At 49.1% G+C, this 129,106-nt stretch overlaps 2 protein-coding genes across 2 annotated transcripts; one reads left to right on the top strand and one right to left on the bottom strand.

Moving 5' to 3' along the window:
- Nucleotides 1-41,452: 41,452 nt before the first annotated feature.
- VSX2 (visual system homeobox 2) lies at nucleotides 41,453-71,914 on the top strand (the record flags this gene model as incomplete). Its single annotated transcript, XM_038765584.1, has 5 exons — nucleotides 41,453-41,723; nucleotides 41,956-42,040; nucleotides 50,790-50,913; nucleotides 68,146-68,326; nucleotides 71,589-71,914. Coding segments are annotated over 5 exons (987 nt in total), but the record flags the coding sequence as incomplete, so codon positions are not given.
- An 8,535-nt stretch (nucleotides 71,915-80,449) lies between these two features.
- Nucleotides 80,450-122,756, bottom strand: ABCD4 (ATP binding cassette subfamily D member 4). Its single transcript, XM_038765617.1, has 19 exons — nucleotides 122,691-122,756; nucleotides 116,330-116,448; nucleotides 115,713-115,840; nucleotides 114,605-114,744; nucleotides 113,161-113,277; nucleotides 109,047-109,172; nucleotides 103,759-103,809; nucleotides 101,499-101,593; nucleotides 100,464-100,585; nucleotides 99,025-99,116; nucleotides 96,924-97,010; nucleotides 95,345-95,550; nucleotides 93,877-93,968; nucleotides 91,996-92,032; nucleotides 90,105-90,154; nucleotides 88,610-88,662; nucleotides 86,356-86,432; nucleotides 84,358-84,473; nucleotides 80,450-80,809 (listed from the first exon to the last, which is right to left on the bottom strand). The coding sequence occupies exons 1-19, from the start codon at nucleotides 122,723-122,725 to the stop codon at nucleotides 80,741-80,743; spliced, it is 1,812 nt and encodes a 603-aa protein (XP_038621545.1). The 5' UTR covers nucleotides 122,726-122,756; the 3' UTR covers nucleotides 80,450-80,740.
- Nucleotides 122,757-129,106: the final 6,350 nt, after the last annotated feature.

Here is a 129,106-nt window from a genome sequence, read left to right as displayed (position 1 = left end):
AGTCGTCAGAACAAATAGAATTACAGCTAAATGCACATGGTTAACAACATAGAATAGCAAATAGGTACGAGTAAATAGCAAACAGAAATTCCTCACGTTGGGCTTATTCATCCATTCATTCAGTCGGATTTATTGAGCGCTTACTGTGTGCAGAGCACTGGACTAAGCGCTTGGGAAGCACAAAAGGCCGTCCATCCCCCTGTCCCCTCCTATCTCAGCTCGCTGCTCTCCTCCGGCCACTCAGCCCGCACACCCGGCCCCGCTGATGCCAGCCTCGGTTTCTCCATCTCTTCCGTCTCGCCGCCGTCACTGCACTCAAGTCTTTCCCATGGCCAGGAACGCCGTCCCTCCTCGGAGCCGACGGCGCCGATCGGGTTGGACTCAGACCGCGTTCCCCGCGAGGCTCACAGAATAAAATCGTCCTTTTACGGGTGAAGTGTGCCATACCAGTGTCACTCTCCCAAGCCCTTCAGTACAGAGTCCTGCACTCCATAAGTGCTTTATAAATACTGTGGATTGATTAAGCAGTCGGGGAATCAATCAATCGTATTTATTGAGTGCTTACTGTGTGCAGAGCACTGTACTAAGCGCTTGAAGTATAACACGGTAAGCGCTTAACAAATACCAGTATCACCCTCCCAAGCACTTCAGTACAGCGTCCTGCACTCTGTAAGTGCTTCATAAATACTGTGGATTGTTTAAGCAGTTGGGGAATCAATCAATCGTATTTATTGAGCGCTTACTGTGTGCAGAGCACTGTACTGAGCACTTGAAGTATAAAGCAGTAAGTGCTTAACAAATACTAGTATCACTCTCCCAAGCACTTCAGTACAGCGTCCTGCACTCCGTAAGTGCTTCATAAATACTGTGGATTGATTAAGCAGTTGGGGAATCAATCAATCGTATTTATTGAGCGCTTACTGTGTGCAGAGCACTGTACTGAGCACTTGAAGTATAAAGCAGTAAGTGCTTAACAAATACTAGTATCACTCTCCCAAGCACTTCAGTACAGCATCCTGCACTCCATAAGTGCTTCATAAATACTGTGGATTGATTAAGCAGTTGGGGAATCAATCAATCGTATTTATTGAGCGCTTACTGTGTGCAGAGTACTGTACTAAGCGCTTGAAGTATAACATGGTAAGCGCTTAACAAATAGCAGTATCACCCTCCCAAGCACTTCAGTACAGCGTCCTGCGCTCCATAAGTGCTACATAAATGCTGTGGATTGATTAAGCAGTCGGGGAATCAATCAATCGTATTTATTGAGCGCTTACTGTGTGCAGAGCACTGTACTAAGCGCTTGAAGTATAACACGGTAAGCGCTTAACAAATACCAGTATCACTCTCCCAAGCCCTTCAGTACAGCATCCTGCACTCCATAAGTGCTTCATAAATGCTGTGGATTGATTAGGCAGTTGGGGAATCAATCAGTCGTATTTATTGAGCGCTTACTGTGTGCAGAGTACTATACTAAGCGCTTGAAGTATAACACAGTAAGTGCTTAACAAATAGCAGTATCACTCTCCCGAGCACTTCAGTACAGCGTCCTGCACTCCATAAGTGCTTCATAAATACTGTGGATTGATTAAGCAGTTGGGGAATCAATCAATCGTATTTATTGAGCGCTTACTGTGTGCAGAGCACTGGACTAAGCGCTTGAAGTATAACACGGTAAGCGCTTAACAAATACCAGTATCACCCTCCCAAGCACTTCAGTACAGCGTCCTGCACTCCAGAAGTGCTACATAAATGCTGTGGATTGATTAAGCAGTTGGGGAATCAATCAATCGTATTTATTGAGCGCTTACTGTGTGCAGAGCACTGTACTAAGCGCTTGAAGTATAACACAGTGAGCGCTTAACAAATACCAGTGTCACTCTCCCAAGCCCTTCAGTACAGCGTCCTGCACTCCATAAGTGCTTCATAAATACTGTGGATTAATTAAGTAGTTGGGGAAGTATTAACACGGTAAGCGCTTAACAAATAGCAGTATGACTCTCCCAAGCCCTTCAGTACAGCGTCCTGCACTCCATAAGTGCTTCATAAATACTGTGGATTGATTAAGCGGTTGGGGAATCAATCAATCGTATTTATTGAGCGCTTACTATGTGCAGATTACTGTACTAAGCACTTGAAGTATAACACGGTAAGCGCTTAACAAATAGCAGTATCACTCTCCCGAGCACTTGAGTACAGCGTCCTGCACTCCATAAGTGCTTCATAAATACTGTGGATTGATTAAGCAGTTGGGGAAGTATAACACGGTAAGCGCTTAACAAATAGCAGTATCACTCTCCCAAGCACTTCAGTACAGCGTCCTGCACTCCATAAGTGCTTCATAAATACTGTGGATTGATTAAGCAGTTGGGGAATCAATCAATCGTATTTATTGAGCGCTTACTGTGTGCAGAGCACTGGACTAAGAGCTTGAAGTATAACACAGTAAGCGCTTAACAAATACTAGTATCACCCTCCCAAGCACTTCAGTACAGCGTCCTGCACGCCATAAGTGCTACATAAATGCTGTGGATTGATTAAGCAGTTGGGGAATCAATCATAAGCGCTTACCCTGTGCAAAGCACTGTTCTAAGCGCTGGGGGGATACAAGGTGATGAGGTTGTCCCACGTGGGGCTCACGGTCTTCATCCCCATTTTACAGACGAGGGAACGGAGGCCCAGAGAAGTTAAGTGACTTGCCCAAAGTCACACAGCTGAGCCGGGATTCGAACCCATGACCTCTGACTCCAAAGCCCGGGCTTTTTCCCACTGAGCCACGCTGCTTCCCCTGTTTGATTGACTGATTCTCCGGCCCTCGGTTTGCTCATCCGTCGAACGGGGAGGAAGGCCGTGAGCCCCGGCTGGGACACACAGGGACCGGATTAGCTTGGGGCCTACCCCGGTGCTCAGTACAGCACCTGGTATCGCTTAACGAATCCCCCCGTTAATTAGCAAAATGACGACGATGGCTCCCCGGCCCCTCCTAGCCTCTTTCCCTCTAATGAGAGCCGCAAGCGGGATGCTCACAAGACGCTGCGCCCGAATAATATCGGGCTTTGTCCCCGCCGTTAACGAGAGCTGACAGAATCGTCCCGTCCGTTTCTCTTCTAATTAGCAGACTTCCAGCCCGGGCCCGGGCCAGCGAATGGAGAAAGGCGATCAGACAACCGTACGGAATGGGAAACACCAAGAGGCCCGTTCCCCGTAATTAGGGGAGACAATTCCTAAGCCTTTTCTCCGTCGGAGTCCGGTCCCAGCCCCACAAGCTACCCGTCTCCCCGGGACGTTAATAAGCCCCGGATTGTCTTTCCGCTTCACGCGGGGCCGACTTGGGGCCCACCGTCGGGTAGAGACTGCCTCTATAAGTTGCCAGCTTGTACTTCCCAAGCGCTTAGTACAGTGCTCTGCACACAGTAAGCGCTCAATAAATACGATTGATGATGATGGTGATGACTTGGGGGGAATTTCTGGGGATGAGGCCTTGGGGCCGGCAGGGAACGCGACCGTGATTCCTTCGGACTCCCCCAAGCGCGTAGTACGCGAGTGAGCGCTCAATAAATACCACTGATGGATCGATACATCCAGAGACACCGTTCAGGGACGAGCGACTTCGTTTATTCATTCAATCGGCATCTTTACTCAGAGGGCTCCCCTCTCCTCTCTCACACGCCCCTCTCTTTCCATCAAAATGTCATCTTTCCCCCCTCTCCTTTCCCTCCTTCGAGAAGGAGCGTGGCCTAGTGAAGACCTGTATTCTAATCCTGGCTCCGCCGCCGCTCGTCTGCTTGAGCGGGTCACCTCGCTTCTCTGGGCCTCAGTTCCCTCATCTGCAAAACAGGGATTCAATAATAATAATAATAATAATAATAATAATAATAATAATGGCATTTATTAAGCGCTTACTATGTGCAAAGCACTGTTCTAAGCGCTGGGGAGGCTACAAGGGGATCAGGTTGTCCCACGCGGGGCTCACAGTCTCAATCCTCATTTTACAGATGAGGGAACTGAGGCCCAGAGAAGTGAAGTGACTTGCCCCAAGTTACCCAGCTGACAATTGGCGGAGCCAGGATTTGAACCCATGACCTCTAACTCCAAAACCCGGGCTCTTTTCCACTGAGCCACGCTGCTTCTCTAGGATAATAATAATAATAATAATGGCATTTATTAAGTGCTTACTATGTACAAAGCACTGTTCTAAGCGCTGGGGGAGATACAAGGTGATCAGGTTGTCCCATGGGGGGCTCACCACAATCTTCATCCCCATTTTCCAGATGAGGGAACTGAGGCCCAGAGAAGTTAAGTGACTTGCCCAGGGTCACACAGCTGACAATTGGCGGAGCCGGGATTTGAACCCACGACCACTGACTCCAAAGCCCGGGCTCTTTCCACTGAGCCACGCTAAGGTATCTGTTAAGCGCTTACTTTGTGCCAGACACGATTCTAAGTGCCGGGGCAGAGACGAGATAATCGGGTTGGACACGGTCCCTGTCCCCCATGGGGCTCCCAGTCTCCATCCCCATTTTACAGATGAGGGAACTGAGGCCCAGAGAAGCGAAGTGACTTCCCCAAGGTCACACAGCAGGCACGTGGCGGAGCCGGAATTAGAACCCGTGACCTTCTGACGTCCGGGCCCAGAAGTCAGACTTCATTCATTCATCCATTCAATCGTATTTACTGAGTGCTTACTGTGTGCAGAGCACTGGACTAAGCGCTTGGGAAGTCCAAGTCGGCAACTTCCACATGAGCCCCACGTGGAACCGGGACTGTGTCCGACCTGGTAGCTACCACAGCGCTTAGAAGAGTGTGTGGCACATAGTAAGCGCTTAACAGATACCATAAAAAAAAATCCCTCCCCATTTGCCTTTAAAGATTTCCCCTTTGCTGCAGTATTGTATCTATTAGCTACAGTCCTGGATCATCATCAATCGTATTTATTGAGCGCTTACTATGTGCAGAGCACTGTACTAAGCGCTTGGGAAGTACAAATTGGCAACATATAGAGACAGTCCCTACCCAACAGTGGACTCACAGTCTAAAAGGGGGAGACAGAGAACAAAACCAAACATACTAACAAAATAAAATAAATAGAATAGGTATGTACAAGTAAAATAAATAAATAAATACAGTAATAAATATGTACAAACATATATACATATATACAGGCGCTGTGGGGAAGGGAAGGAGGCAAAATCGGGACGGAGAGGGGGACGAGGGGGAGAGGAAGGAAGGGGCTCAGTCTAGGAAGGCCTCCTGGAGGAGGTGAGCTCTCAGTAGGGCCTTGAAGGGAGGAAGAGAGCGAGCTTGGCGGATGGGCAGAGGGAGGGCTGCCCAGAGCTTCTGCTCTGAAGACGGTTACCCCATTAATTAGTGACTGTGTAGCCACCACAGCGCTTAGAAGAGTGTGTGGCACATAGTAAGCGCTTAACAGATACCATAAAAAAAATTCCTCCCCATTTGCCTTTAAAGATTTCCCCTTTGCTGCAGTATTGTATCTATTATCTACAGTCATCATCATCATCAATCGTATTTTTTGAGTGCTTACTATGTGCAGAGCACTGTACTAAGCGCTTGGGAAGTACAAATTGGCAACATATAGAGACAGTCCCTACCCAATAGCGGGCTCACAGTCTAAAAGGGGGAGACAGAGAACAAAACCAAACATACTAACAAAATAAAATAAATAGAATAGATAGGTACAAGTAAAATAAATAAATAAAGAGTAATAAATACGTACAAACATATATCCATATATCCAGGTGCTGTGGGGAAGGGAAGGAGGTAAGATGGGGGGATGGAGAGGGGGACGAGGGGGAGAGGAAGGAAGGGGCTCAGTCTGGGAAGGCCTCCTGGAGGAGGTGAGCTCTCAGTAGGGCCTTGAAGGGAGGAAGAGAGCGAGCTTGGCGGAAGGGAGGGCTGCCCAGAGCTTCTGCTCTGAAGACGGTTACCCCATTAATTAGTGACTGTGTAGCTACCACAACGCTTAGAAGAGTGTGTGGCACATAATAAGCGCTTAACAGATACCATAAAAAAATTCCTCCCCATTTGCCTTTAAACATTTCCCCTTTGCTGCAGCATTGTATCTATTATCTACAGTCCTGGACCTGTTTCCGTCGCGCTCTTCCCAGAGCCTCTGCTCCGAAGACGGTTACCCCATTAATTAGTGACTTTACCCCCAAAATAACCCGTCCTCCGCAGCCGTCTCCCAACCGTCCACACACTCTGCAGCATCGCCGACTTAAATACGGGAAAGAGTTGGGAGAAGCCGGAATACCTGGATCGAAAGCCAGTGCGGTTGGATCTGGTGCCTATTTTCCAGGGCACATTTTCCCGGACTGAATGAGATCGATATTTCATCTAATCCCTTATCTCGCCTTCTCCGGTCACTTATAATTGATTCTTCGAAAGTAACTCCTCTCCCCCGGGGACGTAGCTACCTTGGATGCGCTGATTTATCTCCTTCCCTCTTTATAGATGGCAAGCTCCTTGAGGACCGGGAATATATCTTCCCTGTAGATTCCTAGGCGTCGAACATTTCCATGGAAGCCGTGGAATATTTGTCGCGGTCGATAAGGGACGGAGGCAAAAAACAATCTTTTTGAATACGGCAGCTGACGCAAACTGGAATCGGGCTCCGAGCGGGATAAGGAACCGTAAGATGCTCCGGTGGCCTGGCTTGGCTTGTCTGACCTGACCGGCCCAGTGCTTAGCACAGTGTCTGGCACAGAATACATGCCTAACAGCGACCGCAATCATTTTTTTGACGGTATTTATTAAGCGCTTAATATGTGTCAAGCACCGATCTAAACGCCGGGGTAGATGCAATTTAATCAGGTCGGACACAGTCCCTGTCCCACGTGGGGCTCACAGCCTAAGTAGGAGGGAGAACAGGTAATAATAATAATAATAATAATAATAATGGTATTTGTTAATAGTAATAATAATGATGGCATTTATTAAGCACTTATGTTCTAAGCGCTGGGGAGGTTACAAGGTGATCAGGTTGTCCCACGGGGAGCTCACAGTCTTAATCCCCATTTTACAGATGAGGGAACTGAGGCCCGGAGAAGTGAAGTGACTTGCCCAAAGTCACCCAGCTGACAGTTGGCGGAGCCGGGATTTGAACCCATGACCTCTGCTCCAAAGCTCTTTCCACTGAGCCACGCTGCTTGTTAAGCGCTTACTATGTGCAAAGCACTGTTCTAAGCGCCGTGGAGGGTACAAGGTGATCAGGTTGTCCCATGTGGGGCTCACAATCTTAATCCCCATTTTACAGATGAGTTAACTGAGGCTCGGAGAAGATAAATGACTCACCCAAAGTCACACAGCTGACAAACAGCGGAGCTGGGATTTGAACCCACGACCTCTGACTCCCAAGCCCGGGCCCTTTCCACTGAGCCACGCTGCTTCTCTATAGTAATAATGATGATGGCATTTATTAAGCGCTTACTATGCACAAAGCGCTGTTCTAAGCGCTGGGCAGGTTACAAGGTGATCAGGTTGTCCCACGGGGGGCTCACAGTCTTCATCCCCATTTTACAGATGAGGTCACTGAGGCCCAGAGAAGTGAAGTGACTCGCCCAAAATCACCCAGCCGACAAGTGGCGGAGCCAGGATTTGAACCCACGACCTCTGACTCCAAAGCCTGAGCTCTTTCCACTGAGCCAAACGTCACCTAGTAAGCGCTTAACAAATACCATCGTTATTATTATTTCTTCCGCTCGGTTTCAGTCTTGAATTTTCCTGGAGACGGAACACCAAGGGCCGGATATGTGACTCCAAAGCCCGGGATCTTTCCACTGAGCCACACTGCTTCCCCTGAATAGAACAGAGTTGCCGGTCACGTCCCCTGCCCTCGACGAGCTTACAGTTTAGAGGGAGGGAGAGCCAAACTCCCCAGTCCATTCATTCAATCGTATTTATTGAGCGCTTACTGTGTGCAGAGCACTGGACTAAGTGCTTGGGATACAAGTCAGCAACCTATAGAGACGGTCCCTATTCATTCATTCATTCAATCGTATTTATTGAGCGCTTACTGTGTGCAGAGCACTGGACTAAGCGCTTGGGAAGCACAAGTCAGCAACCTATAGAGACGGTCCCTATTCATTCATTCATTCAATCGTATTTATTGAGCGCTTACTGTGTGCGGAGCACTGGACTAAGCGCTTGGGAAGGACAAGTCGGCAACCTATAGAGACGGCCCCTATTCATTCATTCATTCAATCGTATTTATTGAGCGCTTACTGTGTGCAGAGCACTGGACTAAGCACTTGGGAAGGACAAGTCGGCAACATGTAGAGATGGTCCCTACCCAACAGTGGGCTCGCAGTCTACAAGGGGGAGACAGAGAACAAAACAAAACATATTAACAAAATAAAATAAATAGGATAAATATGTACAAATCAGAATAAATATGTACAAATAATGTGCAGAGCACTGTACTAAGCGCTTGGGAAGTACAAGTTGGCAACATATAGAGACGGTCCCTACCCGACAGCGGGCTCACAGTCTACAAGGGGGAGACAGAGAACAAAACAAAACATATTAACAAAATAAAATAAATAGGATAAATATGTACAAATAAGAATAAATATGTACAAATAATGGGCAGAGCACTGTACTAAGCGCTTGGGAAGTCCAAGTCGGCAACATAGAGGGACGGTCCCTACCCAACAGCGGGCTCACAGTCTAGAAGGGAGAGACAGAGAACAAAACAAAACATATCAACAAAATAAAATAGAATAAATATGTACAAATAAGAATAAATATGTACAAATAATGTGCAGAACACTATACTAAGCGCTTGGGAAGTCCAAGTTGGCAACATATAGAGATGGTCCCTACCCAACAGCGGGCTCGCAGTCTAGAAGGAGGAGACAGACAACAAAATAAAACACGTGGACAGGTGTCAAGTCGTCAGAACAAATAGAAATAACGCCAATCTGAGCGCCTCTCAAAATCAATCCTCCCCTCGGCCAATCCGTGGTATTTATTGAGCGCTTCCTGTGTGCGGAGCACTGTACTAAGCGCTTGGGAAGTCCAAGTCGGCAACATCTAGAGACGGTCCCTACCCGACAACGGGCTCGCAGTCTAGAAGGGGGAGGCAGACAAGAAAATAAAACACGTGGACAGGTGTCAAGTCGTCAGAACAAATAGAAATAACGCCAATCTGAGCGCCTCTCAAAATCAATCCTCCCCTCGGCCAATCTGTATTATTTATTGAGCGCTTACTGTGTGCGGAGCACTGTACTAAGCGCTTGGGAAGTCCAAGTCGGCAACATCTAGAGACGGTCCCTACCCGACAACGGGCTCGCAGTCTAGAAGGGGGAGGCAGACAAGAAAATAAAACACGTGGACAGGTGTCAAGTCGTCAGAACAAATAGAAATAACGCCAATCTGAGCGCCTCTCAAAATCAATCTGCGGTATTTATTGAGCGCTTACTGTGTGCGGAGCGCTTGGGAGAGGACGGGCTCCCTGTCCCCAACTAGCTTACCGTCTCTAGGGATGTGATGTGATGTGATGCCAATTTGTACTTCCCAAGCGCTTAGTACAGTGCTCTGCACATAGTAAGCGCTCAATAAATACGATTGATTGATTGATTGATTGAGGGAAATCAGATAAAAAGCACCGAGAAACAAGAAGGCAGGGACTGGAAGGATAGCAGGCGTGGCTGTCTCGGGATGGCAACGGAGTCGCCATTTCGCGGCATCTCCGAAGATTGATTCGGATCAGTCTGACCCTGTCGTATCGGGAAGGATAATGGTTCGGATAACGTCCGCAGCGGGGAGGGGGCACGGGGTAGGGATGCAGGGATTGGTAACGGGCTTCATGTCTTCATTAATGATCTCCGAGACAGGGAGGTAAACAACGCGCTAATGAAATCCGCGGATGATGGGCATTGCAAACCCTGGAGGGGAGAGAGGAACAGCGGGAAGGGACTGAGAGAGTTTGAGAAATACGGATGGGAGATTATCAAACGAGATCCATCCCGGGAACGCGGCGGCGGCGGATGATCGAGGCTCTGACATTCACGGGGGTCGGGGGGGAAACTGAGAGGCGGCGGGAGAGAGCAGGCTATTGTCCATTTTTTTATGGCATTTATTAAGCGCTTACTATGTGCAAAGCACTGTTCTAAGCACCGGGGAGATACAAGGTGATCAGGTTGTCCCACGTGGGGCTCACAGTCTTAATCCCCATTTTACAGATGAGGTAACTGAGGCTCAGAGAAGTGAAGTGACTTGCCCAAGGTCACACAGCAGGCACGTGGCGGAGCCGGGATTCGAACTCACGACCTCTGACTCCAAAGCCCGGGCTCTTTCCACTGAGCCGCGCTGCATCTCAATGTCCATCGTCCATCGTGGAGGGGAGACTAAGCCCCCCATCCCTGGGGGATTTGAGGGGCTGGATGCACTCAGATGTGGAGGAAGGCCTGCAGCCGGCCAGTCGTATTTACTGAGCGATTACGGTGCGCGGGGCACTGGACTAAGCGCCTGGGAGAGGGCGATACAACAATATGACAGCCACATTCCCTGCCCACAACGAGCTTACAGTCCTAGAGGGGGAGACGGACATTAGTAGAAATAAAGGAACGGCGGATACGGACATAAGTGGCGGGAGGCCGGGAGGGGGGGATGAATAAAGGGAGAGAGTCGGGGCGACGCAGAAGGGAGTGGGAGAAGAGGAAAGGAGGGCCTCTAGGAGGAGATGGGCCTTGGATAAGGCTGGGAAAACCGGAGCAATCCGGCCGTCTTACATTCCCTCCTTATGGACATCATCATCATCATCAATCGTATTTATTGAGCGCTTACTGTGTGCAGAGCACTGGACTAAGCGCTTGGGAAGTACAAGTTGGCAACCTATAGAGACAGTCCGTACCCAAGAGTGGGCTCACAGTCTGAAAGGGGGAGACAGAGAACAAAACCAAACATGCTAACAAAATAAACTAAATAGAATAGATATGTACAAGTAAAATAAATAAATAAATAAAGTGTCTGCTAATCCCGCTGTATCGTACTCTCCCGAGAGCTCAGTACAGTGCTTCGCATACGGTAAGTGCTCCGTAAATACGATTGAACGAATAGATTGATTCCCCGTGATACCAAGGGCGGACATTAGCACAAAGAACATACGTCAGTTAATGATAATAATAACTCTGGGATTTGTTCAAGCGCTTACTATGTGACGAACACTGTTCTAAGGGCTGCGGTAGATACAAGATCATCAGGTTGGACAAAGTCCCTGTCCCACTTGGGGCTCACATTCTTCTCCCCATTTTACAGGTAACCGAGGCACGGAGAAGCCAAGTGACTTGCCCAAGTGGCTCACATTCTTCTCCCCATTTTACAGGTAACCGAGGCACGGAGAAGCCAAGTGACTTGCCCAAGTGGCTCACATTGTTCTCCCCATTTTACAGGTAACCGAGGCACGGAGAAGCGAAGTGACTTGCCCAAGTGGCTCACGTTCTTCTCCCCATTTTACAGGTAACCGAGGCACGGGGAAGCGAAGTGACTTGCCGAAGTGACTCCACATTCTTCTCCCCATTTTACAGGCAACCGAGGCACGGAGAAGCAAAGTGACTTGCCCAAGTGGCTCCCATTCTTCTCCCCATTTTACAGGTAACCGAGGCACGGGGAAGCAAAGTGACTTGCCCAAGTGGCTCCCATTCTTCTCCCCATTTTACAGGTAACCGAGGCACGGAGAAGCAAAGTGACTTGCCCAAGTGGCTCCCATTCTTCTCCCCATTTTACAGGTAACCGAGGCACGGGGAAGCAAAGTGACTTGCCCAAGTGGCTCCCATTCTTCTCCCCATTTTACAGGTAACCGAGGCACGGAGAAGCGAAGTGACTTGCCCAAGTGGCTCCCATTCTTCTCCCCATTTTACAGGTAACCGAGGCACGGAGAAGCGAAGTGACTTGCCCAAGTGGCTCACGTTTTTCTCCCCATTTTACAGGTAACCGAGGCACGGAGAAGCCAAGGGACTTGCCCAAGTGGCTCACGTTCTTCTCCCCATTTTACAGGCAACCGAGGCACGGAGAAGTGAAGTGACTTGCCCAAGTGGCTCCCATTCTTCTCCCCATTTTACAGGTAACCGAGGCACGGAGAAGCAAAGTGACTTGCCCAAGTGGCTCCACATTCATCTCCCCATTTTACAGGTAACCGAGGCATGGAGAAGCGAAGTGACTTGACCAAGTGGCTCACGTTCTTCTCCCCATTTTACAGGTAACTGAGGCACAGGGAAGCGAAGTGACTTGCCCAAGTGGCTCACATTCTTCTCCCCATTTTACAGGCAACGGAGGCACGGAGAAGCCAAGTGACTTGCCCAAGTGGCTCACATTCTTCTCCCCATTTTACAGGTAACCGAGGCACAGAGAAGTGAAGTGACCTGCCCAAGTGGCTCCCATTCTTCTCCCCATTTTACAGGTAACCGAGGCACGGGGAAGCAAAGTGACTTGCCCAAGTGGCTCACATTCTTCTCCCCATTTTACAGGTAACTGAGGCACAGAGAAGTAAAGTGACTTGCCCAAGTGGCTCCACATTCTTCTACCCATTTTACAGGTAACCGAGGCACGGGGAATCGAAGTGACTGGCCCAAGTGGCTCCCATTCTTCTCCCCATTTTACAGGTAACCGAGGCACGGGAGCGAAGTGACTTGCCCAAGTTTCACACCACCGACTAGAGGAGGAACCAGGATTAGAACCCAGGTCCTCTGACTCCATTAGGCCCCGCTGATCCACCGATCCCTTAGGCCCGCTGCGTCTCTATAAAATGGTTTTAAATCCAGAGGAATCACCACCCTGTCTCCACCCCTCTTCCGGGTCAACGGCATTAATCTTTGCGATAATCCCTTTCCCCTCCAGAATTCCAGAATGTGGCCCTTTTCCTCCCCTCCCGGACTCCCACACCTGAGTTCCCAGTCCTTCCCTCGTTGCCCCGGAAAACTACGGCCTTTTTAACGGTACTTGTAAAGCGCTTACTATGTGCCAGGCACTGTACTAAGCGCTGAGGTGGGTACAACCTCATTCCTTCATTCATTCAATCGTATTTATTGAGCGCTTACTATATGCAGAGCACTGTACTAAGCGCTTGGGAAGTACAAATCGGCAACATCCTACCCGACAGCGGGCTCACAGTCTAGAAGGGGGAGACAGGCAACAAAACAAAGCATGTAGATGGGTGTCAAAGTCGTCAGAACAAAGAGAATTAAAATTAGATGCACTTCATTAATAGTAAATATGTGCAAGTAAAATAAATAGAGGAATAAAACCGGATCGGACATCGCCCATGTCCCAGTGGGGCTCGTAGTTTTAATCCACATTTTTTCCAGATAATAATAATAATAATAATAATAATGGCATTTATTTATTTATTTTACTTGTACATAGTTAGTCTATTTATTTTATTCTGTTAATATGTTTTGTTTTGTTCTCTGTCTCCCCCTTCTAGACTGTGAGCCTACTGTTGAGTAGGGACTGTCTCTATACTAGATACACATCATTAATAGTAAATATGTGCAAGTAAAATAAATAGAGGAATAAAACCGGATCGGACATCGCCCATGTCCCAGTAGGGCTCGTAGTTTTAATCCACATTTTTTCCAGGTAATAATAATAATAATAATAATAATAATAATAATGGCATTTATTTATTTATTTTACTTGTACATATCTATTCTACTTATTTTATTTTGTTAGTATGTTTTGTTTTGCTGTCTGTCTCCCCCTTCTAGACTGTGAGTCCGCTGTCGGGTAGGGACCGTCTCTAGATGTTGCCGACTTGGACTTCCCAAGCGCTTAGTACAGTGCTCTGCACACAGTAAGTGCTCAATAAATACGATTGATTGATTGATTAAGTGCTTACTATGTGCAAAGCACTGTTCTAAGCGCTGGGGAGGTTACAAGGTGATAAATAAATACGATTGATTGATGATGATGATGATCAGGTTCTCCCACGGGGGGCTCACGGTCTTAATCCCCATTTTCCAGATGAGGGAACTGAGGACCAGAGACATGAAGTGACTTACTCAAGGTCACCCAGCAGACAAGGGGCTTGCACTTAATACAGTGCTCTGCATACAGTAAGCACTCAATAAATACGATTGATTGATTAAGCGCTTACTATGTGCAAAGCACTGCTCTAAGCGCTGGGGAGCTTACAACGTGATCAGGTTGTCCCACGGGGGGCTCACAGTCTTCATCCCCATTTTACAGATGAGGTAACTGGGGACCAGAGACATGAAGTCTCTGTACATATGTATATATGTTTGTACATATTTATTACTCTATTTATTTATTTATTTTACTTGTACATATCTATTCCATTTATTTTATTTTGTTAATATGCTTTGTTTTGTTCTCTGTCTCCCCCTTCTAGACTGTGAGCCCACTGTTGGGTAGGGACCGTCTCTAGATGTTGCCAACTTGGACTTCCCAAGCGCTTAGTCCAGTGCTCTGCACACAGTAAGCGCTCAATAAATACGATTGAATGAATGAATGAATGAATGAAGGGGTCACCCATCAGGCAAGGGGCTTGCGCTTAGTCCAGTGCTCTGCACACAGTAAGCGCTCAATAAATACGAATGAATAAATGAATGAATGAATGAAGGGGTCACCCAGCAGACAAGGGGCTTGCGCTTAGTCCAGTGCTCTGCACACAGTAAGCGCTCAATAAATACGATTGAATGAATGAATGAATGAATGAATGAAGGGGTCACCCAGCAGACAAGGGAATTGCGCTTAGTCCAGTGCTCTATATGATTGAATGAATGAATGAAGGGGTAACCCAGCAGACAAGGGGCTTGCGCTTAGTCCAGTGCTCTGCACACAGTAAGCGCTCAATAAATACGATTGAATGAATGAATGAAGGGGTTACCCAGCAGACAAGGGGCTTGCGCTTAGTCCAGTGCTCTGCACACAGTAAGTGCTCAATAAATACGATTGAATGAATGAATGAAGGGGTCACCCAGCAGACAAGGGGCTTGCGCTTAGTCCAGTGCTCTGCACACAGTAAGCGCTCAATAAATACGATTGAATGAATGAATGAATGAAGGGGTCACCCAAAAGACAAGGGGCTTGCGCTTAGTCCAGTGCTCTGCACACAGTAAGCGCTCAATAAATACGATTGAATGAATGAATGAATGAATGGGTCACCCAGCAGACAAGGGGCTTGCGCTTAGTCCAGTGCTCTGCACACAGTAAGCGCTCAATAAATACGATTGAATGAATGAATGAATGAATGGGTCACCCAGCAGACAAGGGGCTTGCGCTTAGTCCAGTGCTCTGCACACATTAAGCGCTCAATAAATACGATTGAATGAATGAATGAATGAATGGGTCACCCAGCAGACAAGGGGCTTGCGCTTAGTCCAGTGCTCTGCACACAGTAAGCGCTCAATAAATACGATTGAATGAATGAATGAATGAATGGGTCACCCAGCAGACAAGGGGCTTGCGCTTAGTCCAGTGCTCTGCACACATTAAGCGCTCAATAAATACGATTGAATGAATGAATGAATGAATGGGTCACCCAGCAGACAAGGGCTTGCGCTTAGTCCAGTGCTCTGCACACAGTAAGCTCTCAATAAATACGATTGAATGAATGAATGAATGAATGAAGGGGTCACCCAGCAGACAAGGGGCTTGCGCTTAGTCCAGTGCTCTGCACACATTAAGCGCTCAATAAATACGATTGAATGAATGAATGGGTCACCCAGCAGACAAGGGCTTGCGCTTAGTCCAGTGCTCTGCACACAGTAAGCGCTCAATAAATACGACTGAATGAATGAAGGGGCGGAACCAGGATTAGAACCCAGATCCCGCCGACTCTCCCCACAGGGCCCCCGCTGCTCCTGTTCCCCCCCAGACGGGTAACCCGAGGTTGGCGGGGTCGGCCGGGGGGGCGAGGGAGAGGGTTGCCCATCACCTGACCCTCCGTGGCCACTTCCCCGGGACGAGATGTCAAGTTAATGAGCCCGCGGGCCCGTAATTAGCTGTCAATTACCTCAAATTAATCAACTCCTCGCCTAATTAAGCATTATCGGCAGGTGGGCCGAAAGCGGGCCATTGTGCGGGAGCCATGAGAAAAGGCCGCCTGGCAAACTTGGTTAGTATCAGGGAAGCATCCCAGGCCTGGCTAAACCACAGTCCCCGGGGCGGCCTAAACAGTCCCTTTTCCCAACCAGCCTCACACAGGCACTGGTCCCCCCGCGCCGTCGGCTTTAAAGCCATCCGTCGCCCCCCTCCTAACCCACCCGCCCGCTTCGCTCCTCCAATTCCTTCATTCAATCGTATTTATTGAGCGCTTACTGTGTGCAGAGCACTGGACTAAGCGCTCTCGTGCCAACCTACTCACCGTACCTCGAGCGGGTCTGGCCCACATCCCGCCTCCGGCCCTCCCTCCTCAAATCCCACAGACAACGACTCTCGTTCTCTTTGTTGGGTAGGGCCCGTCTCTCTATGTTGCCGATTTGTACTTCCCAAGTGCTTAGTACAGTGCTCTGCACACAGTAAGCGCTCAATAAATACGATCGAATGACTGACTGAATGAATAAAGCCTTTCTGAAGGCCCATCTCAATCAATCCATGGACTAATCATATTGATTGAGCGCCTACTGTGTGCAGAGCACTGTAGTAAGCGCTTGGGAAGGACAAGTTGGCAACATATAGAGTAGGGACTGTCTCTATATGTTGCCAACTTGTCCTTCCCAAGTGCTTAGTACAGTGCTTTGCACACAGTAAGCGCTCAATAAATACAATTGAATGAGTGAATGAGTGAATAAAGCCTCCCTGAAGGCCCATCTCAATCAATCCATCGGTCAATCGTATTGATTGAGCGCTTACTGTGTGCAGAGCACTGTAGTAAGCGCTTGGGAAGGACAAGTTGGCAACATATAGATTAGGGACTGTCTCTATATGTTGCCAACTTGTCCTTCCCAAGCGCTTAGTCCAGTGCTCTGCACACAGTAAGCGCTCAATAAATACGATTGATGATGATGATGATACAGAGACAGTCCCTACCCGACAGTGGGCTCACAGTCTAGAAGGGGGCCAAACAGCAGACGAGGGACCGGAGGCGGGATTAGAACCCAGGGCCTTCTGACTCCCGGGCCTGTGCTCTTCCGGAAGAGAAAGATGAGGTAACTGAGGCCCAGAGGGGGCAAGCTACTTGCCCAGAGTCACACAGCAGACAGGTTCCGATGGGCGTCAAAGAACCGACGCTTAGAACAGTGCTTTGCACATAGTAAGCGCTTAATAAATGCCATTATTATTATTATTATTATTATTATTATTCTGGAAGGCCTGAGGATTCGCACTCCATCCCACCTGAATCCGCCAGTGTAGGGAAGCAGGGCGGGATGGGGGGAAGAAGGGGGAAGAGAAGGGGCTCGACTGAGGTAATCAGTCAGCTGTGTGACCAGTGCTTTGCACATAGTAAGCGCTTAACAAACGCCATCATTATTATTTGGGCAAGTCACTTCACTTCCCTGTGCCTCAGTGGCCTCATCTGTAAAAAGGGGATTAAGACTGTGAGCCCCACGCGGGACAACCTGATCACCAGCCTTGGAACAGTGCTCGGCACATAGTAAGCGCTTAACAAACCCCCTCATTATTATTATTTGGGCAAGTCACTTCACTTCCCTGTGCCTCAGTGGCCTCATCTGTAAAAAGGGGATTAAGACTGTGAGCCCCACGTGGGACAACCTGATCACCAGCCTTATAACAGTGCTCGGCACATAGTAAGCGCTTAACAAACGCCATTATTATTATTATTATTAAGCGATCGCCTCCTCTGTGTGTTTCATTCCCTCCCGCTTTAACCTCGATTTCTTCATCGGCCTCTCGGAATTGGGACCGGCGAAGCCGTGCCAGCAACTGTGCCAATAATAAATGAAATAAATACCTAAAAATTGAAAAAAAAAAGTTTAAGAAGCCAATCGCACGCGCGTTAACGGGACCGTGGGAGGCCGGAGAGGAAACAGCAAAGAAATAAATGAACCGAATTCCAGTGGCAGCTGTCCGGTGTCTTATTAATCTCCGCTCTGCCGCGGCTGCCCTTCGACGGGATGCGAGTTACCCAGTCGATTGCGCTAAATCTTCTAATCTACGGCCTCGTTAGTGCATCCTTCTTACGCATGCATGGAAATCAGGGGCAGATTCATTTTCATGTGCGGATATAGATTATGGGGGGATTGAGGGAGGGGGCGGCGGCAGGGAGGAGTTAACTGGGACAAGGTGGGGAAAAATGGAGTGAAGCCAAGGGGTAATGAGCACTTGTCAGCGGTGTGACCTTGGACAGGTCACGTCACTTCTCTGGGCCTCAGTTCCCTCATCTGTCAAATGGGGATGAAGACTGGGAGCCCCCCGTGGGACCGCCTGATCACCTTGTATCCTCCCCAGCGCTTCGAACGGTGCTTTGCACACAGTAAGGGCTTAACAAATGCCAGTTTGGTTGTCTGCCTCCCCCTTCTAGACCGTGAGCCCGTTGTCGGGTAGGGACTGTCTCTCTATGTTGCCAACTTGGACTTCCCAAGCGCTTAGTCCAGTGCTCTGCACACAGTAAGCGCTCAATAAATACGATTGATTGATTGATTAATGGGAGGACAGGCTCAGAAGAGAAAAGAAGCAGCGGCATGGCTGGTGGGTAGAGCGCAGGACCTCAGCGCCAATCCTGGCTCTGCCACCTGTCTGGATAATAATAATAATAATAATAACAACAATAATAATAATGTTGGTATTTGTTAAGCGCTTACTATGTGCCAAACACTGTTCTAAGCGCTGGAGGGGATACAAGGCGATCGGGTTGTCCCACGTGGGGCTCACAGTCTTCACCCCCTTTTTCCAGATGAGGGAACTGAGGCCCAGAGATGCTTGCCCAAAGTCACACAGCTGACAAGTGGCGGAGCCGGGATTTGAACCCACGGCCTCCGACTCCAAAGCCCGGGCCCTTGGCCAAGTCACCTGCCTTCTTTGGGCTTCAGTTCCCAATAAGAAGAATAATCGCTGCGGAATTTGTCCATTATTTACGATTTTTTGGCCTACCATTTACTATTATTTGTTAATTACTAGGTGCGAGGCACTGTAATAATAATAATAATAATGATGATGATGGCATTTGTTAAGCGCTTACTATGTGCGAAGCACTGTTCTAAGCGCTGGGGAGGATACAAGGTCATCAGTACAAAGCGCTGGGGTAGATTACCAGGTAATCAGAGGTTCATTCAATCGTATTTATTGAGTGCTTACTGTGCGCAGAACACTGGTGGACCCAGTCTCAGACCCACGTGGGGCTCCCAGTCTCAACCCCCATTTTACAGGTGAGGGAACCGAGGCCCAGAGTGGAAAGAGCCCAGGCTTTGGAGTCAGAGGTCGTGGGTTCAAATCCCGGCTCCGCCACTTGTCAGCTGGGTGACTTTGGGCAAGTCACTTCACTTCTCTGGGCCTCAGTTCCCTCATCTGGAAAATGGGGATGAAGACTGTGAGCCCCCCGTGGGACAACCTGATCACCTTGTATCCACCTTAGCGCTTAGAACAGTGCTTGGCACATAGTAAGCACTTAACAAATACCAACATTATTATTATTATTAAGTGAAGTGACTTCCCCAAGGTCACACCGCAGACAAGTGACAGGGTCAGGATTAGAACCCAGGCCCTTCCGACTCCCGGGTCCGAACTCTTTCCACTAGACCGTGCTGCTTCTCTAATGGGGTCTAAGACTGTGAGCCCCGTGAGGGATGGGGATTGTGTCCAATCTGACTAATAATAATAATTATTATTAGTAGTAGTATTAGTAGTAATAGTAGCATAATAATAATATAATATAATCATAATCATAATATGCAATATATACTTATAATATATAATTGATTAGTAATTATTATAATGTATAACTGATTAATACAACATAATGCATAATCACCTAATATAGTATATAATTGAATATATCATATAATGATCACAAGATATAATATAACATAATATAATATAATATAATGCAATATAATAAAATGTAATATGACATAGTGTGATATGATATAACATTATAATATAATATAACATAATATAATATGATATAATATAATGTAATAATATAATATAATATGATAATATGAAATATGATATAATATAATATAATATAATGTGATGATATTCTATAATATGATATAATATGATATAATATGATATAATGTAATATAATAATAATGCAAAGTAATATAGTGTAATATAATATAATATAGTGCAATATAATATGATATTATATGATAATATGTAATTTATAATTATAAAATAATACGCTATGATATGATATGCTATATACTATAATAATTAGTAATACGGCTAGCTCATATAATAATAATAATAATGATGATAGTATTTGTTAAGCACTTACTATGCGCAAAGCCCTAGATACAAGGTTACAGTACAGTACGGCACCTGGCAAATCACAAGCAATTAATAACGACAACAGAAAAGTGGCAGAGGCCCTGGGGAAGTGGAGTCACGGCCTAAGTGATCCTAGACAAGAGGTAAAGTTTCCTACTAGACTGTAAGCTTGCTGAGGGCAGAGAATGTGTCTGTAATATCGGTCTATTGTCCTCTCCCACGCGCTTAGTACAGTGCCCTGCATACAGTGAGCACTCAACAAATACGATGGTTTGATGGATGAAGAGGTAAAGTTTCCTACTAGACTGTAAGCTTGTTGAGGGCAGGGAATGCTGTGTCTGTAATATCGGTCTATTGTCCTCTCCCACGCGCTTAGTACAGTGCTCTGCACACAGTGAGCACTCAATAAATATGGTGGTTTGATGGATGGAGACCCTAAAGAATTCTTTCACCCAGTCATATTTATTAAGCGCTTACTAGGTGCGGAGCACTGTACTAAGCGCTTGGAAGAGTACAATGTAACAATAAACAGACACATTCCCTGCCCACCAGTGGGCAGAGCGCAGGCCTGGGAGCTAGAAGGAGCTGGGTTCTAATCCTGACTCCTCCACGTGTCTGCCGTGTGACCTTGGGCAGGTCACTTTCCCTCCTCGGTGCCTCAGTTCCCTCATCTGGAAAATGGGGGTGACGTCCACGAGCCCCCGGGGGGACGGGGCCCGTGAGCAACCCGATCACCCTGTATCTACCCCAGCGCTTAGAACAGTGCTTAGTACTCAACAAATACCGTTTTTTTAAAAAATACCATCCCCTCCCCGCACCCGGCAACGACGAGACGTCGGACCGATGCCCGACGCGCGGTCAGTTGTGCCCCTTCAATCTTCAGGAGAAGCAGCGTGGCTCAATGGAAAGAGCCCGGGATTGGGAGTCAGAGGTCACGGGTTCAAATCCTGACTCCTCCACTTAGCTGTGGGACTTTGGGCAAGTCACTTCATTTCTCTGGGCCTCATCTGTCAAATGGGGATGAAGACTGGGAGCCCCCCGTGGGCCAGCCTGATCACCTTGTATCCTCCCCAGCGCTTAGAACAGTGCTTTGCACGTAGTAAGCGCTTAACAAAGGCCATTGTTATTATTTATTATTATTATTCATCCTAATTGTGAAAGGATTTGGGGACGACGCCTTGCCAACCTTGGCCTCCTGGCCTGGAGCTTGCCGCCAGCCCTGTAGGGTGGGCGAGACCATCCCCACCCCTAAAATTTAACCGGGTTCCCTGTCGTTAATAATAATAACAATAATGGCATTTATTAAGCGCTTACTATGTGCCAAGCACTGTTCTAAGCGCTGGGGAGGTTACAAGGAGATCAGGTTGTCCCCCGGGGGAGCTCGCAGTTTTCATCCCCATTTTACAAGTGAGGTCACTGAGGCCTAAAAAAGTGAAGTGACTCGCCCAAAGTCACCCAGCTGACAGGTGGCGGAGCCGGGATTTGAACCCGTGACCTCTGACTCCAAAGCCCGGGCTCTTCCCACCGAGCCATGCTGTTTCTCATTCCTTCATTCATTCAATCGTATTTATTGAGCACTTACTGTGTGCAGAGCACTGGACTAAGCGCTTCTCGATGCCCCGGGAGCCAGCCTCGCTCGGGACCGGCCCGTGGCTGTGATGGCCCCCCGCCTGCTGTTCTGCCTCGTTTCCATCAATCAGCCCTTTCCAATTATCCGTCCGGCTGTCCGAACGGCGATCTGCGAATGAATTAAAAATGGAATATAATTTAATAATGGCTGATTAGAAGGCGATTAGTCGTTATGTAAAAAAGGAAAAGCCAAGAGACGGCTAGTTGCCCTTAATCCCAGCCGATCCCGCGGTAATTCCGGCTTTGGTGGGTTTGCCCCCCGTTATCACCCGCATTTCCCTCCGATCTCACTCTCTCCCCGTGATCGTGAAGCGATTTACTCTCTCCTTCTTGCCACCTCACTCTCCCCATCATCATCATCAATCGTATTTATTGAGCGCTTACTATGTGCAGAGCACTGTACTAAGCGCTTGAGAAGTACAAATTGGCAACATCTGGAGATGGTCCCTACCCAACAGTGGGATCACAGTCTAGAAGGGGGAGACAGAGAACTAAACTGGGTAGGGACTGTCTCTATATGTTGCCAATTTGTACTTCCCAAGCGCTTAGTACAGTGCTCTACACATAGTAAACGCTCAATAAATACGATTGATGATGATGATGAACTAAACCAAACATACTAACAAAATAAAATAAATAGACCAGATATGTACAAGTAAAATAAAGAAATAAACAAATCGGGCCAGTGCACCGTGATAGAATTAAAATCCTGAATTGTCGATTCAGGCGGTCCCCGCTCTCCTTCTGACCTCTCCACCTTGACCCGGGGAGTCAGAAGGTCCTGGGTTCTAATCCCGCTCTGGGTGACCGGTTACGCGACCCTCCGAGCTCCTCCCTTCAAAGCCTTTCTGAGCGCTCACCTCCTCCAAGAGGCCTTCCCCATTTTTCCTCTCCGTTCATTCATTCAATCGTATTTATTGAGCGCTTACTGTGTGCAGAGCACTGGACTGAGCGCTTGGGATGTAAAAGTCGGCAACATCTAGAGACGGTCCCTACCCAACAGCGGGCTCACAGTCTAGAAGGGGGAGACAGAGAACAAAACAAAACATATTAACAGAATAAAATAATTAGAATAAATATGTACAAGTAAACTAAATATAAATAAATAAACCTACCTCCTTCCCCTCCCCACAGCACCTGTATATACGTTTGTACAGATTGATTACTCTATTGTTTTTACTTGTACATATTATTTATTTTGTTAATGTAGTGCATTTAACTTTAATTCTACTTGTTCCGACGACTTGACACCCGTCCACGTGTTTGGTTTTGTTGTCCGTCTCCCCCTTCTAGACTGTGAGCCCGTTGTCGGGTAGGGACCGTTGCCGACTTGTACTTCCCAAGCGCTTAGTCCGGTGCTCTGCACACAGTAAGCTCTCAATAAATACGATTGAATGAATGAATGAATGAATGCGCGCAGTAAGTGCTCAATAAATATGATTGAATGGATGAATGAATGAATGTCACTTCACTTCTCTGGGCCTCAGTTCCCTCATCTGGAAAATGGGGATGAAGACTATGAGCCCCATGTGGGACAGGGACTGTGTCCAACCCGACTTGCTGGTATTTCCCCCACCCCTCCCAGCGTTTAGTACAGTGCCCGGTACCTAGTAAGCGCTCAACAAATGCCACAATTATTATCCCACGCCTTTCCACTTCCTTTGGACTACCGTGACCTTAACAACCTCCCTCTGCCCACGCCTCCTCCCTTTACTCAATGATAATAATAAATTGCGGTATGTGTTATGCACTTACTGTGAGCCAGGCACTGTACTAAGCGCTGGGATAAATACAAGCAAATCGGGTTGGGCCCAGTCCCTGTCCCACACGGGACTCACAGTCTTAGAGAAGCAGCGCGGCTCGGTGGAAAGAGCAAGGGCTTTGGAGTCAGTGGTCATGACAGAGTTAGCAGACTCCTCAAAATCACCCCAGAGCCCAGAGGCCCTCAGATAATGCTGCTGATCGGCTGACTGGTGGGCAGAAAAAGAGCATTTCTGAAGGTGATTTCTGACATCCTTTAGAGCAGAAAAATACCCACTTTTCTTTCTCTTCCTCCTCCTCCTCTTCTCTTCTTCCTCTTCTTTCTCCTTCTATTCCCCTTCTTCCTTCTCTTTTCTCCTCTTCCTCTTCTTCCTTCTCTTCTTTCTCCTCCTCCACCTTCTCTTTCTCCTATTCCCCTTCTTCCTCCTCTTTTCTCCTCCTCCCCTTCTTCCTCCTCTTCTTTCTCCTCCTCCTTTCTCCTTCTATTCCCCTTCTTCCTCCTCTTTTCTCCTCCTCCTCTTCTTCCTCCTCTTTTTTCTCCTCCTCCTTCTCTTTCTCCTTCTCCTCCTCTATTCCCCTTCTTCCTCCTCTTCTTTCTCCTCCTCCTCCTTCTCTTTCTCCTTCTCCTCCTCTATTCCCCTTCTTCCTCCTCTTCTTTCTCCTCCTCCTCTTCTTTCTGCTCCTTCTTCTCTTTCTCCTTCTCCTCCTTCTTCTCTTTCTCCTTCTCCTCCTTCCATTCCCCTTCTTCCTCCCCTTCTCTCTCTTCCTCCTCTTTCTTCTCATAATAATAATGATAATTATAGTAATAATAATAATATTGTGAAGTGCTAAGCAAGGGACTAGATACAATGCAATACAATGGAGCAGTCCCTGTTCCACAAGGAGCTCACAATCTAAGGGGGGGGGGGACTCCTCCTCTTCTTCTTCCTCTTCCTCCTCCTCCTTCTCTTTCTCCTTTCCTCTATTCCCCTTCTTCCTCCTCTTCTTTCTCCTCCTCCTCCTTTTTCTCTTCCTCCTTCTATTCCCCTTCTTCCTCCTCTTCTTTCTCCTTCTCCTTCTTTTTCTCCTCATCCTTCTATTCCCCTTCTTCCTCCTCTTCTTTCTTCTCCTCCTCCTCTTTCTCCTTTTCCTCCTTCTATTCCCCTTCTTCCTCCCCTTCTCTCTTCTCCTCCTCTTTTTCCTCATACTAATAATGATAATTATAGTAATAATAATGTCGCAAAGTGCTAAGCATGGGAATAGATACAATGTGATACAATGGAGCAGTCCCTGTTCCACAAGGGGCTCACAATCTAAAGGGGGGGGGGGCTCCTCCTCTTCTTCTTCCTCTTCCTCTTCTTCCTCCTCATCCTTCTCATTCTCCTTCTCCTCCTTCTATTCCCTTTCTTCCTCCTCTTCTTTCTCCTCCTTCTCCTTCTCTTCCTCCTCTTCTTCCTCCTCCTTCTTCCTCCTCATCCTCCTTCTCTTTCTCCTTCTCCTCCTTCTATTCCCCTTCTTCCTCCTCTTCTTTCTCCTCCTCCTTCGCTTCTTCCTCCTCTTCTTTCTCCTTCTCCTCCTTCTCCTCCTTCTATTCCCCTTCTTCCTCCCCTTCTCTCACCTCCTCCTCCTCCTCCTTCTATTCCCCTTCTTCCTCCTCTTCTTTCTCCTCCTCCTTCCCTTCTTCCTCCTCTTCTTTCTCCTTCTCCTCCTTCTCCTTCACCTCCTTCTATTCCCCTTCTTCCTCCCCTTCTCTCTCCTCCTCCTCTTTCTCCTCATAATAATAGTGATAATTATAGTAATATTGCAAAGTGCTAAGCAAGGGAATAGATACAATGTGATACAATGGTGCAGTCCCTGTTCCACAATCTAAGGGTGTGGGGGGGGGGGTGTCTCTTCCTCTTCTTCCTCTTCCCCCTCTTTCTTCCTCCTCCTCCCCCTCTTACTCTGATTCTTCCTCTTCTTCTTGCTCTTCCTCCTCTTTCTCTTCCTCATGGTCCTCCTTTTCCTCCTCCTCCTCCTCGCCTCTCAGCCCCACTCTGCTTTCTGAGGAGGCTTTGAAGCCGGTGGAGTTTAATTAGCAGCATTAGCCGGGAAGGAAAGTTCCCCTCCTGGGATCTTGCCCCACAGGGGTCAACGGGTGGATAAGCGGGATACTAACCCACATTTAACTCTCCCCACACCGCCCAGCCTTCTCCCAACCAAATCCACCCTCCGTGTCCCCCGGGAAGGACAGAGAAGTCCTCTCCGGCCTTCCCACATCGACTACTTTTCACCTCTGGTGTTGACAAGGGGCGTCTTGAACGGTTGACGTCGATTCACGGTTAAACACGACCCCTTCCAAGGAGCCTCTGGGATTTCTCATTCGGGGTTAGCGTCCGGTGACCCCGGGGGAATCTGAAGGCACATTTCGGTTGTAATTATTCCCCAGACAAATCTCCCCGAATGGAGCGGGAAGAAAATCTCTGTCCATATTGCAGCAGGGAAAGCCGCTGACTTCGGGATAATTTGATATTCAAATCCTGGCAAAGGCTGGCCACAAATTGCTACAAATTAAGCTGATTTTGCCCGAATGAGGGATTTTCTCTTGCAGATCGGCTCTTCCCCGGAGCTGATGAGGTTGGGATTAACGAGGAACAAACAAACATTAAAAAAAAATATCAAAGGGATAGGATCAGGGAGTGTGTTGGGGTCAGGGAGAGAGCGGGAAGAGAGCAGGAGGCGCAGTGAAAGTTGGAAGCGTTCAAACTTATCCGTGATGGAGCTCCTCGGCTGTTCCATTCCGAAATCAAATTTCCGGGATCAGCGGGGCAGAACAGGGCGGCCATTCCAAGGGCGAGACCTCCAAGATGTTCTTTTCTTCGGAGGGGCCTAGCGACAAGAATACAGGCCCGGGACGTGGGTTCTAATCCCGGCTCTGCCACTGCGCCATCCTAGTCAAGTCGCTTCGCTTTTTTGTACCTCGGTTTCCTCGTCGGTAAAACGGGGATTAAGACCGTGAGCCCCTTGTGGGACAGGGATGGTGCCCAACCTGATTAGAACAGTGCTTTGCACATAGTAAGTGCTTAATAAATGTCATTATTATTATTATTACCTTGTGTGTACCCCAGTGCTTGGCACATAGTACGTGCTTAACTAATACCAAAATTACCATTCTTATTAATAAACGGTTATATTGTCCTCTCCCAGGTGCTTAGTACAGTGCTCTGCACATGGTAAGCGCTCAATGAATACGATTGAATAGGCCGGCGGGGAAAGGCCTGCCCGAGACGTGGCGAAAGGGCTTTTTTGAAAACGGTATTTGTTCGTTCATTCAGTCGTATTTATTGAGCACTTACTGTGTGCAGAGCACTGTACTAAGTGCCTGGAAAGTGCAATTTGGCAACAAATAGAGACAATCCCTTCCCAACAACAGGCTCACAGTCTAGAAGGGGGGAGACGGACAACCAAACAAAGCAAAATAATTTGTTAAGCGTTTACTACGTGCCAGGCACTGTACTAAGCGCTGGGGTAGACACAAACTAATCAGATGGGGTCCTGTCCCTATCCCCACTCAGTTTCCCTTTAGAATGACAATGAGAAACAGTAGTGTTGTCTAATGGTTAGAGCAGGGGCCTAGGGTTCAGACCTGGGTCCTAATCCAGGAAGGATTAGAGAAGCAGCGTGGCTCAGCGGAAAGAGCCCGGGCTTTGGAGTCAGAGGTCATGGGTTCAAATCCCGGCTCCCCACTTGTCAGCTGGGTGACTTTGGGCAAGCCACTTCACTTCTCTGGGCCTCAGTTCCCTCATCTGTAAAATGGGGATTAAGACCGTGAGCCCCACCGTGGGACAACCTGATCACTTTGTAATCTCCCCAGCGCTTAGAACAGTGCTTTGCACATAGTAAGCACTCAGTAGATGCCATTATTATTATTATTAATCCCTGCTCTCTCCCTTATCTGCTGTGTGACCTCGGGCAAGTCACTTCACTTCTCCGGGCCTCGGTTCCCTCATCTGTAAAACGGGGATGAAGACGGGGGGGACAGGGGCGGTGTCCAACCTGACGAGCTTGTGTCCATCCCAGCGCTTAGTACAGCGCTTAACAAACATCATTTAAAAAAATAAGCAGGGTGGTCCAGTGGAAAGAGTGCGGGAGGTTGAGAGAACTGAGTTCTGATCTCAGCTCCACCACTTTCCCGCTGTGTGACCTTAGGCGAATCACTTCACCACTCTGTGCCTCAGTTTCTTCGCCTGAAAAATGAGGGTTCAGTGCCCGTTCTCCCCCCCCCCCCGGGCTGCTTAGGGGGGCACCAGCCCGGCAGCTCATGGGACGGGGAGGGCCTCGTCCCTAAATCGAGGGGAAAGAGAAGTCAGGGCGATGCTGAGGAACTGGCTTTTTTTAGTGGTGATCGTTGAGCACACACTATGTGCCAGGCACTGTCCTAAACGCTGGGCTGGATACGAGCTAATCAGGTGGGACACAGTCCCTGCCCCACGTGGGGCTCCCAGCCTTAATTCCCATTTTCCGGACGAGGGAACCGAGGCTCTGAAAATCAATCAATCAATCAATCAATTGTATTTATTGAGCGCTTACTGTATGCAGAGCGCTGTACTAAGCGCTTGGGAAGTACAAGTTGGCAACATATAGAGACGGTCCCTACCCGACAGTGGGCTCACAGTCTAAGTGAAGTGACTCGCCCAAGGTCACGCAGCAGACAAGCGGGACTAGAACCCAAGGGGTTCAAATCCCAGCTCCGCCACTTGTCAGCTGGGTGACTTTGGGCAAATCACTTCACTTCTCTGTGCCTCAGTTCCCTCATCTGGCAAATGGGGATGAAGACTGGTAGCCCCATGTGGGACAAGCTGATCACCTTCCATGCCTCCAGCGCTTAGAACAGTGCTTTGCACATAGTAAGCGCTTAACAAATACCATCATTATTATTATTCTCTGTGCCTCAGTTCCCTCATCTGTAAAATGGGGATGAAGACTGGGAGCCCCCCGTGGGACAACCTCTTCACCTTGTAACCTCCCCAGCGCTTAGAACAGTGCTTGGCACATAGTAAGCGCTTAACAAATACCATCATTATTATTATTCTCTGTGCCTCAGTTCCCTCATCTGTAAAATGGGGATGAAGACTGTGAGCCTCCCGTGGGACAACCTCATCACCTTGTAACCTCCCCAGCGCTTAGAACGGTGCTTTGCACATAGTAAGCGCTTTATAAATGCCATCATTATCATTATTATTATTGTTGTTGTTATTATTATTATTAATATTATTATTATTACCCACTAGATCACGTTGCTTCTCGTAGCTTCTTCTGGGGCCAAAGTCTTCACCTACATCCAGCTAGAGAGTGACTTGTTTGGGGTATTTTTTTAATGGTACTGGTTAAGTTCTTTACTATGTGCCAGGCACTGTTCTAAGCGCCGGGGTAGGCCGGCCTAGTGGCAAGAAAGTGGGTTTGAGAGTCAGAGGTCGTGGGTTCTAATCCCGTCTCTGCTGTGTGACCTTGGGCGAGTCAAAGCAGCGTGGCTCAGCGGAAAGAGCTCGGGCTTCGGAGTTCAAATCCCGGCTCCGCCAGCTGGGTGACTTGGGGCAAGTCACTTAACTTCTCTGTGCCTCAGTGACCCCATCAACTTGTCCTTCCCAAGCGCTTAGCACAGTGCTCTGCACACAGTAAGTGCTCAATAAATACGATTGAATGAATGAATGAATGAATGAATCTGGAAAATGGGGATAAAGACTGTGAGCCCCTCGTGGGACAACCTGCTCACCTTGTAACCTCCCCAGCGCTTAGAACAGTGCTTGGCACGTAGTAAGCGCTTAATAAATGCCATCATTCTTCTTATTATTCTCTGGGCCTCAGCTACCTCGTCTGTAAAATGGGGATGAAGACCGTAAACCCCACGTGGGACAGGGACTGTGTCCGCCCTTTTAGACTGTGAGCCCACTGTTGCCAACTTGTACTTCCCAAGCGCTTAGTCCAGTGCTCTGCACACAGTAAGCGCTCAATAAATACGATTGATTGATTGATTGATTGATCACTTGGTATCTACCCCAACGCTTAGAAGCAGCGTGGCTCAGCGGAAAGAGCCCGGGCTTTGGAGTCAGAGGTCACGGGTTCAAATCCCGGCTCCGCCGGCTGTGGGACTTTGGGCAAGTCACTTCACTTCTCTGGGCCTCAGTTCCCTCATCTGGAAACTGGGGATTAGGATTAAGCGCTTAGTCCAGTGCCCTGCACATAGTAAGCGCTCAATAAATACGACTGATGATGATGATGATGACTGTGAGCCCCCCGTGGGACAACCTGATCACCTTGTCACCTCTCCAGTGCTTAGAATAGTGCTTTGCACATAGTAAGTGCTTAATAAATGCTATTATTATTATTATTAGAACAGTGCTGGGCACATAGTAAGCACTTAACAAATACCATTATTATTATTATTATTATTATTATTATTATTATTATTATTATTATTATTATTATTACTACAAGCTAGTCAGGTTCTAGGAGCCTCTGAGACTGTATGTCTGGGTTTAGGCAACCCCAGGTCTCTCTCTCTCACAAACACACACACTTCCTCCCTTCTCTCTCCGTCCCCCCCATTTCCCGGCTTTTCCCCATCCTCTTCCCAGGAATCTTCAGATTCCCAGGCCCCCGCGCTATCCACTAGACCACCCTGCTTCCCTTTCCCAGAGTCCTCAGAGCCTCATTTCCACCCGTTTCACTAGGAGCTGTTGCGGGTATTTCGGATGGCGCCCTTACAGATTTTATGCCGGAGACGTTAAAATTAAAAAGATCTATGTGTAAATAGTCACGACGAATTTAATCAACTTGATTTAATAGAAAACAGCACGTGGAATTTATGAGTCCCGAAAAGGGAAGGAATGTTTTTTGGGGTTTTTTTTTTAAATAATAAAAGTACTCTGTGCCTATTCCGAGAGAGGGAAAGAGGAGAAAAATCCCGATCTGAAGAGTTTATTAGAGTCTAATCCTCCAAGAACAACCCCAGTAGAGACTGTTCACCCGGTAATCCCGGCTGCCATTAAAATATTAAAGATAAATCTAATCGTCTCTTTATCCAAAATAAGCGACTTTTGTGCGGAGAGAATAGGCCTAACCCTTAGGGAGGAGAATTACTCCTAATGCATCAGATGGAATTCGGTCCTGGCCAGGACCAAACAGGGTTTAGAAGCAAATGAGATGGTAATAGAGATAAAACCCGGTATAACAAATTAAAAACCCTCATTTACAGGAATTAAAACGGCTCACAAAGCGGGACGATTCCCTGCCTTTTTCTTTAGTGCTTGGCACATTGTAAGCGCTTAACAAATACCATTATTATTATTATTATTATCATTCACCCCCGTGACGAGCCAACGAGTGGACATTGAGCGTCCTTCGATGTTTCCTCTCTATAATAATAATAAGGATGGTATTTGCTAAGCGCCAAGCACTGCTCTAAGCGCTGGATTTCTCCCCCTGAAATCCACAGCACACCTCGCATCCAAACCCCTTTCAAGCTAAATGATCTTTTCTGATCAAGCAATCAATCAGCGGTATTTTTCGAGCGCTTACTACGCGCCGACGCTGTACTAAGCGATGGGGAGTGACCTACTGATTTGCTGGCATCCAAGCCAGAGCTCAGTACTGGTACATAGTAAGCACTTAACAAATAAAACAGTTATTATCATTATTGTTATTAACAACCAACATTAAGCGCTTGGGAGCAGATCTGCTGATTTGCTCATATCCACCCCAGCGCTTAGTATATAGTGCCTGGCACATAGTAAGCCCTTAACGAATAAAACTATTATTATTATTAACAACAATAATAATAATAAATAAGTTCAAAGCACTTACTCTGTGCCAAGCACTCTACTGAGCACCGGTGAAGAGCCCTGGGGTAGATCAGCTCGTCAGGTTGGACACGGCCCCTGTCCCACACGGGGCTCACGGTCTTCACCCCCATTTTACAGATGGGGTAACTGAGGCACGGAGAAGTGAAGTGACTTGCCCAGAGTCACACAGCGGACGAGCGGCGGTCGGAATTAGAACCCGCGACCTCGGACTTCCAGGCTTGGGCTCTTTCCAGCAGGCCGTGCCGCTTCTCGAATGCTGGCCTCCCTTCGAAGCCTTACTTTGGGCAAGTCACTTCAATTCTCTGTGCCTCAGTTCCCTCATCTGTAAAACGGGGATGAAAACTGTGAGCCCCCCGTGGGACAACCTGATCACCTTGTAACCTCCCCAGCGCTTAGAACAGTGCTTTGCACGTAGTAAGCACTTAATAAATGCCATCATTATTATTATTATTACTACTGAGAGCTCACCTCCTCCAAGAGGCCTTCCCAGACTCAGCCCCCTTTTTCCTCTTCTCCTCCTCATCTCCCCGCCCTACCTTCTTTCCCTCCCCACAGCACCTGTATATATGTTTGTACACATTTATCACTCTATTTATTTTACTTGTCCATATTTACTATTCTATTTATTTTGTTAATGATGTGCATAGTCCAGTGCTCTGCACACAGTAAGCGCTCAATAAATACGATTAAGTGAATGAATACAGATTTATTACTCTATTTATTTTACTTGTCCATAATTACTATTCTATTTATTTTGATAATGTTGTGCATAGTCCAGTGCTCTGCACACAGTAAGCGCTCAATAAATACGATTGAATTAATGAATACAGATTTATTACTCTATTTCTTTTACTTGTACATACTTACTAGTCTATTTGTTTTGATAATGCTGTGCATAGTCCAGTGCTCTGCACACAGTAAGCGCTCAATAAATACGATTGAATGAATGAATACAGATTTATCACTCTATTTCTTTTACTTGTCCATATTTACTATTCTATTTATTTTGTTAATGATGTGCATAGTCCAGTGCTCTGCACACAGTAAGCGCTCAATAAATACGATTGAATGAATGAATACAGATTTCTTTTACTTGTACATACTTACTATTCTATTTATTTTGATAATGCTGTGCATAGTCCAGTGCTTTGCACACAGTAAGCGCTCAATAAATACAATTGAATGAATGAATACAGATTTGTCACTCTATTTCTTTTACTTGTCCATATTTACTATTCTATTAATTTTGTTAATGATGTGCATAGTCCAGCGCTCTGCACACAGTAAGCGCTCAATAAATACGATTGAATGAATGAATACAGATTTGTTACTCTATTTCTTTTACTTGTACATACTTACTATTCTATTTATTTTGATAATGATGTGCATAGTCCAGTGCTCTGCACACAGTAAGCGCTCAATAAATACGATTGAATGAATGAATACAGATTTATTACTCTATTTCTTTTACTTGTCCATATTTACTATTCTATTTATTTTGTTAATGATGTGCATAGTCCAGTGCTCTGCACACAGTAAGCGCTCAATAAATACGATTGAATGAATGAATGCAGATTTATTACTCTATTTCTTTTACTTGTCCATATTTACTATTCTATTTATTTTGATAATGATGTGCATAGTCCAGTGCTCTGCACACAGTAAGCGCTCAATAAATACGATTGAATGAATGGATACAGATTTGTTACTCTATTTCTTTTACTTGTACATATTTACTATTCTATTTATCTTGTTAATGATGTGCATCTAGCTTTACTTCTATTTGTTCTGACGACTTGACACCCGTCCACATGTTTCGTTTTGTCGTCTGTCTCCCCCTTCTAGACTGGGAGCCCGTTGTCGGGTAGGGACCGTCTCTATGTGTCGCCGCCTTGTCCTTCCCAAGCGCTTAGTCCAGTGCTCTGCACACAGTAAGCGCTCAATAAATACGATTGAATGAATGAATACAGATTTATCACTCTATTTCTTTTACTTGTCCATATTTACTATTCTATTTATTTTGATAATGATGTGCATAGTCCAGTGCTCTGCACACAGTAAGCGCTCAATAAATACGATTGAATGAATGAATACAGATTTGTTACTCTATTTCTTTTACTTGTCCGTATTTACTATTCTATTTATCTTGTTAATGATGTGCATAGTCCAGTGCTCTGCACACAGTAAGTGCTCAATAAATACGATTGGTCCAGCGCTCTGCACACAGTAAGCGCTCAATAAATACGATTGAATGAATGAATACAGATTTGTTACTCTATTTCTTTTACTTGTCCAGATTTACTATTCTATTTATTTTGTTAATGATGTGCATCTAGCTTTACTTCTATTTGTTCTGACGACTTGACACCTGTCCACGTTTCGTTTTGTCGTCTGTCTCCCGCTTCTAGACTGGGAGCCCGTTGTCGGGTAGGGACCGTCTCTATGTGTCGCCGCCTTGTCCTTCCCAAGCGCTTAGTCCAGTGCTCTGCACACAGTAAGCGCTCAATAAATACGATTGAATGAATGAATACAGATTTATCACTCTATTTCTTTTACTTGTCCATATTTACTATTCTATTTATTTTGATAATGATGTGCATAGTCCAGTGCTCTGCACACAGTAAGCGCTCAATAAATACGATTGAATGAATGAATACAGATTTGTTACTCTATTTCTTTTACTTGTCCAGATTTACTATTCTATTTATCTTGTTAATGATGTGCATCTAGCTTTACTTCTATTTGTTCTGACGACTTGACACCCGTCCACATGTTTTGTCGTCTGTCTCCCCCTTCTAGACTGGGAGCCCGTTGTCGGTTAGGGACCGTCTCTATGTGTCGCCAACTTGTCCTTTCCAAGCGCTTACTACAGTGCTCTGCACATAGTAAGCGCTCAATAATTATGATTGAATAACTGAATGAGGCCTTGCAGGTTTGACCCTCCAGGGCCAGGCCACGGAATTTTTCATCGTGGGTCCCTGCGGCTCCCGGGTCTTTTTGTGTTTTCTTTTTCCACCGCTCATTTCCCCAGAGCTTTTCCTTTGTTTCCCATCGCTCCTACCTTCCCTTCCCTGGAGTATTTCATCCAAGTCATCTCCGTTGTCACGGGTTGTCAGTGGCATGACAGATGCCGTCAACGGAGCAGGCACACCCCTTCTCCTCCGGCTCGGAAATCGGCGGTCTCCGTTTCCCTTAGGGACGCCGGCCCGGCATCTCTGCTTCCGAAGACCTGCCAGGGGTGTTTGGGGTTTTCATCCATTGATTCAATCGTATTTATTGAGCGCTTCCTGTGTGCAGAGCACTGGACTAAGCGCTTGGGAAGGACAAGTTGGCCACATATAGAGACGGTCCCTACCCAACAGCGGGCTCTCAGTCGAGAAGGGGTTTTGGTGTAGAAGAGCAGGGAGAGGAGGCCTCGCTCTCTCCGTGCCCCTTTCCGACCCCGCCAAGATGCCCTATCTACATATCTATTCTATTTATTTCATTTTGTGAGTATGTTTGGTTTTGTTCTCTGTCTCCCCCTTTTAGACTGTGAGCCCACTGTTGGGTAGGGACCGTCTCTATATGTTGCCAACTTGGACTTCCCAAGCGCTTAGTACAGTGCTCTGCACACAGTAAGCGCTCAATAAATATGATTGATTGATTGATTGTACTTCCCAAGCACTTAGTACAGTGCTCTGCACATAGTAAGCGCTCAATAAATACGATTGATTGATTCTCTGGGCCTCAGTTACCTCACCTGTAAAATGGGGATGAAGACTGTGATCCCCCCGTGGGACAACCTGATCACCTTGTAACCTCCCCAGCGCTTAACAAATACCAATATTATTCCAAGTGCTTAGAACCATGCTCTGCACGTAGTAAGCGTTTAATAAATACCACAGATTGTTTGATCAATTGATAGAAATGTCTGTCTACCCCTCCAGGCTGTAAGCTCGTTATAAGCCAGGAACGTATCCGATAATTATGTTGTATTGTAGTCTCCCAAGTGCTTAGTATTCATTCATTCATTCATTCATTCAATCGTATTTATTGAGCGCTTACTGTGTGCAGAGCACTGTACTAAGCGCTTGGGAAGTACAAGTCGGTAACATCTAGAGACGGTCTAGACTTTTAGACTGCGAGCCCACTATTGGGTAGGGACTGTCTCTCTATGTTGCCAACTTGGACTTCCCAAGCGCTTAGTACAGTGCTCTGCACACAGTAAGCGCTCAATAAATACGATTGATGAACTAGAGACGGTCCCTACCCGACAACGGGCTCACAGTCTAGAAGGGGGGAGACAGAGAACAAAACAAAACATATTAACAAAATAAAATAAATAGAATAAATATGTACAAATAAAATAAAGAGCAATAAATATGTACAAACATGTATACATATATACAGGTACAGTGCTGCTCTGCACGTGGTAAGTGCTCAGTATATAATAATAATAATAATGATGGCATTTGTTAAGCGCTTACTATGTGCAAAGCACTGTTCTAAGCGTTGGGGAAATACAAGGTGATCAGGTTGTCCCACGTGGGGCTCACAGTCTTCATCCCTGTTTGACAGATGAGGGAACTGAGGCCCAGAGAAGTGAAGTGACTTGCCCAAAGCCACACAGCTGACAAGTGGCAGAGCCGGGATTTGAACCCAGGACCTCTGACTCCAAAGCCCGGGCTCTTTCCACTGAGCCACGCTGCTTCTCTTGATATACCGTCGATTGACGGATTGATTGATATTAATGTCCAGACTGTAGCCTCGTAGTGAGCAGAGAATGTCTGCTAATTAATAATAATAATAATAATAATGATGGCATTTGTTAAGCGCTTACTATGTGCAGAGCACTGTTGGTATTTGTTCAGCGCTTACCGTGTGCCAAGCGCTCTTCTAAGCACCGGGGTGGATGCCAACTAATCAGGTGGGACAAAGTCCGTGTCCCACACGGGGCTCACGGTCTTCATCCCCATTTTCCAGAGGAGGCAACTGAGGCCCAGAGAAATCAAGCGACCTGCCCAAGGTCCTACAGGGGACAAGTGCCGGGGCCGGGATTAGAACCCAAGCCCGCGCTCTACGCGCTAGGCCACGCTTCTGTTGCGTCGTACTCCTCCAAGCGCTTCGTTCAGTGCTCCGCGCACGGCGAGCTCAGCGTGTGCGGGGAACGTGTCTGTTTATTGTGGCATTGTACTCTCCCCGGCGCTTAGTACAGTGCTCTGCACACAGCGCTCAATAAATACACGCCATCGATGATTGGCTGATGGATCGATTGACGCCGTCCTTTCTATTCCTCTCCTCTTACCCCCTTCGCTGCGCTCTTCCCCGCCTGAGGTGGATCCCCTTTCTAGCTTTAGGATTGGGAAATAATAATAATAATAATGACGGTGTTTATTAAGCGCTCACTATGTGCAAAGCACTGTTCTAAGCGCTGGGGAGGTTACAAGGAAAGGAGGTGGTTTGGGACCCAAATTTTCCAGTCAGGAAACATCGAAGACACCAGAAACACTCACCTCCTTCCCGCTTTGGCCTGGGCGACTGGCAAGCGGCCTGGAGACTCGACCTTCTCCCGTCTCCGTGTTTCCTTCCGTGTCTTCCCAGAGTCCAGTGGAACAATAATAATAATAAAAATAATGGTATTTGTTAAGCGCTTATTCTGTGCGAAGCACTGTTCTAAGCACTGGGGGGGATACAAGGTGATCAGGTTGTCCCACGTGGGGCTCACAGTCTCCATCCCCATTTTACAGATGAGGGAACTGAGGCTGCTTCTCTAGTAATAATAACATTTATTACTTATTACTTATTATTTATTACTTATTATTATTGCTTACTGTGTGCCAAGCACTGTTCTAAGCATTGGGGAGGTTTCAAGGTGATCAGGTTGTCCCACGGGGGGCTCACAGTCCTCATCCCCATTTGACAGATGAGGTCACTGAGGCACAGAGAAGCTAGGTGACTCACCCAAAGTCACACAGCCGACAAGTAGCGGAGCCAGGATTCAAACCCATGACCTCTGACTCCCAAGCCCGGTCTCTTTCCACAGAGCCGTGCTGCTTCTCTAGTAATAATAACATTTATTAAGCGCTTACTATGTGCCAAGCACTGTTCTAAGCGCTGGGGAGGTTACAAGGTGATCAGGTTGTCCCACGGGGGGCTCCCAGTCTTCATCCCCATTTTCCAGATGAGGAAACTGAGGCCCAGAGAAGTGAAGAGACTTGCCCAAAGTCACCCAGCTGACAGTTGGCGGATCCGGGATTCGAACCCATGACCTCTGACTCCAAAGCCCGGTCTCTTTCCACTGAGCCGCGCTGCTTCTCTAGTAATAATAACATTTATTAAGCGCTTACTATGTGCCAAGCACTGTTCTAAGTGCTGGGGAGGTTACAAGGTGATCAGGTTGTCCCACGGGGGGCTCCCAGTCTTCACCCCCATTTTCCAGATGAGGGAACTGAGGCCCAGAGAAGTGAAGACACTTGCCCAAAGTCACCCAGCTGACAGTGAACCCACGACCTGTGACTCCAAAGCCTGGGCTCTTTCCACTGAGCCACGCTGCTTCTCAATGGAAGTCATTCATTCATTCAATCGCATTTACTGAGCACTTACTGGGGATATATGTTTGTGCATATTTATTACTCTATTTATTTATTTATTTTACTTGTACGTATCTATTCTATTTATTTTATTTTGTTAGTATGTTTGGTTTTGTGTCCCCCTTTTAGACTGTGAGCCCACTTTTGGGTAGGGACTGTCTCTATAGGTTGCCAATTTGTACTTCCCAAGCGCTTAGTCCAGTGCTCTGCACACAGTAAGCGCTCCATAAATGCGATTGATGATGATGATGATGATGCAGAGCCCCGGACTAAGTAGGAATGAAAATCCTTCCTTACTTTGCCTTGACTAGACTGCGAGCCCACTGTCGGGTAGGGACCGTCTCTATATGTCGCCAACTTGGACTTCCCAAGCGCTTAGTACAGTGCTCTGCACACAGGAAGCGCTCAATAAATACGATTGATTGATTGATTGATTGATTGATTGATTGGCTGGGGCTCGCCCCCTCCCCAGCGGGGCTCGGGGGCAGGGGACGGGGGGTCTTCCTTCGTCTCACTGTGGCTTTCGGGACGCAACGAGAAACACAAAAAAACACGTTGGCTTAATGCCGGCCGGTGGAAAGAGGGTAGGGGACACTTGGATTTTGATTCAATTAAGAAGCAGGGTAGCCTAGTAGCTAGAGCCCGGGCTTGGAAGTCAGAAGGCCCTGAGTTCTAATCCCGACTCTGCCACTTCCCTGCTGTGTGACCTGGGGCAAATCGCTTCAATCAATCAATCAATCGTATTTATTGAGCGCTTCCTGTGTGCAGAGCACTGGACTGAGCGCTTGGGAAGTCCAAGTTGGCAACATCTAGAGACGGTCCCTACCCGACAACGCAGTCTAGAAGGGGGAGACAGAGAACAAAACCAAACGTACTAACAAAATAAAATAGAATAGATGGGTACAAGATAAATAAATAGAGTAATAAATATGTACAAACATATATATATATATATATATATATATATATATATATATATATATATATATATATATATAAAGCTTAGGGAAGCCTCTTCCCTAAGCTTTGAGCAAGATAAATAATAATGATGCTTCACTTCTCTGGGTCTCAGTTCCCCCACCACTAAAATGGGGGTGAAGATCGTGAGCCCCGTGTGAGGTAGAGACTTTGTCCAACCTCATTACCTTGGATCTACCCCAGTGCTTCGAAGAGTGCCCGGTACATAGTAAGCGCTTAACAAATGCCATAAAAAAAAGATGCTCAGCTCTCCTTATCCCCACACGTGACTTGGCAGATCAATCAATCAATCAATCAATCGTATTTATTGAGCGCTTACTGTGTGCGGAGCACTGTACTAAGCGCTTGGGAAGTATAAGTTGGCAACATATAGAGACGGTCCCTACCCAACAGTGGGGTCACAGTCTCAGGAGGCCCCGGGTTCTCACCCCGGCTCCGTCGCTTACCCGCAGCAAGCCTCGGTCACATGGGGGGGGTGAAGACAGTGAGCCCCAGATAATAATAATAATAATAATAATAATAATGGCGTTTGTTAAGCACTTACTATGTGCAAAACACGGTTCTAAGCGCTGGGGAGGTTACAAGGTGATCAGGTTGTCCCGCGTGGGGCTCCCAGTCTTCATCCCCATTTGACAGACGAGGGAACCGAGGCCCAGGGAAGTGAAGTGACTTGCCCAAAGTCATTCATTCAATCACTCAATCGTATTTCTTGAGCGCGGCACTGTACCGAGCGCTTGGGAAGTCCAAGTTGGCAACATAGAGACGGTCCCTACCCGACAGCGGGCTCACAGGCTAGAAGCTCTGCCGAGTGTCAGCTGTGTGACTTTGGGCAGGTCACTTCACTTCTCTGGGCCTCAGTTCCCTCGTCTGTAAAATGGGGATGAAGACTGCGAGCCCCCCGTGGGACAACCTGATCACCCGGTAACCTCCCCAGCGCTTAGAACAGTGCTCTGCACATAGTAAGCACTTACATCATTATTACTATTATTATTAGCAGCGAGAAGCAGTGTGGCTCAGTGGAAAAGAGCCTGGGCTTTGGAGTCGGAGGTCATGGGTTCAAATCCCGGCTCTGCCAATTGTCAGCTGTGTGACTTTGGGCAAGTCACTTCACTTCTCTGGGCCTCAGTTCCCTCATCTGTAAAATGGGGATGAAGACTGCGAGCCCTACATGGGACCACCTGATCACCTTGCAACCTTCCCAGTGCTTAGAACGGTGCTCTGCACATAGTAAACACCTACATTATCATTATTATTATTATTATTATTAGCAGCGAGAAGCAGCGTGGCTCAGTGGAAAAGAGCCTGGGCTTTGGAGTCAGAGGTCATGGGTTCAAATCCCAGCTCTGCCAATTGTCAGCTGTGTGACTTTGGGCAAGTCACTTCACTTCTCTGGGCCTCAGTTCCCTCCTCTGTAAAATGGGGATGAAGACTGAGAGCCCCCCGTGGGACCACCTGATCACCCGGTAACCTCCCCAGCGCTCAGAACAGTGCTCTGCACATAGTAAGCACTCACATTATCATTATTATTATTATTATTATTATTAGAAGAGCGGGGCTCACAGTCTAGAAGAAGTCACCCAGCCGGCGGGCGGCGGAGCCGGGATCTGAGCCCGTGACCTCTGACTCCAGAGCCCGGGCTCTTCCCAATCGATCAATCAGTCGTATTTATTGAGTGCTTACCGTGCGCAGAGCACCGGACTAAGCGCTTGGGGAGCCCAACAGCGGGCTCACAGTCTAAAAGGGGGCTTCTCTGATGGGACGGGGAGTGGGTCCGGCCTGTTTGAGAGCGCGCGGCACATGGCGAGCGCTCGGCCGGCGGCCTGATCGTTATGACTGTCCCACCAGACTCGCCCCCTTCTCCCTGACAGGGACCACCCCCTCTCCCCTGTGTCCCCCCCCGAAGTCTGGGTGATCCCTCGTCGTGAGGGGACCCCCCCCCAAGGCCCACCCCCTCCGGGCTGGCCAGGCCTTGCTTGGAGCCTGCCTGCTTTTGGGAATCCCTCATCGCTCCTGGGCCTGGGGATTGGTCGCTCCGCCCGTGACCCCCCACTTGGGCTCCCGCCCGCTTGGATAAAAGGGGGGGCTCTCCTCGGGGCTCTGGACCACTCGGAGCCTGAAGGGGCAGCCGGGACCAAGTTGGGGAGGGGGAGGCGAGGGAAGGGAAGGGAAGGGAAGGGGGGCCACAGCCGGCTGGAGATGGCAGGGAAAGCGGGGGCAGCTCTGGTCCAGCCCAAGGGCGATCGGGGGGCTCAGGGCCAGGCTGGGGGGACGCCTCCCCCTCCTCCCCCTCCTCCCCATCCTCCTCCTCCTCCTCCTCCTCCAAGATGCACCGGTTTTGGCATCCAGGAGATCCTGGGCCTGAATAAGGAGCCGGCCCCCCCGGACAGCCGGCCCCCCGGGCACCTGCTGACCACCCGCTCCGTCCTGGGCCCGGCGGGGGTCGGGGGCTTGGGCCTCCTGGGTCCCGGGGCCCTGCCCGCCTTCTACCCGCCGCCCACCTTCCTGGAGGTGCTGGCCGACCCCCAGGGCGTCCACCTGCAGCCCCTCAGCCGGGCGGCCGGGACGCTGGACACCGGCCAGTCCACGAGCTCAGGTAGGCGGGAAAGGGGGCTTGGACCCTCTGGTGGCCCCCCACTTTGGGGAGACGGCTCATCCGACCCTCCCCTCCTCACCCCCGTTTCCAGATCCCTTTCGGGAATCCCCGCCAACGAAATCCGCCCCGCCACCCCGGGGAGGGGTCTCCCCGGTCCCCCAAAGGGAAGGGGACCCACTGAGGCTGGCCTGGGCGCCCCCAGACCCCCTCCTCCTCCTCCTCCCCTCTGCAGATTCCGAGGATGTTTCTTCCAGCGACCGGAAAATGTCCAAATCCTCCCTTAACCAGACCAAGAAAAGGAAGAAAAGGCGACACAGGTAAGGGGAGGGGGGCCGGCCCTCGACCCCCGACCCATTCCGACCCCCTTTCGAGACCCCCGAGCCCGGAGGGATGGATGGATGGATGGATGGATGGATGGATGGATGGATGGACGGACGGACGGCCGAGGGGCCGCTCCCTCAAGGCGGCCTTCCAAACGGAAACGAAATCCGCTCAATCCCGGGGTTTCCCGGGACCGGGAATCGAAAACGGGATGCTCCCCTCCCTACCGTCTCCTCAACACCTTTTCCCGGCCTTTCCCCATCTCCCTTCCCGCCCCCCAAAGCCTCCAATTTCCAGCCCGAACCCGGTTTTCCCTCCCCGATCACCGGGGCAGCCGCTGCCTCCTGATTTTTCCTTCTTTCCCCTTCCCATTCCCGTTCTCCCCCAACGCCATCCCGCCTTCTCCCAGCCTTACTTGTACCTATTCTATTTATTTTATTTTGTTAGGATGTTTGGTTTTGTTCTCCGTCTCCCCCTTTTAGACTGTGAGCCCACTGTTGGGTAGGGACTGCCTGTAGATGTTGCCAACTTGGACTTCTCAAGCGCTTAGTACGGTGCTCTGCACACAGTAAGCGCTCAATAAATGCGATTGATTGATTGATTATCCATCTTCCTAAATCCTGGAAGACCTCAACCCGTTTCTCCTCTTCCGCCCGCCTACCTCAGATGAACAACGATGGTCTTTATTTGCGAAGCGCTTCCTCCGTGCCAAGCACTGTACTAAGCGCTGACCGCCGCTCTGTCTCTCCTGTTGACCTCTGCCCGTCTCTCCACACACGCAGGACATGTATGTGCATGTATGTTTCGGTGGGTGGCTGAGTGGTCCTAATTCGCCTAGGGAGAGAGACAATAATAATAATAATAATAATCGTGGAAATAGTCACAATAACGGTGTTTGTTAAGCGCTTACTATGTGCCGAGCGCTGGGCACTGTTCTAAGATGTAAAATCAATCAGTCAATCAATCAATCAATCGTATTTATCGAGCGCTTACTGTGTGCAGAGCACTGTACTAAGCGCTTGGGAAGTACAAGTTGGCAACATAAAGATGTAAAAGATGTCAGTGTGCGCGCCGACCTAGCTACCTACATGTAGGGGGATCCATTTTGGGGATAAGACATCAAAAAGAGAGAGATACAGAGGGGGAAAATGAGATTTTTCTAAAGGACACGTTTCCCCAGCCGGATTCATTCATTCGTTCGTTCAATCGTATTTATTGAGCGCTTACTGTGTGCAGAGCACTGGGCTAAGCGCTTGGGAAGTCCAAGTTGGCAACAGAGACGGTCCCTACCCAACAGCGGGCTCACAGTCTCGAAGGGGGAGACAGAGAACAAAACCAAACATATTAACAAAATAAAAGAAATAGAATAAATTTGTACAAATACGGATAGCATTCCCTTCCCCTTTTTTCGTTCTTTTTCGTTCCTCCATTCATTCAGTCGTATTGATTGAGCGCTTAGCACTGCACTAAGCGCTTGGAAAGGACACTAAGCCCTTGGAAAGGTCTTACCTCCTTCCCTTCCCCACAGCACCTGTATATATGTATATACGTTTGTACATATTTATTACTCTATTTAAAAGGTCTTACCTCCTTCCCTTCCCCACAGCACCTGTATATATGTATATACGTTTGTACATATTTATTACTCTATTTAGAAGGTCTTACCTCCTTCCCTTCCCCACAGCACCTGTATATATGTATATACGTTTGTGCATATTTATTACTCTATTTAAAAGGTCTTACCTCCTTCCCTTCCCCACAGCACCTGTATATATGTATATACGTTTGTACATATTTATTACTCTATCTAAAAGGTCTTACCTCCTTCCCTTCCCCACAGCACCTGTATATATGTATATATGTTTGTACAGATTTATTACTCTATTTAAAAGGTCTTACCTCCTTCCCTTCCCCACAGCACCTGTATATATGTATAGATGTTTGTACATATTTATTACTCTATTTATTTATATTTTACTTGTACATATCTATTCTATTTATTTTATTTTGTTAATAGGCTTGGTTTTGTTCTCTGTCTCCCCCTTCTAGACTGTGAGCCCACTCTTGGGTAGGGACTGTCTCTATATGTTGCCAACTTGGACTTCCGAAGCGCTTAGTACAGTGCTCTGCACACAGTAAGCGCTCAATAAATACGATTGATTGATTGATTGATTGACAATCCGGCGACAGAAAGAGACAATCGCTACCCCACACCGGGCCGTGGAAGAATTCTGTTTTTTTTTGTTCTTTCGAAACCTGCATCCTCCATCTCTGTTCAAGCAGTCGTCGTTGGCTATTTCTCCGGCATTTGTTAAGCGCTTATTCATTCCTTCAATCGTATTTATTGAGCGCTTACTGGGTGCAGAGCACTGTACTAAGCGCTTGGGAAGGAGGATTCGGCTGATGGTATTTGTTAAGTGCTTACTACGAGCCAGAGACTGTTCTAGAGTTACCGACTCATAATAATAATTCATTCATTGATTCATTCAATCGTATTTATTGATAATAATTATAGCATTTATTAAGCGCTTGGGAAGGACGATTCGGCTGATGGTATTTGTTAAGTGCTTACTACGAGCCAGAGACTGTTCTAGGCGCTGGGCAGTTACCGACTCATAATAATAATAATAATTATGGCTTTTATTAAGCGCTTACGATGTGCAAAGCACTGTTCTAAGCGCTGGGGAGGTTATAGGTTGTCCCACAGGGGGCTCACAGTCTTCATCCCCATTTTCCAGATGAGGTCACTGAGGCCCAGAGAAGTGAAGCGACCTGCCCAAAGTCACCCAGCTGACAATTGGCAGAGCCGGGATTCGAACCCATGACCTCGGACTCCAAAGCCCGGGCTCTTTCCACTGAGTCCCGCGCCGGGCTCACGGTCCTCATCCCAGAGGAGGGAACGGGGGGAGGGGGGAGCTCAGAGAAGGGAAGTGACTCGCCTAAGGTCACACGGGATTAGAACCCAGCTCCTTCTTCCTCCCAGGACCGGGCTCCAGCCACTAGGCCATACGGTCTCTTGGCCCGCCTGCCCTAATAATAATAATAATAATAATAGTAATAATAATAATAATGGCATTTACTAAGCGCTTACTATGTGCCAAGCACTGTTCTAAGCGCTGGGGAGGTTACAAGGTGATCAGGTGGTCCCACGGGGGGCTCATAGTCTTCATCCCCATTTTACAGACGAGGTCACTGAGGACCAGAGACTAATAATAATAATGATAATGATGGCATTTATTAAGCGCTTACTATGTGCCAAGCACTGTTCTAAGCGCTGGGGAGGATACAAGGTGATCAGGTTGGCCCACGGGGGGCTCACAGTCTTAATCCCCATTTTACAGATGAGGGAACTGAGGCCCAGAGAATAATAATAATGATGATAATGACGACATTTATTAAGCGCTTACTATGTGCCAAGCACCGTTCTAAGCGCTGGGGAGGATACAAGGTGATCAGGTTGTCCCACGGGGGGCTCACAATCTTCATCCCCATTTTCCAGATTGAGGGAACTGAGTCCCAGAGAAGGGAAGTGACTTGCCCAAAGTCACCCAGCTGACAGTTGGCGGAGCCGGGATTCGAACCCGTGACCTGTGACTCCAAAGCCCGGGCTCTTTCCACTGAGCCACGCTGCTTCTCAGTGGAAGTCATTCATTCATTCAACCGCATTTATTGAGCGCTTACTGTGTGCAGAGCACTGGACTAAGCGCTTGGGAAGTCCAAGTCGAATCCGGGGGAGTTGGCCCCCTTCCTCTGAGGTTTTCCTTGGCTCCCCAGGGCATCCCAAATCGGGATCTCAGGACCCTGCTTCATCCCTAATCCCCTTTCCATTTCTCCAATTCCCCCTCTTTGTGGGGGGAATTTAATGTCTCAGACTTGAGGCCAGAGGAAGGGGGAGGGTTGCCAGTCGGGGCGGCTGTGTGACTTTGGACAAGTCCCTTCACTTCTCTGGGCCTCAGTTCCCTCATCTGTCAAATGGGGATGAAGGCTGCATCTTGCATCTCTTATTTCTTAGACTGTGAGCCCACTGTTGGGTAGGGACTGTCTCTCTATGTTGCCAACTTGTCCTTCCCAAGTGCTTAGTACAGTGCTCTGCACACAGTAAGTGCTCAATAAATACGATTGATTGATTGATTGATCTCCCCCAGTGCTTGGAATGGTGCTAGGCCCATAGTAAGCGCTTAGCGAATACCATCACCATGATGATGATGATGGCGATTATTATAGGATGTTAACCGAAAACTTACGATGGGCAGGGAACGTGTCTGTTCATTGTCGTATTGGACTCTCCCAAGCGCTCAGTACAGTGCTCTGCACACAGTAAATCATCAATCGTATTTATGGAGCGCTTACTGTGTGCAGAGCACTGTACTAAGCGACATAGTAAATATGATTGAATAGAGGAATGAATCGGAGACGCGGTTCCGGCGGCCAATTCTTTTTAACCGTCCAGGCCTGGAGAGCTAGAACAGTGCTTTGCACATAGTAAGTGCTTCATAAATGCCATTATTATTATTATTATTATTATTATTACTGGGAATCTCCACGTGAATAGGTTTCGGCTTCTCCTGGTCAACGCTCCGTTAAAGGGGATGTTTCTGGGAACTCCTCCAAGTGGCCTGGAAAATCTGACAGAGCAGGGAGCCGAAATCTGGTTTTCCCACCCTAAAGGGCAAAAGATCCCGGGAATGCGTAAAAAAAAACCCCAACAAACCTTCCTTGGGTGGCAAACTGCTGAGGCCGATGGAAGCCCAGATTTGGAACTTCTCTCTATATGTTGCCAACTTGTACTTCCCAAGCGCTTAGTACAGTGCTCTGCACACAGTAAGCGATCAATAAATACGATGATTGATTGATGAAAAAGCCCAATTCAAATAGTCGCCCTCCTCTCGGTGGCTACCGGTTTTCCCACCTGTCTTCCCACGTTCCTCAGGGAAACGACCTTGGATGCCATTGGATTTTCCTCTTTAATGTTCTCTCCCCTTGGGAGCTCGGTGAGGGGATGTCTAGGGATTTGGCGGTGACCAAACGTCCGTCTCAGGGAGGTGATGGGAGTCTGAGAGTTTTCTTCATAATAATAATAATAATAATAATAATAAGAGAGTTTTCATAATAATAATAATAATAATAATAATAATAATAAGGGCATTTGTTAAGCGCTTACTATGTGCCAAGCACTGTTCTAAGCGCTGGGGAGGATACAAGGTGATCGGGTTGTCCCACGTGGGGCTCACAGTCTTAACCCCCAATAATGGCATTTGTTAAGCGCTTACTATGTGCAAAGCACTGTTCTAAGCGCTGGGGAGGATACAAGGTGATCAGGCTGTCCCACATGAGGCTACAGTCTTAATCCCCATTTGACAGATGAGGTAACTGAGGCACAGAGAAGCGAAGTGACTTGCCCAAAGTCACCCAGCTGACAAGTGGCGGAGCCTGGATTAGAACCCATGACCTCCGACTCCCAAGCCTGGGCTCTTTCCACTGAGCCATGCTGCTTCTCTATAATGGCATTTGTTAAGCGCTTACTATGTGCAAAGCACTGTTCTAAGCGCTGGGGAGGTCACAAGGTGATCAGGTTGTCCCTTCTGGGGGGTCACAGTCTTAATCCCCATTTTACAGATGAGGTCACTGAGGCCCAGAGAAGTGAAGAGAAGCAGCGTGGCTCAGTGGAAAGAGCTTGGGCTTTGGAATCAGAGGTCATGGGTTCAAATGCCGCCCCCCGCCACTTGTCAGCTGTGTGACTTCGGGCAAGTCACTCCACTTCTCTGGGCCTCAGTTCCCTCACCTGTAAAAATGGGGATGGAGACTGTGAGCCCCCCGTGGGACAACCTGGTCGCCTTGTAACTTTCGCTGGTGCTTAGAACAGTGCTTTGCACTTAGTAAGCGCTTAATAAATGCCATTATTATTATTATTATTAACAAATACCATCAGGAGAGATAAAAAGGCAGTTCTCCACGGCTCGGGGCCAGGCCTGGAAGCAAGCTTATTGTGGGCAGGGAAAGTGTCTGTTTATTGTGCTGTTGTAGAGAAGCAGTAGGGCGTATTGCCAGCTGTGTGACTTTGGGCAAGTCACTTCACTTCTCTGGGCCTCAGTGACCTCATCTGGAAAATGGGGATGAAGACTGTGAGCCCCCCGTGGGACAACCTGATCACCTTGTAACCTCCCCAGCGCTAAGAACAGTGCTTCGCACGTAGCAAGTGCTTAATAAATGCCATAAAAAAAATCCCGGCTCTGCCAATTGTCAGCTGTGTGACTTTGGGCAAGTCACTTTACTTCTCTGGGCCTCAGTTACCTCAGCTGTAAAATGGGGATGAAGACTGGGAGCCCCCCCACCATGGGACAACCTGATCACCTTGTAACCTCCCCCAGCGCTTAGAACAGTGCTTTGCATATAGTAAGTGCTTAATAAACGCCATTAAAAAAATCCCGGCTCTGCCGATTGTCAGCTGTGTGACTTTGGGCAAGTCACTTCACTTCTCTGGGCCTCAGTGACCTCATCTGTAAAATGGGGATTAAGACTGTGAGCCCCCCGTGGGACAACCTGATCACCTTGTAACCTCCCCCAGCGCTTAGAACAGTGCTTTGCACATAGTAAGTGCTTAATAAATGCCATTAAAAAAATCCCGGCTCTGCCAATTGTCAGCTGTGTGACTTTGGGCAAGTCACTTCACTTCTCTGGGCCTCGGTTCCCTCATCTGTCAAATGGGGATGAAGACTGGGAGCCCCACGTGGGACAACCTGATCACCTTGTAACCTCCCCAGCGCTTAGAACAGTGCTTTGCACATAGTAAGCACTTAATAAATGTTATTATTATTATTATTATTATTATTATTATTACTATTATTACACATCCCAAGGGATGCACAGGACTCCTTTTAGTAGACCTTCTGGCTATATTTGGTGACATATATTGACAGAACCCCCTTTCCCACCTGCCCTTCATTCACTCGTTCATTCAGTCATCTTTAGTGAGTGCTAACTGTGTGCCGAGCAGTGTGCTGAGCGCTTGGGAGAGGACAACATAGCAATAAACGGACAAATTCCCCGCCCACGACGACACAATCGAAAGGTTATTGACTCCGAATTATGAGGGGAAACATCCCCCCCCGCAAAAAAACAACAACTCACAAAACTGGAAGACCGCCTGTGTTAGCGAGCGTGCATATTTCTTTTAGACTGTGAGCCCACTGTTGGGTAGGGACCGTCTCTAGATGTTGCCAACTTGGACTTCCCAAGCGCTTAGTACAGTGCTCTGCACACAGTGAGCGCTCAAAAAATACGATTGATTGATTGATTGACTGATTTCTGCACGTATGTGCAGGCTGGCTGGGGGAAGGGAGCTGGCTCAGTGACCTCATCTGTAAAATGGGTATGAAGGCCGTGAGCCCCACACGGGACGGGGATTGTGTCCGGCCTGATTTGCTTGTATTCGTCCCTGAGCTTACTACAGTGCCTGGCTTCACAGATACCATCGTTATCATTAATTATTAGTGGTGAATAATAATAATAATAATGGCCTTTATTAAGCGCTTACTATGTGCCAAGCACTGTTCTAAGCGCTGGGGAGGTTACAAGGCGATCAGGTTGTCCCACGGGGGGGCTCCCGGTCTTCATCCCCATTTTCTGGATGAGGGAACTGAGGCCCAGAGAAGTTGCCGACTTGGACTTCCCAAGTGCTTAGTCCAGTGCTCTGCACACAGTAAGCGCTCAAGAAATACGATTGATTGATTGATTGATTGATTGAAGTGACTCACCCAGAGTCACCCAGCTGACAAGTGGCGGAGCCGGGATTTGAACCCATGACCTCGGACTCCAAAGCCCGGGCTCTTTCAAGCGCTTAGGACAGTGCTCTGCACTCAGTAGGGGTTAAGGTCCGAGGTGAGCGTCCGAAGAGGACACTGTCCGCCCCCTCAACCAACCGGCCGAAGGATGGGAAGACAATACCGTTTCGTTTCCCATAATAATCATAATGATAATAATAATAATAATGGTATTTGTTAAGCACTTACTATGTGCAAAGCACTGTTCTAAGCGCTGGGGGGATACAAGGTGATCAGGTTGCCCCACGTGGGGCTCACAGTCTTAATCCCCATTTTCCAAGCGAGGGAACTGAGGCCCAGAGAAGTGAAATGGCTTACCCAAAATCACCCAGCCGACAAGTGGCGGAGCCGGGATTCGAACCCACGACCTCTGACTCCAAAGCCCGGGCTCTTTCAAGCGCTTAGGACAGTGCTCTGCACTCAGTAGGGGTTAAGGTCCGAGGTGAGCGTCCGAAGAGGACACCCTCAACCAACCGGCCGAAGGACTGACCCCACACTAGACGGGAAGACAATACCGTTTTGTTTCCAATAATAATAATAATAATAATAATATTTGTTAAGCGCTTACTATGTGCAAAGCACTGTCCTAAGCGCTGGGGAGGTTACAAGGTAGTCAGGTTGTCCCACGTGGGGCTCCCAGTCTTCATCCCCATTTTCCAGACGAGGGAACTGAGGCCCAGAGAAGCGAAATGGCTTACCCAAAGTCACCCAGCCGACAAGTGGCGGAGCCGGGATTCGAACCCATGACCTCGGCCTCCAAAGCCCGGGCTCTTTCCACCGAGCCCCGCTGCTTCTCTCGAAGGGCCATGATGCCGGGCGCCGGCCGTCCTCACAGCTCCCAGGCGGCGTCCTGGCCGTCACTCTGACCACTCGCACTCTCTCCCTCTCGGCCTCCGTGATCCTGAGTGGGTTTTCCTCCCTTCAGGACGATCTTCACGTCCTATCAGCTGGAAGAGTTGGAAAAGGCCTTCAATGAAGCCCACTACCCGGACGTCTACGCCAGGGAGATGTTGGCCATGAAAACGGAGCTGCCCGAGGACAGGATACAGGTAACTCTGCCTCTACTTACCCTTCCTCCCCCAAATGGGCCCTGCCCCTTTCCTTCCTCCCCCTTCTCTCTCCTTGACCCCCAAGAAGAGAAATGTGGGATGGAGTCTAAGTGGTAGCCGGCCCCCAGTGGGCCTCCAGCTGGACTATATATCGTTCTGTCGTGCTATCTTGTTGTGTTGTCCTCTCCCGAGCGCTCAGTACAGTGCTCAGTGCGCAGAAATCACTCGATCAATACGAATGATTGACTGATTGACTGCCTCAAGGAAGGAGCGGCGGAGCTGCTTTCTGGAAGACCTCTCACAGTAAGCGCTCAGTAAATACGATTGATTGATTGATTGTACTTCCCAGGCGCTTAGTACAGTGCTCCGCACACAGTAAGCGCTCAATAAATACGATTGATTGATTGAAGACCTCACCGTGGGGATTTGGGGGAACAGGGAAATGTGGGTATGCGGGGAGTTCAGTGGGGGATTCTGGATTTCTTTATATTAATAGCTGCCTCCTCCTGTCAGGGAATGTGTCCGTTAATTGTGGTATTGTCCTCTCCCGAGCGCTTAGTACAGTGCTCAGTGCGCAGAAAGCGCTCGATAAATACGATCGATTGATTGATTGATTGCCTCAAGGAAGGAGCGGCAGAGCTGCTTTCTGGAAGACCTCACACAGTAAGCGCTCAATAAATACGATTGATGGATTGATTGAATGATTGTACTTCCCAAGCGCTTAGTACAGTGCTCTGCACGCAGTAAGCGCTCAATAAATACGATTGATTGATTGAAGACCTCACCGTGAGGATTTGGGGGAACAGGGAAATGTGGGTATGCGGGGAGTTTAGTGTGGGATTCTGGATTTTTTTATAATAATAGCTGCCTTCTCCTGTAGACTGGAAGCTGGTGGTGGACAGGGAATGTGTCCGTTAATTGTGGTATTGTCCTCTCCCAAGCGCTTAGTACAGTGCCTTGCACACAGTAAGCGCTCAATAAAACGACCGAGTGAATGAAAGAATGAAATGAAATGAATGAAAGCGGAATGGGTTATTCATTCATTCATTCATTCAGTCGTATTTATTGAGCGCTTACTTTGTGCACAGCACTGGACTAAGCGCTTGGGAGGTGCAATCAATCAATCAATCGTATTTATTAAGCGCTTACTGTGTGCAGAGCACTGGACTAAGCGCTTGGGAAGTACAATCAATCAATCAATCAATTGTATTTATTCATTCATTCATTCATTCAATCGTATTTATTGAGCGCTTACTGTGTGCAGAGCACTGGACTAAGTGCTTGGGAAGTGCAATCAATCAATCAATCAATCGCATTTATTGAGTGCTTACTGTGTGCAGAGCACTGGACTAAGCGCTTGGGAAGTGCAATCAATCAATCAATCATATTTATTGAGCGCTTACTGTGTGCAGAGCACTGGACTAAGCGCTTGGGAAGTACAATCAATCAATCAATCGTATTTATTTATTCATTCATTCAATCGTACTTATTGAGCGCTTACTGTGTGCACTGTACTAAGCGCTTGGGAAGTACAATCAATCAATCAATCGTATTTTTTGAGCACTTACTGTGTGCAGAGCACTGTACTAAGCGCTTGGGAAGTACAATCAATCAATCATATTTATTGAGCACTTACTGTGTCCAGAGCACCATACTAAGCGCTTGTTGGCAACATACGGAGGCGGTCCCTACCCAACAGCGGGCTCACAGTCTAGAAAGGGGAGATGGACAACGAAACCAAACATATTAACAAAATAAAATAAATAGAATAGATATATATATACAAATAAAATAAATAAATAGAGTAATAAATACGTACAAACATATATACAGGTGTTAAAAAAAAAAAAGGAGTGCTCGGTTATCCAGTGTGGGCGGCCTTCCGTTCTCTTTCCCCCTTCTAGACTGTGAGCCCACTGTTGGGTAGGGACCGTCTCTATATGTTGCCACCTTGGACTTCCCAAGCGCTTAGTACAGTGCTCTGCACACAGTAAGCGCTCAATAAATACGATTGATTGATTGATTGATTGATCGAAAATCCAGCTTGCCCTCTATGAGCCGGTCTAGAGTTTTACAAGGCCGAGAAATCCAGAGGTCTCCGGGCGAGGGCCCGGCTAGCGGCCGGGGGTGACGTTGGCCGAGAGTCCGGGCCGGTGGTTTGTCCTTTCTTTCTCTCCGGGCCTCAGTTTCCTCATTTTCCAGATTGTGAGCCCTAAGCGGGACGGGGACTGCGTCCAACCCTCTTATCTTAAATCTACCCCGACTCTCTCCCCCTTCGAGACCGTGAGCCCACTGTTGGGTAGGGACCGTCTCTACATGTTGCCAACTTGGACTTCCCAAGCGCTTAGTCCAGTGCTCTGCACACAGGAAGCGCTCAATAAATACGATTGATTGATTAACCAACACCATTGTTATTATTACTATTATTTTTAGGAAGATGGTGGTGCCTTGGCTTGTTCCAAGGGGCCGCAAAAGTCAACTATTACTCTATTTATTTATTTATTTTATTGTTACTTTATTGACTAATTAATTAATTTTATTATTGTTCTATTCATTTATTTTGTTTGTACATATTTATTCTATTGATTTTATTTTGGTAATATGTTTTGTTGTCTGTCTCCCCCCTTCTAGACTGTGAGCCCGCTGTCGGGTAGGGACCGTCTCTATATGTTGCCAACTTGACTTCCCAAGCGCTTAGTACAGTGCTCTGCACACAGTAAGCACTCAATAAATACAATTGATTGATTGATTAGAACAGTGCCTGGCCCGGAGTCAGTGCTTAACCAACACCATTGTTATTATTACTATTATTTTTAGGAAGATGGTGGTGCCTTGGCTTTTTTCAAGGGGCCGCAAAAGTCAACTATTACTCTATTTATTTATTTTATTATTAATTAATTAATTAATTAATTTTATTATGGTTCTATTCATTAATTTTATTTGTACATTTTTATTCTACTGATTTTATTTTGGTAATATGTTTTGTTGTCTGTCTCCCCCCATTCTAGGCTGTGAGCCCGCTGTTGGGTAGGGACCGTCTCCACATGTTGCCAACTTGGACTTCCCAAGCGCTTAGTCCAGTGCTCTGCACACAGTAAGCGCTCAATAAATATGATTGATTGATTGACTGATTGAATAGAACAGTGCCTGGCCCAGAGTCAGCGCTTAACCAACACCATCGTTATTATTACTATTATTTTTAGGAAGATGGTGGTGCCTTGACTTGTTTCAAGGGGCTGCAAAAGTCAACTGCTACTCTATTTATTTATTTTATTATTACTTACTTACTTAATTAATTAATTAATTTTATTGTTGTTCCATTTATTTATTTTATTTGTACATATTTATTCTATTGATTTTATTTTGGTAATGTGTTTTGTTGTCTGTCTCCCCCCCTTCTAGACTGTGAGCCCGCTGTCGGGTAGGGACCATCTCTACATGTTGCCGACTTGTACTTCCCAAGCGCTTAGTACAGTGCTCTGTACACAGTAAGCGCTCAATAAATACGAGTGATTGATTGAATGATTGATTAGAACAGTGCCTGGACGAGAGTCAGCGCTTAACCAACACCATTGTTATTATTACTATTATTTTTAGGAAGATGGTGGTGCCTTGACTTGTTTCAAGGGGCCGCAAAAGTCAACTATTACTCTATTTATTTATTTATTTTATTACTTAATTAATTAATTGATTAATTATATTATTGTTCTATTCATTTATTTTATTTGTACATATCTATTCTATTGATTTCATTTTGGTAATATGTTTTGTTGCCAACTGTACTTCCCAAGCGCTTAGTACAGTGCTCTGCACACAGTAGGCGCTCAATAGATTCGATTGAATGAATGAATGAATATACGTATATATGTTTGTACGTATTTACTACTCTATTTTACTTGTACATATGTATTCTATTTATTTTATTTTGTTAATATGTTTGGTTTTGTTATCTGTCTCCCCCTTCTAGACTGTGAGCCCGCTGTTGGGTAGGGACCGTCTCTAGATGTTGCCGATTCTATTACTCTATTTATTTATCTATTTATTTTACTTGTACATATGTATTCTATTTATTTTATTTTGTTAGTATGTTTGGTTTTGTTCTCTGTCTCCCCCTTATAGACTGTGAGCCCACTGGTGGGTAGGGACTGTCTCTATATGTTGCCAACTTGTACTTCCCAAGCGCTTAGTACAGTGCTCTGCACATAGTAAGCGCTCAATAAATACGATTGATGATGATGATGATGACTTGTACTTCCCAAGCGCTCAGTCCAGTGCTCTGCACACAGTAAGCGCTCAATAAATACGACTGAACTCCACTTCTCTGGGCCTCAGTTCCCTCATCTGTAAAATGGGGATGAAGACCGTGAGCCCTCAGTGGGCCAACCTGATCACCTTGCAACCTCCCCACCGCTTAGACCGGCGCTTGGCGCATAGTAAGCGCTTAGAGGAGCAGCGTGGCTCGGTGGAAAGAGCCCAGGGTCACGGGTTCGAATCCTGGCTCTGCCAACCATCAGCTGGGTGACTTTGGGCCAGTCACTTCACTTCTCCGGGCCTCGGTTCCCTCATCTGGAAAATGGGGATGAAGACTGGGAGCCCCCCGTGGGACAACCTGATCTCCTTGTAACCTCCCCAGCACTTAGAACAGTGCTTGGCACATAGTAAGCGCTTACTAAATGTCATTATTATTATTAATAATAATAATAAACGCTATCATAATAATTATTATTATTCTCTGGGCCTCAGTTACCTCATCTCACCCTCTTAATCCCCATTTTTCAGGGGCCTTGGAGCTCCAGAAGTTGCTTTAATTGGTGAGGGTTTCCCTGGTCATCGTTACCATGGCGACGCATCTTAATATGATTGATTGATTGATTGATTGATTGATCTTAATCATGACAAGGGCCGATAGTCGTGATCCGGAAGCGGCGTGGCAAATCCCGGCCGCTTGGAATAATCATAATCGCCGTATCTGTCCAGGGATGATGATGATGATGATGATGATGTTGGTATTTGTTAAGCGCTTACTATGTGCCGAGCACTGTCCTAAGCGCTGGGGGAGATACAGGGTAATCAGGGTGTCCCACGTGGGGCTCACACTTTTAATCTCCATTTTACAGATGAGGTAACCGAGGCCCAGAGACGTTAAGTGACTTACCCAAGGTCACACAGCTGACGGTTGGTGGAGCCGGGATTTGAACCCATGACCTCTGACTCCAAAGCCCGGGCTCTTTCCACTGAGCCACGATGCGGCAGCCACTGTTTTTAAGCTTGGGGGCGGATAGGAGTAAATTAATTCATTCGATCATATTTATTGAGCGCTTACTGTGTGCGGAGCACTGTACTAAGCGCTTGGGAAGTATAAATTGGTGACATATAGAGATGGTCCCTACCAAAGAGCGGGCTCAAATCAGGTTGGACACAGCCCCTGTCCCGCATCGGGCTCCCAGTCTCCACCCCCATTTTCCAGATGAGGGAACTGAGGCCCTGAGAAGCGGAGTGACTTGCCCAAGGTCACGCGGCAGACGAGTGGCGGAGTCGGGATTAGAACCCATGACCTCCTGACTCCCGAGCCCGGGCTCTACCCATTCAAATCCCGGCTCCGCCGCTTGTCGGCTGTGTGACCTGGGGCAAGTCACTTCACTTCTCTGGGCCTCAGTGACCTCATCTGGAAAATGGGGGTCCAGTCATTCATTCAATCGTATTTATTGAGCGCTTCCTGTGTGCAGAGCACTGGACTAAGCGCTTGGGAAGTCCAAGTTGGCAACATCTAGAGACGGTTCCTATCCGACGGCGGGTTCACAGGCTAGAAGGGGGAGACAGAGAATAAAATAAAACATATTAACGAAATAAAATAAGTAGAATAAAAATGAACTGTGTGCAGAGCACTGTACTAAGCGCTTGGGAAGTCCAAGCTGGCAACATCTAGAGACGGTCCGTACCCGACAGCGGGCTCCTAGTCTAGAAGGGGGAGACAGAAAACAAAACAAAACATATTAATGAAATAAAATAAGTAGGATAAAAATGAACTGTGTGCAGAGCACTGTACTAAGCGCTTGGGAAGTCCAAGTTGGCAACATCTAGAGACGGTTCCTATCCGACAGCGGGCTCACAGGCTAGAAGGGGGAGACGGAGAATAAAATAAAACATATTAACGAACTAAGGGAGAGAGAGAGAAGGGAAGTGACTTACCCAAAGTCACCCAGCTGACAATTGGCGGAGTCGGGATTTGAACCCATGACCTCGGACTCCAAAGCCCGGGCTCTTTCCACAGTCTAGGAGGGGGAGACAGACAACGAAACAAAACATATTAACAAAATAAAATAAATAGAATAAATATGTATAAATAAATAAATAAATAAATAAATAAATGAATGAATGAGTGAATGAATGAATGAATATAAATAAATAAATACGACTGTGAGCCTGTTCTAGACTTTCTAGACTGTGAGCCCTCTGTTGGGTAGGGACCGTCTCTAGATGTTGCCAACTTGTACTTCCCAAGCGCTTAGTCCAGTGCTCTGCACACAGTAAGTGCTCAAAAAATACGATTGAATGAATGAATGAATGAATTGTCAGCTGTGTGACTCTGGGCAAGTCACGTCACTTCTCTGGGCCTCAGTTCCCTCATCTGTAAACCCTCTCCATCCCCACCGTTTTACCTCCTTCCCTTCCCCACAGTGCCTGTATATATGTATATATGTTTGTACATATTTATTACTCTATTTATTCATTTATTTTACTTGTCCATATCTATTCTATTTCTTTTATTTTGTTAACATGTTTGGTTTTGTTCTCTGTCTCCCCCTTCTAGACTGTGAGCCCACTGCTGGGTAGGGATGTTGCCAACTTGTACTTCCCAAGCGCTTAGTACAGTGCTCTGCACACAGTAAGCGCTCAATAAATACGATTGATTGATTGATTAGTACAGTGCTCAGCACACAGTAAGCGTTCAATAAATATGATTGATTGATTGGGGATGAAGAGCATGAGCCCCCTGCATAGGACAACCTGATCACCCTGTAACCTCCCCAGCGCTTGGAACAGTGCTTTGCACATAGTAAGCGCTTAATAAATGCTATTATTATTATTATTATTATTATTGTTATTATTATTATTACAGTGCCTGGCACATAGTAAGCGCTTAACAGATACCGTACCCTCTGGCGCCCTCTTCTGGACAAGGATGAGAAGGGCGGTTCCTGGTCCGATCGCTCCACCTTCTGGTAGCGAGTGGTAGTGCAGCTCTCGTTATTAATATTAATTAATAAATATTAATGGTATCTGTTATTATCGTTATTATTGTGTAATATTAATGACAACAATTATAATACATATAATATAAATAAATATAATATAATAATATGATATACTATGATATAATATGATACAATATATAATATAATATAATATAATAATATAATATAATATAATATAGTATATAATAATGGTATTTGCTAAGCGTTTACAATGTGCAAAGCACTGTTCTAAGCTCTGGGGTGGTTACAAGGCGATTAGGTTGTTCCGGGGGAGCTCACAGTTTTATTCCCCATTTTACAGATGAGGTCACTGAGGCCCAGAGAAGTTGTTATAATAATTCGTTCGTTTTCCTTCAGTAGTTCCCGAAGGGGAGGCTTCAATTTTTCTTCTAAACTGTGAGTCCGTTGTGGGGTCAGGACTGTCTTTGTGGCCGAAGTGTACTTTCCAAACGCTTAGTACAGTGCTCTGTACACAGTAAGTGCTCAATAATAATAATAATAATAATGACATTTAATAATAATGGCATTTGTTAATAATAATAATGGCATTTATTAAGCGCTTACTATGTGCAAAGCACTGTTCTAAGCGCCCGGGGGGATACAAGGTGATCAGGTTGTCCCACGTGGGGCTCACAGTCATCATCCCCATTTTACAGATGAGGGAACTGAGGCTCAGAGAAGTGAAGTGACTTGCCCAAAGTCACACAGCTGACAATTGGCGGAAGCGGGATTCGAACCCATGACCTCTGACTCCAAAGCCCAGGCTCCTTCCACTGAGCCATGCTGCTTCCTCTATATTAAGGGCCTACTATGTGTAAAGCACTAAATATGATTGAATGAATGAATCTATTAAAAGCTCCCTGCCCACAGCGAGCTCACGGGCTAGAGGGGGGGAGACAGACATGAATGCAAATAAATAAAATTACAGATATATATTATAATAATAATGATGGCATTTATTAAGAGCTTACTATGTGCAAAGCACTGTTCTAAGCGCTGATCTGTAATTATATAGGTATGTATATGTGTGTGTGTTTGTGTGTGTTGTGAGGCTGATAGGAGGCGGGGGAGGGAAGCAAATAATAATTGTGGAATTCGTTAAGCCTTTATACCATACTTCTCATTAATTACTTAATTCATTAAATCGCGTATTTATTTATTCATTCAATCGTATGTACTGAGCGCTTACTGGGTGCAGAGCACTGGACTAAGCGTTTGGGAAGTACAAGTCGGCAACATCTAGAGACGGTCCCTACCCCACAATGGGCTCACTGCAGATAATAATAATAATAATAATGGCATTTATTAAGCGCTTACTATGTGCAAAGCACTGTTCTAAGCGCTGGGGAGGTTACAAGGTTGTCCCAAGGTGGGCTCACAGTAGATAATAATAATAATAATGGCATTTATTGAGCGCTTACTGTGTGCAAAGCACTGTTCTAAGCGCTGGGGAGGTTACAAGGTTGTCCCACGGGGGGCTCACAGTAGATAATAATAATAATGGCATTTATTAAGCGCTTACTATGTGCAAAGCACTGTTCTAAGCGCTGGGCAGGTTACAAGGTGATCAGGTTGGCCCACGGGGGGGCTCACAAGTCTTCATCCCCATTTTCCAGATGAGGTAACTGGGGCCCAGAGAAGTGAAGCTACTTGCCCAAAGTCACCCAGCTGACAATTGGCCGAGCCGGGATTTGAACCCATGACCTCGGACTCCAAAGTCCGTGCGGGCTCTTTCCACTGAGCTCTACTACTAATTTTAGTATCTGTTAAGCGCTTCCTCTGTGCCGAGCACTGTTCTAAGCGCTGGGAAAATACAAGGTGATCAGGTGGGGCTCCCATTCATTCATTCATTCATTCAATCGTATTTATTGAGCGCTTACTGTGTGCAGAGCACTGTACTAAGCGCTCGGGAAGGACAAGTCGGCAACATATAGAGACGGTCCCTACCCGACAGCGGGCTCCCAGTCTTCATCCCCATTTTCCAGATGAGGGAACTGAGGCCCAGAGAAGTGAAGCGACTGGCCCAAAGTCACCCAGCTGACAAGGGACGGAGCCGGGATTAGAACCCACGACCTCTGACTCCTAAAACAGTGAGTGAGCTTGGGCAAGTCGTTTCACTCCTCTGGGCCTCAGTAACCTCCTCTGGAAAATGGGGATGTGACCCAAACGTGGGGCAGAGAAACAGCATGGCTCAGTGGAAAGAGCCCGGGCTTTGGAGTCAGAGGTCATGGGTTCGAATCCCGACTCCGCCACGTGTCTGCTGTGTGATCTTGGGCAAGTCACTTAATTTCTCTAGGCCTCATCTGTAAAATGGGGATTAAGACTGTGAGCCCCACGTGGGACAACCTGATCACCCTGTATCCTCCCCAGTGCTTAGAACAGTGCTTTGCACATAGTAAGTGCTTAACAAATGCCAATTATTATTATTATTATTATGGCCTGAGATTTCCCCTGGGCGCTTAGAACAGTGTTTGGCGCAGAGTAGGCGCTAAATAAATACCGTGATTATGTAATGGAAGACACGGGCCGTGGCCCCGCCCACTTCCCCAGTGGCCCCGCCCACCTCCAGGCACCGCCCAATCACCAGCCGCCGCTCTTCGCCCGTGTCCCCGCCCACTTCTCCAGTGGCCCCCGCCCACCTCCACCGCCTACCAATCACCAGCCGCCGTTCACCGCCCGTGGCCACGCCCACCTTCAGACACCGCCCAATCAGCAGGCGCCGCTCAACGCCGGTGGCCACGCCCACTTCTCCAGTGGGCCACGCCCGCCTCCACCGCCGGCCAATCACCAGCCGCCGTTCAATCACCATGGCCCCGCCCACCCACCCCCCCCCCTGGCCCCGCCCACATCCAGGAGCCTGCCAATCACCAGGCACCGCCCATCGCCCGCTGCCCCGCCCACTCCCGTATGGACCCGCCCACCTCCGGGCACCGCCCAATCACCAGCCACTACCCACCACCCGTGACCCCGCCCACCCCAATAGCCACGCCCACCTCCGGGCATCGCCCAATCGCCAGGCACCGCCCACTCTCATAGCCCCGCCCACCGTCCGTCCACGCCCAATCACCGGGCCCCGCCCATCGCCGGAGCCTCGCCCCCGGCTCGAATCCCACCAATCCGGGCGAAGCCGGGCCCCAGGCCCCGCCCCCTTCCCGCGGCGGGGGGGGGTTGGGGAGGGGGAGACGAGCCGGCGCCCTCCGGTGGCTCCTTAGGGAACTGCAGGCCGCCTTCGAATCCCCCCCTCCCCACCGCATCGGGCGGTGGAGCCCGGGAAGATTGGGGAAGGAGGAGGAGGAGGAGGAGGAGGAAGGGTCCTGGGGAGAGAGGGGAGGAATCAATCAATCAATCAATCAGTCGTATTTATTGAGCCATTACTGTGTGCAGAGCACTGGACTAAGCGCTTGGGAAGTCCAAGTTGGCAACATCTAGAGACGGTCCCTACCCGACAGTGGGCTCACAGTCTAAAAGGGGGAGACAGAGAACAAAACCAAACATACTAACAGAATAAAATAAATAGAATAGATAGGTACAAGTAAAATAAATAAATCAATAAATAGAGTAATAAACAGAGGAGGAGGAAGAGGAGAAGGAGGAAGAGGAGGAGGAGGAAGGGTCCCTGGGAGGGAGGGGAGGAGGAGGAGGAGGAGGGGGAGGAGGAGGAGGAGGAAAAGGGGAGGGAGGGGAGGAGGAGGAGGAGGAGGAGGAAGGGTCCCTGGGAGGGAGGGGAGGAGGAGGAAGAAGGGTCCCTGGGAGGGAGGGGAAGAGGAGGAGGAGGAGGAGGAGGAAGAAGAAGGGTCTTGGGGAGGGAAGGAAGGAGGAAGGGTCCCTGGGAGGGAGGGGAGGAGGAGGAGGAAGAAGGGTCCCTGGGAGGGAGGTGAGGAGGAGGAGGAGGAGGAGGAAGGGTCCTGGGGGGGGGAGGAGGAGGGGGAGGAGAAGGAGGAGGAGGGGGGAGGGTCCTTGGGAGGGAGGTGATGATGATGATGATGATGAGGAGGAGGAGGAGGAGGAGGAGGAGGAGGAGGAAGGGTCTTGGGGAGGGAGGGAAGGAGGAGGGGGAGGAAGGGTCCCTGGGAGGGAGGTGAGGTGGAGGTGGAGGAGGAGGAGGAGGGAGGGAGGGAGGGAGGGAGGGAAGGAGGAAGAGGAGGAGGAGGAAGGGTCCCTGGAAGGGAGGGGAGGAGGAGGAGGAGGAGGAAGGGTCCCTGGGAGGGAGGGGAGGAGGAGGAAGGATCTTGGGGAGGGAGGGGAGGAAGAGAAGGAGGAGGAGGAAGGGTCCCTGGGAGGGAGGGGAGGAGGAGGAAGAGGAGGAAGGGTCTTGGGGAGGGAGGGGAGGAAGAGGAGGAGGAGGAAGGGTCCCTGGGAGGGAGGGGAGGAGGAGGAGGAAGGGTCCTGGGGAGGGAGAGGAGGAGGAGGAAGGGTCCTAGGGAGGGGAGGAGGAGGAAGGGTCCTGGGGAGGGAGGGACGGGGGAGGAGGAAGAGGAGGAGGAGGAAGCGTCCAGGGTGGGGGGAGAGAGGGCAGGGAATTATAAAAATAATTAAGGCATTTGTTAAGCTCTTACTACTCCTAGTACTACTATACTTCAGTGCCTACTATGTGCCAGGCATCAGGCCGGACCCAGTCCCTGTCCCGCGGAGGACCCAGAGTCTCAGTCCCCATTGGACAGATGAGGTCACTGCGGCCCAGAGACGGGGCGTGTCTTGCCTAAGGCCACACAGCAGACCAGTGGCGGAGCAGGGACTAAAACCCACGACCCTCCGACTGTCCCCTCCGAGCACTGTGGCCGGGCTGTCCCCCTTTTCCAGATGAGGTCACTGAGGCCCAGAGAAGTGAAGGGACTTGCCCAAGGTCACACAGCGGACACGTGGCGGGGCCGGGACTCGAACCCAGGTCCTCTGGCTCTTGCCGTGAGGCCACACTGCTTCTCAGGAAGAGGAAGGGTCTTCGGAGATAAAGGGGGAATAATAATAATAATAATAATAATAATAATAATAATAATAATAATAATAATAGTATTTGTTAGGCGCTTAGTATGTGCGAGGTACTGTACTAAGCGCTGGGGAAGGGTCTAGATGGGAGGGGAGGAGGAGGAAGAGTCTTTGGAGGGCAGGGGAGAATAAGAATGATAGTAATGCTTTTTGCTAAGCGCTTCTTATCTTCATCATCAATCGTATTTATTGAGCGCTTACTATGCGCAGAGCACTGTACTAAGCGCTTGGGAAGTACAAATTGGCAACAGATAGAGACGGTCCCTACCCTTCTTATTATGTGCCAGGCACTGTACTAAGCGCTGGGATGGGAGGGGAGGAGGAGGAGGAGTCCTTGGAGGGCAGGGACTCCCTCCAATACTACTACTACTACTAATTATAATATAATATAATATAATAATATAATAATATAATAATATATAATATAATATAATATAATATAATATAATATAATAAAATAATATTCTTATAATAATAAGAAGAAAAATAATGGTGTTTGCTAAGCGCTTAGTATGTGCCAGGCATCATCATCATCATCATCATCATCAATCGTATTTATTGAGCGCTTACTGCGTGCAGAGCACTGTACTAAGCGCTTGGGAAGGACAAATTGGCAACATCTAGAGACGGTCCCTACCCAACAGCGGGCTCACAGTCTCAAAGCACTGTACTAAGCGCCGGGGAAGAGTCTTGGCGGGGCAGGGGAAGAAAAGGGGGGTCTCAAAGGGGGCAGAGAAGGAGGAAAAATGCCAGGAGGAGAAGGGGAAGGGAGGAAGAAAAAAAATCCCAAACAAATTAACACCCAATTTTCCCGTCTAATTAGTTAAATGAGGAGTGCTTGGTGGGGAGAGGGGATGGGGGGATTCGGGAGAGGGAATTAATTAGCGTGGGTCAATGGCGAGGCTCCCCCGGGCCCAGCATTTTTAATTTCCCGTGATATTTCCCTGCCTCGGGCCCATCGATTCCTGGCGAAATTAACTTATTTTTCAATCAGGCCCGGGCTGCCCCTGGGGCGACTCTTCCTCTTGCCTCCTCCCGAATTGAGCCCTGGCCATTTTTCATCCAAAGCTGATGAAAAAGCCGGGATCGGTTGGCAGGGCCTGGGAGAGAAGGGAAAGAGGATTGGGAAAATTAATGGATTTTTCCCGCCCCCTCCCATCCCACCCGGTGCCATCCCTTTTTCCGGGATGCCCGGGGGTCCGCGGCCTGGAGATGTGGCTGGCCGGGCCCCCCCGGGGGATGGGCATCCTTCATCATCATCATCATCATCAATCGTATTTATTGAGCGCTTACTGTGTGCAGAGCACTGGACTAAGCGCTTGGGAAGTCCAAGTTGGCAACATATAGAGACAGTCCCTACCCAACAGTGGGCTCACGGCTAAAAGGGGGAGACGGAGAACAAAACCAAACATACTCACAAAATAAAATAAATAGAATAGATATGGACAAATAAAATAAATAGAGTAAAAAATATGGCCTCATCCTCTTGAGGCCAAGGTGATCCCATTGTCCCACGTGGGGCTCACAATAAATGATGATGGCATTTATTAAGCGCTTACTATTATTACCTTGTATCCTCCCCAGCACATAGAACGGTGCTTGGCACATAGTAAGCGCTTAACAAATACCATCATTAATATTATTATTATTACCTTGCATCCTCCCCAGCGCTTAGAACGGTGCTTGGCACATAGTAAGCGCTTAACAAATACCATCATTATTATTATTATTATTACCTTGCATCCTCCCCAATGCTTAGAACGGTGCTTGGCACATAGTAAGCGCTTAACAAATACCATCATTATTATTATTATTATTACCTTGCATCCTCCCCAGTGCTTAGAACGGTGCTTGGCACATAGTAAGCACTTAACAAATACCATTATTATTATTATTACCTTGCATCCTCCCCAGCGCTTAGAACGGTGCTTGGCACATAGTAAGCACTTCACAAATACCATTATTATTATTATTATTATTATTACCTTGCATCCTCCCCAGCGCTTAGAACGGTGCTTGGCACATAGTAAGCGCTTAACAAATACCATTATTATTATTATTATTATTACCTTGCATCCTCCCCAACGCTTAGAACGGTGCTTGGCACATAGTAAGCGCTTAACAAATGCCATCGTCATTATTATTATTAGTCTCTGGGCCTCAGTGATCTCGTCTGTAAAATGAGGATGAAGACTGTGAGCCCCACGTGGGCCAACCTGATCACCTTGTAACCTCCCCAACGCTTAGAACGGTGCTTGGCACATAGTAAGCGCTTAATAAATACCATCATTATTATTATTATTATTACCATACACCCTCCCCAGTGCTTAGAACGGTGCTTGGCACATAGTAAGCGCTTAACAAATCCCATCATTATTATTATTATTATTACCTTGCATCCTCCCCAGCGCTTAGAACGGTGCTTGGCACATAGTAAGCGCTTAACAGATGCCATCGTCATTATTATTATTAGTCTCTGGGCCTCAGTGATCTCGTCTGTAAAATGAGGATGAAGACTGTGAGCCCCCCGTGGGCCAACCTGATCCCCTTGTAACCTCCCCAGCGCTTAGAACGGTGCTTGGCACATAGTAAGCGCTTAACAAATACCATCATTATTATTATTATTATTACCTTGCATCCTCCCCAGTGCTTAGAACGGTGCCTGGCACATAGAAGGCGCTTAACAAATACCATCATTATTATCATTATTATTACCTTGCATCCTCCCCAGTGCTTAGAACGGTGCTTGGCACATAGTAAGCACTTAACAAATACCATTATTATTATTATTACCTTGCATCCACCCCAGCGCTTAGAACACTACTTGGCACATAGTAAGCGCTTAACAAATGCCATCATTATTATTATTAACTTCTCTGGGCCTCAGCTGCCTCATCTGTCAAATGGGGATGAAGACTGGGACCCCCCCGGGGGACAACCCGATCACCTTGTAACCTCCCCAGAGCTTAGAACAGTGCTTGGCACATAGTAAGCGCTTAACAAATGCCATCATTATTATTATTAACTTCTCTGGGCCTCAGCTGCCTCATCTGTCAAATGGGGATGAAGACTGTGAGCCCCCCGGGGGACAACCCGATCACCTTGTAACCTCCCCAGAGCTTAGAACAGTGCTTGGCACATAGTAAGCGCTTAACAAATGCCATCATTATTATTATTAACTTCTCTGGGCCTCAGCTGCCTCATCTGTCAAATGGGGATGAAGACTGTGAGCCCCCCGTGGGACAACCCGATCACCTTGTAACCTCCCCAGCGCTTAGAACAGTGCTTGGCACGTAGTAGGCGCTTAATACATGCCATTATTAATTAAAAAGGGGGCTCAGTGTGGGATGGGGATGAAGACTGTGAGCCATCCGTGGGACAACCCGATCACCTTGTAACCTCCCCAGCGCTTAGAACAGTGCTTGGCACGTAGTAGGCGCTTAATAAATGCCATTATTAATTAAAAAGGGGGCTCAGTGTGGGAAGGCCTCCTGGAGGAGGTGACTTTTCAGAAGGGCTTTGAAGGGAGGAAGAGAGCCAGCATGGCGGATGTGCGGAGGGAGGGCATCCCTTCCCCACAGCACCTGTATATATGTGTGTATGTATATATATATATATATATATGTTCCCCCTTTTAGACTGTGAGCCCACTGTTGGGTAGGGACTGCCTCTATATGTTGCCAATTTGTACTTCCCAAGCGCTTAGCCCAGCGCTCTGCACACAATAAGCGTTCAATAAATACGATTGATGATGATGATGATATATGTTTGTACATATCTATTACTCTATTTTACTTGTACATACCTATTCTATTTATTTTATTTTGTTAGCATGTTTGGTTTTGTTCTCTGTCTCCCCCTTTTAGCCTGTGAGCCCGCTGTAGGGTAGGGACTGTCTCTATATGTTGCCAATTTGTACTTCCCAAGCGCTTAGTCCAGTGCTCTGCACACAGTAAGCGTTCAATAAATACGATTGATGATGATGATGATATATGTTTGTACATATCTATTACTCTATTTATTTTACTTGTACATACCTATTCTATTTATTTTATTTTGTTAGTATGTTTGGTTTTGTTCTCCGTCTCCCCCTTTTAGCCTGTGAGCCCGCTGTTGGGTAGGGACTGTCTCTATATGTTGCCAATTTGTACTTCCCAAGCGCTTAGTCCAGCGCTCTGCACACAGTAAGCGCTCAATAAATGCGATTGATGATGACGATGATATATGTTTGTACATATTTATCACTCTATTTATTTTACTTGTACATACCTATTCTATTTATTTTATTTTGTTAGTATGTTTGGTTTTGTTCTCCGTCTCCCCCTTTTAGCCTGTGAGCCCGCTGTTGGGTAGGGACTGTCTCTATATGTTGCCAATTTGTACTTCCCAAGCGCTTAGTCCAGCGCTCTGCACACAGTAAGCGCTTAATAAATGCGATTGATGATGACGATGATATATGTTTGTACATATCTATTACTCTATTTATTTTACTTGTACATACCTCTTCTATTTATTTTATTTTGTTAGCATGTTTGGTTTTGTTCTCCGTCTCCCCCTTTTAGCCTGTGAGCCCGCTGTCGGGTAGGGACTGTCTCTAGATGTTGCCAATCTTAGTCCAGCGCTCTGCACGCAGTAAGCGCTCAATAAATACGATTGATGATGACGATGATATGTTTGTACATATTTATTACTCTATTTTACTTGCACATACCTATTCTATTGATTTTATTTTGTTAGCACGTTTGGTTTTGTTCTCCGTCTCCCCCTTTTAGCCTGTAAGAGAGGGACCGTCTCTCTATGTTGCCAACTTGGGCTTCCCGAGCGCTTGGTCCGGCGCTCTGCACACAGTAAGCGCTCGATAAATACGACCGATTGATGGATTGACGCGGGCCGGGGGGCGAGGAGGCGGCCCGGGGAGGAGGTGGAGGGTTGTTGTTATTTTTTTGGCCCGGTCAGGCCGGGGGCTCACCGCGGTCCGCCGTCTCCCGGCCAGGTCTGGTTCCAGAATCGCCGGGCCAAATGGAGGAAGCGTGAGAAGTGCTGGGGCCGCAGCAGCGTCATGGCCGAGTACGGGCTGTACGGGGCCATGGTCCGCCACTCCATCCCCCTGCCCGAGTCCATCCTCAAGTCCGCCAAGGACGGCATCATGGAGTCCTGCGCCCCGTGGCTGCTCGGTAAGACGCCGGCCCGGCCTCACGGCGGGAACGGGCCCCCTTTTCCGGAGCCGGGTCGGGATGAGGGGGCCGCGCCGGGGGGGCGTCCCCGGCCGGACTCTCCAAATGGGCGGTTCGTTCGTCCTGACGCGTTCGGTTCGTTCGGTCGTATTTACTGAGCGCTTACCGCGTGCGGAGCACTGGGCGAAGCGCTTGGGAAGGCCAAGTCGGCAACATCCGGAGACGGGCCCTGCCCGACGGCGGGCTCGCGGTCTAGAAGGGGGAGACGGACGACGGAACAAAACACGTGGACGGGGGTCAAGTCATTGCGTTGCCCTTCTGGACTGCGAGCCCGCTGTCGGGTAGGGACCGTCTCTAATGTTGCCGACTTGACGCTTAGTCCAGTGCTGTGCACGCGGTAAGCGCTCAAACAATACGACTGAATGGAAATAGATGTAATTCCACTTGTCCTGACGACTTGACACCCGTCCACGCGTTTGGTTGTGTTGCCCTTCTAGACTGTGAGCCCGCTGTCGGGTAGGGACCGTCTCTAATGTTGCCGACAATGCTTAGTCCAGCGCTCCGCACGCGGTAAGCGCTCAAACAATACAATTGAATGAAAATAGATGTAATTCTGTTTGTACTGACGACTTGAAACCCGTCCACGCGTTTGGTTGTGTTGCCCTTCTAGACTGTGAGCCCGCTGTCGGGTAGGGACCGTCTCTAGATGTTGCCGACGACGCTTAGTCCAGTGCTGTGCACGCGGTAAGCGCTCAAACAATACGACTGAATGGAAATAGATTTAATTCTATTTGTATTGACGACTTGACAGCTGTCCACGCGTTTGGTTGTGTTGCCCTTCTGGACTGTGAGCCCGCTGTCGGGTAGGGACCGTCTCTAGATGTTGCCGACGACGCTTAGTCCAGTGCTGTGCACGCGGTAAGCGCTCAAACAATACGACTGAATGGAAATAGATGTAATTCCACTTGTCCTGACGACTTGACACCCGTCCACGCGTTTGGTTGTGTTGCCCTTCTAGCCTGTGAGCCCGCTGTCGGGTAGGGACCGTCTCTAGACGTTGCCGACTTGACGCTTAGTCCAGCGCTGTGCACGCGGTAAGCGCTCAAACAATACGACTGAATGAAAATAGATGTAATTCCGTTTGTCCTGACGACTTGACACCCGTCCACGCGTTTGGTTGTGTTGCCCTTCTGGACTGTGAGCCCGCTGTCGGGTAGGGACCGTCCCTAGACGTTGCCGACTTGTCCTTCCCAAGCGCTCCGTCCAGTGCTCTGCACACAGTGAGCGCTCAATAAGTGCGACTGAACGAATTCAATCGTATTTATTGAGCGCTCACTGTGGGCAGAGCACTGCACTGAGCGCTTGGGAAGGACAAGTCGGCAACGGATACCCAGCAACGGGCTCGCGGCCTAGAAGGGGGGCCGATCGGTGACGGGGTCATCAGCCAAGGTGACACCTTGCCCCCCACCCCGTCACCCTTGTCAGCTGTGTGACTTTGGGCAAGTCACTTCACTTCTCTGGGCCTCAGTTCCCTCGTCTGTCAAATGGGGATGAAGACTGGGAGCCCCACGGGGGACAATCTGATCACCTTGTAACCTCCCTGGCGCTTAGAACGGTGCCTGGCACATAGTAAGCGCTTAACAAATGCCATTATTATTATTATTATTATTATTATTCCTTTTGCCTGGGCGCCATCCACACCCGCCTGCCCTTCAGAGCAGCGCCGCAGACACACTCCGTCCTTGAAGCCTTCCCAGATTAACCATCCTAACTCGTTCGGGTCAATCCTTCTTTGGGATTGGGAATAATTTCCAGGGAGGGGAGGAGGAGGGGAAAGGGTATCATATATTGAGCCCCACGGAGGACAACCTGATCACCTTGTATCCTCCCCGGCGCTTAGAACGGTGCTTTGCACATAGTAAGCACTTAAAAAATGCCCTTATTATTATTATTATTCCTCTTGCCTGGGCGCCATCCACACCCGCCTGCCCCTCAGAGCAGCGCCGCAGACACACTCCGTCCTTGAAGCCTTCTCAGATTAACCATCCTAACTCGTTCGGGTCAATCCTTCTTTGGGATTGGGAATAATTTCCAGGGAGGGGAGGAGGAGGGGAAAGGGTATCATATATTGAGCCCCACGGAGGACAACCTGATCACCTGATAACCTTCCCAGCGCTTAGAACGGTGCTTTGCACATAGTAAGCGCTTAAAAAATGCCCTTTTTATTATTATTATTCCTCTTGCCTGGGCGCCATCCACACCCGCCTGCCCTTCAGAGCAGCGCCGCAGACACACTCCATCCTTGAAGCCTTCTCAGATTAACCATCCTAACTCGTTCGGGTCAATCCTTCTTTGGGATTGGGAATAATTTACAGGGAGGGGAGGAGGCGGAGAAAGGGTATCATATATTGAGCCCCACGGAGGACAACCTGATCACCTTGTAACCTTACCAGCACTTAGAAAAGTGCTTTGCACATAGTAAGCGCTTAAAAAATGCCCTTTTTATTATTATTATTCCTCTTGCCTGGGCGCCATCCACACCCGCCCGCCCTTCAGAGCAGCGCCGCAGACACACTCCGTCCTTGAAGCCTTCCCAGATTAACCATCCTAACTCGTTCGGGTCAATCCTTCTTTGGGATTGGGAATAATTTCCGGGGAGGGGAGAGGGTATTGTATATTGAGCCCCACGGGGGACAACCTGATCACCTTGTATCCTCCCCGGCGCTTAGCACGGTGCCTCGCACATAGTAAGCGCTTAACAAATGCCATCGTTATTATTATTATTATTATTCCTCTTGCCTGGGCGCCATCCACACCCGCCCGCCCTTCAGAGCAGCGCCGCAGACACACTCCGTCCTTGAAGCCTTCCCAGATTAACCATCCTAACTCGCTCGGGTCAATCCTTCTTTGGGATTGGGAATAATTTCCGGGGAGGGGAGAGGGTGTCGTATATTGAGCCCCCCGGGGGACAACCTGATCACCTCGTATCCTCCCCGGCGCTTAGCACGGTGCCTCGCGCATAGTCGGCGCTTAACCCATGCCATCGTTATTATTCTGGTGATGATGATGACGATGGAAGCCCCCCTCCCCGCCTTCCCCCGTCCCCCCCAGCTCCTGGAAGTCGGTGTAACTGTGGTGTGAAAGCGACACTTTCTGCTCTCCCTTAATTCTGGCCTCTCTCTATCTTTGCCGTTTCCAGTTCAAGATGGGTTCCCCCTGCCCAGGCGCTTTTCTAAACCCGAATACCAACAATTCTTTTCAGGGATGCACAAAAAGTCTCTGGAGGCCGCGTCCGAGACGGGGCCGAAGGCCCGGGCGGAGGGCCGGCCGGACCGGGGCGAGGAGGAAGAGGGGGGCCCCGGGCCCCGGCCGCCCATTTCGCAGGACGAACTGAGGGAGAACAGCATTGCCGCCCTCAGGGCCAGGGCTCAGGAGCACAGCACCAAAGTGCTGGGGACCGCGTCCGCCGCCGGACGCCGCCTCGACCGGGAGCCGGAGGAGCGGGAACCGGACGAGGAGGAGGAGGAGGAGGACGAGTGCCCACCTGAGGAGGAAGGGGCCGAGCCGGAGGAGGAGGCGGCGGCCTAGGACCCCCAGGACTCGGCCGATCTCCAGACGACGACGACGACGACGTCCCTGTTTTTCACACCTCTCGTCGAAAGACCGCGTCCCCCCGCCTCCCGACTCCCTCCTTTTTTAGACCGCGGGCCCGCTGTCGGGTAGGGACCGTCTCCCTGTGCGGCCAACTTGGACTTCCCAAGCGCTCGGTAAATACGATCGATCGATTGATTGATTGATCGGCTGCCCCATCCCCTCGGAAACTAGGAGCGCGGTAGCCGTGGAGCGCCGGGGGAACCGAGGCCCGGAGGAGCGACGGGACGCGCCGCTCCTTCCCTTTCCTCCGCGGCTCGGAACTGGGGAAATCCCTCGGTCGCGGGAGGCCGCGGCGCCCATTCCCTGGCCGGTCTGGATTCGTTCCCGGCCAATCCGTCCATCGTATTTATTGGGCGCTTACCGGGGGCAGAGCACCGGACTAAGCGCTTGGCAACATAGAGAGACGGTCCCTACCCGCCAGTGGGCTCCCGGTCTGCTCCCATGGAGGCTCGCCCCATCTCCTCCGCCGGGCATCCTCCGACCCTCCTCCATCCCGGGATCGGGGCCTCGCCGCCCCCGTCTCCCCCGCGACCGGATCCAAGATGGTCCCTCGTCCTCTGGTTCTTCCCTCTCGCTTTCCCGTCCCTTCTCGCTCCTCGCCAAGGCGCCGTCCCTCTCCGACCGAACCGTCCACCCCGGTTCGCTCTCGCCCCACCCTTCTCCCCTTCCTCAGTTTCCCCTCGGGCTCCGGTCCTCGGAGCCTTAGGGACTGGAGGGAAGACCCGGGGGCTGTCACTCACCTTCTCCGGGCCCCGGCGGCCTCATCCGGAAAATGAGGATCGAGAACCGTGAGCCCCACGTGGGACGGGGACCGCGTCCCGCCTGGTCGTCATCAATCATCATCGATCGTATTTATTGAGCACTTACTATGTGCAGAGCACTGTACAAATTGGAAACATAGAGAGACAGTCCCTACCCACTGGCACCTCCCCTCTTTCCTCGATGGAAAGAGCCCGGGCTTTGGGGTCGGAGGTCACGGGTTCCAATCCCGGCTCCGCCGGTTGTCAGCCGGGTGACTTGGGGCGAGTCGCTTCACTTCCCTGGGCCTCAGTTCCCTCATCTGGAAGATGGGGATGAGGACTGGGAGCCCCCCGTGGGACAACCTGATCACCCTGTAACCTCCCCAGCGCTTAGAACGGTGCTTCACACATATCAATCAATCAATCAATCAATCAATCGTATTTATTGAGCGCTTACTGTGTGCAGAGCACTGTACTAAGCGCCTGGGAAGTACAAGTTGGCACACAGTAAGCGCTTAATAAATGCCATCCTGATTATTATCATTACGCTCAGGGCAGCGCTTGGCACCCGGTAAGCGCTTAACACACACCACAATTTATTATTATTATTATAAAGGGAATCCAGAAGGGCCACGGGATGTCCCCGGATATCCTAAAACTTCCAGACGGGAACTTTCTCCACGCGAGAAGCCGCAGAGAATCTTCCCCGGCCCCGAGGCAGGCCACGCGTTGCCGGCTTGTGCTCCCCAAGCGCTTAGTCCAGCGCTCTGCGCATGGTAGGCGCTCAATAAATACGATCGAGTTTGTCCATTCATTCGGTCGTATTGATCGAGCACTGTACTGAGCGCTTGGGGAAGCGCGCTGCGCCGATAAACGGGGACGGTTCCCCGCCCGCCTCAAGCTTACGCCCTGGGATGGGGGAGACGGACGGCGACGATGACGGATGCACGCGTGAGGGGTGTGGGGCTTGCGGGGAGGGATGGTAATGTTGGGATTTGTTGAGCGCTTACTATGTGCCAAGCGCTCTATCAATCAATCAATCAATCAATCGTATTTATTGAGCGCTTACTATGTGCAGAACACTGGACTAAGCGCTTGGGAAGTACAAATTGGCAACACATAGAGACGGTCCCTACCCACCAGTGGGCTCACAGTCTAAAAGGGGGAGACGGAGAACAGAACCAAACGTACCAACAAAATAAAATAAATAGGATAGAAATGTCCAAGTAAAATAAATAAATCAATAAATAGAGTAATAAATACTTCTAAGCGCTGGAGCACCGTTCTGAGCGCCGGGGATGGATGAAGGGAGCAAGTCGGGGCGACGCGGAAGGGAGCGGGAGATGAGGAAAAGCGGGGCTTAGTCCGGGAAGGCCTCCGGGAGGAGGTGGGCCTTCAATAAGGCCTCAACCGTGAGCCGAGGGGGCAGACGGGCTGCGTCATCGCCCCTCCTCGAATCCCGGCTCTGCCACGTGTCTGCTGTGTGACCTTGGGCAAGTCACTTCACTTCTCTGAGCCTCAGTTCCCTCATCTGTAAAATGGGGATGAAGACTGTGAGCCCCCCGTGGGACAACCTGATCACCTTGTATCCCCCCAGCGCTTAGAACAGTGCTTGGCACATAGTCAGCGCTTAACAAATGCCATTATTACATATTACATTACGTTACCGGGCTCGGCTCGGGGCGCCGGCCAAGAAACTTCCCAAGCGCTTAGTCCAGTGCTCTGCACACGGTGAGCGCTCAATAAATACGACCGGATGAGTGAATGAATGAATAAAAATGATAGCTGCGGTATCGGGTAAGCGCTTACCACGTGCCGCGCGCCGTACTAAGCGCTGCGGGGGGTACTAGCCGATGAGGGGGGACGCGTGGGGCTGGCGGTCTTCAGCCCCATTTTCCAGATGAGGGAACTGAGGCCCGGAGAAGTGAAGCGACTCGCCCGAGGCCACGGGGCAGGCAAGTGGCGGAGCCGGGACAGAACGGTGCTTGGCGCATAGTAAGCGCTTAACAAATACCGTCATTATTAATAATAATAATGATGATGGTATTTGTATTACCATCATTATTAATAATAATAATGATAATAATAATGATGACGGTATTTGTTAAGCGCTTACTATGTGCCAAGCACTGTTCTAAGCGCTGGGGAGGATACAAGGTGATCAGGTTGTCCCACCTGGGGCTCACAGTCAGTCCCCATTTTCCAGATGAGGGAACTGAGGCCCGGAGAAGTGAGGCGACTCGCCCGAGGCCACAGAGCAGGCAAGTGGCGGAGCCGGGATAGAATGGTGCTTGGCGCGTAGTAAGCGCTTAAGAAATACCATTATTATTATTAATAATAATGATAATAATGATGATGGTATTTGTATTACCATCATTATTAATAACAGTAATGATAATAATAATGATGATGGTATTTGTTAAGCGCTTACTATGTGCCAAGCACTGTTCTAAGCGCTGGGGGAGATCCAAGGCGATCAGGTTGTCCCACCTGGGGCTCACCGTCAGTCCCCGTTTTCCAGATGAGGGAACTGAGGCCCAGAGAAGTGAAGCGACTCGCCCGAGGCCACACAGCCGCTACGTGGCAGAGCCGGGATTTGAACCCACGACCAGGGTCACAGCCCCGGCTTTCGGCCGGGGAAGGGGAGAGCGGCGCGGCCCGGCGCTCACGCGTCTGCCGTGCGACCACGGGCAGGCCACCTCACTCCCCTGTGCCTCGGTGACCTCATCTGCAAAATGGGGATTAAGACCGGGAGCGCGGGACACGGGCCGCGTCCAGCCCCATTCGCTCGTATCTATCCCGGCGCTTAGTACGGCGCCCGGCACGTAGTGGACGCTCAACGAAGACCTCGATAAATACGACTGAATGAAGGAATGAATGAAGACCGTCGAAAAGGCCCCCCTTTTAGACCGTGAGCCCACTGTTGGGTAGGGACCGTCTCTATATGTTGCCAATATGCACTTCCCAAGCGCTTAGTACAGTGCTCTGCACACAGTAAGCGCTCAATAAATACGATTGATGATGAAAAGGGGGTCGGAAAGGGGCCTTCGGCTCCGAGGGAGAGTCACCGACCCACCCCGATGCCACTTGGACGGCCCAACTCACTTCGGCACCACCGCAACACGAACACACACCCTCCCCCGGCCCCCCAAACCACTCTTTTTTGCAATAAGGACCACCACCCATCCCCACCCGGCCATCTTATCGCCCAAAACGAAGCCTCCCCCAGTGATTTCCAAGATCCTGGCGGCGGGATGTTTTCCCAGCCCACCCGACAACTTCCCAATCGGGAGCGGGCGGGGATTTCTGGCCCCCCTCGCTCATCTCCGTCCCCAGTGTGAGACTGTGGCCCCCGCCCTGTAAATATTGTACATACAGTGGGAAAAACGACTCGCTATCGAAGGTGTTTGAGAGATGGAGCTGTAACAACTGCCGGCGACTATGAGCCCGTGCTTTCTGTGCCATTTTCTGTAAAAAGACGAACGTGAATAAAACGAATAAAAACGAATAAAACCTGTTGACCCAGGGCAGTGGGTGGGTATTCAGATCGGCGTAGGTGTGCTCACACCCTGACTTTGCTGATGTGCGGCGAAATGCCCCCGAAAAAGGGCCTCTATCACACTGACTTCTGCGAGCCCGCTGTCGGGTAGGGACCGTCTCTATATGTTGCCGACTTGGACTTCCCAAGCGCTTAGGACAGTGCTCTGCACGCAGTAAGCGCTCAATCAATACGATTGAATGGATGAAGTTCTTTATTTTCCTTGTACATATTTATTTTATTTCCCTTTGGGTAGGGACCGTCTCTATATGATGCCAACTTGGACTTCCCAAGCGCTTAGGACAGTGCTCTGCACACAGTAAGCGCTCAATCAATACAATTCAATGAATGAAGTTCTTTATTTTACTTGTACATATTTATTTTATTTCCCTTTGGGTAGGGACTGTCTCTATATGTTGCCAACTTGTACTTCCCAAGCGCTTAGGACAGTGCTCTGCACGCAGTAAGCGCTCAATCAATACGATTGAATGAAGTTATTTATTTTACTTGTACATATTTATTTTATTTTGTTAATATGTACTGTTTTGTTGTCTGTCTCTCTGTGTGGCCAACTTGTACTTCCCAAGCGCTTAGGACAGTGCTCCGCACACAGTAAGCGCCCGATCAATACGATTGAATGAAGTTATTTATTTTACTTGCACATATTTATTTTATTTCGTTAATATGTTCTGTTTTGCTGTCTGTCTGTGTGGCCAACTAGTACTTCCCAAGCGCTTAGGACAGTGCTCCGCACACAGTAAGCGCTCAATCAATACGATTGAATGAAGTTATTTATTTTACTTGTACATATTTATTTTATTTCGTTAATATGTTCTGTTTTGCTGTCTGTCTCTCTGTGTGGCCAACTTGCACTTCCCAAGTGCTCAGGACAGTGCTCTGCATGCAGTAAGCGCTCAATCAATACGATTGAATGAATGAAGTTATCTATTTTACTTGCACATATTTTATTTCGTTAATATGTACTGTTTTGCTGTCTGTCTCTCTGTGTGGCCAACTTGTACTTCCCAAGCGCTTAGTCCAGTGCTCTGCACACAGTAAGCGCTCAATCAATACGATTGAATGAATGAATGAATGAATGACCAATTGGCTGCAGGACCCGCATTCGGCCACGGGGCGGTGCTCTTGTCCCGTGAATGAATGAATGAATGAAAGCGCTCAATAAGTACGACCGATTGGCTGCAGGACCCGCATTTGGCCACGGGGCGGTGCTCTTGTCCCGTGAGTGAATGAATGAATGAATGAATGAATGAATGAATGAAAGCGCTCAATAAGTACGACCGATTGGCAGCAGGACCCGCATTTGGCCACGAGGCGGTGCTCTTGTTCCGTGAATGAATGAATGAAAGCGCTCAATAAGTACGACCGATTGGCTGCAGGACCCGCATTTGGCCACGAGGCGGTGCTCTTGTCCCGTGAATGAATGAATGAATGAAAGCGCTCAATAAGTACGACCGATTGGCTGCAGGACCCGCATTTGGCCACGGGGCGGTGCTCTGGTCCCGTGAATGAATGAATGAAAGCGCTCAATAAATACGACCGATGGCTGCAGGACCCGCATTTGGCCACGAGGCGGTGCTCTTGTCCCGTAAATGAATGAATGAATGAAAGCACTCAATAAGTACGACCGACTGGCTGCAGGACCGGCATTTGGCCACGAGGCGGTGCTCTTGTCCCGCGAATGTTGGGTAGGGACTGTCTCTATATGTTGCCAATTTGTACTTCCCAAGCGCTTAGTACAGTGCTCTGCACCCAGTAAGCGCTCAATAAATACGATTGATGATGATGATGATGATGAATGAATGAAAGCACTCAGCAAGCACGACCGATTGGCTGCAGGACCTGCATTTGGCCACGGGGCGGTGCTCTTGTCCCGTGAATGAATGAATGAAAGCGCTCAATAAATACGACCGATTGGCTGCAGGACCCGCATTTGGCCACGAGGCGGTGCTCTTGTCCCGTGAATGAATGAATGAAAGCGCTCAATAAGTACGACCGATTGGCTGCAGGACCCGCACTTGGCCACGAGGCGGTGCTCTTGTCCCGTGAATGAATGTATGAAAGCGCTCAATAAGTACGACCCATTGGCTGCAGGACCCGCATTTGGCCACGGGGCGGTGCTCTGGTCCCGTGAATGAATGAATGAATGAAAGCGCTCAATAAGTACGACCGATTGGATGCAGGACCGGCATTTGGCCACGGGGCGGTGCTCTTGTCCCGTGAATGAATGAATGAATGAAAGCGCTTAATAAGTACGACCGATTGGCTGTAGGACCCACTATGTGCCAGTCAATGAATCAGTGGTATTTACTGAGCGCTTACTCTGAGCCGAGCTCTGTACTAAGCGCTTGGGAGAGCACGGTACAACAGAATTAGCGTTCATTCGTGCATTCAATCATATACTATTATATTTAATAATAATAAATAATAATAATGATGGCATTTATTAAGCGCTTACTACGTGCAAAGCACCGTTCTAAGCGCCGGGGAGGTTCCAAGGTGATCAGGTTGTCCCACGGGGGGCTCACGGTCTTCATCCCCATTTACAGATGAGGGAACTGAGGCCCAGAGAAGTGAAGTCACCCAGCTGACAATTGGCAGAGCCGGGGGATTCGAACCCATGACCTCTGACTCCAAAGCCCGGGCTCTTTCCACTGAGCCACGCTGCTTTGATGGTATTGACACCCGTCTACTTGCTTTGTTGTCTGTCTCCCCCTTCTAGACCGTGAGCCCGCTGTTGGGTAGGGACTGTATCTGTTGCCAATTTGTACTTCAAGAGCGCTTAGTACAGTGCTCTGCGCACAGTAAGCGCTCAATAAATACGAATGAATGAATGAAAAGATACCATAAAAGAAATACCTTGCTCTCTGGACTGTGGTTCTCTGAATATCTCTGGAGATAAGGGGGAAACTAGGATTTAGATGAATTGACTTTTCCCTCCCTTCCACAAGCTGGATTTTTTTTCAGTAGGACAAACCCCTCGTGGGGCTATTTAATAATAATAATAATAATAATAGCATTTATTAAGCGCTTACTACATGCCAAGCACTGTTCTAAGCGCTGGGGAGGTTTCAAGGCGATCAGGTTGTCCCACGGGGGGCTCACGGTCTTCATCCTTATTTTACAGATGAGGCCCAGAGAAGTGCAGTGGCTTGCCCAAAGTCACCCAGCCGACAGTTAGAGGAGCCAGGATTCGAACCCATGACCTCTGAGTCCAAAGCCCGGGCTCTTTCCACTGAGCCAGGCTGCTTTGATGGTATTGACTCCTGTCTACTTGGTTTGTTGTCAATCGTGAGCCCGTTGTTGGGTAGGGACTCTATCTGTTGCCAAAATGTACTTCCCGAGCGCTTAGTACAGTGCTCTGCGCACAGGAAGCGCTCAATAAATACGATTGAATGAATGAATGAACGAACAAATACCATAAAAGAAATACCTTGCTCTCTGGGCGGTGGTTCCCTGATAAGAAAGAGGGTGAGGGGGAAACCAGGACTTTGTTGGACGACCTTTGGCCTTGACTTTTCCCTCCCTTCCACAAGCTGGATTTTTTTTCAGTAGGACCAACCCCTCATGAGCTACTTAATAATAATAATGATAGCATTTATTAAGCGCTCACTACGTGCCAAGCACTGTTCTAAGCGCTGGGGAGGTTTCAAGGCGATCAGGTTGTCCCACGGGGGGCTCACAGTCCCGTTTTACAGATGAGGGAACTGAGCCTAGATAATAATAATAATAATAATAATAATAATAATAATGATGATGAAATCCCCGTCCCCTAGGGTGCTCCCAGCCTCCATTCCCATTTTACGGATGAGGGAACGGAGGCCCGGAGAAGTGAGGCGACCGGTCCGAAGTCGCAGAGCGGACGCGTGGCCGAGATGGGATTCGAACCCGGGTCTGGGCTGCAGCCACTAGGCCTCGCAACTTCTCAGCTTAGTCGCTTAATGACGCTGCAGTGGAAGGCTAGGCTCGCCGTGGGCAGGGAAGGTGCCAGTTCTTTTGCGTGCTTAGCACAGCGCTCTGCGCGCAGTAGGCGCTCAGTAAGTACGACTGAATGAATGAACGGACGTCGGTCTCCCCCACGGGCTCCGCGGAGGCCGGAATGGCGCCCACGGGACCTCCGGGGTCACGACGCCCGGGGAGGGCCCTCCCCGCGACGGATCCGAGGCGGACTTGTAGTGGTCAAGGTATTTATTAAGCACTTACTGTGTGATGAGCGCCACGCTAAGCGCCGGGGCGGACTACGCGGGAATTGGAGAGACGCCGGGCCGGCGCGCTGGACAGCGATCTCATCCGAGAGCCGGGTCCCCGCCCGCCGAAGGCGCCCCGGCAGGATCGTCCTCCTCCGCTCGGTCGGCGGGACGGAGCGTCTCCCTCATCGTTCCCGGCGGAGCCGAGGCATCCCCCTCGCCCCGTCGGCTCGGTTTCGGGATGCGTGCTCTCCAGGCGGCCGCTCCCTTCCCCGCTTCATTCCTTCTTGATGCGCCTCAGTTCCCATCTCCCGTCTCCGCAGAGGTGCAGGATGGAGGAGTGGAACTACAACGCGACAGTGGGGATGAGGTTTGGGGTCACCATCATTATTATCATTATTATTATTATTATTCTCCTTCCTTTCCCCACCCCCCTGCCCGTTTCATTCCCCCCTCTCTGCCCTTCCGAGCTCGCTGTTATTATTATTATTATTATTATTCCCCTTCCTTCCCCCACCCCCCTGCCCGTTTCATTCCCTCTGCTCTTCCGAGCTCGCTATTATTATTATTAACCTTCCTTCCCCCACCCCCCTGCCCATTTCATTCCCCCTCTCTGCCCTTCCAAGCTTGCTATTATTATTATTATTATTATTATTATTATTCTCTTTCCTTCCCCCACCCCCTGCCTGTTTCGTTCCCCCTCTCTGCCCTTCCAAGCTTGCTATTACTATTATTATTATTCTCCTTCCTTCCCCCAACCCTCTGCCCGTTTCATTCCCCCTCTCTGCCCTTCCAAGCTCGCTATTATTATTATTATTATTCCTTTCCCCACCCCACTGCCCGTTTCATTTCCCCTCTCTGCCTTTCCGAGCTCACTATTGTTATCATTATTATTATTATTATCCTTCCTTCCCCTACCCCCCCTGCCCATCTCATTCCCCCCTCTGCCCTTCCAAGCTCGCTATTATTATTATTATTCTCCTTCTTTCCCCCACCCCCCTGCCGTTTCATTCCCCCTCTCTGCCCTTCCAAGCTCGCTACTATTATTATTACTATTCTCCTTCCTTCCCCCAACCCTCTGCCCGTTTCATTCCCCCTCTCTGCCCTTCCAAGCTCGCTATTATTATTATTATTATTATTCCTTCCCCCACCCCAATGCCCGTTTCATTTCCCCCCTGCCCTTCCGAGCTCACTATTGTTATTATTATTATTATTATTATTCCATCCCCCCCCCCCCTGCCCATTTCATTCCCCCTCTCTGCCCTTCCAAGCTCGCTATTATTATTATTATTATTATTCTCCTTCCTTCCCCCACCCCCCTGCCCGTTTCATTCCCCCTCTCCGCCCTTCCGAGCTGTTTAGAATTTACTCCCCCAAGCGCTTAGTACAGTGGGGAAAGAGCCCGGGCTTGGGAGTCAGAGGTCATGGGTTCAAATCCCGGCTCCGCCAACTGTCAGCTGGGTGACTTTGGGCAAGTCACTTCACTTCTCTGGGCCTCAGTTCCCTCATCTGGAAAATGGGGATGAAGACTGTGAGCCCCCCATGGGCCAACCTGATCACATTGTAACCACCCTAGTGCTTAGGACAGTGCTTTGTACATAGTAAGTACTTAATAAATGCCATCATCATTATTATTATTATTATTATTAAATCCCGTCTCTGCCACTTGTCAGCTGTGAGACTTTGGGCAAGTCACTTAACTTCTCTGTGCCTCAGTGACCTCATCTGGAAAATGGGGATGAAGACTGTGAGCCCCACATGGGCCAACCCGATCACCTTGTAGCCACCCCAGCGCTCAGAACGGTGCTTTGCACATAGTAAGCGCTTAATAAATGCCATCATCATTATGATTATTAAATCCCGCCTCTGCCACTTGTCAGCTGTGAGACTTTGGGCAAGTCACTTAAATTCTCTGTGCCTCAGTGACCTCCTCTGGAAAATGGGGATGAAGACTGTGAGCCCCACATGGGACAACCCGATCACCTTGTAACCACCCCAGCGCTCAGAACGGTGCTTTGCACATATTAAGCGCTTAATAAATGCCATTGTCATTATTATTATTATTATTATTATTATAATTAAATCCTGCCTCTGCCACTTGTCAGCTGTGAGACTTTGGGCAAGTCACTTAAATTCTCTGTGCCTCAGTGACCTTCTCTGGAAAATGGGGATGAAGACTGTGAGCCCCACATGGGCCAACCCGATCACCTTGTAACCACCCCAGCGCTCAGAACGGTGCTTTGCACATAGTAAGCGCTTAATAAATGCCATCATCATTATTATTATTAAATCCCGCCTCTGCCACTTGTCAGTTGTGTGACTTTGGGCAAGTCACTTCACTTCCCTGTGCCTTAGTGACCTCATCTGGAAAATGGGGATGAGGACTGTGAGCCCCATGTGGGACAGGCTGATCACCTTGTAACCTCCCCAGCGCTCAGAACGGTGCTTTGCACATAGTAAGCGCTTAATAGATGCCATCGTCATTATTATTATTAAATCCCGCCTCTGCCACTAGTCAGCTGTGTGACTTTGGGCAAGTCACTTGACTTCTCTGGGCCTTAGTGATCTCATCTGGAAAATGGGGATGAAGACTGTGAGCCCCACATGGGCCAACCCGATCACCTTGTAGCCACCCCAGCGCTCAGAACGGTGCTTAGCACATAGTAAGCGCTTAATAAATGCCATTGTCATTATTATTATTATTATTATTATTATTGTTATTATTAAATCCCGCCTCTGCCACTTGTCAGTTGTGTGACTTTGGGCAAGTCACTTGACTTCTCTGGGCCTCAGTGACCTCCTCTGGAAAATGGGGATGAGGACTGTGAGCCCCACGTGGGACAGGCTGATCACCTTGTAACCACCCCAGCGCTCAGAGCGGTGCTTTGCACATAGTAAGCGCTTAATAGATGCCATCGTCATTATTATTATTAAATCCCGCCTCTGCCACTTGTCAGCTGTGCGACTTTGGGCAAGTCACTTGACTTCTCTGGGCCTCAGTGACCTCCTCTGGAAAATGGGGATGAGGACTGTGAGCCCCACGTGGGCCAACCCGATCACCTTGTAACCACCGCAGCGCTCAGAACGCTGCTTTGCACATAGTAAGCGCTTAATAGATGCCATCGTCATTATTATTATTAAATCCCGCCTCTGCCACTAGTCAGCTGTGAGACTTTTGGCAAGTCACTTCACTTCTCTGTGCCTCAGTGACCTCCTCTGGAAAATGGGGATGAAGACTGTGAGCCCCATGTGGGACAACCCGATCGATCACCTTGTAGCCACCCCAGCGCTCAGAACGGTGCTTTGCACATATTAAGCACTTAATAAATGCCATTGTCATTATTATTATTATTATTAAATCCTGCCTCTGCCACTTAGCTGTGTGACTTTGGGCAAGTCACTTCACTTCTCTGTGCCTTAGTGACCTCATCTGGAAAATGGGGATGAAGACTGTGAGCCCCACGTGGGCCAACCCGATCACCTTGTAGCCACCCCAGCGCTCAGAACGGTGCTTTGCACATAGGAAGCGCTTAATAAATGCCATCATCATTATTATTATTATTATTAAATCCCGCCTCTGCCACTTAGTTGTGTGACTTTGGGCAAATCATTTCACTTCTCTGTGCCTTAGTGACCTCCTCTGGAAAATGGGGATGAGGACTGTGAGCCCCACATGGGACAGGCTGATCACCTTGTAACCCCTCCAGTGCTTGGCACATAGTAAGCGCTTAATAAATGCGATTATTATTATTATTTTGACCTCTGATTCCCAAGCCCGGGCTCTTTCCGCGGAGCCACGCTGCTTCTTCACTAGCCAGGCCATCTCGACCGCCCCCCAAATCCCAGGGCCGCGCCCCCGGACGCCCCACCCGCCCGCCCGCATCCGACCCTCACCTTCTCCAGGCTGCGGCGATGGCCCACGCTGACGAGCGTCATTCCCAGCTGCTGGCAGATCCGGTACAACTCGCCCTCCGCCTCCTCCGTCAGGGCGCTGGTAGCTTCGTCCAACACTGACAGGAGGAAGGAGGGGCGGGAGGCGGGTGCGAGGATGGACCGAGGGCCCGCCGAGGCGCCTCTTCCCGCTCCCAAACACGTCCCCCCCGCCCGCTCCGGGAGGGGAAAAGGCCGGGACCGTTTCGTCCCGTCTCTTCCCGCTCCAGTCCGTGCTTCACTCTGCCGCCCGGATCATTTTTCTCCGAAAACGTCCGGTGCTCCGGGTCTCCCCGCTCCTCAAGAACGGAGGTTTCCCGTCCGCCTCCGCGCCGAACGGAGACTCCTCGCTTTCCACCTCTCCCCGCCCCATCTGAGAGTCGGGGGACCCGGGTTCTAATCCCGGCTCCGCTACCCGTTTGTGCCTCAGTTCCCTTGTCTGGAGAATGGGAATTAAGACCGGGAGCCCCAGCTGGGACGGGGATTGCGCCCCTCATCTGGAAAATGGGAATTAAGACTGGGAGCCCCAGCTGGGACGGGGATTGCGCCTCAGTCCCCTCGTCTGGAGAATGGGAATTAAGACCGGGAGCCCCAGCTGGGACGGGGATTGCGCCTCAGTCGCCTTGTCTGGACAATAGGAGTTAAGACTGGGAGCCCCAGATGGGACGGGGATCACGCCTCAGTCCCCTCGTCTGGAGAGTGGGAATTAAGACCGGGAGCCCCAGCTGGGATGGGGATTGTGCCTCGGTCCCCTCATCTGGAGAATGGGAATTAAGACCGGGAGCCCCAGCTGGGACGGGGATTGCACCTCAGTCCCCTCGTCTGGAAAATGGGAATTAAGACCGGGAGCCCCAGCTGGGACGGGGATTGCGCCCCTCATCTGGAAAATGGGAATTAAGACTGGGAGCCCCAGCTGGGATGGGGATTGCGCCTCAGTCCCCTCGTCTGCAAAATGGGAATTAAGACCGGGAGCCCCAGCTGGGACGGGGATTGCGCCTCAGTCTCCTCATCTGGAGAATGGGAATTAAGACTGGGAGCCCCAGCTGGGATGGGGAATACGCCCCTCATCTGGAAAATGGGAATTAAGACTGGGAGCCCCAGCTGGGACGGGGATTGCGCCTCAGTCCCCTCATCTGGAAAATGGGAATTAAGACTAGGAGCCCCAGCTGGGACGGGATTGCGCCCCTCATCTGGAAAATGGGAATTAAGACTGGGAGCCCCAGCTGGGATGGGCATTGCGCCTCAGTCCCCTCGTCTGGAGAATGAGAATTAAGACCGGGAGCCCCAGCTGGGACGGGGATTGCGCCTCGGTCCCCTCATCTGGAAAATGGGAATTAAGACTAGGAGCCCCAGCTGGGACGGGGATTGCGCCCCTCATCTGGAAAATGGGAATTAAGACTGGGAGCCCCAGCTGGGATGGGCATTGCGCCTCAGTCCCCTCGTCTGGAGAATGAGAATTAAGACCGGGAGCCCCAGCTGGGACGGGGATTGCGCCTCGCTCCCCTCGTCTGGAAAATGGGAATTAAGACCGGGAGCCCCAGCTGGGACGGGGATTGCGCCCCTCATCTGGAAAACCCACGACCGCTGACTCCAAAGCCCGGGCTCTTTCCAGTGAGCCACGCTGCTTCTCTATTTAACGCCATATTGTACTTTCCCGAGCGCTTCGTCCAGTGCTCTGCACACAGTGAGCGCTCAATAAATACGATTGAATGGATGAATGAATGCTCTGCGCACAGCAAGCGCTCAGTCACCCCGATCGATTGAGACCGCTGACGGCCAGCACGCTCTCCTCTGACGGCCCCCCTCGTGTTGTCCGTCTCCCCCTCCTAGACTGTGAGCCCGCCGTCGGGTAGGGACCGTCTCTAGATGTGGCCGACTTGGACTTCCCAAGCGCTTAGTACAGTGCTCTGCACATAGTAAGCGCTCAATAAATACGATTGAATGAAGGAGCTGCACACCCACCTGCGTATCGGGGCTGGAGATAGAAGAGCCGGGCGAAGGAGAGTCTCTGCATCTCCCCCGGGGACAGGACGTCGTACCTGGGGACGGCACGTGATGAAAATAATGGTAATGATGGTATTTGTTAAGCGCTTACTACGCGTCAGGCACTGTGCTAAGCGCTGGCACGGTCCTAACAGCAGAAGCCAACAATCTCCAACGAGGGGCGAGGGAGAGGCCAAAGGATGTCTCTCCCTCTAGACTCGCAGCTCGTTGCAGGCAGGGAATCAATCGATCAATCAATCAATCGTATTTATTGAGCGCTTACTGTGTGCAGAGCACTGGACTAAGCGCTTGGGAAGTACAAGTTGGCAACATATAGAGACGGTCCCTACCCAACAGTGGGACTGGTACTTCCCAAGCGCTTAGTCCAGTGCTCTGCACGCAGTAAGCGCTCAATAAATGTGTCCGTTTATTGTTCTACAAGCGCTCAGTACCTCCTATGAAACAACGTTATCGTGGCCGGAGAGTTTGCGTAATAATAATAATAAAAATAATAATAATAATAATAATGATGGCATTTGTTAAGCGCTTACTACGTGCAAAGCACAACCGCTCCACTGAGGCACGCTGCTTCTCTAAGCCCTTGCTGTTCTGATGATGATGGTACTTGTCAAGCGCTTACTTTGTGCCAAGCGCTGCTCTAAGCGCTGGGGAGGATGCAAGGACATCCTAGTGGCGCGGCTTAGTGGAAAGAGCCCGGGCTTTGGAGTCAGAGGTCACGGGTTCAAATCCCGGCTCTGTCACCTGTCAGCTGGGTGACTTTGGGCAAGTCACTTCACTTCTCTGGGCCTCAGTTCCCTCATCTGTCAAATTGGGATGAAGACTGGGAGCCCTCCGTGGGACAACCTGATCACCTTTGTAACCTCCCCAGCGCTTAGAACAGTGCTTTGCACGTAGTAAGCGCTGCCTGTCTCCTCCTTCTAGACTGTGAGCCCGTTGTTGGGTAGGGGCCGTCTCTATATGTTGCCAATTTGTATTTCCCAAGCGCTTAGTACAGTGCTCTGCACAGTAAGGACTCAATAAATACGATTGAATGAATAAATAAATGCTATCATCATTATTATTATTATTATTCCCCCTTCTAAACTGTGAGCCTGCTGTCGGGTAGGGACCGTCTCTAGATGTTGCCAACTTGGACTTCCCAAGCATTTAGTACAGTGCTCTGCACACAGTAAGCGCTCAATAAATAAGATTGAATGAATGAATAAATGCCATCATCATTATTATTATTCCCCCTTCTAGACTGCGAGCCCATTGTTGGGTAGGGACCATCTCTATATGTTGCCAATTTGTACTTCCCAAGCGCTTAGTCCAGTGCTCTGCACACAGTAAGCGCTCAATAAATATGATTGAATGAATGAATAAATAAATGCCATCATTATTATTATTATTATTAATCCCCCTTCTATTGATTGATTGATTGATCGATTGATTGATTGATTGATTGATTCTAGACTGCAAGCCCGTTGTTGGGTAGGGACCATCTCTAGATGTTGCCAACTTGTACTTCCCAAGTGCTTAGTACAGTGCTCTACACACTGCAAGTGCTCAATAAATACAACCACACAGTAAGTGCTCAATAAATACAATTGAATGAATGAATGAATAAATAAATGCCATCATCATTATTATTATTATTATTATTATTCCCCCTTCAAGACTGCGAGCCCGTTGTTGGGTAGGGACCGTCTCTAGATGTTGTCAACGTGGACTTCCCAAGTGCTTAGTACAGTGCTCTGCACGCAGTAAGTGCTCAATAAATACGACCAAACAGTAAGTGCTCAATAAATACGATTGAATGAATGAATGAATAAATGCCATCATCATTATTATTATTATTATTATTCCCCCTTCGAGACTGCAAGCCCGTTGTTGGGTAGAGACCGTCTCTAGATGTTGCCGACTTGGACTTCCCAAGTGCTCTGCACACAGTAAGCGCTCAATAAATACGACTGAATGAATGAATGAATTATTATTATTATCACTCCCCCTTTTAGACTGTGAGCCTGTTGTTGGGTATGGACCGTCTCTAGATGTTGCCGACCTGTACCTCCCAAGTGCTCTGCACACAGTTGGTGCTCAATAAATACGACTGAATGAACGAAGAAAGCGGCGTCCGACCGGGCTGAGCCTGGCCTATCGTGACCCGCGAGGGGCGGCTGAGCTTTTTGGGAGCTTGGAAGACGCTTTCCAGCCCCCGGCCCCCAATCCTTACCAATTCCAGTCCACCTGCGAATCCAGTCCCCCCGTCCGGGTCACCAAGCCGGCCTGGATGACAAACCGAGAGGGGAGAGAAGTCAGGCCGTCGGCTCCAGGTCTGCCCCCGTCGCCCTCCCCTCTTCCCGCTGAGCCGGGGGGAGACTCCCCCTGCCATGTTATTTATTTATTTTACTCGTACATATCATCAATCGTATTTATTGAGCACTTACTGTGTGCAGAGCACTGGACTAAGAGCTTGGGAAGTACAAGTTGGCAACACATAGAGACAGTCCCTACCCAATAGTGGGCTCACAGTCTAAATATCTATCTATCTACATATCTATTCTATTTATTTCTTTCTATGCATTTATTCTATTCTGTTTTTTTATTATTTTATTTTATTTTATTATTTTATTTTATTTTTCATTTTATTTTACTTTACTTTATTTATTTTATATTTTATTTTATTTTATTTTATTATTTTATTTTATTTTATTATTTTATTTTATTTTATTATTTTATTTTATTATTTTATTATTTTATTTTATTATTTTATTATTTTATTTTATTTTATTTTATTATTATTTTATTTTATTTTATTTTTTAATTTTATTATTTTATTTTATTTTTTATTTCATTATTTTATTATTTTATTTTATTTTATTTTTTATTTCACTATTTTATTATTTCATTTTATTTTATTTCATTTTATTTTTTTATTATATTTTTTATTTTATTTTATTATTATTTTATTTTATTATTTTATTTTATTTTATTATTTTATTATTTTTTATTTCATTATTTTATTTTATTTTATTTTTTATTTCACTATTTTATTATTTTATTTTATTTTATTTTATTATTTTATTTTTTATTATTTTATTATTTTATTTATTTTTATTTTATTTTATTATTTTATTTTATTATTTTATTTTATTTATTTTATTTTATTTTACTTTATTTTGTTAATATGTTTGGTTCTGTCGTCCGTCTCCCCCTTCTAGCCTGTGAGCCCGCTGTTGGGTAGGGACCGTCTCTCTATGTTGCCAACTTGGACTTCCCAAGCGCTTAGTACAGTGCTCTGCACACAGTAAGCGCTCAATAAATACGACTGATTAATCTTGGATCTGCCCCCTTCTCACAGGGCAGCGGAAAACGGCGGAGAGGAAAAGCGCTCAGTGTGGCGTTCGGCCCACAGTGAGCGCTCAATAAATACGATGGACTGAATCATCATCAATCGTATTTATTGAGCGCTTACTGTGTGCAGAGCACTGTACTAAGCGCTTGGGAAGTCCAAGTTGGCAACATAGAGAGACAGTCCCTACCCAACAGTGGGCTCACAGTCTAAAAGGGGGAGACAGAGTAGGAGCCCGTCGTTGGGTGGGGACCGCCTCTATCGGTTGCCGAACTCTACTTTCCAAGCGCTTAGTCCAGTGCTCTGCACACAGCAAGCGCTCAATAAATACGACTGATTGAGTGCTGACGGGATTCGGAGCTTCCGGGGGACTCACCAGCCCTGCCAGCTCCAGGAATCTCAAAATCCGCTCGTCATCCACGGATCCTGGAAAAGCGGGAGGGTTTTTTTTAATAATAATAATAATAATGGCATTTATTAAGCGCTATGTGCCAAGCACTGTTCTAAGCGCTGGGGAGGTTACAAGGCGATCAGGTTGTCCCACGGGGGGCTCACGGTCTTCCTCCCCATTTTCCAGATGAGGGAACTGAGGCCCAGAGAAGTGAAGTGACTTGCTCAAAGTCACACAGCTGACACCTCTTCCCCTCGTCCCCCTCTCCATCCCCCCCCGTCTTAACTCCTTCCCTTCCCCACAGCACCTGTACATACGGACATATGCTTGTATGTATTTATTACTCTATTTTACTTGTACATATCTATTTCTTTTATTTTGTTAGGATGTTTGGTTTTGTTCTCTGTCTTCCCCTTCTAGACTGTGAGCCCACTGTTGGGTAGGGACCGTCTCTATATGTTGCCAACTTGTACTTCCCAAGCGCTTAGTACAGTGCTCTGCACACAGTAAGCGCTCAATAAATATGATTGATTGATTGATTGACAAGTGGTGAGCCCACTTCTAACCTGTAAGCCCACTGATGGGTAGGGACCGTCTCTCTATGTTGCCAACTTGGACTTCCCAAGCGCTTAGTACAGTGCTCTGCACACAGTAAGCGCTCAATAAATACGACTGAATGAAAAGTGGTGGAGCCGGGATTTGAACCCATGACCTCCGACTCCAAAGCCCGGGCTCTTTCCACTGAGCCTCGCTGCTTCTCTCCCCGGGGCAGGGAGGGGAAGACATATCAGGGTTTTTTTCGGGGGGGGGGGGGAAGGTGTGGCCTGACGGGTAGAGGTCGGGATGCCTGGGTCCTAGTCGTCATCATCATCATCATCAATCGCATTTATTGAGCGCTTACTGTGTGCAGAGCACTGTACTAAGCGCTTGGGAAGTCCAAGTTGGCAACATATAGAGACGGTCCCTACCCAACAGTGGGCTCACAGTCTAAAAGGGGGAGACAGAGAACAAAACCAAACATACTAACAAAATAAAAGAAATAGTCGAGATCTCAAGACAGCTGCGGGCCGGGAAAATGTGCCTGTTTATTGTTAAGCTGTCCTCTCCCAAGCGCTTAGTACAGTGCTCTGCACACAGTAAGCGCTCAATAAATACGCCCGCATGAATGAGCAGAGAGGGCTGCAGGGGGTGGGTTGGGATGAAAGTGGAAAGTGGGGGGAGCGGGGAGAGGTGCGTGGCTCAGTGGAAAGAGTCAGAGGTCACGGGTTCGAATCCCGGCTCCGCCAACTGTCAGCCGGGTGACTTTGGGCGAGTCACTTCACTTCTCTATTTATTTATTTATTTTACTTGTACATATCAACTCTATTTTATTTTGTTAATATGTTTGGTTTTGTTCTCTGTCTCCCCTTTCTAGACTGTAAGCCCACTGTTGGGTAGGGACTGTCTCTGTATGTTGCCAACTTGGACTTCCCAAGCGCTTAGTCCAGTGCTCTGCACGCAGTAAGCACTCAATAAATGCGATTGATTGATTGATTGATTGGCAAGTGGTGAGCCCACTTCTAGCCTGTGAGCCCACTGCTGGGTAGGGACCGTCTCTCTATGTTGCCAACTTGGACTTCCCAAGCGCTCAGTACAGTGCTCTGCACACAGTAGGCGCTCAATAAATACGATTGACTGATTGATTAATTGATTCTCTGGGCCTCAGTGACCTCAGCTGTCAAAGGGGGATTCAAACTGTGAGCCCCTCGTGGGACGAGCTGATCACCCTGTAACCTCCCCAGCGCTTAGAACAGTGCTTGGCACATAGTAAGCGCTTAATAAATACCGTTATTATGATTATGATTGAGACCGCGGGACCCCCAAGCTCCCTGCTTACCTGAAGCCGGGTATATCTCCTTCAGAGGATAAATCACCTGTGGAAGGAAAAGCCCGAGGAAAAGCCAGGCCGAGGAGAGCTAAGAGCTCAGCGCTGCCCACTCGGCTCAACAGCTGTCAAACTGTCCTCCCCCAAGCGCTTAGTACAGTGCCCTGCCCACAGTAAGCGCTCAATAAATACGCCCGCATGATCGTTCATTCGATCCTGTTTCCTGAGCGCTTACGGTGGGCAGAGCCCTGTACTGAGCGCTCTGTACCGTACTTGGGAGAAGCAGCGTGGCTCAGGGGAAAGGGCCCAGGCTTTGGAGTCAGAGGTCGTGGGTTCAAATCCCGGCTCCGCCAACTGTCAGCTGGGTGACTTTGGGCAAGTCACTTCACTTCTCTGGGCCTCAGTTCCCTCATCTGGAAAATGGGGATGAAGACTGTGAGCCCCCCGTGGGACAACCTCATCACCTTGTAACCTCCCCAGTGCTTAGAACAGTGCTCGGCACATAGCATTTAACAGAAACCATCATTATTACAGAAAAGCAGTGTGGCTCAATGGAAAGAGCCCGGGCTTCGGAGTCAGAGGTCGTGGGTTCAAGTCCCAGCTCCGCCAACTGTCATTTGGGTGACTTTGGGCAAGTCACTTCACTTCTTTGGGCCTCAGTTACCTCATCTGCAAAATGGGGATTAAGACTGAGCACCACGTGAGACAATCTGATTACCTTGTAACCTCCCCACTGCTTAGAACAGTGCTTGGCACGTAGTAAGCGCTTAACAAATGCCATCATTATTACGGAGAAGCAGCGTGGCTCAGTGGAAAGAGCCTGGGCTTGGGAGTCAGAGGTCATGGGTTCAAATCCCAGCTCCACCAACTGTCAGCTGGGTGATTTTGGGCAAGTCACTTCACTTCTTTGGGCCTCAGTTACCTCATCTGTCAAATGGGGATTAAGACTGTGAGCCCCACGTGAGATGATCTGATTACCTTGTAACCTCCCCACCGCTTAGAACAGTGCTTGGCACATAGTAAGCGCTTAACAAATGCCATCATTATTACGGAGAAGCAGCGTGGCTCAGTGGAAAGAGCCCGGGCTTGGGAGTCTGAGGTCATGGGTTCAAATCCCGGCTCTGCCACCTGTCAGCTGGGTGACTCTGGGCGAGTCACTTCGCTTCTCTGGGCCTCAGTTCCCTCATCTGTCAAATGGGGATGAAGACTGTGAGCCCACTGTTGGGTAGGGACCGTCTCTATATGCTGCCAACTTGTGCTTCCCAAACACTTAGTCCAGTGCTCTGCACATAGTAAGTGCTCAATAAATACAACTGATTGAATGAATGAATGACTGTGAGCCCCCCGTGGGCCAGCCTGATCACCTTGTAACCTCCCCAGCGCTCAGAACAGTGCTTGGCACATAGCAAGCGCTTAACAAATACCATCATTATTACAGAGAAGCATCGTGGCTCAGTGGAAAGAGCCCGGGCTTGGGAGTCCGAGGTCATGGGTTCAAATCCCGGCTCCGCCAACTGTCAGATGTAGGACTATGAACGAGTCACTTTGCTTCTCTGGGCCTCAGTTCCCTCATCTGTCAAACGGGGATGAAGACTGGGAGCCCCACGTGGGACAATCTGATCACCTTGTATCCTCCCCAGCGCTTAAGAACAGTGCTCTGCACATAGTAAGCGCTTAATAAATGCCATTATTATTATTATTATTATTACTGAGCGCTCGGAAAGGACGCGTGGCAACCCCCCGTCCGCCCCAGGACGCACACGCACGCCGATTCAGGGTCCGGGGGGTGTCCAAGACATGCGCAGACCCTCGCTCTCGGTGAGGTGGGCTTTAGAGGAGTCCCGGGCGAGCGACCGACCGACCGACCCCGGGGCGGGGGACGGCGGTACTCACCTGCTCGCGCAACGTCCCGTCCGTGAAGAAAGGCCTCTGCGGCAGGAAGAGCACCCCGTGGGGTCCGAAACACGTCAGCATCCGCACGCCGCCTGCGGGCAACCCCCCCCACCGGGACCAGAGAGACCCGAGCGGCGTGAATTCGAATTCTCCGTTCCAATTCACCCTGGAGAGCTGAATTCGGAAACCCTGCTCTGCGCACAGTAAGCGCTCAATAAATACGACTGAATGAATGAGAGCCAGGAGGGCTTGGGTTCTGCTTCTTGAGAAGCAGCGTGGCTCAGTGGAAAGAGCCCGGGCTTTGGAGTCCGAGGTTGTGGGTTCGAATCCCGGCTCCGCCACTTGTCCGCTGGGTGACTTTGGGCAAGTCACTTCACTTCTCTGGGCCTTAGTTACCTAATCTGGAAAATGGGGATTGCGACCGTGAGCCCCACCATGGGACAACGTGATCACCTTGTAACCTCCCCAGCGCTTAGTACGGTGCTTTGCACATAGTAAGCACTTAATAAATGCCATCATTATTATTATTCTCTGGGCCTCAGTTCCCTCATCTGGAAAATGGGGATTACGACCGTGAGCCCCACCACGGGACAACGTGATCGCCTTGTAAACCCCCCAGCACTTAGAACAGTGCACATAGTAAGCGCTTAATAAATGCCATCATTATTATTATTATTCTTCTCTGGACCTCAGTTCCCTCATCTGGGAAATGGGGATTACGACTGTGAGCCCCACCATGGGACAACCTGATCACCTTGTAACCTCCCCAGCGCTTAGAACAGTGCACATAGGAAGCGCTTAACAAATGCCATCATTATTATTATTATTCTTCTGTGGGCCTCAGTTCCCTCATCTGGAAAATGGGGATGAAGACAGTGAGACCCCCGTGGGACAACCTGATCACCTTGTAACCTCCCCAGTGCTTAGAACAGTGCACATAGTAAGCGCTTAATAAATGCCATTATTATTATTCTCTGTGCCTCAGTTCCCCCATCCGTAAAATGGGGATTAAGACTGTGAGCCCCCTGTGGAACAACCTGATCGCCTTGTAACCTCCCCAGCGCTTAGAACAGTGCACGTAGTAAGCGCTTACTAAATGCCATCATTATTATTATTATTATTATTCTCAGGGCCTCAGTTCCCTCATCTGGAAAACGGGGATGAAGACAGTGAGACCCCCGTGGGACAACCTGATCACCTTGTAACCTCCCCAGTGCTTAGAACAGTGCACATAGTAAGCGCTTAATAAATGCCATTATTATTATTCTCTGTGCCTCAGTTCCCCCATCCGTAAAATGGGGATTAAGACTGTGAGCCCCCCGTGGGACAACCTCATCGCCTTGTAACCTCCCCAGCGCTTAGAACAGTGCACGTAGTAAGCGCTTAATAAATGCCATTATTATGATGATGATTGCTATTATGATATTCCCGCCCTTCCCGATCCCGGCCGGGCGGACGTGAGGCTCACCCCGAGTGGTCTCCCAGAGGCCCCCCAGGACCCGGAGCAGGGAGGTCTTCCCGGTGCCCGTGTTGCCCGTGATGAGCAGGCTGTGCCCTTGGGAGACGGTCAGGCTCAGGTCCCGGATCAGCGGGGGGTCGCCGGACGGCGCCGACACGGAGATCCGGTCCAGGAGGAAGGCGGTGTCCGCTGGCCCCGTCTGCTCTCCGGGAGCCCTGAGGCCCGGGGCGGGAGCGGGGATGGAGGGGGACGATTCGGACCCAGCGAGGGCCGGGGAACGCCGGGCGGCACTCGTCCGGGCGCTCAGTACAGCGCTCGGTAAATACGATGCGAATGAGCCGGTCGGATTTATCGAGTGCTGAGCACTGTACCGACCGCTTGGAGAGTACAATTTTGTTCTCTGTCTCCCCCGTCTAGCCTGTGAGCCCGCTGCTGGGTAGGGACGGTCTCTATATGTTGCCGACTTGGACTTCCCAAGCGCTTAGTACAGTGCTCTGCACACGGTAAGCGCTCAATAAATATGATTGAATGAATGAATGATTAATGAATGAATGAATGAATGAATGAGCCCCTCTTCTAGACCGTGAGCCCGTTGTCGGGTAGGGACCGTCTCTATATGTTGCCAACTTGTACTTCCCAAGCGCTTAGTACAGTGTTCTGCACATGGTAAGTGCTCAATAAATACGATTGAATGAATGAATGAATGAGCCCGTCTTCTAGACTGTGAGCCCATTGTCGGGTAGGGACCGTCTCTATATGTTGCCGACTTGTACTTCCCAAGCGCTTAGTACAGTGATCTGCACACAGTTAGCGCTCAATAAATACGATTGAATGAACGAATGAATGAATGAATGAGCCCGTCTTCTAGACCCTGAGCCTGTTGTCGGGTAGGGACCGTCTCTATATGTTGCCGACTTGTACTTCCCAAGCGCTTAGTACAGTGCTCTGCACACGGTAAGCGCTCAATAAGTACCATTGATTGAATGAATGAATGAATGAGCCTGTCTTCTAGCCTGTGAGCCCGTTGTCGGGTAGGAACCATCTCTATATGTTGCCGACTTGGACTTCCCAAGAGCTTAGTCCAGTGCTCTGTGCACAGTAAGCGCTCAATAAATATGATTGAATGAATGAATGAATGAATAGACTGTGAGCCCGTTGTCGGGTAGGGACTGTCTCTAGATGTTGCCAACTTGTGCTTCCCAAGCGCTCAGTACAGTGCTCTGCACACAGTAAGCGCTCAATAAATACGATTGAATGAATGAATGCATAGACTGTGAGCCCCTTGTTGGGTAGGGACCGTCTCTCTATGTTGCCAACTTGGACTTCCCAAGCGCTTAGTACTGTGCTCTGCACACAGGAAGCGCTCAATAAATACGATTGAATGAATGAATTAATAGACTGTGAGCCCCTGGTCGGGTAGGGACCGTCTCTCTATGTTGCCAACTTGGACTTCCCAAGCACTTAGTCCAGTGCTCCGCACATAGGAAGCGCTCAATAAATACGATTGAATGAATGAATGAGTTAATTCCATGTGTGTCGGGGGGAGGAAAAGAAGAAAAATCACCATTTTCTACACTCAGATACTCACTTGTCAAAGTTCCAATCGTCCCGGTCTGACTCCAAATCTTGGGATTGCAGGGCCACTTCCGATAACGTTTCCCGCAGCTCTCCGATCCTAAAAAAACGTACGCGGGCCCTGAGCCGGAGTGTAACGTCAAGCCTCCTCTCTCTCTCTCTCTCTCTCTCTCACGTTCCCTCGCGTTATCTTTTTTCCTCCAAAACGGCGTCCGTGAAGCACTTACTATGTGCCGGGCACCGTTCTAAGCGCCGGGATAGAGACAAGCTCGTCAGGTCGGACCCGGAACCCGGCTCCCGCGGGGTTCACGATCTAAGGAGGAAGAGCAGGCGTTGGAAACCCCGTCTTACAGAAGGGGAAACTGAGGCCTGGAGAGGTACAGCGACTCGCCCAAGGTCACACACCGCGCTTAGAACGGTGTTTTGCACATAATAAGTGCTTAACAAATGCTATCGTTATTATTATTATTATTAAAAGCTCACAGTAAGCGCTCAATGAAAAGGCAGAGCCGGGATTCGAACTCACCACCTCGGGGGGCTCTTTCCACTAGGCCACGCTGCGTCTCTTCCCTCTCGCATCCCTAAGGTCCTCGTGGGCAGGGAACGCGTCAACCCATTTTGGACACGGTAGCAGCACGGCCTAGTGGCTAGAGCCCGGGGGTCCTGGGTTCTAATCCCGGCTCCGCCGCTTGTCTGCTGCGTGACCTTGGGTAAGTCACTTCCCTTCTCCAGGCCTTAGTTACCTCTTCTCTAAAGGATGGATAAGAATGAGAGCCCCATGTGGGAATGGGCCTGTCCGACCTGATTAGCTTGCAGTAGCCCGGGGCTTAGTCCAGAGCCTGGCACATAGTAAGCGCATAATAATAATAATAATAATAATAATAATAATAATAATAATGATGATGATAATGATGATGATGGTATTTATTATTATTACCCTCCCAAGCACTCAGTAGAGTGCTCTGCACACAGGAAGAGCTCAGAAAATAGGACTGATCTGAAAGATTCACCCGGCAGTCACCACGGGGCACTATGAAGGGTGGCATAAAAGATGAGGCGGAGGAACAATAATAATAATAATAATAATAATAATATTGACGGCATTTAGGCAGCACTTACTATGCACAAAGCAGTGTACTAAGTGCTGGGGAGGTTACAAGGTGATCAGGTTGTCATTCAATCGTATTTATTGAGCGCTTACTGCATGCAGAGCATTGTACTAAGCGCTTGGGAAGTACGAGTCGGCGAGTATATATAGAGAGGGTCCCTACCCTACAGCAGGCTCACAGTCTAGAAGGGGGAAACAGAGAACAAAACATATTAACGAGATAAAATTAATGGAATAAATATGTACAAGTAAAATAAATTCATTCATTCATTCAATCGTATTTACTGAGCGCTTACTGGGTGCAGAGCACTGGACTAAGCGCTTGGGAAGTACAGGTTGGCAACATAGAGAGACGATCCCTACCCAACAGTGGGCTCACAGTCTAGAAGGGGGAGACAAGACAACAAAACAAAACATATAAACAAAATAAAATAAATAGAATAATTCAAGTGCCGATAATAATAATAATAATAATGGTATTTGTTATTAAATAAGTACAAGTAAAATAAATTCATTCATTCATTCAATCATATTTACTAAGTGCTTACTGTGTGCAGAGCACTGTACTAAGCGCTTGGGAAGTACAGGTTGGCAACATAGAGAGACGGTCCCTACCCAACAGTGGGCTCACAGACTAGAAAATAAATACGTGCAAACATATATACAGGTGACATACATATATACGTATGGGGGGGTGCTCACGGTCTTAATCCCCATTTTGCAGATGAGGGCACTGAGGCCCAGAGAAGCGAAGCGACTTGTCCAAAGTCACCCAGCTGACAGTTGGCGGAGTCGGGATTTGAACCCGTGACCTCTGACTCCAAAGCCCGGGCTCTTTCCGCTGAGCCACGCCGCTCGTCAGGAGACCATTCCTGCCCCGGCTAACTCTACGATCGGAGGAGGGGGCTCCCGCGGTCCCGCTCGCTCCTCGGCAGGCCCACCCTCGCCCGGCCCTCTGTCCCCCTTTGACCCCCCGGGGGCCCCGTCCGCGGGGCCGGGGTCTCACCGGTGCGTGTAGCCGGCCACGTCGGACAGGGTGGCGGAGAGGTCGATGAGCTGGGTGAAGCAGCCGATGAGGTAGATGGACACAAACGCGTTCTGGGAAAGGGGGAGGGAGACACGGGAGCGTGAGTTGGTCCGGGTCTGCGGGGCGGTGGGACGATCCCGCGGCTGGGCTTTTAGGACCAGAGCAGGGGAGGAGAGGAGGAGGAGGAGGACAGGAGGAGGGGAAGAGGCGAGGAAGACAGGACAAGGAGGAGAGGAGAGGAGGAGGACGACGAAAAGGAGCAGGGGGAGGTGGAGCGGAGGAAGAAAAGGAAGAGGAAGCAAAGGAGCAGGACGGCGAAAAGGAGGATCAGGAGGAAGAGGAGGAAGAAAAGGAGAAGGGGGAGGGGAGAGGAGGAAGAGAAAGGGAGGAGGAGGAGGGGAGGAAGAGAAAGAGAAAGAGGAGAAGAGAAAGAGGAGAGGAGAAAGAGAAAGAGGTGAGGAAGAGGAGAGGAGGAAAAGGAGGAGGAAGAGAGGAGGAAAAGGAGGAGGAGAGGAGGAAAAGGAGGAGAGAGGAGGAGGAGGAAGGGAGGAGGAAAGAAGGAAGAGAAAGGGAGGAGGAGGAGGAGAGAAGGAAGAGAAAGAGGAGAAAAGGAGAAACAAAAGAGGAGAGAAGGAGAAAGAAGAGAGGAGAAAGAGGAGAGGAAAAGGAGAGGAGGAAGAAAAGGAGGAGGAGGAGGAGGAAAATGAGCAGGAGAAGGAAGAGGGGGAGCAGGGGGAGGAAGAGGAGGAGGAAGAGAAGAGAGGAGAGGAGGATAAGAAAGAGAGAAAGAGGAGAGTAGGAGAGCAGAAGGAGAAGAGGAGGAGGAGGGAGGGAAGGAGGAGGAGGAGAAGAGAGGAGAAAGAGAAAAAGGAAAGGAGGAGGAGAGGAGGAAAAGAAAGAGGAGAGGAGAGGAAAAGGAGAGGTGGAGGAAAAGGAGGAGGAGAGGAGGAAAAGGAGGAGGAAAATGAGCAGGAGGAAGAGGAGGAAGAGAAGGAGGAAAAGGAGGAAGAGAAAGAGAGAAAGGAGAGGAGAATGAGGAAGGGAGGAGGAGAGGAGGAAGAAAAAGAGGAGAGGAGGAGAAGGAGGAAGAGGAGAGGAGAGGAAAAGGAGGAGGAGGAGGAAAATGAGCAGGAGGAAGAGGGGGAAGAAAAGGAGGAGGAGGAAGAGAAAGAGGAAGAGAGAGAAAGAGGAGAGGAGGAAGAGGAAGGGAGGAGGAGAGGAGGAAGAGAAAGAGGAGAGGAGGGGAAGGAGGAAGAGGAGAGGAGAGGAGGAAGAGAAAGAGAAAAAGAGGAGAGGAGAAGAGGAAGAAGAAGAGGAGGAGGAAGAGGAAGGGGGGAGAGGAGGAAGAGAAGAGAGGAGGAGGAAGAAGAGGAGGAGAGGAGAAGGAGGGGGAAGAGGAGGAGCCCCACAGGCCTCACCTTGCTGACAAGAGCGCTGAGGTCCGCGGGGCTCAGGTCTCCGTAGACGCCACTGAAGATGGGGATGGCGATCACCACGTAACTCAGGATGCTGCCCAGGTAGTCGAAGGTGTTGATGCCAACTGGACCCGGGGACAGGCCGGGTTACCGGGCAGGAACCTGCCTCCGAGCTCTCCTCTCCGGGGGCGGGGAGCCGGGAGCCGGCGCAGGGTCACCCCCTCGACGCTGGAAGGTGTGCGGCGGGCGGGGAACGCGTCTACCGACTCCCTTATAGCACGCTCTCCCCCCAGTGAGTGCTCGATAAACACCAATGATTGACTGGTCAATCAATCAATCGTATTTATTGAGCGCTTACTGTGCGCAGAGCACTGTACTAAGCGCTTGAAGAGTACAAGTCGGCAACACATAGAGGCAGTCCCTACCCAACAGCGGGCTCACAGTCTAGAAGGGGGTCGATAAGCCCCGCCGGCAGAGACGGTGAGCCCGTTGTCGGGTCGGGACCGTCTCTATATGTTGCCAACTTGTACTTCCCAAGCGCTCAGTCCAGTGCTCTGCACGCAGTAAGCGCTCAGGAAATATGACTGAATGAATGAATGAATGATAAGAACTGTGGGATTCGTTAAGGGCTGATTACGTGCCAGGCACTGTTCAAAGCGCTGGGGTGGATACGAGGTCCGTCGGATGAAGACGCGGTCCCACGTGACCGCAGCCAGAGAGAGCCCAAATAATAATAGTAATGATGGCATTTATTAAGCACTTACTATGTGCAGAGCACTGTTCTAAGCGCTGGGGACTTGTACTTCCCAAGCTCTTAGTACAGTAAGCGCTCAATAAATACGATTGAATGAATGAATGAATGAATGGGGAGGTTACAAGGTGATCGGGTTGTCCCAAAGGGAGCTCACGGTCTTAATCCCCGTTTTCCAGATGAGGTCACTGAGGCCCAGAGAAGTGAAGCGACTTGCCCAAAGTCACACAGCTGACAACGGGCGGAGCCGGGATTTGAACCCATGACCCCCGACTCCAAAATCTTACTGTACAGCCAGAACTCTTGGGTCATCAATTCCTTCTGCGTCTGCAGGAGTCTCTGCAGCCTGCGATCGGTCCGCGTGTGCTCCACGTAGCCGGCTCTAATAGGAAAAGTAATAATAACGGTACCCGGTGAGCGCTCACTATGAGCCAAGCATTGTTCTAAGCGCCGGGGTGGATAGCAGCTCATCGGGTTGGGCCTGGTCCCTGTCCCGCGTGGGGCTCACGGCCTTCCATCTTCCAGAGGAGGGAACTGAGGCGCGGAAGCGAAGTGACTTGCCCAAGGTCACACGGCGGGGCCGGCATTAGAACCCAGGGCCTTCCGATTCCCGGGACCGGGCTCTGTCTACTGTGGCAAAGTAAGGCAAAGTAGGGGAGGGCCTCGGGGTTGTTCATCCCTTCAGGGCCTGGGTGCTTAGAACAGTGTCCGGCACATAGTAAGCGCGTAACAAACACCCTCATTATTATTATCCTATTATTCGCCAATTTCCTGGGTTCTTGTGCCCCTGATAATAATAATAATAATAATAATAATAATAATAATAATAATAATAATAATATTTATTAAGCGCTTACTATGTGCACAGCACTGTTCTAAGTGCTGGGGCGGTTACAAGGTGATCAGGTTGTGCCACGGTGGGGGGGCTCCCAGTCTTCATCCCCATTTTCCAGATGAGGCCCAGAGAAGTGAAGTGACTTGCCCCAAGTCACCCAGCTGACAAGTGGCAGAGCCGGTATTCGAACCCGTGACCTCTGACTCCAAAGCCCGGGCTCTCTCCGCCGCTTCTCTATCCTACCTTCACCCAACAAGGTCAGGCCCTTTCAAACCCTCCGGGATGGAGGAGCTAAAATATCGTAGCCTAGTGGGTGGAGCCCGGGCCCGAGAGGCAGAATAATAATAATAATAATACTAATGATGGTATTTGTGAAGCGCTTACTATGTGCGAAGTGCTGTTCTAAGTGCTCGGGAGGTTACAAGGCGATCAGGTTGTCCCTCGTGGGGCTCACAGTCGTCAGCCCCATTTTCCAGATGAGGGAACTGAGGCCCAGAGAAGTGAAGTCCCACTGTTGGGTAGGGACCGCCTCTATATGTTGCCAACTTGTACTTCCCAAGCGCTTAGTCCAGTGCTCTGCACACAGTAAGCGCTCAATAAATACGATTGATTGATTGATTGAAGTGACTTGCCCCAAGTCACCCAGCTGACAAGTGGCGGAGCCGGGATTCGAACCCATGACCTCCGACTCCAAAGCCCGGGCTCTTTCCACTGAGCCACTTGTCCGCTGGGTGACTTGGGGCAAGCCCCTTCGCTTCTCTGGGCCTCGGTGACCTCATCTGGAAAATGGGGGTGAAGGCTGTGAGCCCCACCTGGGACAGGGATTGTGTCCAACATAATTTGCTGTAATGATGATAATAATAATAATAATAATAATAATAATAATAATAATAATAATGGTATTTGTTAAGCGCTTACTGTGTTCTAAGCACTGGGGAAGATAGACTGCTTGGCACATAGTAAGCGCTTAACAAATGCTATTACCAGCAGTTTCTTCAGTGGAAAGAGCCTGGGCTTGGGACTCAGAGGTGATGGGTTCGAATCCCTGTTCGAGGCGCTGGGGAGGTTACAGGGCGATCGGGTTTGGGACTCAGAGGTGATGGGTTCGAATCCCTGTTCGAAGCGCTGGGGAGGTTACGGGGCGATCGGGCTTGGGACTCAGAGGTGATGGGTTCGAATCCCTGTTCGAAGCGCTGGGGAGGTAACGGGGCGATCGGGCTTGGGACTCAGAGGTGATGGGTTCGAATCCCCGTTCGAAGCGCTGGGGAGCTTACAGGGCGATCAGGGGGGGCTCGCAGTCTTCATCCCTTCTAGCCTGTGAGCCCACTGTCGGGTAGGGATGTTGCCACCTTGGACTTCCCAAGCGCTTAGTCCAGTGCTCCGCACACAGTAAGCGCTCAATAAATACGATTGAATGATTTATTACTCGATTTATTGATTTATTTTACTTGTACATATTTATTCTATTTATTTTATTCTGTTAATATGTTTTGTTTTGTTCTCTGTCTCCCCCTTCTAGCCTGTGAGTCCACAGTTGGGTAGGGACCGTCTCTCTATGTTGCCAACTTGGACTTCCCAAGCGCTTAGTCCAGTGCTCCGCACGCAGTAAGCGCTCAATAAGTACGACTGAACGAAGGGATGACCCCCCATTTTCCAGATGAGGGAAAGGTAGCCGGGGGACGCGGCCCGCGGCGACACCCAGCCCGACTTACCTATAAAACGCCGCTGGCTCGGCGTTCACCCGCAGTTGCATGTGCTTGAATCTGCAGGTGCAAGCGTGCAACACGTGAGAGTCATGAAAGCTGTAGAGACGCCTCCGCCCCAGCGTTTCGCACAGTGCTTGGCGCCCGGTCCGGGCTGAACGACCGTCGCTACTATTATTAGCCCAGCGGGGGCCGGCTGTACTTTCCGAGCGCTTAGTCCGGCGCTCTGCCTGTCTCCCCCTTCTAATAAATAAGGACGGTGATGGCATTTATTAAGCGCTTACTATGTGCAAAGCACTGTTCTAAGCGCTGGGGAGGTTACGGGGCGATCGGGTTGTCCCACGGGGGGCTCACGGTCTTCATCCCCGTTTTGCGGATGAGGGAACTGAGGCACGGAGAGGCGGGGCGACTTGCCCGAAGTCACAAAGCCGGGTGGCGGAGCTGGGATTCGAACCCGGGACCCCTGGCTCCAAAGCCCGGGCTCTTTCCACTGAGCCACGCTGCTTCTAGACTGTGAGCCCGTTGTCGGGTAGGGGCCGTCTCTATATGTTGCCGGCTTGTACTTCCCAAGCGCTTAGTACAGTGCTCGGCACACAGTAAGTGCTCAATAAATACGATTGAACGGATGAATGAATAAAGACAACTGAATGAACGAATTCCTCAGGCTTTTTTTTTAAAGAGCTTACTACATGCCAGGCACTGTACTAAGCGCTGGGGTAACCAGGTTGGACGCAGTCCACGTCCCACTGTCCTAGAGAAGCAGCGTGGCTCAGTGGAAAGAGCCCGGGCTTGGGAGTCAGCGGTCATGGGTTCGAATCCCTGCTCCGCCGCTTGTCAGCTGGGTGACTCTGGGCAAGTCTCTTCACTGCTCTGTGCCTCAGTGGCCTCGTCTGTAAAATGGGGATGAAGACTGGGAGCCCCATGCGGGACAACCTGATCACCTTGCATCTCCCCCAGTGCTTAGGACAGTGTGCGGCCCATAGTAAGCGCTTGACAAATACCATTATTATCAGCGCTTAGAACAGTGTGTGGCACATTCATTCATTCAACTGTATTTATTGAGCGCTGTGTGAAGAGCACTGTATTAAGGCACATACTAAGCGCTCAACAAATACCATTATTATCAGCGCTTAGAACAGCACACAGCACATAGTAAGCACTTAAATACCATCAATATCAGCACTTAGCGCGCAGCACATACTAAGCACTTAAATACCATTATTATCAGCGCTTAGAACAGTGCATGGCACATTCATTCAACTGTATTTATTGAGCGCTGTGTGAAGAGCACTGTATTAAGGCACATACTAAGCGCTCAACAAATACCATTATTATCAGCGCTTAGAACAGCACACAGCACATAGTAAGCACTTAAATACCATCAATATCAGCACGCGGCACATACTAAGCACTTAAATACCATCATCATCAGCGCTTAGAACAGCGCGTGGCACATGGTAAGTGCTTAAATACCATCATTATCAGTGCTTAGAACAGCGCGTGGCACATACTAAGCGCTTAAATACCACTAGTATCAGTGCTTAGAACAGCGCGTGGCACATATTAAGCACTTAAATACCATAATTATGAGCGTTTAGAACAGCGCGTGGCACATAGTAAGCTCTTAAATACCATCATCAGCACTTAGAACAGCGTGTGGCACATGGTAAGCGCTTAAATACCATTATTATCAGCACTTAGAACAGCACGCAACACATATTAAGCACTTAAATACCATAATTATCAGCGCTTAGAACAGCGTGTGGCACATAGTAAGCTCTTAAATACCATCATCAGCGCTTAGAACAGTGCGTGGCACATACTAAGTGCTTAAATACCATTATTATCAGTACTTAGAACGGCGCGCGGCACATATTAAGCACTTAAATACCATAATTATCAGTGCTTAGAACAGCGCGTGGCACATAGTAAGCTCTTAAATACCATCATCAGCGCTTAGAACAGCGCGTGGCACATGGTAAGCTCTTAAATACCATTATTATCAGTACTTAGAACAGCGTGCGGCACATATTAAGCACTTAAATACCATAATTATGAGCGTTTAGAACAGCGCGTGGCACATAGTAAGCTCTTAAATACCATCATCAGCACTTAGAACAGCGTGTGGCACATACTAAGCGCTTAAATACCATTATTATCAGCACTTAGAACAGCACGCAGCACATATTAAGCACTTAAATACCATCATCAGCGCTTAGAACAGCGCGTGGCACATACTAAGTGCTTAAATACCATTATTATCAGCACTTAGAACAGCACGCAGCACATATTAAGCTCTTAAATACCATCATCAGCGCTTAGAACAGCGCGTGGCACATACTACGTGCTTAAATACCATTATTATCAGCACTTAGAACAGCACGCAGCACATATTAAGCACTTAAATACCATAATTATCAGTGCTTAGAACAGCGCGTGGCACATAGTAAGCTCTTAAATACCATCATCAGCGCTTAGAACAGCGCGTGGCACATGGTAAGCTCTTAAATACCATTATTATCAGTGCTTAGAACAGCGCGTGGCACATAGTAAGCTCTTAAATACCATCATCAGCGCTTAGAACAGCGCGTGGCACATGGTAAGCTCTTAAATACCATTATTATCAGTACTTAGAACAGCGTGCGGCACATATTAAGCACTTAAATACCATAATTATGAGCGTTTAGAACAGCGCGTGGCACATAGTAAGCTCTTAAATACCATCATCAGCACTTAGAACAGCGTGTGGCACATACTAAGCGCTTAAATACCATTATTATCAGCACTTAGAACAGCACGCAGCACATATTAAGCACTTAAATACCATCATCAGCGCTTAGAACAGCGCGTGGCACATACTAAGTGCTTAAATACCATTATTATCAGCACTTAGAACAGCACGCAGCACATATTAAGCACTTAAATACCATAATTATCAGTGCTTAGAACAGCGCGTGGCACATAGTAAGCTCTTAAATACCATCATCAGCGCTTAGAACAGCGTGCGGCACATACTAAGCACTTAAATACCATTATTATCAGTACTTAGAACAGCGTGCGGCACATATTAAGCACTTAAATACCATAATTATGAGCGTTTAGAACAGCGCGTGGCACATAGTAAGCTCTTAAATACCATCATCAGCACTTAGAACAGCGTGTGGCACATACTAAGCGCTTAAATACCATTATTATCAGTACTTCGAACAGCGTGCGGCACATATTAAGCACTTAAATACCATAATTATCAGCGCTTAGAACAGCGCGTGGCACATACTAAGTGCTTAAATACCATTATTATCAGCACTTAGAACAGCACGCAGCACATATTAAGCACTTAAATACCATAATTATCAGTGCTTAGAACAGCGCGTGGCACATAGTAAGCTCTTAAATACCATCATCAGCGCTTAGAACAGCGTGCGGCACATACTAAGCACTTAAATACCATTATTATCAGTACTTAGAAGAGCACGTGGCACATATTAAGCACTTAAATACCATAATTATCAGCACTTAGAACAGCACGCAGCACATATTAAGCACTTAAATACCATAATTATCAGCGCTTAGAACAGCGCGTGGCATATAGTAAGCGCTTAAATACCATCATCAGTGCTCAGAACAGTGCGCGGCACATACTAAGTGCTTAAATACCATCATTATCAGTGCTTTGAACAGTGACAGCACATAGTAAGCGCCTAAATATTATGAGCGGTTGGAACAGCGCGCGGCACATATTAAGTACTTAAATACCATAATTATCAGCGCTTAGAACAGCGCGTGGCACATGGTAAGCATTTAAATACCATCATCAGTGTTTAGAACAGTGTGCGGCACATACTAAGTGCTTAAATACCATCATTATCAGTGCTTTGAACAGTGACAGCACATAGTAAGCGCCTAAATATTATGAGCGCTTGGAACAGCGCGTGGCACATACTAAGCGCTTAAATACCATTATTATCAGTGCGTAGAACAGCGCGCGGCACATATTAAGCACTTAAATACCATAATTATCAGCGCTTAGAACAGCACGTGGCACATAGTAAGCGCTTAAATACCATCAGCAGTGCTTAGAACAGCGCACGGCACATACTAAGTGCTTAAATACCATCATTATCAGTGCTTTGAACAGTGACAGCACATAGTAAGCGCCTAAATATTATGAGCGCTTGGAACAGCGCGTGGCACATACTAAGCGCTTAAATACCATTATTATCAGTGCGTAGAACAGCGCGCGGCACATATTAAGCACTTAAATAACCATAATTATCAGCGCTTAGAACAGCACACGGCACATAGTAAGTGCTTAAATACCATCAGCTGTGCTTAGAACAGCGTGCGGCACATACTAAGTGCTTAAATACCATCATTATCAGTGCTTTGAACAGTGACAGCACATAGTAAGCGCCTAAATATTATGAGCGCTTGGAACTGTGCACAGCACATACTAAGTGCTTAAATACCATCATTATCAGTGCTTTGAACAGTGACAGCACATAGTAAGTGCCTAAATATTATGAGCGTTTGGAACAATGCGCGGCACATACTAAGCGCTTAAATACCATTAGTATCAGGGCTTAGAACAGCGCGTGGCACATACTAAGCGCGTAAATACCATTATTATCAGCGCTTAGAACAGCACGTGGCACATAGTAAGCGCTTAAATACCATCATCAGCGCTTAGAACAGCGCGTGGCACATGGTAAGCGCTTAAATACCGTCATTATCAGTGCTTAGAACAGTGCGCGGCACATATTAAGCACTTAAATACCATTATTATCAGCGCTTAGAACAGCACGTGGCACATAGTAAGCGCTTAAATACCATCATCAGCGCTCAGAACAGCGCGCGGCACATACTAAGTGCTTAAATACCATCATTATCAGCGCTTTGAACAGTGACAGCACATAGTAAGCGCCTAAATATTATGAGTGCTTGGAGCAGCGCGCGGCACATAGTAAGCGCTGAACAAATGCCATTATTATCAGCGCACGGCACATAGTAAGCGCTTAGCAAGTACCGTTATTATTAGGGCGGAATTCCTCCAATCAATCAATCGTATTTATTGAGCGCTTACTGTGCGCAGAGCACTGTACTAAGCGCTTGGGAAGTACAAGTCGGTACAAGAGACCAGAAACCGGTCGCTGAGGGAAGAGGTCCAGAGGTCACCTCCGCCACCCGGTCGTATTTATTGAGCGCTTTCTGTGTGCAGAGCACTGTACTAAGCGCTGGGAAAGTACGATTCGGTGAGGAGGGGGCCGGGGGGAGGGAACAGGGAAGAGGACGCCCACCTGAAGTCTCCCTCCAGCTTCTCCTGTCCCACCAGTTTCGCCACGACGGGCCCCATCAGGACTTTGTTCACGATCGTGCCGAGGACAAAGTAGGCGAAGATGCTCACGGGCCCGAGCCAACCCGTGCTGCGGGACGAAGCGAAAGAAGCGGGGACGGCCCTCAAGCTCCCGCCGCGACCCCTCGAACCCCGAACCCGGGGCCACCCGCCCCGGGGGGGCTGGGACGACCCTTCCCTCGGGGCTCACAGTCTTAATCCCCATTTTACAAATGAGGTAACTGGGGCCCATATTTATTATTCTACGTATTTTGTTGGTCCGTATGTATTATTCGACTTCTCTGATTGGCCCACAGTTGTTATCCTATTTATTTTATTTGCCCATATGTATTATTCTACTTATTTGTCCGTATTTAGTATTCTACTTATTTTAATTGTCCATATATATTCTGTTTCTTTTATTTGCCCATATTTATTGTTCTACGTATTTTGTTGGTCCATATGTATTATTCTACTTCATTGATTGGCCCACAGTTGTTATCCTATTTATTTTATTTGCCCATATGTATTATTCTACTTATTTGTCCGTATTTAGTATTCTACTTATTTTAACTGTCCATATATATTCTATTTCTTTTATTTGCCTATATTTATTATTCTACGTATTTTGTTGGTCCGTATGTATTATTCTACTTTTTTGATTGGCCCACAGTTGTTATCCTATTTATTTTATTTGCCCATATTTATTATTCTACTTATTTGTCCATATTTAGTATTCTACTTATTTTAATTGTCCATATATATTTTATTTCTTTTATTTGCCCATATTTATTATTCTACGTATTTTGTTGGTCCATATGTATTATTCTACTGCTTTGATTGGCCCACAGTTGTTATCCTATTTATTTTATTTGCCCATATTTATTATTCTACTTATTTGTCCGTATTTAGTATTCTACTTATTTTAATTGTCCATATATATTCTATTTCTTTTATTTGCCCATATTTATTATTCTACATATTTTGTTGGTCCATGTGTATTATTCTACTTCTTTGATTGGCCCATGGTTGTTATCCTATTTATTTTATTTGCCCATATTTATTATTCTACTTATTTGTCCGTATTTAGTATTCTACTTATTTTAATTGCCCATATATATTCTATTTCTTTTATTTGCCCATATTTATTATTCTACTTATTTTAATTGTCCATATATATTCTATTTCTTTTATTTGCCCATATTTATTATTCTACGTATTTTGTTGGCCCATATGTATTATTCGACTTCTTTGATTGGTCCACAGTTGTCATCCTATTTATTTTATTTGCCCATATTTATTATTCTACTTATTTGTCCATATTTAGCATTCTACTTATTTTAATTGTCCATATATATTCTATTTCTTTTATTTGCCCATATTTATTATTCTATGTATTTTGTTTGTCCATATGTATTATTCTATTTCTTTGATTTGCCTATAGTTATTATCCTATTTATTTTATTTGCCCATATTTATTATTCTACTTATTTTCATTGTCCATATAAATTCTATTTCTTTTATTTGCCCATATTTATTATTCTACTTATTTTCATTGTCCATATATATTCTATTTCTTTTATTTGCCCATATTTATTATTCTACGTATTTTGTTTGTCCATATGTATTATTCTATTTCTTTTATTTGCCCATAGTTATTATCCTATTTATTTTATTTGCCCATATTTATTATTCCACTTATTTGTCCGTATTTATTATTCTACTCATTTTAACTGTCCATATATATTCTATTTCTTTTATTTGCCCATATTTATTATTCTACGTATTTTTTTGGTTCGTATGTATTATTCTACTTCTTTGATTTGCCTACAGTTGTTATCCTATTTATTTTATTTGCCCATATTTATTATTCTACTTATTTGTCCGTATTTAGTATTCTACTTATTTTAATTGTCCATATATATTCTGTTTCTTTTATTTGCCCATATTTATTATTCTACATATTTTGTTGGTCCGTATGTATTATTCTATTTTATTTGCCCACAGTTGTTGTTCTATTTATTTGCCCATATTTATTATTCTACTTATTTGTCCATATTTATTATTCTACTTATTTTCATTGTCCATATAAATTCTATTTCTTTTATTTGCCCATATTTATTATTCTACTTATTTTAATTGTCCATATATATTCTATTTCTTTTATTTGCCCATATTTATTATTCTACGTATTTTGTTTGTCCATATGTATTATTCTATTTCTTTGATTTGCCCACAGTTGTTATCCTATTTATTTTATTTGCCCATATTTATTACTCTACTTATTTGTCCGTATTATTATACGTCTACTTATTTTAATTGTCCACATATCCTCTACTTCTTTTATTTGCCCATATTTATTATTCTACATATTTTGTTTGTCCATATGTATTAATCTATTTCTTTGATTTGCCCACAGTTGTTATCCTATTTATTTTATTTGTCCATATTTATTACTCCACTTATTTGTTTGTATTTATTATTCTACTCATTTTAATTGTCCATATATATTCTATTTCTTTTATTTGCCCATATTTATTATTCTACATATTTTGTTTGTCCATATGTATTATTCTATTTCTTTTATTTGCCCATAGTTATTATCCTCTTTATTTTATTTGCCCATATTTATTATTCTACTTATTTGTCCGTATTTATTATTCTGCTTATTTTCATTGTCCATATATATTCTATTTCTTTTATTTGTCCATATTTATTATTCTACTTATTTCAATTGTCCATATATATTCTATTTCTTTTATCTGCCCATATTTATTTTTCTGCATTTTTTGTTTGTCCATATGTATTATTCTATTTCTTTTATTTGCCCAGTTATCCTATTTATTTGTCCATATTTATTATTCCACTTATTTGTTTTTATTATTCTACTTATTTTAATTGTCCATATATATTCTATTTCTCTTATTTGCGCACATTTACTATTCTACTTATTTGAATTGTCCATATATATTGTATTTCTTTTATTTGCCCATGTCTATTATTCTACTTATTTGAATTGTCCATATACATTGTATTTCTTTTATTTTCCCACATTTATTATTCTACTTATTTTATTTGCCCATATTTGTTATCCTATTTTATTTGTCCATATTTATTCTACTTATTTTATTTGTCCACATTTATTATTCTACTTATTTTATTTGTCCATATTTATTATTCTAGACAGTGAGCCCGTTGTTGGATAGGGACCGTCTCTATACGTTGCCAACTTGTACTTCCCAAGCATTTAGTCCAGTGCTCTGCACACAGTAAGCGCTCAATAAATACGATTGAATCAATGAATGAAAAGACTATTATTATTATTATTATTATTTCAAGCCGGGGTGGTTTCGAGGGAGGAGTTCGGGGCCCCGATACAGCAGCAAGGCCTGGTGGAAAGATCCCGGCCCTTGGGAGTCAAAGGCTCTGGGTTCAAATCCCAGCCCCACCACTTGTCTGCTGAGTGACCTTGGGCAAGTCACTTCACTTCTATAAGCCTCAGTTCCCTCATCTGTAAAATGGGGATTAAAGCGTGGCCGAGTGGAAAGAGCCTGAGAGTCAGAAGACCCGGGTTCTAATCCTGACTCTGCCACTTGTCCGCTCTGAGCCCGCTCTTCTAGACCGTGAGCCCGCTGTTGGGTAGGGACCGTCTCTAGATGTTGCCGACTTGTACTTCCCAAGCGCTTAGTGCAGTGCTCTGCACACAGTCGGCGCTCAATAAATACGATTGAATGAATGAATGAATGCTAGGTAGGGACCGTCTCTATGTGTTGCCGACTTGTACTTCCCAAGTGCTTAGCCCAGTGCTCTGCACACAGTAAGCGCTCAATAAATACGATTGAATGAATGTTAGGTAGGGACCGTCTCTATATGTTGCCGACTTGGACTTCCCAAGCGCTTAGTGCAGTGCTCTCCACACAGTAAGCGCTCAATAAATTGAATGAATGAATGAATGAGTGTGAGGATTTTTCCGGGAAGCGGAAAGAGCCGCTGGACTTCGCGGCGGGGGTGGAATAACTGGGCACGGCCCCTTCTGAGGCGAGACCCCCGGGGGTCCGAGCCGGGGGGGCGTCCACTACCTGCGGGAGCACTGGTAGGTGTAATAGGCGAGCGTGAAGGGCGAGATGAGCAGCTTGCTGGCGATGGAGCTGAGCTGGCGGCAGAACCTCTCCACGTCCTGGCTGATGCGCTGGTCCCTGGGAAGACGACACGGACACATCCCGATCGTCTAGGCCGTGAGCCCACCGTTGGGTAGGGACCGTCTCTAGATGTTGCCATCTTGGACTTCCCAAGCGCTTAGTCCAGTGCTCTGCACACAGTAAGCGCTCAATAAATACGACTGATTGATTGATTGATTGATTGGGGAACCCGCCTCCGGACCGTGGGTCACGCCGTTCCCCGGATCATCTTTCGGCGGAAACGTTCAGGACGGGTCACCCCCCTCCTCAAAAATCTCCAGCGGTTCAGTTCCCTCATCTGTAAAATGGGGATGAGGACCGTGAGCCCCGCCATGGGACCACCTCATCATCTTGTAGCCTCCCCAGCGCTTAGAACAGTGCTTTGCACATAGTAAGTGCTTAATAAATGCCATTGTTATTATTACTTTTATTATCATCCACCTCCATAGCAAACAAAAACTCCTCACCATCACCATAATAATAATAATAATGATGGCATTTATTAAGCGCTTACTATGTGCAAAGCACTGTCCCCAGCGCTTAGAACAGTGCTTTGCACATAGTAAGTGCTTAATAAATGCCATCATTATTATTATTTTTATTATCACCCACTTCCGTAGCAAACAATAACTCCTCACCATCATCATCATAATAATAACAATGATGGCATTTGTTAAGTGCTTACTATGTGCAAAGCAAACAAAAACTCCTCACCATCATCACACTAATAATAATAATAATAATAATAATAATAATAATAATGGCATTTAAGCACTTACTATGTGCAAAGCACTGTCCCCAGCGCCTAGAACAGTGCTTTGCACATAGTAAGTGCTTAACAAATGCCATCATTATTATTATTATTATTATGGTGATAGGGAGGAGTTTTTGTTTGCTACGGAGGTGGATGATGATAATAAAAATAATAATAATGATGGCATTTATTAAGCACTTACTATGTGCAAAGCACCGTTCTAAGCGCCGGGGAGGTTACAAAGGGATCAAGTCGTCCCACGTGGGGCTCACAGTCTTTATCCCCATTTTCCAGATGAGGCCCAGAGAAGTGACTTGCCCAAAGTCACCTAGCTGACAATTGGCGGCGCCGGGATTCGAACCCATGACCTCCGACTCCCAAGCCCGGGCTCCTTCCGCTGAGCCACGCCGTTTCAAGCACCGCGTGGGGCAGGAACTGTGCCCACCCCGATTTGCTCGCGTCCACCCCAGCTCTTGGAACGGTGCCTGGCACACAGTAGGCGTCCAACAGATACCGCAATTATTACTGACCCTAATTACTGATTAATTATTATCAATAATTATTGATTATTATGGGCGGGGCACGACTTACGGGTTGTCGATATCATCTCTCAGCACGTTGAGGGTGTAGTAGACGCGGCCCAGGAAATAGCACCGGTGTAAATGCTCCGTGAGCGCCTTCCTCCAACTCACGTACAGCAGGTTGCAGATAAACTGGTCGAAGCTCTTCAGCTGCGGGCGGGGAGGGAGGCCAGGAAGGATGATGATGGTACTTGTTAAGCGCTTACTATGTGCCAAGCGCTGTTCTAAGCGCTGGGGAGATACAAGGTGATCAGCTCGCCCCACAGGGGGCTTCCAGTCTCAATCCCCATTTTCCAGATGAGGGAACTGAGGCCCAGAGAAGTGAAGTGACTTGCCCAAAGCCGCACAGCTGCTAACAACAACAGCTGTGGCACTTGTCAAGCGCTTACTACGTGTCAACAGCACCTGTATATATGTATATTTTGTTTGTCCATATTTATTACTCTATTTATTTTACCTGTACATATCTATTCTATTTATTTTATTTTGTTAGTATGTTTGGTTTATGTTCTCTGTCTCCCCCTTTTAGACCGTGAGCCCACTGTTGGGTAGGGACTGTCTCTATATGTTGCCAATAAATAGAATAAATATGTGCAAATAAAATAGAGTAATAAATACGTACAAACATAGCACCTGTATATATGTTTGTCCATATTTATTACTCTATTTATTTATTTATTTTACCTGTACATATCTATTCTATTTATTTTATTTTGTTAGTATGTTTGGTTTTGTTCTCTGTCTCCCCCTTTTAGACTGTGAGCCCACTGTTGGATAGGGACTGTCTCTATATGTTGCCAACTTGGACTTCCCAAGCACTTAGTCCAGTGCTCTGCACACAGTAAGCGCTCAATAAATACGATTGATTGATTGATTGATTGATTGGGGCAGATACGAGCTAATCAGGTTGCCCTGTCCGCCGTGGGGCTCACAGCCTCCATCCCCGTTCTTTCCAGATGAGGGAACCGAGGCCCAGGGAAGTGAAGTGACCTTCCCACGGTCGCACAAAAGACGGGTGGCGGAGCCGGGATTGGAACCCAGGACCTTCTGACTCCGAGGCGACTGGGCCCCGCCGCTTCCCCGGTGCGGACCAGCCCAGGGAAGGCCGAGTCTCTTACCGTGGAGTTGAGGACGATGAGGACGAGGGCGAGGAAAGTCACAGCTTTGAATCCGCTCAGGTCTCTGTTCCCCAGGACGCCGTAGAATTGGCTGGGGATCACTCCCACCTGGTAGATCACGAGCTGTTCTGTGGGGGTGACAGCGATCAATCATAATAATAATAATGATGGCATTTGTTAAGCGCTTACTACGCGCAAAGCACTGTTCTAAGCGCTGGGGAGGTTACAAGGTGATGAGGTTATCAATCAACCAATCAATCAATCGTATTTATTGAGCGCTTACTGTGTGCAGAGCACTGGACTAAGCGCTTGGGAAGTACAAGCTGGCATCAGTTCCCTCATCTGGAAAATGGGGATGAAGACTGTGAGCCCCACGGGGGACAACCTGATCACCTTGTATCCCCCAGTGCTTGGCACCTAGTAAGCATTTAACAGATCCCATCATTATTATTATAAGTCTATTTTACTCTCCTGAGCGCTCAGTACAGTGCAGTGACTACCAGCGACTTGATTTCTCGCCCCAGCCGCTGCCTCCCCCAGCCTGGGTGGGGATGGGGGAGATGGGAGGTGGCAGGTTCCTGGGGGTGATGACCCCCCAACTGCTATATGTCACTCACCCAAGAGGGCCACGCCAAGCAGAGTCAGGAACATCAGGGAATTCTGGGATGACCAAGAGGGAAAGAGGACCAGCTGGATTTTCCAGAACCGCTGGAGGAAGCACAGGTCCAGCCGGGGCCTAAAAGGGGAGGAAAGAGAAGCAGGTGGGAGAGGTTAGCGAGCATTCATTCATATTTATTGAGCGCTTACTGTGTGCAGAGCACTGTGCTAAGCGCGTGGGAGAGCACAGTATAACAACACAGTCACATTCCCCACCCACAACGGGCTCATTCATTCATTCAATCGTATTTATTGAGCGCTTACTGTGTGCAGAGCACTGGACTAAGCGCTTGGGAAGTCCAAGTTGGCAACGTATAGGGACGGTCCCTACCCAACAGCGGGCTCACAGTCTAGAAGGGGGAGACAGACAATCAATCAATCAATCACATTTATTGAGCGCTTACTGTGTGCAGAGCACTGTACTAAGCGCTTGGGAAGTACAAGTTGACAGCAAAAGACAACAAAGCATATTAACAAAATAAAATAAATAGAATAAATATGTACAAATAAAACAGAGTAATAAATACGTACAATACGTGCCATCATTATTATTAAAGGAGAGGGTTTCGCCAAGGTGTGAATGTACGGGTTTGGTGGAAGGGGTGGATTTTGAGAAGAGGTGGGAGGTCTCTTAAAATAATAAGAATAATAATGGCATTTACTAAGCGCTTACTATGTGCCAAGCACTGTTCTAAGCGCTGGGGTGGATACAAGGTGATCAGGTTGTCCCACGTGGGGCTCACAGTCTTCACCCCCATTTTACAGACGAGGAAACTGAGGCGCAGAGACGTTAAGTGACTTGCCCAAGGTCACACAGCAGACATGTGATGGAGCCGGAATTCGAACCCACGACCTCCGACTCCAAAGCCCGGGCTCTTTCCACTGAGCCACGCTGCTTCTCTGAGGTCACCGATGATGCTGTGTGACCTTGTGAGCCCACTGTTGGGTAGGGACTGTCTCTATATGTTGCCAACTTGTACTTTCCAAGCGCTTAGTCCAGTGCTCTGCACACGGTAAGCGCTCAATAAATACGATTGATTGACTGGGCAAGTCAACTGCTCTGTGCCTCAGTGCCCTTCTAGACTGTGAGCCCGTTGTCGGGTAGGGACCGTCTCTAGATGTTGCCAACTTCTACTTTCCAAGCGCTTAGTACAGTGCTCTGCACACAGTAAGCGCTCAATAAATATGAATGAATGAATGACCTCACTTGGAAAATGGAGATGAAGACGGTGAGCCCCACGGGGGACAACCTGCTGACCTTGTATCTACCCCAGCGCTTAGAACAGTGCTTGGCACATGGTAAGCGCTTAACAAATACCAAAATTATTATTATTATTATTATTGCCAAATCCAACGGCCTCTACTCCATCCTAATCCTTCTCGACCTCTCAGCTGCCTTGGACTCTGTGGCCTCCCCCCTTCTCCTGAAAACGTTCTCCAACCTTGTCTTCACTGACGCCGTCCTCTCCTGGTTCTCCAGGGGTGGGTTGGGTTGGATAATAATAATAATAATAGCATTTGTTAAGCGCTTACTATGTGCAAAGCACTGTTCTAAGCGCTGGGGGGGATACAAGGTGATCACGTTGTCCCACGGAGGGGCTCACAGTCTTCATCCCCATTTTACAGATGAGGGAACTGAGGCCCAGAGAAGTTAAGTGACTTGCCCAAGGTCACACAGCAGATATGTGGTGGAGTCGGGATTCGAACCCAGGACCTCTGACTCCAAAGCCCGGGCTCTTTCCACTGAGGCACGCTGCTTCTCTAGATAGATACAGGTTAATCAGGTTGGACACTGTCCCTGCCCCACGAGGAGCTCACGCTCTCAATCCCCATTTTACTCCTGAGGTAACTGAGGCCCAGAGAAGTGAGGTGACTTGCCCAAGGCCACACAGCAGATGAGCGGCCGGGCCGGTGCAGAGCACTGTACTATGCGCCGGGGTGGGTACAAATTTATCAGGTTTTACCCTGTCCCTGCCCCACAACGAGCTCACACTGACAGTCCCCATTTTACCCCTGAGGTAACTGAGGCCCAGAGAAGTGAGGTGACTTGCCCAAGGCCACACAGCAATCGAGTGGCAGGGCCGGCATTAGGACCACAACCTCGGGACAGCACAGAGCACTGTACTAAGCGCTGGGATGGGTACAAGCTTATCAAATTGGACCCTGTCCCATGAGGCGCTCACTCTCTCAATCTCCATTTTACACCTGAGGTAACTGAATCACAGAGAGGTGAGGTGACTTACCCAAGGCCACACAGCAGACGAGTGGCAGAGCTGGGATTAGAACCATAACCTCGGGACAGTGCAGAGCACTGTACTAAGCGCCGGGGTGGGTCCAAATTTATCAGATTGGACTCCATCCCTGTCCCACCAGGAGCTCATGGTTTCAATCCCCATTTTACACCTGAGGTAACTGAGGCCCAGAGATGTGAGGTGACTTGCCCAAGGCCACACAGCAGACGAGTGGCAGGGCTGGCATTAGAACCATAACCTCGGGACAGTGCAGAGCACTGTACTAAGCGCAGGGGTGAGTACAAATTTATTAGATTAGACACTGTCCCGGTCCCACGAGTAGTTCAATCTCTCAATCCCCATTTTACTCCTGAGGTAACTGAGGCCCAGAGAAGTGAGGTGACTCGCCCAAGGCCACACAGCAGATGAGTGGCCGGGCTGGCATTAGAACCATGACCTCGGGACAGTGCAGAGCACTGTACTAAGCGCTGGGATGGGTATAAATTTATCAGGTTGGACCTTGTCCCTGTCCCACGAGGGGCTCAGTCTCAATCCCCATTTTACACCTGAGGGAACTGAGGTAATTGAGGTAACTGAGGCCCAGAGAAGTGAGGTGACTTGCCCAAGGCCACACAGCAGACAAGTGGCAGAGCCGGGATTAGAACCATAACCTCGGGAAAGTGCAGAGCACTGTACTAAGCGCTGGGTGGGTACAAATTTATCAGATTGGACACCGTCCCTGTCCCACAAAGAGCTCATACGCTCAATCCCCATTTTACACCTGAGGTAACTGAGGCCCAGAGAAGTGAGGTGACTTGCCCAAGGCCACACAGCAGACGAGTGGCGGGGCCAGCATTAGAGCCATAACCTCGGGACAGTTCAGAGCACTGTACTAAGCGCTGGGTGGGTACAAATTTATCCGATTGGACACTGTCCCTCTCCCAGGAGGGGCTCACACGCTCAATCCCCATTTTACACCTGAGGTAACTGAGGCCCAGAGAAGTGAGGTGACTTGCCCAAGGCCACACGGCAGACGAGTGGCAGAGCCGGGATTAGAACCATAAACTCAGGACAGCACAGGGCACTGTACTAAGCGCTGGGATGGGCACAAGCTTATCTGGTTGGACACTGTTCCTGTCCCACGAGGAGTTCACTCCCTCAATCCCCATTTTACACCTGAGGTAACTGAGGGCCAGAGAAGTGAGGTGACTTACCCAAGGCCACACAGCAGACAAGCAGCAGGGCCGGCATTAGAACCATGACCTCGGGACGGCGCAGAGCACTGTACTAAGCGCTGAGCTGAGTACAAGCTTATCAGGTTGAACCCTGTCCCACGAGGAGTTCAGAGTCTCAATTCCCATTTTACACCTGAGGTAACTAAGGTTACTGAGGTAACTGAGGCCCAGGGAAGTGGGATGACTTGCCCAGGGCCACACAGCAGGCGAGTGGCAGGGCCGGCATTAGAACCATAACCTCAGGAAGGGGCTGAGCACTGTACTAAACGCTGGGCTGAGTGCAGTTTATCAGGTTGTACCCTGTCCCTGTCCCATGAGGAGTTCAGAGTCTCAATTCCCATTTTACACCTGAGGTAACTGAGGTAACTAAGGTAACTGAGGCCCAGAGAAGTGGGATGACTTGCCCAGGGCCACACAGCAGACGAGTGGCAGGGCTGGCATTAGAACCGTAATCTCAGGAAGGGGCAGAGCACTGTACTAAACGCTGGGCTGAGTGCAGCTTATCAGGTTGGACCCTTTCCCTGTCTCACAAGGAGTTCAGAGTCTCAATTCCCATTTTACACCTGAGGTAACTAAGGTTACTGAGGTAACTGAGGCCCAGAGAAGTGAGGTGACTTGCCCAGGGCCACACAGCAGACGAGTGGCAGGGCTGGCATTAAAACCATAACCTCGGGACAGTGCAGAGCACTGTACTAAGCGCAGGAGTGAGTACAAATTTATTAGATTAGACACTGTCCCTGTCCTACGAGTAGTTCAATCTCTCCATCCCCATTTTACTCCTGAGGTAACTGAGGCCCAGAGAAGTGAGGTGACTTGCCCAAGGCCACACATCAGACGAGCGGCAGGGCCGGCATTAGAACCATAACCTCGGGACAGTGCAGAGCACTGTACTAAGCGCTGGGTGGGTACAAATTTATCAGATTGGACACTGTCCCTCTCCCAGGAGTGGCTCACACGCTCAATCCCCATTTTACAACTGAGGTAACTGAGGCCCAGAGAAGTGAGGTGACTTGCCCAAGGCCACACGGTAGACGGGTGGAAGAGCCGGGATTAGAACCATAAACTCAGGACAGCACAGGGCACTGTACTAAGTGCTGGGATGGGCACAAGCTTATCTGGTTGGACACTGTTCCTGTCCCACGAGGAGCTCACTCCCTCAATCCCCATTTTACACCTGAGGTAACTGAGGGCCAGAGAAGTGAGGTGACTTACCCAAGGCCACACAGCAGACGAGCGGCAGGGCCGGCATTAGAACCATGACCTCGGGATGGTGCAGAGCACTGTACTAAGCGCTGGGCTGAGTACAAGCTTATCAGGTTGAACCCTGTCCCACGAGGAGTTCAGAGTCTCAATTCCCATTTTACACCTGAGGTAACTAAGGTTACTGAGGTAACTGAGGCCCAGGGAAGTGGGATGACTTGCCCAGGGCCACACAGCAGACGGGTGGCTGGGCCGGCATTAGAACCCTAACCTCAGGACGGCGCAGAGCACTGTACTAAACACTGGGATGAGTGCAGCTTATCAGTTTGGACCCTGTCCCTGTCCCACGAAGAGTTCAGAGTCTCAATTCCCATTTTACCCCTGAGGTAACTGAGGCCCAGAGAAGTGAGTTGACTTGCCCAAGGCCACACAGCAGATGAGTGGCGTTAGAACCATAACCCCAGGACAGTTTAGAGCACTGTACTAAACGCTGGGCTGAGTACGGCTTATCAGGTTGGACCCTGTTCCTGTCCCATGAGGAGTTCAGAGTCTCAATTCCCATTTTACACCTGAGGTAACTAAGGTTACTGAGGTAACTGAGGCCCAGAGAAGTGGGATGACTTGCCCAGGGCCACACAGCAGATGAGTGGCAGGGCCGGCATTAAAACCATAACCTCAGGACGGCGCAGAGCACTGTACTAAAAGCTGGGCTGAGTGCAGTTTATCTGGTTGGACCCTGTTCCTGTCCCACGAGGAGCTCACAGTCTCAATTCCCATTTTACACCTGAGGTAACTGAGGTAACTAAGGTTACTGAGGTAACTGAGGCCCAGAGAAGTGGGATGACTTGCCCAGGGCCACACAGCAGACGAGTGGCAGGGCCAGCATTAAAACCATAACCTCAGGACGGCGCAGAGCACTGTACTAAAAGCTGGGCTGAGTGCAGCTTATCAGGTTGAACCCTGTCCCTGTCCCATGAGGAGTTCAGAGTCTCAATTCCCATTTTACATCTGAGGTAACTAAGATTACTGAGGTAACTGAGGCCCAGAGAAGTGGGATGACTTGCCCAGGGCCACACAGCAGACGGGTGGCAGGGCCAGCATTAAAACCATAACCTCAGGACGGCGCAGAGCACTGTACTAAGCGCTGGGCTGAGTGCAGCTTATCAGGCTGAACCCTGTCCCTGTCCCACGAGGAGCTCACAGTCTCAATTCCCATTTTACCCCTCAGGTAACTGAGGCCCAGAGAAGTGAGGTGACTTGCCCAAGGCCACCCAAGGAGAGCAAATATTACCAGAAACCTATATAATTTAAAGATATTCTCATAAATAGCAAGGCTCACTGGAAAGAGCCCGGGCTTGGGAGTCAGAGGCCGTGAGTTCTAATCCCTACTCCGCCACTGGTCAGCTGGGTGACTTTGGGCAAGTCACCTCACTTCTCTGGGCCTCAGTTGCCTCATCTGGAAAACGGGGATGGAGACTGGGAGCCCCACGGGGGACAACCTGATCATCTCGGATCTGTCCCAGCGCTTAGAACAGTGCTTCGCACCTGGTGGGCGCTTAATAAATACCATTATTATCATCTAGTAAGTCTCCTATTCCCCCCCCTCAATTTCACCTCACACAGACACGCGCATGCGCGCCCGCTCACGCGCTCACCTGGCGCGAGGCCGCGGCGGCCCGCGCGGAGTCATGTTCCGTGTGACGTCACGACGCCCGCGACGTGCGCGCTCCTCCGACTCCCAGCGGGAGTGTGCGCGGCCGCCGCCTTCCCGGCGCCTGCGCAGACAGGAGGAGGGCGTGGCCACATAGAGGGGCGTGGTCATGGAGGAGGGCGTGGCCGGAAGACGGAGTGCGGCACGTGCACAACGGTGCGGGGGGCGTGGCCAGAGAGAGTGGGCGTGGTCATTGAGGGGGGGGCGGGGCCCAGAAGAAGGGGAGGGGCGCGAGCCAGGGGAGGTGGAGGGGGCGTGGCCAAAGCCCGGCCACCGCCTTCCTGGCGCCTGCGCAGAAAAGAGGAGGGCGTCGTCAAGGAGAAGGGGCGTGGTCACGAAGGAGGAGGGGCGGGGTCCAGATGAAGGGGAGGGGCGCGAGCCAGAGGAGGTGGAGGGGGCGTGGCCACAGCCCTGCAACAGCCTTTCCGGCGCCTGCGCAGAACAGAGGAGGGCGTGATCACGGAGAGGGGGCGTGGTGACAGGTCGGCGGCCGCCTCCGCCACGTCCACATATGGAAAGGGGCGTAGCCACAGTGAAAGGGCGTGGCCAGAGGCCAGGGTGTGGCGCGAGCACGGGGAAGTGGAGCATGGCCACTGGCCGGCGCACGCGCAGGAATGAGGAGAGAGTGGCCAATGCAAGGGGGCGTGGTCGTGGTGTAGCGGGGCGCGAGCCCCGGGAGGTGGAGGGGGCGTGGCCACTTCCCGGCCACCGCCTGCGCAGACAGGTGGAGGGCGTGGCCACGGGTCGGCGGCCTCCTCCCGTCACTTCCATAGATGGAAAGGGGCGTGACCCCAGTGAATGGGCGTGGCCAGAGGACGGGGTGTGGCACGAGCACGGGGAGGTGGTGGGGCGTGGCAACTGCCCGGCGCATGCGCAGGAAGGAGGAGGGCGTGGCCACTTGGAGGGGCGCGAGCCCAGGGAGATAGAGGGGGCGTGGCCACCGACTTCCCGGCGCCTGCGCAGACAAGAGGAGGGCGTACTCACGGATTGGTGGAAGGGGCGTGGTCACGTCGTAGGGGCGTGGTCAAGGACTTTACCTCAGAAAAGAGGAGGAGCCGTGAGCGAAGCCCGGCGTCCGCCCCCTCCACTTTCCCCCGGAAAGGAGGAGGGGCCTCGGCCACAGCCCGGCGTCCGGCTCCTCGAGTTTCCCTCAGAAAAGAGGAGGAGGCGCGGACCCCGCCGGTGAACGCCTCCCCGCCCCTTGCACCGGTCATGAAGGCGGAGGCGCGAGGGCACACCACGGCCATGGCTTGCTCAGGTAGGAGACGACGTCGCCACAACGTTCCCGCCAAAACCAGAGGGGGGGGCGGGGCCACCTCAGCACCGGCCCTGAAGGGAGGGGGCGGGGCCTCCCTCTGAGAGGAGGGGGCGGGGCCTCTCTGCCCAGCCTCGGGTTGGAGGGGCGTGGCCTCCCCCGCGCAGCCTCTGTGAGAGGAGGGGGCGTGGCTTCCCCTGCCAGGAGGGGGCGGGGCCTCTCTGCGCAGCCTCGGATTTGCGGGGCGTGGTTTCTCCTGACCCAAGGGGGCGTGGCCTCCCAGTGTAGCCTCCGAGGGGAGGGGGCGTGGCTTCCCCTGCGAGGTGGGGGCGTGTCCCCAGTGAAAGGGGCGTGGTTTCCCTGTGCAGCCTCGGTGGGCGGGCCTACCACGTAAGGGGTGTGGCTTCCAGGGCCGAAGAGGGCGTGGCTTCCCTAAGCTGTCGCTGCGATGAGGGGCGTGGCCTTCCCCTGCCAGAGGGGGGCGTGGCCCCTTCTAAGAGCACTGCCACTGAGAGGCAGGGGCGTGGCCTTCCTGCGCAGCCTCTGTGAGAGGAGGGGGCGCTGCCCTGATAGGACGGGGGCGTGCGCTCCCCCGACGGAAGGGGGCGTGGCTTCCCTGAGCGTCCTCTCAGTGGAGGGGTGTGACATCCTGTGAGGTAGCCTCACCTGCCAGAAGGGGGCGTAGTTTCCTTGTGCAGCCTCTAAGAGGAGGGGGCGAGGCTTCCCCTCATAGAAAGGGGCGTGGCCTCTGATGCGAGGTGGGGGCGTGGTGTCCTGACGCAGCCTCTGTGAGGCGGGGTGTGGCTTCCTTGCGCAGTCTGTGTGATTAGGGGCATGGCCTCATGTGCCAGAAGGGGGCGTGGCTTCCCTGCGCAGCCTCTGTGTGGAGGAGGCGTGCCCTCCTATGTAAGGGGCGTGGTTTCCGGGCGCATCCCATGCGAGGTGGGGCGGGGCCTCCCAGGTGATGGGCGTGGCTTCCCTGCCAGAAGGAGGCGCGACTTCCCTGCGCAGTCTCTGTGATGGGGGTGTGGCCTCACCGGCCAGAAGGGGGCGTGGCTTCCCTGCGCGGCCTCTGCGAGGAGGGGGCGTGTCCTCCCATGTAAGGGGCGTGGTTTCCCCTGCAGTCCAGGCGGGGCGGGGCCTCCCACGTGACGGGCGTGGCTTCCCTGCCAGAAGGGGGCGTGACTTCCCTGCGAAGTCTCTGTGGTGAGGGGCGTGGCCTCCCCCTGCCAGTAGGGGGCGCGGCTTCCCCGCGCAGCCTCTGTGAGGAGGGGGCGTGGCCTACTATGTAAGGGGCGTGGTTTTCCGGCGCATCCCAAGCGAGATGGGGCGTGACTTCCCTGCGCCGTCTCTGTGATGAGGGGCATGGCTTCCCCTGCCAGAAGGGGGCGTGGCTTTCAGGCGCGGCACGTGCACGGAGGGGCGTAGTGGCCTCTCCTAACGGCAGGGGGCGGGGCCTCCCCGGTGCTGCCCTGATAGTTCGGGGCGTGCGCTCCCCCGACAGCAGGGGGCGTGGCTTCCCTGATTGTCCTCCGAGTGGAGGGGCGTGGCCCCATCTGAAAGGGGGCGTGGCCACTGTGACGAGGGGGCGTGCCCTCCCATGTAAAGGGCGTGATTTCCCGAAACAGCCCCCTGCGAGGTGGGGCGGCCCCCCCACGTGAGGGGCGTGGCTTTCCTGCCGAATGGGGGCGTGACTTCCCTGCGCAGTCTCTGTGGCGAGGGGCGTGGCCTCATCTGCCTGAAAAGGGCGGGGCTTCCGTGCGCAGTCTCAGGGGTGAGGGGCGTGGTCTCCCCCTGTCAGCAGGGGGCGTGGCTTCCCGGCGCGGCACCGGCGCGGAGGGGGCGTGGTCTCTCCTAAGGGAAGGGGGCGGGGCCTCCCCGCGCTGCCCTGATAGGAGAGGGCGGGGGCTCCTCGACAGCAGGGGGCGTGGCCTCCCCAGCTCTGCCCCTGACGGTAGGGGGCGTGTTTCCCCTGCCAGAGGGGGCGTGGCCTCCCTTATGAGGGGCGTGGTTCCCGTCTCAGCCCCTGCGATGAGGGGCGTGGCCTCCCCGCCAGAAGGGGGCGTGGCTTCCCTATGCAGTCGCTGTGATGAGGGGCGTGGCTTCCCTGCGCAGCCGCTGCGAGGAGGGGCGTGGTCTCGCGCGCCAGAAGGGGGCGTGGCTTCCCTCACGCCGTGCGGGGGGGCGTGGCCTCATGTGCCAGAAGGGGGCGTGGCTTCCCTGCGCAGCCGCCGTGAGGAGGGGGTGGTGTCCCCTGTGAGGGGGCGTGGCTTCCCATGTATCTCTGAAATGTGCATATATGATAATGTGGGGAAGCAATGTGGTCGTTGATAGATACACCGTACTCCTCCAAAGGCTGAGGACCGTGGAAGAGTTGAATAAAAATGATGGACTGGGCCATGAGGGCCACCCCCTCCACTCCTCTGCCCCTCCAATATGCTTTGTTTTGTTGTCTGTCTCCCCCTTCTCGACTGTGAGCCCGCTGTCGGGTAGGGACCGTCTCTATGTGTCGCCAACTTGTACTTCCCAAGCGCTTAGTCCAGTGCTCTGCGCACAGTAAGCACTCAATAAATACGATTGAAGGAATGAATGCAGGAGAAGTAGCACGGCTCAGTGGAAAAAAGCCCGGGCTTTGGAGTCAGAGGTCATGGGTTCGAATCTCAGCTCAGCCAATTGTCAGCTGTGTGACTTCGGGCAAGTCACTTAGCTTCTCTGTGCCTCAGTTACCTCATCTGTAAAATGGGGGTTAAGACTGTGAGCCCCCCGTGGGACAACCTGATGACCTTGTAACCTCCCCAGCACTTAGAACAGTGCTTTGCACATAGTAAGCGCTTAATAAATGCCATCATTATTATCAAGCGCTTAGTACAGTGCTCTGCACATAGTAAGCGCTCAATAAATACGATTGATGATGATGAATGAATGAATGCAAGGGGCGTGGCCTCACGCGGCCTCTGACTTCCCTGCGCTGTCGCTGGATGAGGGGCGGGGCCTCCCCCTGCCAGAAGGGGGCGTGGCCTCCCGGGGCGGCACATGCGCGGAGGAGTGTGGCCTCCCCTGCGCGCCCCCTGGTGGGAGGGGGCGTGTTTACCCTGAGAGAGGGGGGCGTGGCCTCCCCCCTCCAGCAGGGGGCGTGGTTCCCCCCTCAGAAGGGGGCGTGGTCTCCCGGCGCGGGCGTGGCTTCCCCTGCTGGAATAATGATAATAATAATAATAATAATAATAATAATAATAATAATAATAATAAGATGGCATTTACTAAGCGCTTAATATGTGCAAAGCACTGTACAAGGTGATCAGGTTGTCCCACGTGGGGGCTCACGGTCTTTATCCCCATTTTACAGATGAGAGCCCAGAGAATATTGTATTGTATTATTTGTACTTCCCAAGCGCTTAGTACAGTGCTCTGCACATAGTAAGCGCTCAATAAATACGATTGATGATGATGATGATAATAATAATGATAATGATGACGGCATTTATTAAGCGCTTCCTATGTGCAAAGCACTGTTCTAAACCCTGGGGAGGTTACAAGGTGATCAGGTTGCCCCACGGGGAGCTCACAGTCTTCATCCCCCTTTTACGGATGAGGTCACTGAGGCTCAGAGAATCAATCAATCAATCAATCGCATTTATTGAGCGCTGACCGCGTGCAGAGCACTGTACTAAGCGCTTGGGAAGTACAAGTTGGCAACATATAGAGACAGTCCCTACCCGACAGTGGGCTCACAGTCTAGAAGGGGGAGACAGAGAACAAAACCAAACATACTAACAAAATAAAATAAATAGAATAGATATGTACAAGTAAAATAAATAAATAGAGTAATAAATATGTACAAACATATATACATATATACAGGTGCTGTGGGGAAGGGAAGGAGGTAAGACGGGGGGGTTGGAGAAAGGGACGAGGGGGAGAAGGAGTGCTTAGAACAGCGCTTTGCACATAGTAAGCGCTTAATAAATGCCATCATAAAAAAAATAAAGAAGTGACTTGCCCAAAGTCACACAGCTAACAATCGGCAGAGGGAGGATTTGAACCCATGACCTCTGACTCCAAAGCCCAGGCTCTTTCCACTGAGCCACGCTGCCAGAAGTGGGCGTGGCTTCCCCACGCGGCCTCTGCAAGGAGGGGGCGTGGCTTCCCCTGACAGAATAATAATAATAATATAATAATGATGGCATTTTATTAAGCGCTTACTCTGTGCAAAGCACTGTTCTAAGAGCTGAGGAGGTTACAAGGTGATCAGGTTGTCCCACGGGGAGCTCACAGTCTTCATCCCCATTTGACAGATGAGGGAACTGAGGCCCAGAGAAGTGAAGCGCCTTGCCCAAAGTCACACAGCTGACACTCAGCAGAGGCAGGATTTGAACCCATGACCTCTGACTCCAAAGCCCGGGCTCTTGCAACTGAGCCACGCTGCCAGAAGGGGGCGTAGTTTCCCCGCGCGGCCTCTGCGCCGAGGGGGCGTGATCTCCCCCGCCAGCAGGGGGCGTGGCGTCCCCTGCCTCGCGGAGGGGGCGTGGCCCCCGCCGTTCCCATAGAGACGCCCGGTCGGGCTAGAGCGGTAGGTACCAGCGGATCATAGAGCCGGCTCCGGTTGGCTAGAGAGGCTCCGGGCCCGCCGTGGGGACGCCCACCGCCCTCTACCGGCCGTCGGGTGTAGGGTCCGCCTCCCGCTCCTGCCGGCGGCCCTGTCAATCAATCCTATTCATCCATTCATTCATTCAGTCCTATTTATTGAGCGCTTCCTGTGTGCAGAGCACTGGACTAAGCGCTTGGGAAGTACAAGTTGGCAACATATAGAGACAGTCCCCACCCCATTTATCAATAATAGTGATGGCATTTGGTAAGTGCTTACTATGTGCCAAGCACTGTTCTAAGCGCTGGGAGGGATACAAGGTAATCAAAGAATGTCATGGGCTTTAATAATAATAATAATGATGGCATTTATTAAGCGCTTACTACATGCTAAGCACTGTTCTAAGCGCTGGGAGAGTTACAAGGTAATCAAAGTATGCCATTGGCTTTAATAATAATGGTATTTGTTAAGCGCTTACTACATGCTAAGCACTGTTCTAAGTGCTGGGAGAGATACAAGGTAA

Source organism: Tachyglossus aculeatus, chromosome 23 (genome assembly GCF_015852505.1).
Source record: "Tachyglossus aculeatus isolate mTacAcu1 chromosome 23, mTacAcu1.pri, whole genome shotgun sequence".
Taxonomy (NCBI): domain Eukaryota; kingdom Metazoa; phylum Chordata; class Mammalia; order Monotremata; family Tachyglossidae; genus Tachyglossus; species Tachyglossus aculeatus.
This window is presented reverse-complemented; position numbering and strand designations above follow the sequence as displayed.

Coding starts and splice junctions, on each gene's coding strand:
- ABCD4 (XM_038765617.1), bottom strand. CDS start 122,725: ATGACTCCGCGCGGGCCGCCGCGGCCTCGCGCCAG. Junction 116,449..122,690: donor CCGCCGCGGCCTCGCGCCAG/GTGAGCGCGTGA, acceptor CTCCCCTTTTAG/GCCCCGGCTGGACCTGTGCT. Junction 103,810..109,046: donor AAGCTGGAGGGAGACTTCAG/GTGGGCGTCCTC, acceptor TTGCACCTGCAG/ATTCAAGCACATGCAACTGC.